At 41.2% G+C, this 144179-nt stretch overlaps 2 protein-coding genes and 1 long non-coding RNA gene across 9 annotated transcripts; 1 reads left to right on the top strand and 2 right to left on the bottom strand.

The window, feature by feature from the left end:
* Positions 1–47874: 47874 nt before the first annotated feature.
* On the bottom strand, positions 47875–94445 carry Mbtps2 (membrane bound transcription factor peptidase, site 2). Of its 2 annotated transcripts, XM_052729726.1 has the most exons (11): positions 94333–94440; positions 89996–90144; positions 87908–88124; positions 76738–76841; positions 73026–73153; positions 60925–61043; positions 58913–59093; positions 55812–55906; positions 55259–55454; positions 53229–53304; positions 47875–51262 (listed from the first exon to the last, which is right to left on the bottom strand). In XM_052729726.1, the coding sequence occupies exons 1-11, from the start codon at positions 94405–94407 to the stop codon at positions 51040–51042; spliced, it is 1563 nt and encodes a 520-aa protein (XP_052585686.1). In that variant the 5' UTR covers positions 94408–94440; the 3' UTR covers positions 47875–51039. The 2 variants fall into 2 exon arrangements, with proteins under 2 accessions (XP_052585686.1, XP_052585752.1); XM_052729792.1 differs by lacking the exon at positions 89996–90144 and having other exon boundaries at positions 94333–94445.
* On the bottom strand, positions 60931–73140 carry Yy2 (YY2 transcription factor). Its single transcript, XM_052729833.1, has 3 exons — positions 73026–73140; positions 66560–68476; positions 60931–61043 (listed from the first exon to the last, which is right to left on the bottom strand). Exon 2 carries the CDS (start codon positions 68426–68428, stop codon positions 67307–67309), a length of 1122 nt encoding a protein of 373 aa, XP_052585793.1. The 5' UTR covers positions 68429–68476; positions 73026–73140; the 3' UTR covers positions 60931–61043; positions 66560–67306.
* Positions 94446–94450: 5 nt separating the features above from the next.
* On the top strand, positions 94451–141813 carry LOC128105003 (uncharacterized). Of its 6 annotated transcripts, none has more exons than XR_008216179.1 (6): positions 94451–94562; positions 98262–98406; positions 100764–100891; positions 103006–103039; positions 135948–136071; positions 140878–141813. It is a non-coding gene; the product is annotated as an uncharacterized LOC128105003 (long non-coding RNA). The 6 variants fall into 6 exon arrangements; XR_008216272.1 differs by having other exon boundaries at positions 140834–141813; XR_008216267.1 differs by having other exon boundaries at positions 135948–136115.
* The last annotated feature ends 2366 nt before the right edge of the window (positions 141814–144179 follow it).

Below are 144179 nucleotides of genomic sequence, written 5' to 3'. Positions count from 1 at the left end.
CCCCAAAGGTGGAAATAACTCAAATGTCCATCCATAGATGGATAACATGTGATATATTCACACAATGAGACATTTGCTATTTGGTTGTAAAGTGGTGTGTGTGGGAGGGGTGTCCTGATATGAACAAAAAGCCACAGATAAAGATCCCTTATTTATGTGAAAGGCCCACAATAGGTAAGACCAGAGAGGCAAAAGGGGGTCAAGTGGGAAAGTCTTTACTGTGTTATCGGCACAGATTACATTTTGGGGTGATGTCTTGAAACTAAATAGGGCCAGCAAAACAGCTCATTAAGGAAAGGGTAAGGGTGCCTGCCACCATGCCTGACAACCCAGGACCCAGATGGTAGAAGGAGAAAATTGACTCTCGTAAGTTGTTCCCTGACTCCCACACCCATGCAGTGGCATAAGTACAGGTTCTTTGAACACACCATACATACACACACAATAAAAATAAATACACCCATATACACACACCATACACACACATAATACAAATAATAAATAATAATAAACAAATTTAAAACCTTAAAAGAGCTGGGCATAATGGTGCAAGCCTTTTTTAAAATTGAAATAGATTTTTTTCATACGATATATTCTGATTATTGTTTCCCTTCCCCCAACTCCTCCCAGAGCCTCATCCTCCCCACCTCCCCACCCACCCAAATCCACATCCTTTCTTGCTCTCTCATTAGAAAATGAACAGCAGGGGCAGAGGTAGCACACGCCTTTAATCCCAGCACTCAGGAGGCAGAGCCAGGAGTTTTTCTGTGAGTGAGATCCAGGGCACTCACCAAAACTACACAGAGAAACCCTGTCTCGAAAAACAAAAAAAGGCCGGGTGGTGGTGGTGCACGCCTTTAATCCCAGCACTCAGGAGGCAGAGCCAGGCGGATCTCTGTGAGTTCGAGGCCAGCCTGGGCTACAGATTGAGTTCCAGGAAAGGCGCAAAACTACACAGAGAAACCCTGTCTTGAAAAACCAAAAAAAAAAAAAAAAAAAAAAAAAAGAAGAAGATAAAGAACAACAGGCATCTAAAATAATAATAATAAATTAAGATAAAATAAAAACAAACCTGAATAAGACAAAATGAACAAATGAGCAGGAAAAAAAGTCAAAAAAAAAAGCACAAAGACTCAGACACACAAAAGCCCTCAAAAATGCCATTGAGTTCATTTTATGTTGATCATCTACTCCTGGGTGTGGGGCTTGCCTTTAAGAGTGGTTTGTAGACCCAGTGAGACTCCGTTGGAGAAAACTGTTTTCCTTTGCAAGTAGTTATCAATTGGAGACAGCCTCTAGGTTAGGGATGGAGGCTTGTGTCCATTTCCCCTCTCAGTGCTGGAACCTGTATAAACCCTGTGCACAAACCTTTAATCTCAGCACTCAGGAGGTATAAACAGCCAGACTTCTTTGAGTTCAAGGCCAACCTGGTCTTCTTAGCAAGTTCCAAGCTAGACAGGGCTACATAATCAGATCTTGTCTTAAAATATTTTTTTGTTGTTGTTGTTTACAAAGCCTAAATAGAGCTGGGCATGGTGGCACACGCCTTTAATCCCAGCACTCAGGAGGAAGAGACAGGTGGATCTCGGAGTTTGAGGCCAGCCTGGGCTACAGAGTGAGTTCCAGAGCAGCCAGGGCTATGCAGAGAAACCCTGTCTCAAAAAAACAAACAAATAACCCCAAACCTAAATAGATGTGACAGTTATACAACATTGTAAGGCACATTAGTCCATCAGGAGATCAAGCTCCCATAGGCTAATTTTCCTTTCAAGGGCCCTGATGACTCAACACTGTTACATAATGGGCCGAGACAAAAAAAAAAAAACATTCAAACCTCAGCATCACTCCACCATGTAGAAACTTTTAATAAGTGAACTTTACCACCTGAAGCAGATTTTAAGAAGAGCAAAGGACTAAGGGGACAGAGCTCAAGTGAGAGGCTGACCAACAACAGCACGAGGACCTTAGGGTAGTCTCTCTAACACTTTTATGTAACACGAGTTGAAATGCTAAATTACAGAGGCTGAGTATTTAAAAGCTCAGTGGTAAAGCACAAATTCTGCATGCATGGAGTCCCTGGGTTTAATTCCTAGCACCAAGAAAAGAGAAGTTCAATTACTTAATCTTCTTATTATCCTCATTTTGCAAGTGGGTTAAGAGGGGGCACAGATAGGTCATATACCTGTAAAGTGGTAAGAGCCAGGACACAAAGCTAGGCAGCAGGCTGCAGGAGAGGGGTGTGTACCTCCTTACTGTTCTACTTCTGATTGTTTGGCCTCAGTTGTTCTAAACAGCCTCCCTTTTTTATTCCTCAACCCCCCTCCCCCCTACTCCCTCCCCTGTGTATGAAAGTCTCCCTCCCTGGCACCAGTGGGCACCTGCTCCCTATCAGGGTGTGTAGGTTTGGAAGAATGTCCCATCTAGCTCTTCTCTGGGGCTCAGGCCCATGTCTAGGGTGAAATTCCAACCTTAGTAGTTGAGTAACAGGGAGAGGTCCATCAGTTAACAATAGTAGTTTGTTAGAAGTCATAAGGTTGATATAAGAATTAAATTATGGCCGGGCAGTGGTGGCCCACGCCTTTAATCCCAGCACTCGGGAGGTAGAGGCAGGTGGTTCTCTGTGAGTTCGAGGCCAGCCTGGACTACCAAGTGAGTTCCAGGACAAGCTCCAAAGCTACACAGAGAAATCTTGTCTCGAAAAACAAAAACAAAAAAAATTAAATTAAATTATGGGCTGGAGAGATAGCTCAGTGGTTAAGAACACTGGCTACTTTTCCAGAGGCCCCAGGTTCAAGTCCCAGCACCCACATGGCAGCTCACAACTGTCTGTTACTTCAGTTCCAGGAGATCTGACACCTTCACACCAATACACATAAAATAAAATTATAAAAAAAAAGAATTAAATTATGCCAGGCGGTGGTGGCCCACGCCTTTAATCTTGACACTCAGGAGGCAGAGGCAGGCAGATCTCTGTGAGTTCAAGGCCAGCCTGGTTTACAGAGTGAGTTCCAGGACAGCAAGAGCTACACAGAGAAATCCTGTCTCAAAAAACAAAAAAAAAAAAAAAAAAAAAAAAAGGAAAAGAAAAAAGAAAAAGAATTAAATTATGCACACTCAGGAGGCAGAGACCGGAGAATCTCTGAACTCAAGGCCACCCTGGCCTACAGAGTGAGTTCCAAGACAGCCAGGGCTACACGGAGAAACCCTGTCTTGAAAAAGACATTTAAAAAAATTAATTAATTTAATAAATATACAGCAGGCACTGAGGGCAATATCTGATACATGGCACATATTTGATAAATGGTAGGTATGTTGAAGAGGACATCAGTGTTACTAAGGTGACATACTCCTTCAGGACTCTGTACACGTCACCCTGTGTTCAGAGCGTTATGCCCAGATCACAGCCCCAAAAGAGATCACCGAAGACCGTGGATTTCCAGAATGCAACAGCAAGGTTTATTCTATAGATAGAAGTCTAGACAGGTAGCTCATTCCTACACCCAATACAGTGAGGCAGGGAGGAGTTGCTCTTTCTTTGTGAGGCTAGCTTTTTAAAGGCAAAAACCACAAGCCCTTCAGGTTGGGGGGGGGGGTTTGGCACGGGTGCAACTCGGTATGGTTTATTTTTATCTCTGTTCTCTTTTAATTGGGTGAGGGTATGTAACCTTTGAATTTACTGGTTGGGGTTTACTATCACCGTTTTGGGGGCAGTCCAGCACAAGTCCCAGGCTTTGTCCTTGAGCTGCCATGGGGGCTGGCTTGCCTAGCATGTACTGACTGTGGGGGCTGGCTCAGTGGTCCAGGCTCTGCCCTTGAGCTGCCATGGAGGCTGGCTGGCCTCATATGTTCACATTGACCCATGCACGTAGCTCTAAGTTGGTGAGGGGTCCCAGACAGTAAACAACTGGCTGAACCTTGAGCAGTCAGAGTACGTGCAGAAAGGGAGCTACTGCAAGGACTATGTCTTTTTTTCACAGCCCTCCCAGAGACTGCTTGCTCAAGTTTCAGGAAACTGAAATTGAGGCCTGATCTCTGAGAGAAGACTGAGCAGCCTGTTGCCTGTTAAGGCGTCTGCTTGGTCCTTTCACAGAGGACTTGGCCTGGTACATGGAGGGGCCTCAATATCTGTGACTCTTTTTTTTTTTGGTTTTTCGAGACAGGGTTTCTCTGTGTAGCTTTGTGCCTTTCCTGGAACTCCCTCTGTAGTCCAGGCTGACCTTGAATTCACAGAGATCCACCTGCCTCTGCCTCCCCGAGTGCCAGGCAGTGGTGGCGCACGCCTTTAATCCCAGCACTCGGAAGGCAGAGGCAGGTGGATCTCTGTGAGTTTGAGGCCAGCCTGGTCTACAAAGTGAGATCCAGGACAGGCTCCAAAACTACACAGAGAAACCCTGTCTCAAAAAAAAAAAAAAATACTTGCCACAAAAGGGCAAGTAGTCAGTACATGCTATCATGCTATTAACCTGTAACCACTGCCAGCCCTGTGGACTCACATTTCCTAAAATATGTCTATTTGCCCCAGAAGGTTTTTACAGCATGAGAAAGCCTGGATAGCTGTGATACATACCTCTCAGCTCTGAGGTAGAGGGCCAAGTCAGAGAAAAAGTAAAGCAACCTTTCTGAAGAGAATCTTTACTTGTGACTCTACTGAGCACATCTTTCTCCACAGGAAATGACCTCCAAGTCACTTGGCTTCCAGCTTTCTTCTTACTTGAAGCAAAGAATGGCACACAGAGGGCAGAGGTTTGCTTGTTGGGCTACATTACTATCATGACATTCATGTGAAATGTTTCTCCACAAGTTCCTGTGTTTGAACACTTGGTTTCCAGCTGTTTGGGGAGGTTGTGGAACCTTAAGGAGGTAGTGTCTAGCTGGAGGAAGTGGGTTGCTGGCAGGGTGTGCCTTATAGGTTATAGCCCTACAGGGTGTTGTCAGTTCCGGTTGGAACAATCTCTGCTTCCTGATCTTGTGAGATGCAAGCAATGGAGCAGCAAACTGCCCCACCCCCAGCCCCAGCAGCCATGCCTTACCAGCCGTGGAGGCCTGTATCCCCTGAGCAATATGCCAAAATATGCCAAAATAAATAAACAGCAATGAGAAAACTAAATTACCTAAACACATATGCCTAAGTAATGATGCAATAAAAATGTAATCAAAGCAAATAAGTAGAGTGTGGTGGTCTAAAACAGAGCTTGCCGGCTCTTCATCTGAGTACAGCATTTGATTCAGTTTTGCTTAAAGATGAAACTAAACACTTAGTCTCTAGAAAAAGAAACACGACATTGTGGTTAGGATCAACACCTTTTATTGGCCATCTGGGGTCCAACATCTTGCTTCTTTCCCTGATTTTGGCAAGTGACCTCATCTTTCTAAGCCTAGGTCTCTCCATCTGGAAAGAAAAGATGATAGTACTTCTTCAGCTGGCTGTTTCTAGGACTAAGTAAGTAAATGGATAGAGAGCTCTCAGAACAGTGCACAGAACATAGAAATCATAGAAAGATTAGCTGATATTATTATTAAGCAGAGACTGATGTTAGACTGCTGGTTTCCTTTGCTGTGGTCCAAATGGTGAATTCCTGGAGGCTTATAAAGTAACTCCCATTTCAGTTATCTTTTCCCTATAGCAGAGCTAAGGAATTTTCTAAAGCCCCTGGAGGTTCTGCTTATCTTAACATGCCTTTCTACAATTCAGTGGGCAAGCACAGTCTCAGGAGTTGACTGCTATGTGATTGGCTGGGAGGCACCATTTTGCAGGATGGCAGCACCCTGCCTTTTCACCTGGTGTAGTCTCTCATATCCAGTGGTAAAACTCCATATGCAAACCTTCAAGGCACAACTCTAGTGCTATCCCCAACATAGATAAAGCTGAGTGTTCACCCCCTCAGTCACCTCTAGGGTTCAGCATGCCAATGAAGAACATTCATCATGTATTGAATGCTAGTTCCCCAAGAAATTGAGCTCTTTCTTGCCAACACTCTTTTATAGTGGGACTACAGACCTAAAAGTGTGAGCTTTTTAGTTAAGTAAAGATCAAGAACTAAACCCTAGCAATCTAAGTTCCCAGCCCAGGGTTCCTTTCATTAAACTAAACTTTTTTTTTTTTTTTTCGAGACAGGGTTTCTTTCTGTAGCCTCCTCTGTCCTGGAACTCACTCTGTAGACCAGGCTGGCCTTGAATTCAAAGAGATCTGCCTGCCTCTGCCTCCTGAGTGCTGGGATTAAAGGCCTGCCCCACCACCATCCAGCTTAAACTAAACTTTTATCACATTGCCTTTTATGCCTTAACTTCCATCACTGAATGAGAATGAGCCACAGAATTTGTACAGTACTATTTATCTCTTCTGTGTATTACTTTGGTTCATCCCAACCTGGCAAGGTGTATTCCATTCGTAGATATGGAGCTGAGTATTATAGCTCAGTGGTACAGTATTGGCCTAGTACGTGCAATATCCTGGATTCAGTCATCATCCTGAATGCATAAACGAATGAATGAATGAATGAATGAATGAAAGAATGAGTAAATAAACAAACAAACAAATTAATATATGCCGCTGGGCGGTGTGGCGCACACCTGTAATCCCAGCACTTGGGAGGCAGAGGCAGGTGGATCTCTGTGAGTTCGAGGCCAGCCTGGTCTACAGAGCTAGTCCAGGACAGGCTCCAAAGCTACAGAGAAACCCTGTCTCAAAAAACCAAAATAAATAAATAAATAAATATATGCCACTGAGACTGAGTTCAGTGCCACATAGTATTCTACAGCAGAGCTATGTGGGGCACACAGAGCATGTGGGTCGGTGCTGACTCACTCAGTAGCATTTATAGTCTGCCCTGTGGCTGCTCAGACCTAGAAATGAAGTCAGGGGGAAGAAAGCACTGAATGCTTCATTTAATATTACAATAAAGATTCTTCTTCCTGTTCTCAGATCCGATTGCAGCTCCTTCAAAGCAAGGGAATTTATGCATGTTGACACAAACCTCGTTTTAAAATCTTCTTTGGCTCCATTTTCAATTTCTTCCTTTTGGCACAATCAGTTGCATGACTCCCCTCTGTCCGTCATTGGGGGTCTGTCTAAAATCCTGATACAGCCATTGCTGCTAGGATTCACTCCACAAACGGCAATTCACTCTCTTCTGAGCCCCAAGTCTCTTCTGACTATATGGTGTGTTGCCTGAGATGTTATCATGTTAATCATACAAGTGCTGTGCTTTAAGGATATGTTAACATTAATATTTTAAAATGTATTCATCATATCTAGCGCTTAGTCCTTTAAAAACTAAAAATCTCATTTTTCAAACTTTTAAACAAATATATACTTTTCTCACTTTTGTCTGAAAATAGAGTTTATTTCAAAGAATAACTTGATATTAGCACTCTACAAGTAAAAAAAACATGGTATTATTTTATTTTATTTTTTATTTATTTTATAAAAGTTTTATTTATTATGTATACAGTGTTCTGCCTGCATGTCTGCCTGCAGGCCAGAAGAGGGCACCAAATCTCATTACAGATGGTTGTGAGCCACCATATGGTTGCTGGGAATTGAACTCAGAACCACTGGAAGACCAGCCAGTGCTCTTAAACACTGAGCCACCTTTCCAGCCTCATGGTATTATTTTAAACTTGCTTCTTAGCTAGATGTGGTGGTACACACCTTTAACCACAGTATGTGGGAGGCTGAGGCAGGAGGATCTCTGTGAGTTCCAGGCCAGTCAGAGATACAGAGATCTTGTTTCTAATTAATTAATTAACTAATTAATTAATTAAACTTGCTTCCTTAAAAATGTAGGTGGGGCTGGAGAAATGGCTCAGTGGTTTGGACCAGTTGCTGCTCTTGCAGAGAACGTGGGTTCCGTTCCCAACACCCAGATGACAGCTCAAAATAACATGTAATTCCAGTTTTAGGGGACCCAATACTCTCTTCTGTCCTTTTTGAGCAGCAGACACACAAATGGTATACATACATACATGCAGGCACTCACACATATAACATAAAAATAAAAATGTTTTTAAAATACAGATTGATGCATATTAGTTACTCATAACAAATTTAAATTAATATCAATGTGATGGCACATGCCTTCAGTACCAACTACTTGGGAGGCCAAGGCAGTTAAATTCCCTGAGCCTGGGATTGAGGCCAACCTGGGCAGCACAAGGAGATCCAGTCTCAAAAAAATAACTTTAATAATTATAATAATAATTTAGAATCTTCGGGTTGTCATGGTTATACTAAAATAAATGTTGCTGCAATGCAAAATACCTGCTGAATGGGAAAAAAAGACATCCAAAAAACTCTGCTATAATAAAGAACCAATCTGACCAAACAGACATTGTGCACTCTGCTGTGATGGATTAAGAAGGACCCAGCTCCTTTTCTGTACTCTTCTTGTCAAAAATACACAACCTGGCTATGGAGATGGGCCAGCAGAAAAAACTTCATACTGCCAACTTGAGTTTGATTCCCAGGCCCCACAAGGTGAAAGGAGAGATCTGACTGCAAGTTGTGCTCTAGTCTCCACACAGACTCACACACAATAAGTAAATGTAAAATAGTTTTTTTAATATACAACTTGATTCTAGGCATGATGTAACATCAGAAAAATGCAGATAAGCTATGGTCCATAAAATGAATGGCCTATACTCTTACAACATATGTCAAGGTCAAGAAACTCAAAGAAAGGCTAAGGAACAATTTCCAGATGAAGAGATTAAAGAGAGATTGCAGCTGAATTGCAGCATGTGATTCAGAATGACATCTTAGATCTGGAAAGCAAAAGAGCCATAAAAGTTATTATCAGGACATCTGAGCAGAGAGAGGCAAGGAATGTGGACTAGACAACAGCTTGTGTCTCTATCCATTCCCAAGCTTTGATTGCTATACTCTGATTAGAGAAGAAAATACCCTTGTTTAGAAATTACACACTGAACCATTTTGGTAAAGGGACATAATGTCACTAATTCACTCTCACACAGTATGAAAACAATATGAATGTGTAGCCCCCCCCCAAAAAAAAGCTAAATCAGTGGTACTCAACCTGTGGGTTGTGACCCCTTTGGGAGGCAAATGACCTTTGGACAGGGTTCGACTAAGGCCATGGGAAAACACAGATATTCACTTCATGATTCAGAACAGCAGCAAAATGACAGTTTGGAAGTAGTAACAAAAATAATGTTATGGCTGGAGGTCACCACAACATGAGGAACTGTATTAAAGGGTCACAGCATTAGGAAGGTTGAGAACCACTGATTTAGAGAAATAAGGTGAATAAAGCAAACTGTGCATACTTGTTGAATCTAGGTAAAGGGTATATCAGATTTTAGCATCTCTTTTGTGAATGTATTTAGAACTATGTGGATGAAAATCAAAAGTTCTGTAGTCAAGTGTGGTAGCACACATCTGTAATCCCAGCACTTGGGAAGTGGAGACAGCATCAGGAGTTCAAGGCCAATTTTGGCTACATGTTGAGTTCCAGGCCAGCCAAAACTGCATGAGAGTGTCTCAAAAAAAAAGATGAGGGTGGGGTAGACATATGGCTTAGTGTTTGAGAGCGCAGGCTGTTCTTTTGGAGCAGCAGATTTCAGTTTCCAGCACCTACTTGGTGGTTCATAACCTCAGTCCAGGGGATCCAACGCTTTGTGCCCTCCATGGGTACCCATACCCATGTGGCACACACACTGAGGCAGACAGAGACACCTGAATAAAAAATAAAACAAAAAAAGAGGTATTACAGCTAGGCATGGTGGTATATGCCTTTAATCCCAGCACTCAGGAGGCAGAGGTAGGCAGATCTCTGTGAGTTCAAGGCCAGCCTGGACTATGTTACGAGTTCTAGGACAGTGAAACCTACACAGTGAGACCTTGTCTTAAAAAAAAAAGACTCTCATAAAAAAGCAATGCTCCTAAAGTGTATGTAACAAAGCAGTTCCTAAGACATGAAGACATGCTGAAATCTCGAAACACAAGCAAACCACACTTAGGGAGAGCACTCCCTTCCTTCCTTTCTTTCTTTCTTTTTTTTTTCTTGTCTTAGTCACTGCTTTATTGCTCTGAAGAGACACCATGACCTGGGCAACTCTTAGGATAGAAAGCATTTAACTGGAGGCTTGCTTACAATTTCAGAGGTAAGCACTTTCCTTCCTAGAGATCAACCCTGGGGCGGCGGGGAGAAGAACAGGAAACAGGATACTACCAGTGCATTGTTCATTGATTTCGTCCAAGAACTCAACACCTCCTTCCCCAGGCAGTTCGCTTCAGCTTACTTACTTCACTTAAATGACCACTGTGACACAACCATGGCCTCGATACTCGCCTCCATTCTAGAATCTGGGCATCTCTGAGAATCATGCAGGCTAGCCCAACTCTGTTCCCTAGTCTTCTCGGCTCCAGTCATTTGTGATACATTGGTGGAGTAGGAGAAGGCAGCTCAGAAAGGACCCCCTCAGAATATGAGGGCCATGACACTTATTGGTCCTTCAGTCCCCTATGTGCGTGTGCATGTGCGTGTGCGTGTGCGTGTGCGTGTGCGTGTGCGTGTGCGTGTGCGTGTGTGTGTGTGTGTGTGTTGCTGTGGGCTTTCACACACTAGGCAAGGGCTCTACAACTGAGCTACAAGTCCAGCTCCAGTCAGCTCAAAGTTGAAACATTACCATGTTTGTAAATAGTGAATGAAAACGGAGTTTGCCCCACTGCCCATGTTGCTAACCACAATCAGACACTTTGGACTCTTCTTTGGCTCTTTCTTTTCACTTCCCACATTCTAACAGTCATTAAATCTTCCTTTAAAACCTATTTTATAGCCCCTGCCCTTTCTTTTCACTTATCTAAATCTAGGCCTTTCTTTTTGATTTCTATCCTGTACAATAACAATTGCCTCCCTGTAATTGAAGGCCCACCTACCTGTTTCAATAGTTCCAGAATACAAATCTAATGATGCAACAACTCCCTTGCTAAAACCCAAAGGCTGCCAGCTGCCTTCAGAACAAAGACAAAATCCTATATATGGCTTAATGACTTTTTGTGGTCTGCCTTTAGGCTGCCTTTCCTCACTCAATTAAGATTATTCCTCTAAAGACATGAGGTGCTAAACCTGCTTAGTTACTACAAGTCTCAGACTCAGTGTGGTCTTTTATGAGCTAATAATGTAAAGAAAACCCACCACCCAACATTTAGAAATAAGATTGCTTAATAAGTGGTCAAAAACATGATTCCATGTTCTCTCCATGTTTCATTGGATTGTTATATAAGTACAACTGCATTGTCTGAGGCAGAGCAGTGTGGCCCAGTCGAGCCATACATGCAATTTAAATTTTCCTAGTGGACACATTAAAAAATAAGTAAAGGGGCTGGAGAGATGACTCAGCAGTTAGGAGCACTTGTCCCCCTTGCAGAAGACCAGGGTTTGATTCCCAACACTCACATGGTGGCTCACAGCCATCTGTAACTCCAGTTCCAGGGTATGTTGACTAGTTTTGTGTCAATTTGACATATGCTAGAGTCATCTGAGAGGAGGGAATCTACTGAGAAAATGTCTCCATATGACTGGGCTATAGGCAAGTCTGTAGATCATTTTTTTTGGTTTATTTTTTGAGACAGGGTTTTTGTGTGAAAGTCTTGGCTGTCCTGGAACTCACTCTGTAGACCAGGCTGGCTTCGAACTCACAGAGATCCGCCTGGCTCTGCCTCCTGAATGCTGGGATTAAAGGCGTATGCCACCACTGCCCAGCTTGGGCATTTTCTAAACTAATGATTGGTGTGGGAGGACTCAGTCCATTGTGAATGATGCCATCCTTGACTGGCAGTCCTGGGTTTTATAAGTAAGTAGGCTAAGCAAGCCATGAGGAGCAAGCCAGTAAGCAGCATTCCTCCATGGCCTCTGCATCAGTTCCTGTGTCCAAGTTCCTGATTTGCTTCAGTTCCTGTCCTGACTGCCTTTGATGATGAACTGTGATTCAGAAGTTTAAATAAAATAAACCCATTTCTCTCCAAGCTGCTTTTGGTCATGGTGTTTCTTCAGAGCAATAGAAACTCAACTAAGTCAAAGGGTATCTGATGCCCTCTTCTGATCTCTGCAGGCACTGCACACACATGTTGCCAATGCATACATGCAGACAAAACACATAATATTTAAAAAAAAATTGGCTATCCAGGCTGTGTCAGGTGTGAACCTCAAGTTGGACCTGTCATTGCTTGGCCACTTCCACAAGTTCTGCACCACCTTTACCTCAGCACATATTTCAGGCAGGAAAAATTGTAGGACAAAGGTCTTGTGGCTAGGTTGGTGTCCCAGTCCCACTCCTAGAAGCCTTGCCTGGCTACAGAAAATGGCTGGTTCGGGCTCTGTATTGCCATTACTAGGAGTCTTCACTAGGGTCACTCTTGTAGATTCCAGGGAGTTTCCATTGTACTAGGTTTCCATATCACCAGAGTCCCACAAGAACATCAAGTTACATAACCATAACATATATACAGAAGACCTAGGTCAGACCCACACAGGGTCCATGATTGTCACTTCACTCTATATGAGCCCCTATGAGCCCTGCTTAGCTGATTCTGTGGGCTGTGTTCTGGTGGTATCCTCAACCCCTCTGGCTCCTACAACAGTCCCTCCCCTTTTCTGTGAGGCTCCTCTGACTAATGTTTGGCTGTGGGCCTCTGCATCTGCTTCCATCAGTTGTCAGAGTAAGCCTCTTTGATGAAGGTTGAGCTAGGCACCAATCTATGAGTATAACAAAATATCATTAGGGAATCACTTCATTGACTTTTTTTTCTGCCAGTCCTATTTGATTCTATCCTGGGTCTCTGGGCTGCCCAGCCTCTGGTTCCAGCCTGCTCTTTTCTTGAAGAGAAATGGAGAAGAAATTGATCTGGGGGAGAGGGGATGTGTAGCACGGGGACTGGGAGGAGTGGAGGGAGAGGAAACTTAGGTAGGGATGTAATGTATGAGAGAAGAATACAAAACAAATCTTAAAAAGAAACAAAATTGCTTCTTAGTCTCTTGACTAAGATCAAGAGTTAAAAACAAGTGAAAAGAAACCGAGAGGCCCAGTAGACGGTTCAGTGGTTAAAAGCCAGATGCTGTGGCTTATGGCTTACATCTGTAATCCCAGCACTCCTACACGAGATGGCAGGCTGAGATGGGAGAGTTGGCCAGAAACTCATAGGCCAGTTAGCCTGAAACACACACACACACACACACACACACACACACACACACACACACACACACACACACACACAAATAGAAACTAGAGAAGCTAATGTTAATATCTATCATTTTACCTAACCTATTCAATATGTTAGCTTTTTAATATGCACAAAAAGTATTGATCTTTTAGATTTTTCTTTTCACCCTAAGCCTCTGAAATTACATGTGTGTGCACCTCTAGCACATCTTTGGATGCTACATCTTCACGGGAAGTATTTCTTCTGTAGTTATTCTTCATTCAGTTTCCATTGGGGAAGAAAAATGCAGATTCACATGCTCAAGTTGATTTAATATACCTACAATTTTTCTGGAAACTGAATTGAGTAGCCAAAATAATTTTCTTTTAGCATTTGTATTCTATGTGACAAAACTAGATGTTTTTCAAAGAATTGACTGGACTTTGAAGCAAATATGTCCACCTTTTGTAGGGCAGCAAGAGGTGAATCCTTGCTGTCTGTTTTTCTGTCCATTATAAAGGCTCATAGTCACAGCTCTTGTAACAAAAGGCAGGTTAACAAGAAAAATGTAGTAAATTCATTGGCTCATAGATGACCTTGAAGACCCAAAGGACAAGCTTGAATTGTCTGATTTATTTGTTTATTTTCAAAAAGGGTCTCATGTATAACCCAGGCTGACTTCAAACTTGCTGTATAGCCAAGGATGACCTTGAATTTTTGCTCATCCTGCCTCTGCCTCCAAATTGCTGGGATTACATGTGTGCATCCATAAACCTGGTTTTATGCAGTACTGGGGATCATGTGTGCTGGGTGAGTACCACCCATGTTCTATCCCTTCCTTGAATTATTATTATTATTATTATTATTATTACTATTATTATTTGGTTTTTCGAGACAGGGTTTCTCTGCGTAGTTTTGGTGCCTATCCTGGATCTCGCTCTGTAGACCAGGCTAGCCGGGTGGTGGTGGCGGCGGTGGCGGCGGCGGCGGCGGCGGCGGCGGCGGCGGCGGCGGCGGCGGCGCACGCCTTTAATCCCAGCACTTGAATTATTTTTATGGATAGCAGAAATGTGTTTTGACAAAAAGGGTATAAGTAAGTGAAAATAGACTGAGGCAGAACCCCACCAAGGCTTGTTTCTTCAGATGCTCTCTGGTCTATTAATTAAAGCATTTTTTTTTTTTTTTAGATATGAGGCAGGGCCCATTTTAGAATTAGGTATCATGACTGACTATCATACAAATAAGTCAGAAAATTTCTTTATGACCAGCTCTTCAAAAGAAAGATATGGCTCCAAAGTGATTTCCAGGAAAGGCGCAAAGCTACACAGAGAAACCCTGTCTCGAAAAACCAAAAAAAAAAAAAAAAAAAAAAAAGGTATGGGAAGTTAAAGAAAAAATGTAAGTTTCATGACTGGCTTTGAGAAAAAGACATTCTAGCTGTGACCTGTCTTGGGCAAAAGGAAATATAGTTTCTATGGCTTGCTCCAGGGAAAAAGAAAGGCTATGATCGGCAGGTGGGAAGAGGTCAGAAAGAGAACTTATCTGTGAGACTAGTTCTGAGGTTTCACTGTGGGATGTGGCTTCTGAGTATGAACATGTCCACAGCCACATCTGTTCAAATTCAACAACTCACTAATCTGTGTTAGCTCATAATTATTCATTTTGTATTCAAAGGAATATTTCATGATTGGAGAGCAATTCCAAATTTATCAACTTCCTCTTCCTAGTTCTGGCAGACAATTTGATAACGGTGGTTATTAATTAACACTTTCAGAATATTTTATTCTCGCTAGAAAAATGTACAAAACTATTAATATTCATTTGTAGTGTCAAAAATGTTGAAATTCACATAAATCCTTAGATCTGTCTAGTTAAGTTAGGAATAAACTTTTTGTTTTGTTGGAGCTTCAAAGTATCTTGCTCATAAATCCTGTTGCTGTATTTGCTTTGATTATTGGATATTTATTTTGTGTACATTCTTTTTGTTTCAAGAAAATCTTGAATTGGAGTTAATAGCCCAGTAAAACCTTGTAAAACTCTTTGTGGCTCAACAAACAAGCATTGGCAATGAACACAGGACTAAATTCAATGTCTGTTTCTTTCAACAGTTCCATAAACTAGTGATGATTCACATCATTTGCACGTATGCTGAACAGTTTTAACAATGATGTCCATGATGCTTTTTATAGTCTACTGCAGGGAACTGAAGCCAACTATTTCAGTATGTATTACGCAGTGATATGAAGTCACCAGAAAAATACCACCCGCAATAAAAGTAGAATTGTCAATTTAATCTGGAACACCACCCATTTTCCATTATATCTAATGGAAGGTCTTCTTTGGCAGATGTAAAAGACTTTAAAATATCTGTGCTATAGGATTTTAAGGCTATGAGTTACCATTTCTTTGTGAATAGGGAAGTTCTTTGGAGTCAAAACATACCCAGATTATTAACTAAACAATCTCATATATCACATGAACATTTAAAATTAAATAAATAAAATAAAAATTAGAATTTTAAAAATTCATTCATTTATTATTTTATGTGTATGATTGTTTTATCTGTGCGCGCACATGTGTGCATGCGTGTGTGTGTGTGTGTGTGTGTGTGTGTGTGTGTGTGTGTGTGTGTATACCGTGTACATGCAGTGCCCTCAGATGCCAGAAGATGGCATCAGATCCCCTGAGATGAGTTACAGACAGTTATAAGCCATCTTATGGGTGCTAGGAATTGAACCCCAGTCCTCTGAAAGAGCAGCCAATGCTCTTAACCACTGAGCCATCTATCCTGCCCCAGTATTGGAAATTTTTTAAATGTTGAGTATATTCATCTTAGACACTAGTTACACATTCTGTAGGAAATTAATTTGAGGTTTCAATAAAGATCTTTTGTTTTTGTAAAATTTTATGCTGTAGAATGTTTAACCTGATGAGGGAAGAATTACATTACTACTAAAACTAGAATCAATGTTCTTATCAAACAGATGTTCTCAGAACTCATCATTCTAGCCCTGCATGAAAAACTGAAAGTGAAGACTGTGCTCTTTCTTAAAGATGTATTTATTTATTATGTATACAGTGTTCTTTCTGCATGAATGCCTGCCCACTAGAAGAAGGCACCAGATCTCATTATAGATGGTTGTGAGCCACCATATGGTTGGCTGGGAATTGAACTCAGGACCTCTGGAAGAGCAGCCAGTGCTCTTAACCACCTAGCCATCTCTCCAGCCCCAAGACTGCACTCTTCTTTCTTTCTCCAAATCTTGCAATTTGAGATCAGAATTTCAAGTTAACAAACCTGTATACAATTTGTTTCATTCTATTTTAAGCCTAGACTCCACTGGAACTACAAATAGAGTCAAGTATTTTTTTTTATTATTAATTAAATTTATTCATTTATTTTAAATCCCTCCTCTTCTTCCATTCCCCCCCAATCTCCCCTCTTACCCCCCCCAACACCACCCCTCCTCTGATTCTGTTCAGAAGGGGGCAGGCCTCCCACGGGTGTCAGCAAGAATCCAAGTATTTTTTTTTCCTCACAGTTGGATTTCCACCTTCTCTGCTAGCTGTGAAGTCCATTCACTGAACGATCAGTAAATAGATACTTTTCTTTGTGTTCCTATTAAAACCAGTAGGCACTTCCACAGAGAAGACATAAATTTGAAGTAGAGCTCCTCAGCTGTGATGGTTGTGATTGTCTTGCACTGTGACAGAAAGAAAGAATAAAAATAAATAGGGGGTGAGAGAGATGGTTCAGAGGTTAAGGGTACTTGCTGTTCTTGCAGAGGACCTGGGTTTGATTTCCAGCATCACAAGGTGACTCACAGTAACTCTAGTTCCAGGAGATCTGATGCCCTCTTCTGGCCTCCAGGGTCACTGGGTATGTAAGTGGCACACAGACATTAATGCAGGCAAAGCATATGCACATAAAATGAAAATAAGTACATAAATCTAAAAATAACCAAATGAGTTAGGTACTATGACATTTACCTGTAAGTTCCAGCTACTCAGATGCCTGAGGCAGGAGAATCACTTGAGCTAAGAAATTTCAGACAAGCCTGTGTAATATAGTGAGACTGTGTGTCAAAAAACTCAAAACAGCAAAATAAGATGGGACATTACACATATTTCTTATGAATTTTAATGGAGATATCTGGTAGGGAAGACCTGATATGAGTGGTGTAATATCCATAACTGACCTCATATGCTTCTCTGTGTGATTAAATGGCATCTAAGTTGTCCATTACTATATGTGACACCAATTACTACCTTAAAATAGCAATTGGTGAAACGTTAAAACTGATCACAAAAAGATGCAAGTGAGCTGAAGCATTTTCCAAACAAATATTCTAATTACATTGGAGAGTTGACATCCAAGATTTTGGACACCACTCTCTTGATCCAAGGAGAAAAGAACACTAATTATTTATCTCCAGTTGGAAAAACTATTTTTTTGTTTTTAATTTTTGAAAGGCAATTTAAAATTTATAAAACTACTTTAATGCACTCCAGGTTTTAAGTAAATAAATATATTGTGGATCAGGGACTCCAAGTTTAGAGAAAACAGTTAAAATTATGATCAGGGGAATCAAGATAGCTGGGATATTGTATTCTCTCTTTTTGTAGCTTCTCTCTAAGTCTGGAGCTGTGTCAATGAATTGTTTTGAGTTATTGTGTCTTGTTGCTCTGTGGGTTGACTGGGATCAACTGAATACTCTTGCTTTAGGGTTTCTCATGTGCCATAATGATGGTGTCTTGGACTGGAGAAACTCAACTGGATTGCATATCTAAGATGGCACAGTACTTCTTATGGCAGTACTTCACATGATATTTCTTCCTTGGGTGCTGTTGACCTTGGGTTTGTTTGCTTGTTTGTTTTTGTTGTTGTTCTTGTTGTTTTCAGACAGGATCTCTCACTGGGACCTGGGAGTCACTGATTAGGCTAGACTTCCTAGTTAGTAAGTCCCTAGGATCCTTCTGTCTCTACCTCCCTGCACTGGGATTATGAGTGTGCACCACCAAGTCTGGTTAGTTTTATAGCCTGCTGGGATTAAATTTAGGTCCTCATGCTGACAAAGCTACCTCCCCACATAGGTGGAAGTTTCTCTCCCGCCTGCTTGTTTCCAAATACCCAGCAGTCACTTCCCAAATAATTGACTTGGAGGCTTAATATTACTTATAAATGCCAGGCTGGTAGCTCAGGTTTATTACTAACTAGTTCTTACACTTAAATGATCCCATAATTCTTATCTATGTTTATCCATGTGGCTTGGTACCTTTTCTCAGTTCTGCCTTGTCATCTTGCTTCCTCTGTGTCTGGCTGGTGATGCCTTAAACTACCAAAAGCTTTTCATTTGAGAAGATATAACTTGCCAAAAGGGAAACTCCTCAAAATAGGGTTGGGGGAGGGTTTTGTTTTTGTCTTTCCAGGAAAATAAAAACAACCATCTTGAGGAATTTAAAGACATTTGGACAAATAAGCATCCAAAGAAGAAGGGAGAATACCCAGAAAAAAATTACCAAGAAAAGGAATAATCTGACCAAATGCGATTTCTGAAGTCTCCAAAAAAGATTATGGGGCCCCACAATGACTGTTCCACCTCTACTATAATACCACTAAGCTAACAAACACCACCTAAAGATCGGCTTTGGATTACAAACTGCTCAGGACAATTTCCAGGTGGCTAGCTGAGATGATGCAGCCTCACAGACTATTCCAGCCAGGACTTGAGACAAACCCTGAAGAGACTAGACAACAAATGATACAGCTACCTCTCCTAGGACTTGACAATTAACCCAAATTTTTCTTTCCAGGATTCCCTAGAGATGCCACTACCCCCAGACAGCAGGAAGTAAACTTAAGAATATGACACCCACATTTCCAAGAGGTGGGGTGGGTGGTTTTTGGTCTTTCAATGGGTTATGGATATTTGTCATCATTTAGGGTGGTTGGTTACAAGTTGCTATTGGCAATGGTTAAAGAAAAAGGGGGGAAAGCTGAACAAAGGAAATTAGATTCAGTGTTCTTGTTTTGAAACAAAGAAAGAAAGGAAAAAGGAGGATATAGAAATGATAGGATAAAAGGGTAGATTATTGAATCTACTCTGAAAAGAAAAATGGGGGAAATGGATATAATAGGATAAAAGGGTAGATTATTGAATCTACTTAAAAAAACAACTACTAGCTTTAAATATTTTACATTGATATGGATTATTGCATATTGATACAAAGTTGAAATTATTTTTGTTAGAACATACTGTACATACATTTCTACTCTTGTTCAAGGTATTGTGCCTATACCTTTTTTAACAATGTAATGCAAATTTCTAGTCCTTGAAAGTTATTATTACCAGCTATTCAGGATAGTAAGGAAATGCAGGTTAGCTTGCCCTGTTTCTCTGATCTTTCAGCATTCACCCTGGCTGAATATCTGTCTCTGGGTTTTTTAATTAATAAGACAGTTTAGCAATTCATCTTACACTTCAGAGATCTATAAAATATGGCATTTAAGATGTTTTAATAACATAGGTTCTTTTTTTATGACAATGAGACATGTCTGCTCCTGGCAGCACCAGTCTACTTTGAAGAAGATGATGGGCATTGATGAAACTCAATATGGAGTTTACTTTCTTTGTGGCAAAAGTTAGCCACTGGGCAAGAACGTGCCCTTGCCTCAACTGCTGACAGTATGCTGTCCAAATGGGACAAGCAGGACACAAAAGAAAGGACTGCCAAACTTTACCAAGATAAAGTAGGACAGTCCTTCAGAAAATTCTGCTTCACAGATAAGTCTGTCAGATATTCTAGTCCTGAAGGCCGAAGATAGATGTTCCTATGTTACAGAGGAAACTTGGGTGACTGTTCAGGCAGCCAGCTGTTTCTGTCATTTCTCACAGTTTTTGGAACATGCTTGCTTGCACTTCCTGCTTACTCAGGTAATATTTCCTTCTCGGCTTCTCTGAAGGAGTTGAAGACTTTATAGTTATAGTTTTACTTGTTACCAGATTCAGAAAAGAAATTTGGGGCTGGAGAGATGGCTCAGGGGTTAAGAGCACCGACTGCTCTTCCAGAGGTCCCGAGTTCAATTCCCAGCAACCACATGGTGGCCCACAACCATCTTGTAATGACATCTGGTGCCCTCATCTGGCCTGCAGGGATACATGCAGGCAGACACTGTATATGTAATAAATAAATCTTAAAAAAAAAAGAAATTCACTAAAGAGGTGTAAAGTGTATAAGGTTGAGAGACATTAAAAGATAGTTTTGGTTGTGCAAGTTAAGAAAGAAATTTAATTAGGTACAACATTTTGGACTTACCAAGATAGCATAGATACGGAGCATTTTCTGTGAATTTGTCAATTGTTAATGGACTAGATATTATTGATGTATTTATTGACTATATATTGTATATAGTTATTGTACTTACTGTATATAGTTTCTCTTATATTAGTTATAACCTTTTTTATTTTAGACAAAAAAGAGGAAATGTGGTGATATTTTGTTTGTGCTCTCAAAAATAAATCTTGCCTGAAGATCAGAGTGTGTAGCTAGCAACTAGAAGCCAGGCAGGTGGTGGTACACACCTTTAATCCCAGCACTTGGGAGGAGGAAGCAGGAAATGATATGGCTGGATGGAGAGAGGAAGTGATAAGGTGGAGTGGAGACAGGAGCTTGGCCCTTTTAGGCCAAGGATTTGGTAGAGGTTAAGAGGTCTCTCTAGTGGCTGGCTCCTTTACTGATCTTTCAGCATTTACCCCAATGTCTGGCTCTGGGTTTTTATTACTAAGACCACTTAGGATTCATGCTACATCCTTATCCTGCACTCTTCTTTTTCCTGAGACAGTATCTCATGTAGTTCAGGCAGGCTTCTGACTTGCTGTGTAGATGAGAATGGCCTTGAACTCCTGATATTCCTGCCTCTAGTTCCTGAGTGTTGAGATTATAGATATGTACCACCCTGCCTAGTTTAGATAGTGTTATGGATTGAAATCAGAGCAAATGAATAAAAAATAAATCTGTTGTATGTACTAGAGAGTTGGCTCAGTGGTTTAGAGTGCATGTGTTTTTTGGGATTACTATTGTTGTGAAGAGACATCGTGACCACAGCAACTCTTATAAAGGAAACCATTTAATTGAGGTGGTGGCTTATAGTTTCAGAGGTTTAGTCCATTATCATCATGGTGGGGAGCATGGCAGTGTGCAGATAGACATGGTGCTGGCACCTGGAAGTGGACTGAGACTGAGCATATGATACCTCAAGGCCTGCCTCCACAGTGACACACTTCCTCCAAAAAGACCACACCTACTTTAACAAGGCCACACCTCCTAATAGTGTCACTCCCTTTGTGAGGCATTTTCTTTCAAACCACTACAGTGTAGTGCTTCCAGAAGACTCTCATTCCCTTACCCACACAGGTTAGTTCACAACTGCTTGTAACTGCAGCTCCAGGAGATCCAATGTCCCGTTCTGGTCACCATGGGCACCTTGATACACACAGAGACACAGACACAAACACAGACACAGACAGACAGACAGACACACACACACACACACACACACACACACACACACACACACAATAATCTTTAAAAAACCTGTGGTGTGGCCACATGCATGCCCTAAACCTCAACACTATGGGGGATTAGGAGTTTTCCCTGCTGGTTTTCAGTCTTGCTTTGGTCCAGTATTTCCTCTTTTGGAGTGGTAATGTATACTCTATATCACTGCTATTGGAATTATGTAATTTGCTTTTGCTTTTTTTTATTTAGAATTTTTTTCATTCATTTTATACACCAATCAAAGATCTCCCTCTTCCCCCCTCCCGCCCCCACAGCCTCCCTCTCCCAACCCACCCCCACTCCCACCCACAAGAAGGCAAGGCCTCCCATGGGGAGGCACATTCAGTAGAGGCAAGTCTAAGCCCTTCCCCCTGCCTCAAGGTTGCACGAGGTGTCCTCTCATAGGTAGTGGGTTCCACAAAGCCCACGTATGCACCCGAGATGGATTCTGATCCTACTGCCAGGGGGCCTCCCAAGTAGATCAAGCTACACAACTGTCTCACCATACAAAGGGCCTAGTCCAGTCCCATGTAGGCTCCACAGCCATTGATCCAACTTTCATAAGTTCCATCTAGTTTGGTTTGGTCATCTCTGCATGTTCCCCCATCATGATCCTGATGCACTGGCTCATAGAATCCCTCTTTTCTCTCTTTGACAGTGCTTTTTTCTTTTGATGTCACATGGAATTAGAGTTAACAGATTACCTTGAGTCTCAAAGGAGACTTTGGACTTTGGACATTTAAATAATCTTGAGACTATGAAAGACTATGAAGACTTTTGAAGTTGTATTAAATGCATTTTGCATTATGATATAGCTATAAGCCTATGAGTGCTAGGGAGTGGAATGTGGTGTTTTTAATGAGAATGTTCCTCATAGGCTCATGTTTGAATGCTTGGTTCCAAGTTGGTAGAACCGTTTTAGGAAGGATTAAGAGGTGTGTATTTATCAGAGGAGATGTGTCACTGGGGCAGGGCTTTGAGGTTTCAAAAACCCATGACAGGCCCAGTCTCACCCCCTGGCTTTGTGGATCAAATGTAAGTTCTGAGCTACTACCATGATGACCATGAACTAACCCTCTGAAACTGTAAGCAAGACCTCAATTAAATGTTTTCTTTTATAAGTTGCTTTGGTCATGTGTCTCTTCAAAGCAATAGAAAAATAACTAAGACATAAACACAAAGTAAAACAATTAAAAATGTAATCATGAGTTGATCTAAATGTGTAACAACTGGGGCTGTCAAGTCTGACCCTATATCATTGTGATAAGAGTGTGGGTTTCCCCCCCAAGGGTGAAGACACAAGTCTTAAGCAAAATGTAACCTGCAGTTTAAAAATAAATAAAATAATGAAAGAAAAAGAAAAAAGTAAGCCTGATTTCTATGGAACATGCAGCATGGATTTCTCATGTCATAGTGCTACATTTTTAAAAAATTAAATATTTTAGGGGCTGGGGAGATGGCTCAGCAGTTAAGAGTGCATACTGCTCTTACTAGTAACTGGAAGTCAGTTTTGAGCACTCAAGAGGGTTTCTCCCAAATACATGTAACTCTAGCTCCAGAGGATCTCTCACTGTCTTCTGGCCTCCCAAGGCACTGCACACAGATGCACAAACCCACACACAGACATGCATAATTAAAAGTAAAAAATAAAATTTAACAAATTAAATCACTTACACTCCCAATTGGGGGAAGACTTGCCATTGAGGTGTGTTTAGATTGGAGTCTAGTTGATTTTCTCCAAACTATACTGAACTTATTTTTGTAATAGAAAAATGCTTTAAGTTTTATACTTTGGATAAATCCTGATTCTGCCACATGTTTTTGTTTGTTTGTTTGTCTGTTTGTTTTTGAGACGGGGTTTCTCTGTGTAGCTTTGGAGTCTGTCCTGGAACTCGCTCTGTAGTCCAGGCTGGCCTCAAACTCACAGAGATCTGCCTGCCTCTGCCTCCCAAGTGCTGGGATTAAAGGCGTGCACCACCACCTGGCTTCTACCACATGTAAGTAATCCTCTATTTGATAATACAAACATCAGGGGATTTATTCATATTGTCACTAGAACAAAATAATCATGTTATTCACACTACTATTATCTGTTATTAATTTTCTAAACTAGTTAGTGTAGATTTTCATTGTGTTGGTCTCATAATTAGGTTGAGGTTTTTTCTCAAGGAGGGAAAATACTAAGTTCTCTCTTTTTCTTGTGTATTTCCAGGTAAGCTTGCATAGGGGAGGAATATGGTCCCATTTTATGTGGTCTCTGCCAATTAAGATGGTGTCAGGTTAAGTTATATCTGGTTACTTGCTGTGCTGGGAAAATCCCTTTACAATGAAGGCCTCATAGATGGTTCTTAAATGTATCCTACTGAAATGTTTAAGATATGTGTAGTGACTAAATTTACAAATAAAGTTGTTTATTCAACAAAAATATTCTCATATCATATGATAATTGTTACAAATGTGTTGAAATAGTATTTATGTTTACTGCCACTTTAAAATTAGACTCCTACTAGATATTTTTGTAGTGCTGGGTATCAAACCCCCAGGCTTCCTGTATGATGGGCAGGTGCTTTCACAATGAGCAATGCCACAAGACCTCCTCAAGATCATGTTAGTTAACAGGTTAAATAAAGGAGCATATATAGTACTGTCATACATTAATGATTTTTTAGTATTTTTTAAATTGTGTGTATGTGTGTGTAAATTTCTGCACATAAATGCAATGATCTTGGAGGCCAAGGGGGTACTATATCCCTAGATCTGGAGTTATAGGCAGTTGACAGGCAGTTGTGAGCCATGTGAATGGGTGTTTGGAGAAGAATGCTGGTCCTCTGCAAGAGCAGCAAGAGCTCTTAACTGCTGACTGATCGATCCATCTCTCCAACCCCTAGGATTATTTTTATTTGTTTCTTTTTGATGTTTGTTTAGACAAGGTCTCCCTCTGTCACCTTGGCTGGACTCAAACTCAGAGATCTACTGCTTCTGCCTTTCAAGTATTGGAATTAAAGGTATGCATCACCATGCCCAACCTATGAATGACTTAGAGTTTTCTATGTCCATATGGACGTACTCTACTACTACCATCCCCAGACCTCATACACACAATTTCAATTAGCCTTTCTAGAGAATGACTCAGAACCTAGATAACCATCAGCGACAAGGTCACACTGACATTTTAATCATTTCATATCTCATTTGAAGTACAACCTTATTGGCAAGCTGAAACATCTACATCTTCAACTTTCCAAATAAATTATTTTTAAAGGGATTTATTTTGTTTTATAATTATCACTATTTTTACTTGACTTATTTATGTGTGTACTTGGGCCCTACATATACCAGGTGAAGAGGAAGCTGGTCTTGTTCATCTCTTCAATGGGGCACAGTCAGTACAATTTAGTTTACTCAGCTGTGCATGGAATGGAACACAGACTCATCCACTTTCTAGTCAAGCATGGCCTTGGTGATAATGGCCTCCTCCTCCTCCTCCTCCTCCTCCTCCTCCTCCTCCTCCTCCTCCTCCTCCTCCTCCTCCTCCTCCTCCAGGTTCTTTCCAAGCATCTGCAAGGTCCTGTGGTCCTTCTTGGCCTGGAAGAGTGGCATGAGGCCATGCAGGCCTCCATGTTCTTGATCTACAGGCTTCTGCAATCAAGATTCCCTCTAATCATGTCCTAATACTGGAAAATCAATGTCTGGAAGCCAATGGCAAACATGCCCAACAGTCCTTGGCATGGCATGCCTACTTATAGTGGATCGGGCTGTCACTATCCGGCAGGAACATGTCCTGAATCACTTTCGAAGCTACCACCAGGCTTGAGGGAGCCCTTATTTTGTTTCTGATTATGTGTATGTGTCTGTCTATTATATGCACACGTGTGTGCAGTTGCCTTCAGAGGCAAGAAGGGGGTTAAAAATCCCCTAGAGCTGGGGCTCTTACTGTTGTAATGGAGTTCTAGAATTCAGTTCCCAGCATTCACATCAGGTGGCTCACAACTGTACAACCCTAGTCCAGGTGATGTGATTCCCACTTCTGGCCTCTGAGGGCAACTGCACACACATGCACTTACCTCCATGCAGACCTATACCCATACACATAATTTTTTAATCTTAAAAATTATTCTCTAATGGACTTACAGAAAAATGTAAGATAGGTAGCACCAGAAATCCCATATCTTACATGTCTGCTATTTGATACTGAGGTAGTCATTTAGTGTGTCTGATCCCCATCTGTACCAGGCTTTTTCTTTTGGGCCACCAACCAGTTCCCAAATCATGACATGGAAAGTTCTTTTTATTCGAGACAGGGTTTCTCTGTGTAGCTTTGCTCCTTTCCTGGAACTCGCTCTGTAGACAAGGCTGGCCTCGAACTCACAGAGACCCGCCTGCCTCTGCCTCCCGAGTGCTGGGATTAAAGGCATGCACCACCACTGTCCGGCTGAGAGTTCTTATTAGTTATGAGTGCTCGGCCCCAGCTTAGCCTCATTTCTGGCTAGCTCTTTTAACTTAAATTGACCTGTTTCTCTTTACCTTTTGCCTCAGTGCTTTTTACATTTTTTTAAAACTTTCTTCCTTCTATATATCTTACTTTTACTTTCACTGCTTCTCATGTCTACTGCCTGGTGGCTGCCTGGTTTCTTGCCCTGTGGGCCCCCCTTTTTTCTTCCTTGTTCTCTCCTCCTTCTCTCTCTTCTCACATTCTTTTTGAGCCTAGCTTTCTCCTCCTATTTATTCTCTCTCCCTGCCAGCCCCACCTATCCTTTTCCTGCCTAGGTATTGACTGTTCAGCCTTTTATTAGACCAATCAGGTGCCTTAGGCAGGCAAGGTGAAACAAATGCAACATATCTTTACATAATTAAACACACATCATTACACTGTTAAACAAATGCGGCATAAACAAAAGTAACACACCTTTACACAGTTAAAGTAATATTCTGCAGCATAAACAAATATAACACATCTTTGCCCAGTTAAAATTATCCACAATACCCATCCATAAGCACATTTAGTTCCCTTTCCAATTGTAAAATTCCACACTTCTAAAATTTCCTGTCTTTCTTCTGGATATGTTCTTTGGAATTCTGTCCTTAGCATTATATCGGTCAGTAATTGGCTTTTATTTATTAAATACTGAGGTGAGAATGAATGTGGGCAAATAAGGAAGGGGATTGTGGGAAGCTACTTGACTGAGCTGTACTTAATGTGAGCTTTGAAAGTTGAGTAGGAGCTGGTTAAATGAGGAGAGGAGAAGGGTGTTCCAAGTGAGAAGACGTAGCCTGTAAGACCCAGTGTGCTTAGGGAGCAACAGTGCACAGAGGGACTTGATAGACGTATAAAAGATAGTAGCATTGTCCAGAGTCTGGGCTTCTTAGTATAAAAGAAATCACAGAGTGACATGGTCATGCGTGTGCTTTGTAAAAAGAGCACTAGGAGCAGTAGCAGGTATAAGGGAGATGTTTAGCAACACAGCTCCTATCTTCAGCCAAAATCTAATTCTATTGCCATCACCCCCCTCAGGAGCAATGCATTAAATATATTTTAAGTGCTTATCTACTACCAAAACCAAAACATCCATGACAGAATCAGAAGTATAAAAACAATTAGCTTTATATCCTCTTTCATAACTTGTGCTGATTACTTGCAGTCAATCTGAGTGCAATAAAATATATTCAGTACTAAAAGTCTAAAATTTAACATGAAGCTCCACAGCTTCCATTCTAAATACCTATTCTAACTATATAGAAATTCAATGAGTTGTATAGACTTTTGGGTCTAATTAATTTTGTTGTGTGATGTTTTTATTTGTTTGAAAGGGCTTTTTTAAAAAAGAATAAAATTTATAAAAAAATTTAAAGGAGCAATATATACATTGTTTTATTTTTTCTTGAAAAGTTTAAAAATGTTATGTCTTTTAAAGACATTTTCCTCCACCCATATAATGTACTTTGATCATGCTCACCCCCATACCGTCTAGTCCCCATTCTCCTTACCCTGATCTCCTCTCTCTTCCCACCCTTCTACTTTTATGGATTTATTTATTTATCTTTTTTAATGATCTGGCGAGTTTAATTAGGGTTGCTTATATGAGCACGGGTGAGAGGTGATGTACTGAAGCACAGGCAATTTGCCAGTGGCTACATCACAATGTATATTTGAGAAGCCAATGGCAGGCACTTTCAATAGACTTCAATGAAAAGTTTAAGAAAGAAGGTACCACCAGGCGAGGTACCTTCTTTCTTAAACTTAATCTCAGAACTCAGGAGGCAGATCTCTGTGAGTTTGAGGTCAGTCTGTTCTACAGAGCTAGTTCCAGGACAGCCAGGACTGTTACACAGAGAAACCCTGTCAAAAAAAAAAAAAAAAAAAGAAAGGAAGAAAGGCAGGAAGAAAGAAGGTACCTTGTGTGTCCCGCCCAGTCCTGAAGCCACTCCGTCCCAAGTAAACATACAGAGGCTTATATTAATTACAAACTGTATGACCTATGGGTCAGGCTTCTTGCTAGATAGCTCTTATAACTTAACTCAACCCATTCCTATTAATCTATGTTTTGCCACGTGGCTTTGTGGCACTACCTGTTCTCTTACATCTTGCTTCTCCTGGTGGTGGCTTGAAGCTTTCTGCCCTGACTTCGCCTTTCTTCTTGGATTTCCCACTTGGCTCCATTCTGCCCTGCCACAGGCCAAGGCAGCTTATTAGCCAATGAGAGCAACATATATTCACACCATACAGAAAGACATCCCACAGCAGTACCTAAGTTACCTTGATGCCCACATCCTCCATAAATTCAATTTGGAACTAGCACCCCCCACCCCCCAAAAAAATGATTCTAGTAGGCCAGCTATCTTTTGTAAAAATAGAATCTGTGAAACCATATCTTATGGCAACAATAAATGATGTTTCCCCCAATATTATTATTTATCAAAATAAGTTGTTAATAACATGCTTGCCTTGAAAAATATTTTGAAGTTTTGCATGCTGAAGAAATCTGCAGCTCTCAGAATCACTGACTTGCGATTCCTCAAGTTACCTCAGATCCCAAGATTTCAGAGAGCTTTTGGACTGCCTGCTAAAGTCTCTCCAAAGAGCAGGTCAATGTGCATTTCACACTGTCAGAAGCATGATTAATTATCTATTTGGGTTAACCAGCAGAATGTGGGTTCTTGTGTTTCTGTGACACAGGTACTTGCTTTTGTGAGCTTTGCTCATACTTCTTGAGTTGTTATGCTTCCCCAAATGTTTGTCTGTGCCTTTGAGTAGGAAAGAAAGAGAGACAGAGATAGATAGATAGATAGATAGATAGATAGAGAAAATGTTTTCTCATGTCTGCACCATCACACAGTATTTTAGATTTCCCCCCAACTTTTAAAAAGGGATAGCTTTTAAAGACCTTTGCATGTGCTCATGTTTCCTTAGCTGAATGACCTTGATATGGAAGTGTGCTCGAGTTACACACTATGGTCTTTGGCACAAAGTTTCAGAGAAATTGAGCTTTTTAATCAGATGATCCTGCTTTCTCCTCAGAAAATGAAATTCCATGGGCACCTCACTTCAGAGCAGGCTTTGTTCTGTTATGACACTTGTTTGCTTTTATTTCTTTCTACCCAAGTGGAGACTTGGGAAAAAAATCTGAATACAGAGGATGGACTTACAAATGAGCTGTTAAGAGATTTAAAAAGAATCACATCTATTTTGAAAACCACTGTTGGGAGCTGAGCCAACTGAATACATGCTGTCAGTACAGTTATGTCTACCATTTCAGTAATCTAATAGGCTGGCATTCATTTCACGGGCTATGGTAACCTATAGCACAATTAAAAAACAACAACCACATGCTCTGTGGCTTCATTTAACTGGATGAACCCTCTTTGGTAATGCAATTGTTAGCCCAAGTTGGTTTATTTAATAATTCTAAAGAAAAGATACCATAAATATCCTTAACATCTACAAGTTCAGAGCAAAGTCACGATTTTAGGTTTTTACAGATAGCCACTCACTTGTGTTTCTAAGGCAGAATTCTGGTATTTACTTATTTATTTATTTACAGTGCTGTGACTTGAACCCAGGGTCTCCCACATGCTAGGCAAACACTCTACAATACCTTGAACTCTGAAGTGGCTTTGGGGCTCCTTATTCCAATAGTGCTTACCCGACTGGATTTGTATATCTGAAAATGGGGAAGATATATACAATGCTTAACTATGTTAAGAGAAATTACTTGACACTTGGAAACAAGGAAAAAAGATGACTTCCTGTCCTTTTAAAAATCCTGACAGAAGCTTCATTAATGGCCTTTATCTCCAGATCCCATGCAGGAATTATTCAGGTCTCTGCAGAAATGAGCTGGTGCTGGATTAACGCCCAGTCACATTAACTTGGAGGAGTTGGCCCAGAAGATAGGGGAATGATATCTGTGCAGGAGAAGTGATAGCCCCAAAGGGAACGACTTAATTTTACAATTTTTGCCTTTCACTTAGCAAACTTATTTCAGCATTCTGTTTCTTTGGAATCTCTTTTGAACTAGCTCTACTCTACTGCTGTCTCTCTCATGAATGCAGAATGCCTATAACACGTAGTAATTCTATATAAAGAGTCACATATCTACAGACATAGCTGTAGATGTAGGTTGGTTGTTTTTTGAGACAGGATCTCATTTAGCGAAGGCTGGATTTGAACTTGTTGTGTAGTCAAGGATGGCTTTGAGCTCCTGACCGTTCTGCTTCCATTTCCCAAGTGCTGGAATCACAACCATGCAGGTTTGGAATCATATTTTTAAAAATTATATTCTCTTCATGAAGGAAATTGGTTTCACAAGATCTCCTAAATGATTTAAGTCCATCCAATCTTACTTTTCTAGGGAACTCATTTGTAAGAATGTAACCAACGTTAGCTGAAGCAGTTAAGAGCTGCTCGCCCAGAGGACCCAAGTTTGATCCCCAGCACCTCCGTGGCAGCTCACAACCAACTATAACTCCAGTTCCAAGGGATCCAATGCCTCTTTTGGTTTCCATGGACACCAGGCATACATATGGTACACAGACATATAAGGAGGAAAAAGTCTTTTAAGTCATACATAAAAAAATAAAAATAATTTAAAAAAATAATTTGACCGTTGCATGAGATGATATCTCCCACCTATGAGTCCTATTTCTAGAAGCATTCTGATAGCTTCATCAAGCTCATTGTTACAGGAAATAGAGAACAGATAGGTGCTGCCTAGAACACAGAGTTCATTCACTGGTTTTGAAATTCAAAGCTGATTTTCTTGATGTCTTTTCAGCATAACACTGTACATAAAACCCAGCCTTATATTTTTGGTTGTGAGCCTAGCCTTTAATGGCTGAGCCATCTCTCCAGCCCAGGAAAGAGACACCATGATAAATGAAGACCCTATGGGAATAGGAAGAAGCAGAGTGCTAGAGAGGTCCCCAGAAATCCACAAAGATACCTCCACTATAGACTACTGGTAATGGTCAAGAGAGGGCCTGAGCTGACCTACTCTGGTGATCGGATGGCCGAACACCCTAACTGTCATGATAGAACTCTCATCCAGTGACTGGTGGAAGCAGATGCAGAGATCCACGACCAAACCCCAGGTGGAGCTCCAGAAGTCCAACCAGCGAGAGAGAGGAGGGATTATATGAGCAAGAGATATCTGAGTGGACTGGGTGTGGGGGGAGGCAGAGGGTGAGGAGTGGGGGATGAGAACATAGGGAAATGGGAGGGTCAAGCTGGAACAGGGACAGAGTGGGAGGGCAGGGAGGAAGATACCATGATAGATGAGGACATCATGAGAATAGGAAGAGGTAGGCTGCTAGGGAGGCTCTCAGGAATCCACAAGGATGACCCCGCCTTGGTCTGCTGGCAGTGGTCCAGAGGGTGCCTGGACTAGTCTACTCTAGTGACCAGCCTAGCAAATAACGTAGCTGTCATCATAGAGCCTTTGTCCAGTGACAGATGGAGGCAGATACAGAGATCCACGGCCAGGCACCAGGCTGAGCTCCGGGAATCCAATCGATGAGAGAGAGGAGGGATTCTGCAGGCGAGGGACGTTGAGATCAGGATGGGAGGACGTGCAGAGATGACCGACCACACTAGTGGAAGCCCATGAACTGTGGTCTGGTGGCTGTGGAGCCCCCATGGGACTGGACTAGGCCCTCTGGATATGGAAGATGGTTGTTTGGCTCGAACTGTTTGGGGGGCACCCAGGCAGGGGGATCAGGATCTGTCCCTGGTCTATGGGCAGGCTTCTGGAACCTGGTGCCTGTGGTGTGACACCTTGCACAGCCTTAGTGCAGTGGGAAGGGGCTTGGACCTGCCTAGGCTCAGTGTGTTGGGCTCTGCTGAATCCCCATGGGAGACCTCGATTTGGGGGATGTGGGGATGCAGGTGGCTTGGGAAAGAGGGCTGGGGGTGGGAGGAGGGAGGGGGGGGTAATCTGTGGAAAATTTCTTAATAAAGAAAAATGAAAGAAAAAAAGTAAAGAGAGAGAGAGAGAGAGAGAGAGAGAGAGAGAGAGAGAGAGAGAGAGAGAGAGAGAGAGAGAGCATGATTGGAAAAAGCACAGGGACAAATAGCCAAACTAGTGGAAACACATGAACTGTGAACCAATAGCTGAGGAGCCCCCATGGAACTGGATCAGGCCCTCTGGATAAGTGAGACAGCTGATGAGCTTGAACTGTTTAGGGGGCCCCCAGGCAGTGGAACCGGGACCTCTCCTTGGTGCATCAGCTGGCATTTTGGAACCTGGGGCCTATGCTGAGACACTGCTCAGCCTTGAGGCAGGTAGGAGGTGACAGGAATTGCCTCAGCTGAATCTACCAGGCCTAACTGAATCCCCAGGGAAGTCCTTGCCTTGGAGGAGGTGGGAATGGGGGTGGATTAGAGAGGAAGGCTGGGGGATGGGAGGAGGGAGGACAGGGGAATCAGTGGCTGACATGTAAAATTAAATTAATTATAAAATAAAAATATTTATTAAAAAAGAGATAGCTAAAATAAATAAATAAAACCCAGCCTTTCTCAATTAAGGCATTTCTAGATTACAAAATTTTCTTTGCAATATACATGTCATGTGGGTAGGCTAGAAAGGAGGTACCTTGTTTACAACCCTTGTTTTAAAAAGGAAAGAATAGACACTCCTCACCCACTTCTAGACTCAGTTGTAGGGACAGAGAGCACAGTCTGGGAGACAGGTCTCAATTTCCAACTGTCCCAATTTCCCTGATCCAGGTTGAAATCCCAGAGCAAAATGTATGATAGCTGCATTGCTGCGAAAGCGCAGGACTGGAGGAGGGGAGGTCTGGATCCTTCTCTTTTGGGGTAAGGCGGGAGATTAACATCTGCAGTTTTCTACCAGGTTGTAGAAGCCAACCCCTTCATGACATACCTGATGCCATCTTGGACAGGTGCAGAGGGAGGAATGGAACTCTTCCTGAGTTGAGCACTTAACTAAGCCATCCAATTAGACTGTTCGCCTACAGACATTTTAAATCATGGATCCAATTGAGGTTAATAAATTGGACTCCATTTTATCTACTTCATCCCTCCTTCTACACAGAGGGCAGAAGCATGTAAGGACACTAGAGAAAAAAGAAAGGAGAAAACAAGCTGTATTTTCTTCAGACAGCTGAGAGTGCACCCTAAGGAAATTGAAAATGCTGTCCACTGTGTGCGATATATGTTCCTCCATCCTCTTTCTGACTCAGCAAAGGCATTGCTAGCTTCTGATTTCACAAAAATCCAAGTCCTAGTGTGTTTGTGACTTCTGGTCTCCATTGGATACATCTGTGTGCTTCCTACAATCCTTGCTCATCTACCCAGTTAAAACTGGCCACAGACTAGAACAGCAAGTGCCACTGTCATTATAGAGTGGGTACTATCTCCTTATAGTTCTTTGAATATTTATTTACTGTATTCTGAATGTCATTTATTGTTATTCAACAGATACAAGCTGTTCTGTTCACTTTGTGGCTCCCTTCTGTTGGTGCAGTAACTAATTGTGGCCATTATATCTATCTTAAGTATAAATTTTAGGTGGAAGCATCTAATTGATGCTATCACCTTTCCTGAGTTCATTTTCCTTCTAGTGCAGCTGCTGGCAAAGTCTGACATAGTGGTTGAGCTACAGACTCAGTTTCTGGAGCACTATGGTGGGCAGGACTTCCAGATAAACTCTGTAACAGACATGGTAAGAATGGGAAATCAATCTTTATTGTTTAGGCTTGTTTGTTATGGCAGCACAACTTGGTCTATCTTATCTAGGACAGGTGTTTTAAAGGAGTAAAGTGACTGACCCGAGAAGACTCCTCCCACCTCTATCTATCTATCTCTCAAAACTGGGTCTTACTATGTAACCTCGGCTGGCCTGAAACTTATTATAAAGACTAGGCTGTCCTGAAACTATCAGAGCTCAGCCTGGCCTGCCTGTTTCTCCAGTACTGGGATTAAAGGCATGTGCCACCACACCCAGCTGGATGGTGCTTACTCTTAATACAATGGTTCTCAACCTGTGGGTCTTGACCCCTTGTGTGTGTGTGTGTGTGTGTGTGTGTGTGAAACAACCTTTTTACGGGAGTTGCATATCAGATATACTGTACATCAGATATTTACATTATGATTCATAACAGTAGCAATATTAGAATTATGAAGTAGCAATGAAAATAATTTTATGATTGGGGATTACCACAATATGAGGAACTGTATTGAAGGGTTGCAGCATTAGGAAGGTTGAGAACCATTGTCTTACTGCTCATTCTCTTTTTAAGGAAAAGAAGTAACTAAAACTAGGAACATGAAAGAAGCAAAATGTAAGAAAATTACATCAGCCGGGCAGTGGTGGTGCATGCTTTTAATCCCAGCACTTGGAAGGCAGAGCCAGGCGGATCTCTGTGAGTTCGAGGCCAGCCTGGTCTACAGAGTGAGATCCAGGACAGGCACTGAAGCTACACAGAGAAACCCTGTCTCAAAAAAAAAACAAAAACAAAAACAAAAACAAACAAACAAAAAAAGAAAAGAAAATTAGGTCCATGGGTGGCATTGTAAACATTTTCAAATATTTTCTGTTTTAAGTAAAAAGCACCTCATCTTTCTTGAAGAAATATTTAAAAATATAAATAAGCAAAATCAAAATTAATTTAGAATCTTCCTATTATTCCACTATTCAAAGATAGCCACTTTGGAGGAGAAAATCCTTTCAAACTTATATTTACATTTATATTAATTACTTTTCTGTTGCTGTGATAAAAACACCATAACCAAATGCAATTTAAGGAAGAAAGTTTATTTCAGCTTACGGTTCCAATGGGATAAAAATCCATCACAGCAGGAAAACATGGCAGCAAGTGGCAGGCATGGTGACAGGAACAGGAAACTGAGAGGTCATATCTTCAGCCACAAGAAAGCAGAGAGAGTGAACTGGAAATGGCGTCAGGATAGGAATTCTTTCTATTCTATTCTAATAGAGCCTTTCTCTGTCCCACCAGCTAGCTTCCAAATAATGACACAGAGACTTCTTATTAATTATGAAAGCTTGGCCTATAGCTTAGGCTCCTAACTAGCTGTTATAACTTAAATTAACCTATTTCTATCAATCTACGTGCTGCCATATGGCTTGTGGCTTTTACCTCTCCTCCTGCATGCTCTGCTTCCTCTGTGTGTGGCTGGTGACTCTGCCTTCTTCCCAGAGCTCTCTCTGCCCTGAACTCCTGTCTATACCTCTTGCCTAGCTATTGACCATTCAGATTTTTATTACACCAATCATAGCAATACATTTTCACACAGTGTACAAATATTCCACAACACCCATCCTCAGCGATGCACTTCCTCCATAAAGGCTGTACCTTCCTGTAACCTCCCCCAAACACCAACAACAGCTTGTGACAAAATCTTGAAATACCTGAGCCTATGGGACACATTTTCATTCAAACTCTCACATTCTACTCTCTGGCCTCCACAGGCTTATAACCATATCATAATGCAAGTTGCATTTAATCCAACTTTAAAAATCCCTATAGTCCTTTACAGTCTCAATATTGTCCAAATTCAAAGTTTCTTCTGGGACTTAGGATAATCTTTTAAATGTAACCTCCTGTAAAATAATAAAAAAATGAATTGCATACTTCCAATATACTATGACACAAAATATACATTAACATTTCAAAGGGGATGAATGGAAGCATAATGAGGAAATACTGAATCAAAGCAAGACTAAAACACAGCAGTGCAAACACCAAGTCCTATAACTTCATGTCTGCTGTCTGGGACTAGTTTTAAAATATTTAGATGGCTCTGCCCTTATAGCTTCTAACAAATAATTTTCTCATGAACTGCTTGAACTCCCTAAATGCAACTTTCTTTGGCTAATGCTTCCCAGCTCTGCCATCTCCAACATCTTGGTGTCTCCACTGCAACCCAGGCTTCACTTTCACAGCTTCATACACTGGCCTCTCACAGCCTCCTGCCCTCTCAGGGCCTTCATGCAGGGCTTCCCATGCCACCTGCTGCCTGGTCTCAGTGGGTCTCTGCAAGCACAAAGGAAGAATCCATGATCCCTTTACACATGCATCATTCCTGTCTCCAAAGGGAGCACGATGTGTCTGCACCCTTACCTTTGTTCCACTGCAGGAGGCCTCTCCTTACCTGTGTTAATCTTCTTAACAGTTACAGCCTCTTTTCCAGCACTTGCTTTTGGTAAAACATTAAGCTTCCTACTGTTCTTTTTTTTCCTCCAAATTGTATATTTTGTATTTTTTTCTGTCCCACTTGCTACTTTTCATGGTAGACTTGCATGTGTGTTATTACTAATAACCACACCACAGATTCAAACCACCAATGTGTAGACAATCTTTTTTTTTTCTTTTCTTTTTTTTTTTTTTTTGGTTTTTAAGTCATTTTGAAAAAATTATTATCCTTCCAAACCATTAGGTCTGTTTCTTTTATTATTAAACTTACTTTTTATTTATTCTTTGTGTCTTTCATATCATGTAATTGGATCCTATTCATTTCCTGTCCCTTCATATTCGCACTCTGCCCTTGCAACCCCCCCCCCCCAAATAAAATAAAATGAAATTTGAGAAAAAACATTAAAAAAAGGAAAAATCTCATCATGGAATCTGCAGTGTGACACAATGAGTCATGTTGTAAACCCCTTTGTCCATACATCTTTACTCACAAGTGTTCATTGTAAAGTCATCGGTCTGGTTCAAGGACTCTGGCTTCTGCTACACTATGAATGCTGGGCCCTCACTGGGACTCCTCCCGGTTTTCCTGTTGTTGCCCTGTATCACGGAAATCCTGCAGCTTTGGGTCTGCAGGACCGGCCCCTTCACATGCTCCAACAGATCACAGATGGGGTGGATGTTGGGGTGGACCAACTCATCACCCTGGTTCTGGGCCTGAGTTGTTGCAGGGTTGGTCAGTCCGAAAGCTCTTCCCTGTCTTCACCACCAGGGTGAGCTCTCCAGCATAGTCCTTGAGGGTTTACCCCTTATAGCTTCGAGCAAGGGGCGGGGCCAGTGCTCCTGCTTTCACATCCTCATGGTCAGTTCTCCCACATCTACACCTTCAGGGCTGGCTCTACTGTGTTGCCCAGGCAAAGTGTAGGGCCCACTTTCCCGTGCTGCAGCTGGTGAGGGGCAGGGGACAGCTCTCCCCATCTTATGACCTCAGGACCAGCTCTCCCACCTGCTACAGGCGGCGAGGGTGGGGGTGGGGGAGGGCATCTCTTACCCTCCACACCACTATATGGCAGATGAGGGGCAAGGCCAGATCCCCCATGCTTACATTCTCGAGGCGGTTCACCTGCACCCCTGTCAATAGGGACAACTCTACTGTGCTGCCCAGGTGAGGTGCAGCTGGTAAGGGGGAGGGTCAGTTCCCTTGCCCACCACAGTTAGCAGGGGCAAGGTGGAAGCACATCTTTCCCTTGTTCTCACCACCACATGGCTGACGAGGAGTATGTGACCAGCTCTCCCACTCTCCCACTCTCAGGGCTATCTCACTCATGCCTCTGCCAACAGGGTCAGCTCTACTGTGCTGCCTAGGCAAGGAGCAGGGCCCACTTTCCTGAGTGTTGCAGCTGGTAAGAGCGAGGGTCTGCCCCATCGTCTGTCACAGGTGGTGAGGGGCAAGGTGGGCGGATCTCTCCCTCGCCCATACTACTGCATGACAGATTAGTGGGGATAGCTTCCCCATGCTTACAACTTCAGAGCTGGCTCACTCACACCTCCGCCAACAGGGTTGGCTCTATTGTGCTGCCCAGATGAGGTATAGGACCCTCTCTCCTGAGTGCTTCAGCCAGTGAGGGGCAGGGCCAACTCTGCACAGCCCTATCCTTTCAGTCTTTGGTGGTATCAGTAGCCATGAACATCAATAGAGACCATGGCTGCATCAGGGCCATCAACTCAGACATGGGTCCCAGCAGCAGCCCAGGCCCAGACATCACCATGGCCCTGGGCAGCAATGAAGCCACCCACCTCAGCCCGCTCCTCATCTCTTTTACCTCTTCAGATATGCCTCTGTCCATACACCTGGACAAGGAGGCAGAATTATTAAAGGTGTGCTCCTCCACCGCCCGGCGGTATTTTCACTTTTTTTTTTGTTTGTTTTTGTTTTTCAAGACAGTGTTTCTCCGTGTAGCTTTGAGCCTTTCCTGGAACTCGCTTTGGAGACCAGGCTGGCCTTGAACTCACAGAGATCCGCCTGCCTCTGCCTCCCAAGTGCTGGGATCAAAGGCGTGCGCCACCACCGCCCGGTTATTTTCACCTTTTAAAAGATTTATTTCTGCATACGAATGTTTTGCTTACATGTATGTATGTTTACCATGTGTATGCCTGGTGCCCATGGAGGTCAGAAGAAGGTGTCAGATCCCCTGGAACTGGTGTTATCGATGGCTGTGAGAGTCCATACAGGTGATGGGAACTGGACCTGGGTCCTCTGCAAGTTTACCAAGTGCTGAGCCATCTGAAGCATCTGAACCACTGAACCATCGCTGAAGGCCCTTTATTTTCACTCTTGCTCCATGTCTTTCCTCCTCCCACGATAAAAATTCTTTAAATCTGCCACACCTAAGACTTGAAGGGAAACCCTCAGGGAGGAGTCGAACCTGGTACACTCCGTTCACTACAGGATTTTCTTATACTTAGGTTTAAAAATACACTCTACCGCCAGGCGGTGGTGGCGCACGCCTTTAATCCCAGCACTCGGGAGGCAGAGCCAGGCGGATCTCTGTGAGTTCGAGGCCAGCCTGGGCTACCAAGTGAGTTCCAGGAAAGGCGCAAAGCTACACAGAGAAACCCTGTCTCGAAAAACCAAAAAAAAAAAAAAAAAAAAATACACTCTACCAATATATGAGGTAAGTATATGAGTAGTAAGAACTTGGTGTGAAATCTTTTCCTCCTTTATTCTCATTGTTCAACTAGGATGCTTTCACCTGTGAAATAGCGATATCCAACCAATAAGGACACATTCAACAAGTTCAGTTGTCCGACCTAAAAACAGTAGAAGTCCATAGTCTAGGGTAAACATTGTCATCAGCCACCCAGGCTCTTTGTATCCCTACATGTAGCCATCTTAAATAATTGTTTTTTCTATTGCCTGATGGAAGTAATATTCCTCCTGTAGTTCAGTTATAGGAAATGCCTATGAAAAGACAAGGAGGAGGTGCAGTTGAGACAGTGCTTGCTTTGCACAATTCCTGAACATGCCTCTGTCCCTCCCTCCCTCCCTCCCTCTCTCCCATTCTTCCACCTCCCGTGTGTGTGTGTGTGTGTGTGTGTGTGTGTGTGTGTGTGTGTGTGTGTATGTGTGTGTGTGTGTGTGCATTCATGTATGTGAATACAGGCACACATGTGGTATAGTATAGGTATAAAGGTCAGAGGACAATACTACATGACAGTTCTTACCTTCTACCTTATTACAGACAGTTGTTAGCTACTACATATACCAGGCTATCTGGTCAAGGAGTTCAGGGATTTGTCTGTCTCTTCTTCCTGTCTGGTTGTAAGAGCACTGGGGTGGATTACTGGTAAAGTGTACTGCATGCACCCAACTTTACATGTCTACTAGGGATTCAAACTCAGGGTCTTGTGTCCGCACTGCAAGCACTTTACCTGCTGAGTCCTCCCCTAGCCCTGCCCCGAATAGGTCCTGTTTTTATCAAGACAGAAAACCCTTTTTGAAGCCTCTGGGAAGAATGCTGCCAAAAAGCTCACTTGGCAAGATGGGCTACATGACGAGTTCTACCTGCAGGGTCCCTGATAGAGTAGATGGTATTTGAAATTTCTGTCACAAGTAGTACATACTGTACAAGAGAAAAGACAGAAGACTGATTTTCCTGTGTGCTGATCCATATTGTGACAGACTTTTACAGTTTTAAAAAAATAACTGAAAAAAAAAACAACTGTAAATTAGATTGGTTGCACATACCTGTAATTCCAGCAGCTGAGAGGTTGAGGCAGAAGGACTACCTTAAGTCTAGCCAAGCTGGGCTACATAGGAGATAGTCTCCAAACAAAATAGAACCAAACCATACCAAAAATATAACCAAACAAAAACTACAGTATAATATTATAATAGTGCTGTAAGTTCAATGCAGCTACCTCATCTGTATATTTTTCTGTTTTGAGAAACACAGTCTGGGGCTAGGGCTGTAGAATAGGGGTAGAGTACTTGCTTAGTGTCCATGAGACTCCAAATCCCATCTGCAGTATCTCTCTCTCTCTCTCTCTCTCTCTCTCTCTCTCTCTCTCTCTCTCTCTCTCTCTCTCTCACACACACACACACACACACACACACACTCTCTATTAAGCATGTTATCTATGGTTCCCCGAGTGTTCTGCTACTGGTTTCTGTGAGATGATCTTTGCCAGGCCATATTCCTCGAGCCAGATTTGCCTGTGAACATCTGCTGTTTCCTAAAGGTGGAGGTGTGGCTGCACTAGTGAGGAGGAACCAAAAAGTCTTTAATTTTTGAATGTCATCAGTGGGTGACGGAGCTAAAATCTGGACTCAAATATGCCATTTTACTTTCTTTTTTTAAGACTTTAATATTTAGAAGAATTATATACCATTCCAAATTGAAAATTGTATGCCAATCCAATAGGAACCACAAACAAATTCAATTGTAATTATGTACTGGTCCAAAAGCACTTGCTTACAAGCATGAAAACCCAGGTTAAAACCCTACGAACCCATAAAAAGTCAGGTGCTGCATGGCTTGTAACCCCAGTGCTGACTGGGGTACAGCTGAGGATTGCTGGGGCTTCCTGGCCTCCAACCTAGCTCCAGATTCAGTGAAAGATCCCTTTTAAGGCAATAATGAAGAAAATGATCAAGCAGAAAAGTCAATATCCTCCTCTGGACCCTGCATATGCATGGGCATGCGCATTCAAACACGTGTGCATATATAACACACACATAGAACACATGTACACAGAAAAAAAACGTTGACACTGGAAACAAATCAGAAGTAAAAAAAAAAGCAGTGATAATCCCTAATGTAATTTTTTCAGAAGCTGTTTTGTAACAGTAAATTAATTAATTTACTGTTTTGAAACAGGGTCTCACCAGGTGGTGGTGGTGCACACCTTTAATCCCAGCACTTGGAGGCAGAGGCAGGTGGATCTCTGTGAGTTTGAGGCCAGCCTGGGCTACAGAGTGAGTTCCAGGACAGTCAGAGGTACATAGAGAAACCCTGTCTTAAAAACAAAACAAAACAAAAAAGAAAAAAGAAAAAAAGAAAGAAAGAAATGGGGTCTCACACTGTAACCCAGGCTGGCTTTGAATTTTAGATGATTCTCCTGCTTCAGCTTCTCACATGGTAAGATTACAGATGGGAGCTACTGTGCACATCAAAGCTGGTTCTTTGTCAAAAACAATTTTGTACAAAAATATATTTTTTTTAAATTTCAGGACAAATACCAAGCTATCCCTTACAAATCTTCAATTGAAGTTCAAACTTCAATGTTTTGTTGGAATGACTTTTATTATCTTTGCCTGGAAATCATTTGAGAATAAGTTTCAAACATGCCAGTTTACTGGGAGAAAAAACTACTTTTTCTGAAGGCCTATAAACTAAGCTGATAAAATATTGGTAAATTAGGGCTGTCAAGACAGCTCAGTGTGCAAGAGTGCTCAGTTACTTTTATTTTCTTTCTTTCTTTCTTTTTTTTTTTTTTTTGCTTTTTGTCTTTTTTTTTTCCAGAGCTGAGGACCGAACCCAGGGCCTTGTGCTTGCTAGGCAAGTGCTCTACCACTGAGCTAAATCCCCAGCCCCTCATTTTTATTTTTTGAGACAGTTTTACTACATAGCCTTGGCTGTCCTAGAACTCCCTATGTAGACCAGCCTGGCCTCAATCTCAGAGATCCCCTGCCTCTGCCTCCTGAGTGCTGGAATTAAAGGCATGCGACACTACACCCAGCTTTATTTTCATCTTTTTTTTTTTTTTTGGTTTCTTGAGACAGGGTTTCTCTGTGTAGTTTTGGTTCCTGTCCTGGATCTCGCTCTGTAGACCAGGCTGGCCTCGAACTCACAGAGATCCGCCTGCCTCTGCCTCCCGAGTGCTGGGATTAAAGGCGTACACCACTGCCGCCTAGATATTTTCATCATTTAAATGATGAGAAAACTAATGCATGTATTTGAACAAGTTTCATATTTAATCATTATTTAAAACTAATGATGACAAAAATACTTTAAAAATCAAGATATCTTTTCTAAAGATTTTTAAGGTTCATTTTTAAGTGTGTGTGTGTGTGTGTGTGTGTGTGTGTGTGTGTGTGTGTGTGTGTGTGTACGTACATGTGTATGTACATGTATATGTGCCCATAGATGCCAGAGGAGAGTGTTGGACCCCTCTGGAGTGGGAGTTACAGGTGGTTGTGAGTCATCTAACATAGATGCTTGGAATGAAACTCAGGTCTGCAAGAGTATCATTGGCTCTTAACTACTGAGCCATCTAGACCCCTAAAAAGGAATTCCTTTTCTTTTAAAATTTGACACAGGTCTCACTGTGTAGACCAAGTAGCTTTGAACTGAAGTGATCTGCCTGTCTTGATCTCTGCCACCTGAAAGCTAGGGTTAAAGGCATTCACCACCACACCCAGCTAAAAATGAATTATCAACCTTTAAAGACTATTACTAAATAATTCACAAATAGAGGTATTAAAGGTTTAAGACCCAAGAAACAAAAAAACAAACAAACAAAAACATTTCTAGCAAGAAGCTGAAGGAAGCAATACCTTTCAATCATGACATATGATAAGAATCTCATAACTGTTAAACTATATTGTTTAAGAAACACTATTCTTATAAAAAACAAAACATTTAAAGATAAAAATAATCTATTCTGTCAAAACATATATGATATATAATCATTTTATTGTATTATTGATTCAAAAAAGAAAATAGTTGCTACTTATGCAAATAATTATGTTCTTCAAACAAGAGATAAGTAATTACTACTTATATTTATTTTCTCCACAAAAATAACTATGTATTTTTATGGATGATACACTTTCTTCACAATTATTAGTTCTTTGGATATTTCATATATCTTGATCATATTTACCCCCTCCCATACTCCTCTCTAATCCACTCCTTCTTTCTACCCACCCAATTTTGTGTCCTCTCTCTAAAATATATAGAGTACAATTTGTGCAGTCCATATACATTGTGTACCAGCTCGATTTCTCATGTTCCATGATTCAAGTATTTGGAATCTTCAGTAATAGAGTGTGGCCTTCCATCGACGTGTGGATGACCTATACCAGGGGCCATATCCTTGAAGAAAACTGACTCTCTTCTTCTAGCAGATATCAACTGCCAATAGCTCCTTAGCTGGGGGTGGGACTTTGTGCTCACCTCCCCTGTCCATGCTGGGATTTTGCCTGGCTTGAGCCTGTGTGGGTCATCTGCATGTTATCACAAGTGCACTCATATGAGCAACCAACTTCCTGTGTCTGGAAAACCTTTTCCTTGTGAACAGGGTCCACAGCTGCGTAAGATTTCCTTTGGTAGCATGTATAGTACCTCATGAAATCTAGTCAGTTGGGATGAAACTTCCAGGTGCATACCAGCTTGATTTCTCATGTTCCATGATTCAAGTATTCAGTATCTTCAGTAATAGGGTCTTCTTTTCAAGTTCTGGAGTGTAATCAAAAATGTTGGCAATAGCCTGTAATTTGGGGTCAGGTATCTATGGGACCTCACTGTGCAACAACTCCAAAAGAGGTAACCCATTTCTAGCATTGGACTTTTTATTTGTTAGTCAGTGGTGTCTAGTAGGGGCACTGCTGCCCCATTATAGGGTGACTCCATTTCAACTGTTTCTATTATGTGTATGCATATATTTTAGGAAGCTTCTACATTAGATTTCCACATGACTCCTTCAAAATACCTTTGTATTTGTTATCTCTCCCATATTCCCTCTTCTACTTTGCCCTCTCAGCCACCATCCCTTTTAACCATTCCCGTTTCAATATTTCACTTCAACCTTTTATACCACTCTGTTCTTACACCCTTTCCTTGAAATCAGATACACTGATTAATGAAATAGAATTGAGGATCGACATAGAAGCCCACACTATAATAGGCACCTAATTTTTGCAAAAAAAAAAAAAATAGCCAAAAGTATATATCGGAGAAAAGACAGCATCTTCAACAAATGGTGCTGGTCAAACTGGATCACTCACTACATGTAGAAGAGCGAAATTTGATCTTTATCTCTTACCCTACCCAAAACTCAACTCCATGTAGTTGGAAGTTTTCCTGTGTCCCTCTTGGCCTGTGCTTGGGACAAATCTCTCCCACTAGTGTCCCCCAAGTAAACATACAGAGGCTTATATTAATTTTATAACTCCTCAGTCATTAGCTCAGGCTTATTACTGACTAGGTCTTACACTTAAATTAACCCATAATTCTTATCTATGTTTAGCCATGTGGCTTGGTACCTTTTCTCAGTTCTGCCTTGACATCTTGCTTCCTCTGTGTCTGGCTGGAGACTCCTGACTCAGCCTTCCTCTTCCCAGAATTCTCCTCATCTGCTTGTTCCACCTATACTTCATGTCTGGCTACTGGCCAATCAGCGTTTTATTTGTCAACCAATCAGAGCAACACACATTCACAGCATACAGAACGACATTCCACAGCAACTCCAAATGGATCAAGGATCTCAACCTAAGACCTGATACCATGAGTCTGATAAAGGCACAAGAAAGGGCTTTCTGAAGAGATCCCTAATAGCATCAATAGTAAAATATATTACATGTCGGTAAGAGTCAGATGTTTGAAAAAAATCATGAAATTATTAAAATAAAATGTATTAGTAAAAGCTTAGACTGGGGAAGACTTTCAAAACATATCACCAAAGCAGAAAGTGACAGACAGTAAAATAAAAAACGTAAAGCTAAGCACTATACTTAAATGAAATGGAGGAAAAGCAGTAAGATAAATAGGGAAGGGGCCTGGCGAGACTGCTCAGTGCCTAAAGCACTTATTAGACAAGCATGAGGCATATGGATGGAGTTATGATCCCCACTGGGTGGGCCTGGCACCAGCTCTTGCAAGGTGGAGACAGGGGATCCTCTTAGAAGCTGGCTAGCTATTGGTAAGCTCTGAGTTCAACTGATAGACCTTGCCTCAGTAAGGTGGAGGGAAATCAAGGTTGACTTCTGACATCAGTCCCAGATCATTACACACGAGCACACATGTGCATATACACTTGAACACATGAGCCCCAAAATACTTAATTGAATGAATGTGTATACACTGCACACATACACTTAAAAAATGAAAATGAGAAAAGGATATGGTTAAACAAAATACACTGACAGATAAGCAAATTTTAAAATGTTGATTTTTTTTCTAATCAAAACTGCAAATTGACGGAAGATGTTATTTTGTATATCTGTCTAACAGAAAAATTCAACAAAACAATGTGTATACATAAAACTCTACTCAGATTTCAAGACATCCAATGTTTCATCTAGAATTTTCCTAAGTTTCTAAATTTTATAGTCATTTATATAAACAACTATTTCAAATATATTCCTAGTGCCTTTACGTATTGTGCTGGCTAACTTTATGTCAACTTGACAAAGGGTAGGTTCATCTGAGAAGATGGAACCTCATTTAAGCAAAAGCCTCCATAAGATAGGGCTGTAGGCAAACCTGTAAGGCAGTTTCTTAATTAATGACAGATGGGGGAGGGCCCAACCCATTATGGGAGGTGCCATCCCTGGAATGGTGGTCCTGGGTTATATAAAAAAGCAGGCTGAGCAAACCATGAAGAGCAAGCCAGTAAGTAGCAACCCTCCATGGCCTCTGCATCAGTTCCTGCCTCCAGGTTCCTGCCCTGCTTGAGTTCCTGTCCTGTCTTCCTTCAATGATGAACAGTGATATTTAAGTGTAAGCCAAATAAACCCTTTCCAGCCCAACTTGCTTTTTGGTCATGGTGTTTCATCACAGCAATAATAACCCAAACTAAGATACTTATATAAGTACAAAATTATAAATAAGTATTGTTTATGTCATATTTAATACTGCACTATTATATAACCATCAAAATAACATTAGAATATTCAGAACATGGGAAAATACTTGTTAATACACTGTCAACTTGAAAGTATAGCTTACTAGTTTGTATATCATTTTTCAATAAATCACTACTTCATTAACCTGCTTTCTATAATGAACCTGTATTTCTCTTTTCAATATGAAAATATTCTCCCAATTACAAAAACAATTTGTCCTCCAAATTGCATTATTCTATTTTCTTCCAATTCTACAGTTTCCAGACAAACTCCTGATTACTAACCTTTTTGCTAGGTATTTCCATAACGGAAAAGAGGTGACCTGTACTGGAGAAGTGCACATTCTGTAAATTGCATGGTGCTACCTGTGCAATGTATCTGGTGATACATGAAACCTAAAAAGAAATATTAAAATCCATTAAATTTATTAAACAAAGTGGTTGAAAGGTAAGAAAGGAATGCTATGAATAAGGTCTGAAAGTTAGGGACCTAGAAAAGATAATAGACTTGCTGGACATGCTGCTACACATCTTTAATCCCAGCACATAGTAGGCTGAAGCAGGCAGATAGATCTCTGTGAGTTCCAGGCCAAGCTGTAAGCCCTTTGTAAAAAATGTGAGTCTATGTGGGTGAGGACTGGAGCTTAAATATGCCCAATGGCCTTGGGTTGGATCCCCAGGCCCTCTATCCCCACAAATAAAATGAATCCAGAATGATGAAAAACAGTAAGCTACTACTACATACTTTAGTTGAAATGTTTTTCTTTCTTTCTTTGCTTTCTTCTCCATCCTTCTTTTTTCAGATGGGTTCTCAGGTGGCTCAAACTAATTCCTGATTCTGTCTCCACTTTCCAAGTCCTGAGATTGCAGGTGGATGTCACCATTAGCAAAGCACCAAATGCTTTCTTTCAAGATTTCCTAAAAGCACATAGAAACTTGGAGAATTCTGCCAAACACTAACAATGGGTAGGAGAGATAGCTCTGTAGGTTAGAGGGCTTTCTCTGCAAGCTTAAGGATCTGTCTGACTTCAGACCCTGGCTCCCATGCTAAAAGTTGGGTGTGTCCATGCACAGCTGTAACTCAAATGCTGTTGGGGGTGCAGACAGGAGGATCTCTGGGGCTTGCTGGCTGCAAGCCTAACTTCATATTTAGTGAGAGACTTTGTCTCCAGGGAATAAGGTGAAGAGTCATAGAAAAGAACATCCAATATCCTCCTCTGGTCTCTACATGGACATGCGGCCTCCCTCCACATGCATACTTTTATAATAATATAATAATATCAATATAATAATATTAACACATATCAGACAGACAGACAGACAGACAGACACACACACACCACTAATGAAATGTGGCTGTCCTCCTTAAAGCAAACATTTCCAAAATGATAAACATGGGTACCTTACCTAAAAGATTTCTTTCTGAGGCCTGTAGTAACTGTCATATACAAATTATATAAATGGAAATGGAAGGCCACTTTTCGAATTAAGAATTTAAGAACAACTAAGATCTTACTTTATGTAAAGGGGACATTTCTATAGAAAAAAATGTACACTAAAAAAGTCAATTGCTTCTTGGCCTTTTTGGCTAAGATCAAGTATAAAAATATAACAAGACACAGATGATAAACATAAAATGCTGGTTTACATGTGTTCTTTTATTGCTAAACATCAAATTCTGACAATTATTATACCATCAAGTTAAGGCCTAAAAATTAATTACAGCTCACTCAAAAGAGTTACTGAAAAAATATCTGTGTGCCACTAGTATGTGGATGCTCAATAAATACCAAGGACACAAAGATGACAGAGAGTCACATCACTATGAAGCATATGTTTACAATTGGCTGTTAGCACAATGACCTAGAAGTGATTATCAAAAAGTCAAGTTTAACTGTATGTTTCTTCAAACTGAGATGCTGAAAATAATATATACATTCTTTACAATTACAGATGACTAAAATAAAACCCTTAAAATGTAAACAATGCAGAATAGGAACACTGAGAATAAAGTCTTACTGTTGAACAAAGTGACAACACAAAGATACTTCTTCAAATCACCAAAATAAATCATTTTTCCAATATAATTAATTTTTCTAATTGCTCTACAGAAACCAAAATGGATTTTTCCATAAAGATCATAATACACCAGTGACATAAAGATCTTCCAAGTATTTTTTATGTTAACATATATATTTATATATATATATATACAGTAAATATTCAACAATCCTTTTTACAGCTTAAATAGAAGCATGCTTTTTATCCATAAATAAACACTAATCATCGTCCATTCAAGCACATTAAGCACTTCTGAGATCTCATGCACTGTGCAGGGAGACAAAGCTGAGTATGAATGACACAGTCCTCACAGTAGACGAGCCCACAGTGAAGCTGAAGAGACAATATGTAACATCTCCTTTCTTAATCAATGAAGCCATTTGTATACAAATCTGCTGGACTTCCAGGAGGACAGAAGGTCCCACACCCTAACCCTACAGATTAGCTGATAGAGGTGTTCAGCAGCTAATATGAAATGAGGTTTTCTTTTGTTGTTGCTGTTGCTTTCCGCTCAGAAAATGAAGTTAGTGGATAGAATTTCCTCTTATTAAAGTATTTTCAAGGCCTATGGGGTAGTTCAGTGGTAGAGTGCTTCCTAGCATGTGAGGCTATGCTGGGTTCAAAAGTACCACACGAAACAATAATTGTTTTCCTCAGTATTGAAAAAAATGATTTACACACATACATTTTCATTAGCAAACTGCTTAATGCATGCGATCAAGTTAATTATGTGAGTATTCACGGCATTCTCTAAGCTTTACCTAAAAAGGTCTGTGCATTTTTTGTATGCAAATACATTTTGGTCCTGAGTGACCACAGAAGACAGCAAATGCCATATTTTCTGGGATAAGTAAAAATTACTAAATTTGTATGCTTTTAGTACTGTTAGCAACTAATGGCCCATCATTCATAAAATCTCAAAATGATATTTAGTGGATGATTCCTATTAAAGAATGAAGGCAAATTTGTAATAAAGTCTAAAAATTTCTAAAAATTGATTTAGAAGTTTTAGGCGCTTAAGATGACTAATGTTCTGAAAAAGGTAACCTCATGAAGTACCTTACTTTAGGAAGGAGGTATATAGCTGGTTAATAATGAATGAATCATTGTCTTTTGTTACTTCTAATGTGTGTGTTTCATCAAATGTATATTTTTCATGAAAGAAACAGTATGTGCATATATCCCTAAGACTAACAGCTTCACTGACCAGCTAATTTTCTGAATTTCCCAGGGTTCCACGGTTGCCCACAAGACCACCTGCGGTTCTTTAGGGCTCAAGAGTCTGTTCCTAGACTGGGAAATCCACATTTCTCACTATCTTACCAAGTCTTTGTGTACTCACAGAGGTAGCTTAGGGGGAGACAGAAAACAAAGAGTAGGTGTTTAATCCCCCAACAGAGAAAAACATACTAGATGCTGGTGAGGACAGAGTATGGCTCAGGGTTGAATGCTGTTGCAGCATAAAGGAAAAGATCTACCCTGGAAGAGTTCCAAGCTGCAAAACTCTAGAAAGTGGTGACTAGATTTGCTGCAGTGTCTGCTCTGTTGTGATCTGTTAGAGGACTCAGCTTAGATCTCAAATTCACCTCTAACTGCCTGAGCTCACATGCTGCTGTGGGAGATCCTTCCCGCAGCATACTCTATAGAACAAGGCTAGTGTGTTGTGAGGGTGTGAAGATACACTGTGAAAAAGACGATACTTGTGCAACGAAACTGTCTCATCACATCACAGGCCTTATCTACTTTCATCTTTACCCATTTACTTGGTATCACTTGCACAGAGTTTTTGCTTTTATGTTAGCAGATACTTTCATAGAATTTCACTGGTTTAATTGTAATTCAGACCTCAGTATTCAGAGTATACAATAATACACCATTAAACTTTAAAATACTTTTCAAACAAGGTAAAGACAAGCATTATAAAACCAAGAACACTTGCTTAATCTTCCATTTAACCAAAATCAAGTCTCCCTAAATTTTTAATGATGAGTGTGTGTATGTGTCTGGTTTTTTTTTGTGTTTTGTTTTGTTTTGTTTTGTGTGTGTGTGTGTGTGTGTGTGTGTGTGTGTGTGTGTGTGTGTGTGTGTTTTGAGACAGGGTCTTGCTATATAGCCAGTGCTGTCCTGGAACCCACTATGTAGCTAAAGATGGAAGACCTTGAATTTATGATCCTTTTGTGTAGCCTCCCAAACACACACAGGCAAGTGTTGGGATTATAGGTGTGCACCACCACATCACCTTAATGGCACTTTTCAATAAATTTTTTCCTGGGGCGGGGGATATAGCTTAATGGGAGAAAACTTGCTTAGCATTATGTAGAATAAGTGAGGCCCTGGCTTCAAACTCTAGTAAAACACACACACACACACACACACACACACACACACACAATTTTACCACCAGATTCTGCTTTCCCTTTTACTATTCCAAAATGCTATATAGTCACACAAAATGTTATTACAAGAATGAATTTTCACATGTTTACAAATTGTTCCACAAACATTCCAAGTTTGCACATTCAATCTTTAAACCTAGAACGTAGTTAGGACTTATGTTTTTCAATTCTTCCACTCCTTTTCTACTACAGAGTTTGGATTCTCTAGATATAGGAGGAGTTCAAAGATGTTGGCCAAGATGTTTTAAGGAAACACTTTACACTTCATACCTAGTAAGAATTTCAATGGCAACAGATATTGCCATGTAGCTGTACTTCATACATTCTGTTGGATGAGAGCAAATATTACCGTGCTGTAACCATCCAGAGTCCCAGTGTCACATTGGCAGCCAAAAGTACACTGCCACCAAGCAAGATGAAAAATCCTATCAGATCTTTGACGTCGTTGTCTCCAATCACTGAGGTAAGGGTAGCATCCAGGAAAGAGTTTAAAATCCATTGACCATCCAAGGCAAAGCAGGGCACTGCATTAACAATAGCTAGAGCTCCAGAAAGAGAAATCAGATACCTGGGTAAAGATTAGTTAAAGAGCTAGCTTTGAAGTGCAAGTGGAAATCATCTTTTGAGAAGTCAGAAAACACTGGACTAGGAGGTGAGATTACAGTAGGCTTCTCTATTTTAAGTCTCAAACATTCTTTTTTATAGCTCTATTCTTTGAAACAAATAAGTTAATATTACTTGGAAGTTCAAAAACTTTGAATAGAAAAATAAAGGCAAACTAACAAATCTACAATGGATTTAATGATAAAACAAACAGAAAGAAATGCAGGCCTAAGAAATAAAGGAAAAAGCTGCCAGCAATCTTAGGATCTTGTGCACACTAGGCAATGCTCTACTACTGAACTATGATGCCAGACCCCACATTGTTATTTTGTTAAATCTTGAAACTGGGTCTTGCTGTACGGGCTGGTGATATTCTTGTCTCAGCCTCCTAAGTGTTAGGATTACAAGCACGTACCAACACACCAGTCCCCAGATTACTTCAATTTTTTTTTTATATTATGTGTATATATGTGTGCCTGTGTAAATGTATGTGTACCACATGCATACAGGCCATGGAGGTCAGAATAGGTGTTTGGATCCCCTGGAATTGGAGTTATAGATGGTTGTGGGCCACTATGTGGGTGCTGGGAATGGAACCTGGGTCCTCCGGGATAGCAGTCAGTGCTCTTAACCGCTGAGCTGCCTCTCCAGCCCAAAATTACTTTTTGTTCTTGTTGTGTTGAGACAGGCTTTCTCTATGTAGCCCTGGCTGTCTTGGATCTTACTCTGTGGACCAGGCTGGCCTCAAACTCACAGAGATCTGCCTGCCTCTGCCTCTCAAGTGCTAGGATTAAAGGCGTACGCCACCACTGTCTGATTATTAATAAGCTCAAGTAGGGCGGGGCAGTGGTGCTATATGCCTTTAACCCTAGCACTCGGGAGGCAGAGGCAGGTGGATCTCTGTGAGTTTGAGGCCAGCCTGGTCTACAGAGCAAGTTCTAGGACAGCCAGGGATACACTGCAGGGCCCTGTCTCAAAAAAAAAAAAAAAAAACAAAAAAAACCCAAAAGGCTGGGCAGTGGTGGCGCACGCCTTTAATCCCAGCACTTGGGAGGCAGAGGCAGGCGGATCTCTGTGAGTTCGAGGCCAGGCTGGTCTCCAAAGCGAGTTCCAGGAAAGGTGCAAAGCTACGCAGAGAAACCCTGTCTCGAAAAAACAAAAAACAAAAAACAAAAAACAAAAAAAAAAAAAAGCAAAAAGCTCAAGTCGGGGAGAATTCATCATTTCACGAGTAATTGAAGCATCATCCTCTATAAACTTCTTGTAAATTAATTCTTGTAAATTAAGCTCTCAAGTTGTATTATGGGTTCCTTCCTTTCTGCACCTTTTTTATAGGTGTATTTATATATCTCTATTATATTTCCTGTATAACTATATGCTTTTGTGGGGCTAGAGACATGGCTCAGCAGAGCAGTGGTTGCTCTTGCAGAGGACCTGCGTTCAATTCCCAGTACCCACAAGGCAGTTCAGCATATTCAACTCATTTCTGTCGCCCCCTTCTGGCCTCTGTGGGCATTGCATGCACATAGTACACAGACATACTGAGGTGTCGTGGTGGAAGTGTGCTCCTTGGAACTCTGAGGAAAACTGAAGCTGGCAAGCAGTGGAGACATGAAGCTCCTGTAAGGAGAGTCCACCCTCTCTGCGTGTTTCAGGCACTTCCTTCCTGGGAGCTAAGTTGTTGTAATGCCTGCCCACTGCTCTTCCCACAGTCCTCCTTTCTGTATCTTAACCTTTCTCCATACCCAATCGAGTTTTCTTCACTGACTTTTCCCTCATATGTAAAACCTAATCTCTTTCATCTTTAGTCTCATTTTCAGTTGTAAGCAATTAAATGATAAGGCCTCTATTTGTAATGCTCTGCTCAAGGTAAAAATGATGAAGCCTCAAATAACGCACTTTTAAAGTATTTTTCAAACCAGAAAGGATACTTGACAAATGTCTCCACAATCACTGGCAGATCTATGCTTAGAAAGTTGAAACGTGGGATAAAACTCGTGATGCTCACTAAAAATGAAAAACAAGGAGTAATAAATGTTATCCATATCAGATAAGCAATAACACTATAGATTTACCATATGGTCAAAAATTGCACTACTCTATTAAAATGGGTGAGCAAACCTTCCTTACACATGTATAAGCAAGCTATATACCTTATATATAAGGAATCAGGGCCAGACCTTTAATTCCATTACTTGGGAAGCAGAGGCAGGAGGATCTTTGTGAGTCTAGCCTGGTCTATAAAGCAAGTTCCAGGTCAGTCATGGCTATACAGTAAGACCTTGTCTCAAAACAAAAAAAAAAAAAAAGGAAAAAAAGAGGGATAGAAGGAGGAAGAGAAAGCAGTTAATAAGCATCTACTAAGTATAATGGATTGAAAAAACTCATGTCCCAATGTATACTTACGTTTTGAGGTTACAGTTAGATAAAACAGACTATAGACCAATTATGACTACCAAATATAGTGTGACTTGAAAATATAAGTTATATCAAAAGCATTTTCATCTTTTCAAAGAGGTGTATTCTAAAAATTGCACTTGTTCCAACTATTATGCTATTTAAAATGATTGCTTCTTTATTGCTAAGATAAAGATTAACATGAGGGAATCTTTAAAGTCCCCGTACTCTGTGGATTCCATTACCCTGTTTTGGTCTAAAATGTATCCAGTCATTAGGCAAAACTCACAATCCATATTTCTAAATTAACCCCAACTAGAACCATTTCTTCATTTATTGAGAATATACTCAATAGCTGCCTGGAGTCACTTAACATCAAACCAATAAACAAGGAAAATGATGCAGGCTGTCTCTCAATATATAACTATAAGACAGGTCACATGGGGTGGAGCTCGCCTTTAGTCCCAGCACTCGGGAGGCAGAGGCAAGCAGATCTCTGAGTTTGAGGCCAGCCTGGTCTACAAAGTGAGTTCCAGAATAGCTAGGGTGACAGAGAGAAAAACAAAAAAGAACAAAAACTATGAATCAGTTTTGTGTGTGGTGCTGCGTGCCTTTAGTCCCAGCATTCAGGAGGCATCGGCAGGCAAATCTCTATGAGTTTTAAGGTGTGCCTGGTATATGTAGCAAGTTCTAGGCCAGCCAGGGCTACATAGTAAGTCTCTGACTAAAAACAAAAACGTAATAAACAAGAAGAAAAGCCTTTTAAAGAATAGCATAAAATGCAAATATTCATCTACTGATAAATGGATAAAGGAAATACGGTCAGTCAAGGATGAACCTTGAAAACATTATGCTACATGAAATAAGCCAGTTGTAAAATATTCATTTTATATGAAACTTATAGAACAGACACATTTATAGAAACAGAAAGTATATTAGTGGTTGACAAAGGCAAGGGATGTTCATGTTGGGCTGGGGATAAACCTCAGATGGTAGAATGCTTGCCTAGCATGTATGAAGTCCTGGGTTTTATCCCCAGAGCCATATGAAACAGGGTGTGGTGATGTACCCCCTATAACCCCAGCACTCAGGAAGTGATAACAGGAAGATCAGGAGGTCAACATTGTCCTCAGTTATATAGGGAGTTTGAGGCCAGTCTTGTCTACATGAGACCTTGTCTCAAGAGACCTTGTCACATTCATGAGACCTTGTCACATTCATGTGCCATGCACTTTTATGTATTCTGGTAATCTCAAGAGCTTGCAGCTCTTGCCACTATTTTGGAGAGGTTGGAAACATTTTATGACCTTGTGGAAAACATCAGAGATTATCTGACTTGGGCAAAAATTATAGGGAAGAAAAAAGAAATGCCATTCTCCATAGGCTAATTATTTTTCTTCTACTTTAACTCCACTTAATGCATAAGAACAAGTTAAAACTTTGATTGATAAGTGATCAAATTTATAATAAATGGAATCAACACAAGGATTTATATTGAGTTCTTGCAATTGAGAATATATATGAACTTCATGATTTTTAAAGAGTCTATTCCCATAATACCTACCTGTGTAGTGAAGATGCAGTGGATGCCCTACATACAGCATATCAATTTGAGGTGGATGTTTCACTTTTATTAACCGAGTGTGAGTCTCCAACGATGGTACTATACAGAAACTGGGACTTGAGCTGGTTTTGCAATCTTTGTTGGTTCTACAAACTTGAGTAGCTTCAACTGCTTTCCGGGCAGGTAGACATGTATGCTAAAAATATGATATTAGTCAATATTAAAAAATTATTTATTAACATGAAAAATCTAGGTTGCATTCCTTCATGTTTTTCTCATCATCCAGCAGATTAGGAATGACCTTCATATAAAAGGAATGCTATTGATGTGCACCTACTATAAATCAAATATCAATATTCCATGTTTGCTCTGTGGATATCATACCACTATAATTTAGATTCTCAGATAAAATGTGATATCTGAAACATGAAGGTCTTAATTAAATGACACAAAGTAAATAGAACAAAGAAAGTTTTATAGCTTTTGTTTTGGCTTTATCTATTTATTATAGTAACTATGTCAGACAAGCAAGATTGCCTTGGGGGCAACTTACCAAACGCTTATTAAAATTATTTCTGTAGGAAAAACACACATCTGTGAGGCTGTGATTGTTACAGCATTCAGTAGACCCATCTAGTCGTTTGTATGCTAAAAAGAAACACAGTACTCATTAGAATCGATTTACATAGAAGTAAATTTGTTAAAAATTCTGCTTTTTAAAGACAAAAACAGTAAGTAGAGTGGTATATAAATCTGGAAGCAACTGATAATGCAGTATCTAGCTTGACAGCTACTGGCTATAATTTAATTTTATAATATTAAAAAGACCCAATTTGAAATGAAAAGCTACAATCAGGTGTTGGCATTAGTATAGCTCAGTTGGTTCAGTGTTTGTCTAGCACACATGGAAGACTGGGTTTGATCCCTGGCATCCTATAAACCAGGCAAGGTGGCACACACATATAATTCCAACACATAGAAGGTGAAGGCAGACCAGAAGTTCAAGCTCATCTTCAACTAAGTACTGAGTTAAAGACCAACTTGGGTTACATGAGACCTTGTCCAAAACATAAACGAAAAGCAGACAAAGCAGCTGCACTTACCCCAGGTTAGGTGTCCCTATAAACTGATCCACCCATAAAGCTAAAGCTAGAGTGAGATTTAAGTTCTGTGATAGTAACTCCAGGCTCTTTCTGAAGTATATAGTGAAGAAGGGCCTGTCTACCAACTTCTAAAAAGGGCCATTTGGGAGTAAGGGACTCTGACAAATGTTTCAACCTTAAAGAATCAGATTGGTCACTAAAAAAAAAAAAAAAAAAAAATCTTAGTATTAGTGAACAAGAGAATACCAGACATCTGGACTTCTCCCAATACCATACAAAACAAAGCACTGAGCATTACCTATGAAATACTTTAAAGGGAGGGAGGGAAGGAGAGCGAGAGACAGAGACAGAGATAGACAAGAAGGGAAGAGAGGGAAAGAATCCTGAATCAAATCAAGCCTCTAAATTTGAAAAAGACTACGTAAAGTTTGAGAAAACAAGTGACTCAGTTTCAATAAACATGACATTTCCAAAACAAGGGGTACTGAGATAAACTGAAGAGATTTAGAAGGCATAGTAACACCCTAACATTAAAACAATAGCTCAGTGAGTAAAAGCGCTTGTCACCCAACTACGCAAGACTGATGGCCTGAGTTTCATCCCTAGATCCCACAGAAAGGCGGAAGGAGAGAAACAACTTCACAAAGTTGTCCTCTGACTTCCATACATTAGCAGTATCCCCCCCACACATATATGCACACAGTAAATAAATGTAGAAATAAAGAAAATGTTTTATAATAAAAGGCTCATGGATATATGGGAGATTAAATCTGAAAAGAATCTGGGAGGTGACCTTTTCAGAGGTAAATAAGTTTAGCCTTCTCACCTGCTGCACAGGCCAACAAATGTACTTCCCAGGTCTTTTTGGAAGTTGAGACAACTTTCCCTACATTTCTGCTAAACAAAACACACTAAAGAACACTACCCCAGATAGGTCTGGACATGTTAGCATCCATACATGGCTACTAGAACTGCTTCTGTTTAGGTATATTTTAGTGAGAAAAAGGAAGGAATTCTTTTTTTTTTTTTAAGAGATCTACCTGCCTCTGCTTCCCAAGTGTACCACCACCTTGGAAGGGACTCTTTTAAATGTACAGAGGGCTTTGCCTTTGCCAATTTCTTTGGATTTGTTTTCATTTTTCCTTATTGCATGTCTGTGTATTATTACAGAATTACTATTATGCAGCCAGGCGGTGGTGGTGCACTCCTTTAATCCCAGCACTCAGGACACAGAAGCAGGTGGATCTCTGTGATTTCAAGGCCAGCCTGGTCTACCTAGTGAGTTCTAAGACAGCTAGGGCTGTTACACAGAGAAACCCTGTCTCAAAAAACAAACAAACAAAAAAAGAATGCTTATGCGTTGATCTTATTTCCTTGGTTGTTAGCTATTAGTTCTTTATCTGATCATACAACAGCATATACAGGTTTAACTCAGTGTTTATCTAGCACCAAAGGAAAAAACAATGCTTCTGGCAAGAATTGTTTCTTATTATGTTTAAAATATTAGACATAGCTGGGAGCAGAAGAGATGATCTCCCCAGGAAGAGCTCATCAATAGGTTGTCCAGTGCTGAAGGATCAGCACTAAAACCATGCATGTAACATTATACGGACCAAACAGGTTATATTTAAGAATATATATTATATACGTATACATCTATTCATGCAATAACAGTGAAAAAAGAGGCCATGAATTTGAAGGAGAGTGGGAAGGGGTATATGGGATGGTTTTGAGAGAAGAAAAGGGAAGGGAGAAATGTAAGTATATTATAATCTCAAAAATGTTTTAAATGCTTAAAATTTAGACTTAAATTTAGGTACAATTATGTGTCTACACATGTGAAAATATACTACACTGGTGTATTTACTAAAATGTGGTTAATTAATTATAGTTGATGGTTGTTTTGATTTTTGGTTTTGGTTTTGGTTGTAGTGGGGATTGAACCTTGGGCCTCATGCAAGGGCAGGCAAACACTCTACTACTGAGCTACACACTCAGAGTCCATACTGTTGAGCATGGATGTTGATTTGACACATTTTTGTTTGTTTGTTTTTATTGCGAGACAGGGTTTCTCTCTGTGTACCCTAGCTGTCCTGGAACTCACTCTCTGTAGACCAGGCTGGCTTTGAACTCAGAGATCCTCCTGCCTCTGCCTCCCAAGTGCTGGGATTAAAGGCGTTCACCACCACATCCAGTTGATTTTACACATTTTTAAAATTATTATTTTTCTGTGGTACTAGAGATGGAACTCGGGTCCTTGCACAGGTTATACAAATCTTCTATCACTTGAGTTACATACTCAGCCCAAACAAAAGTGTTCTGAGTTCTAAAAGTCAAATATAATATTATAAAAGAAATTAGAAGTTCAACAATATATAATACAGGAAACAAATACCCAACATACCAAGAAGAATATCTATTAGTTTGAGCCTGTTTATTTTAATAGCTTGCTTTAAAACAATTGGAACAAAATAAATCAATAGGTCTTAGGGTTAGTAATGGAAGGGACTGGTACTTGAAGCATTATGTTATATTGAGAAAATGCACACACCTCTAACTGGGAAGCTTAATTGTTGTAACGTTGATGCACTTATACAGTAACCAATTTGGGGCTCATATGCAATGGTATCTAAACATTCATTCCAATCTTGCACGTTAGTAACAGGGCAATCCTGAAGATGAGTGACAAGGTCTCCCACAAAAAGGCCTCGGGGTCCAATGGCAGGTGAATCCTTGGGAAGAAGGAAAATCAAATCAAGCAATGTATAATAGCAAGCTATAATCAATCTAAACTAACCATAATAATAGACACTGCACTAATTAAAAGTAGAATACTTTTTAACATTTTTATTAGTTCTTTGAGAATTTCACACAACGTATTTTGAACTTATTCACCCCTCCCTCAACTCCCTCGAACAACCCTCTCCACTCTCCCATTCCTTTCCATTCAGCTTAGAGTTTTCTTCAAAGTAGTATATTTTGAATAATGCATAAAATAATCCATCTCTAAATCCAAAATTTATAGTCAAACAATTTTAATTGCATTCCTCTGTTCACCAAGACTATGAAGTGTGTGTGGGGGGGAGAAGACATGAAGTTTGGGGGGTGTGACAGGGAGGTGGGGGTAGATCTGGGAAGAGTTAAGGGGAAGAGTGAATATAACCAAATACATTATATGAACTTGTCAAAGAATAGTATTTTTTAAATTAAAAAGAACCAAAACCGAATAAATGTGTACCTAATAAATATAAACAAATTCTGTCATTCTAAAAATAAATAAATAAGCTGGGTGTGGTGGCATACACCTGGAATCTCAGCACTGGGAAAACGGAGGGCTCCACAGTCAGACCCTGTCTCAAAATGAATACATTTTAAAAAAGAAAAGAAAGATCTGTGCAAGCCTTCAGGGGAACAACACAATAAAAGAAAAGAAAAGAAAAGAAAAGAAAAGAAAAAGAAAACCAGAATGAACAGAAACAGGAGCTGAGGAGGCAGCTGTTGGTAAGTGCTTGCTGTGCAAGCAAGAGGACCTGAGTTGGGATGCCCATAACTCACCCGCACACAAAAACATAGAGTGGTTTCTACCTGCGGAAGCAGACAGTAAGATCCCTGCGGCTTGCTGGCCAGCCAGCATAGTCAAATGGGTGAGCTCCAGGCTCAGTGAGAGACCCTGTCTCAAACATTAAGGAGGAGACCTTGAGAGATGGCTTAGTGGTTATAGAGCACTGGTTTTTCTTCCAGGAAACCCAGGGTTTGATTCCCAGCACCCACATGGTGGCTCACAACTGTTTGTAACTCCAGTTCCAGGGGATCCAAAACCCTTTTCTGGCTTCCACGGGACCTAGGCAGGCACCTGAGAGGTATGTGTCTGTGTGTGTGTGTGTGTGTGTGTGTGTGTGTGTGTGTGTGTGTGTACACATATTCACATTCATATGTGTGTATGTGTGTAGGCAAAACTCCCATACACATAAAATGATACAATTTAAAAAAATAAGTGTTCAAAGCTAGCCTACTCTACATTGTGAGTTTTAGGACATCTAGGGCTACATAGTGAGACTCTGTCTCAATAAATAAATGAATATTAGGAGAGAGCATTAAGGAAAACACCTGATATCGATCTCTGGCCTCCATACGCATCAACACACACACATGCACACACCCACTTGAATACCGATTATAAACACATAGAAAATACCTGCTAATTAAAATTCAAGAGAGATGGCTCAGCAGTTAAGCTGTTCTTCCAAAGGACCTGAGTTCGGTTCCCAGTACCCATGGAAGGTGGCTCTCAAGAAGCTCTAATTCCAGCTCCTGGGTATCCCAGACACTCTTCTAGACTTTGTGGGCACTGTTACTCTTTCAGAGGACCTGAGTTCAGTCCCCAGCATCCATGTCAGGCAGCTTACAACCACCTCCAACTCCAGCTTCAGGGGATCAAACAATTTTCATGACATTAGAAAAAAATCCAACATATTTCCCCACACTGTGTTTGCATCTGGAGGGATTTTGAAAATTACAAGCGAGCATCTGGTGAGAGCACACCCTAGGTGACCCATTACTAACCTCTGCGACTTCAGTGATAAGTACCCCAACTCCAGTATAGTAAAATGGCAAGAGGATTATCGGGAGGAGAACAAGAGCTAAAATCCCAAGGAGAGCAAGGACAAAATTATGCCATATACCTGCAAAGAGAGAGGATCAAAGTAGTAAGTTCAACAGTAGCAAGAACGATATAGTTTGCTTGACTTCATAACACACGGCATTCCAATAAGATTATAAATAGAACGGGAGTTGTGAGGCAGAAGGATCTACTTCCTGTTGCAGCAGACATATGCTCACTAAGTCTGCCTTCATTTCAGATACTAAAATCGGAAATTTACATAATACTATAATTATGAAGACATTACGAGATTAGGATTTAATATAAGTAGAACCAACACCTTCTAACTATGCATTCTTTATAGAATATACATATACATTCTTAATTTAAACATGCTCATGTTCTTTGATACAAAGCTCAAGTATATACAAACCAAAGTCAAGGTGATATTAAAAAGCAAAATTCTTAGGGCTGGGGAAATGGTTCAGTAGGTAAAACACTTGCTGTGCAAGCATAAGAATCCAAACTGAAGCAGGGCAGCGGTGGTGCACGCCTTTAATCCCAGCACTCGGGAGGCAGAGCCAGGAGGATTTCTGTGAGTTCGAGGCCAGCCTGGTCTACAGAGGGAGATCCAGAACAGGCACCAAAACTACACAGAGAACCCCCGCCCCCCCAAAGAATCCGAACTGAGATCCCTAGAATCTGCATGACAGCTGAGCACAGAGGAACCTATCTGTAATTTCAGCACTGGGGGTGAAGACAGGCAGACCCTGGGGGCTCACTGGCTAGCCAGTCTAAAACCATGAGCTCTAGGTTCAATGAGAGACACTGTCTCACCAAACCTGGTGGGGAGGAGGGAGAAAGGTGTGGACATCAGTCTCTGACCTCCTCAAGTGCATGCTTGGGTGACTGCACCTGTGCATACATTGCATACCCCCCCCACAATAATAAAAATTTTTTTAAAGATTTTTTTTTTAATTCAGAGCTGAGGACCGAACCCAGGGCCTTGTGCTTGCTAGGCAAGCACTCTACCACTGAGCTAAATCCCCAACCCCTAAAGATTTTGAAAATGTATTTAAAAAATTTTAAATTATATTATTTTAGTGTGTGCACGCTCATGTGTGCTACAGTATACATACACATGGGAATCAAAGTACAACTTGTCAGAGGTTTTTGTCTTCTCCCATGTGAGGCCTGGTGACTGAACTCAGGTCATGAGACTTGGCAGCAAATGCCTTTATCCACTGAGTTGGCTCAATGCCTCAGTATAAAATTATTTATCAAATATAGTTAGCAAATATGGAAAAACTATCAAAATTATAGCAATCTCATCAATCCCATGTCTTAGATCTAGTACAAATGCAATTATTATAAACTCATTATTAAAAATCTTTTCATTAGTTGGGCAGTGGTGGCACATGCCTTTAATCCCAGTACTCAGGAGGCAGAGGCAGGTGGATCTTTATGAGTTTGAGGCCAGCCTGGTCTACAGAGCTAGTTCCAGGACAGTCAGGACTGTTACACAGATAAACCCTGTCTCAACCTCCCTCCCCTAATCTTTTAATTATTATGTGTGTGTGAACTTGTGGAAGCCAGATATATGGGATCCCCTGAAGCTAGAACCACAGGCGGTTGCAAGCTGCACTATGTGGGTGCTGGGAACTGAACTCAGGTTATCTAGAAGAGAATATGCTTTTAAGGGCTCAGCCATTTCTCCAGTCCATAAACCTACCTATTTACTTATCAAGCTCCTTATTAACAATCACTTTACCAGCGTTGTGATAAACAGCCTGCTTTAACTGTTTATGTACCTAAGTATGTATGTGCAAGAGCAGAGCGAACACTAGAAAGGCGGGGCCCTAGAAAGGCGGGCTCTAGGAGGAAGGCGGGGCCGTGGGAAGGCGGGGCCCTAGAAAGGCGGGCTCTAGGAAGGCGGGCCCTCGGAGGAAGGCAGGGCCCTAGAAAGGCGGGCTCTAGGAAGGCGGGCCCTCGGAGGAAGGCGGGGCCCTAGAAAGGCGGGCTCTAGGAAGGCGGGCCCTCAGAGGAAGGCGGGGCCCTAGGAAGGCGGGCTCTAGTAGGAAGGCAGGGCCCTAGGAAGGCGGGGCCTTAGAAAGGCGGGCTCTAGGAAGGCGGGGCCCTAGAAAGCCCTAGAAAGGCGGGCTCTAGGAAGGCGAGCCCTATGAAGGCGGGGCCTTAGAAGGCAGGGCCCTAGGAAGGCAGGGCCTTAGAAAGGCGGGGCCCTAGGAAGGCGGGGCCCTAGAAAGCCCTAGAAAGGCGGGCTCTAGGAAGGCGGGGCCCTAAAAAGGCGGGCTTTAGGAAGGCGGGGTCCTAGAAAGGCGGGTTCTAGGTAGGCGGGGCCCTAAAAAGGCAGGCTTTAGGAAGGCAGGGCCATAGAAAGGCGGGGCCCCAAAAAGGCGGGCTTTAGGAAGGCGGGGCTCTAGAAAGGCGGGCCCTGGGAAGGCGGCCTCTGGGAAGGCGGGCTCTGGGAAGGCGGGCTCTGGGAAGGCGCGCCTGCAGCTGTGGTAAAGAACCCAAGCGTTGCTCCACTAGGTGGCAGGCAATTACTCTGCCAAGGCCTGCCCCAAGCCTCAAAGGATGAGTGTGGGAGAGGGGAGGTTATGGTTCATTAGACAAAAAAGTACAAACAAAAGGGAAGAGGGGAGCAAAGGACAAACAGGCTGAAGGGGTTGACCAAGAAACTAAAGATCTACCTGCACAAAAACAACCAAGAAACCGAAACAGGAGTCCAGCCTCTGAAGTACAAAAGTCTGACGAACCATGCATCATGTCTGTCTCCCTCCTTGTATAATATAGGGGATTATTATTTTTTTTGAGACAGGGTTTCTCTGTGTAACAGCCCTGGCTGTCCTGGAACTCACTCTGTAGACCAGGCTAGACTCGAACTCAGAGATTCACCTGCCTCTGCCTACCAAGTGCTGGTATTAAAGGTGCCTGCCACCACCATCTGGCTTTCCAGAGGAATATTTTTATCAACTACTTTGTAAATGCAGTTTTTTAGCTCTAGATATATATATATATATATATGGGGGAATTCTACCTCATCCTATTTTAAGTGTAAATTATTTTTTAATATGATCAATTCACTTTTTGGTACAAACAGAATAATAGTGGAATACTGAACCAGGGAAGGCTATGGATGTCTTGGAGTCAACATAACAGTCCACAGAGCAGGGAGGATCATGAGTGAGACCAACCTGGGCTACATAGGGAAACAAACCCTGGTCCAATAAACAGCAGCAACAAGTAAACCCCAAACAAACAAAAAACCCAATATGGTCCATTGGCTCTGCTGCAATAAATCTTTCCCACTTTATAATAATATACTCACACTTTCTTATAGTACTTTCAAAGCTTCATTAAAAAAATAAAATAAGCCGGGCGGTGGTGGCACACGCCTTTAATCCCAGCACTCGGGAGGCAGAGCCAGGCGGATCTCTGTGAGTTCGAGGCCAGCCTGGTCTCCAAAGCGAGTTCCAGGAAAGGCGCAAAGCTACACAGAGAAACCCTGTCTCGAAAAACCAAAAAAAAATAAAAAAATAAAATAAAATAAAAAGGGACCAATTCTATCACTAGATTGGTAAAGGTTCTTGCTGCCAAGCCTGATGACCTCAGTTCCATTCCCAAGACCCACATGGCAGAAGACAACAGATTTCCTTTAAGTTGTCTTCTGATCTTCGAATGCATGCCATACCATGCACATGGCCACACCCACCTCTCTCCTAACTTCACTAAACAGACAGAATATTAAAAAATAAAGATAAGTCAATCTAAACATGGTGTGTCATGCCTATAATCTCAGCACTTGGGAAGCTAAGGAAGAATTGCTGCAAGTTACAGGCCAGCATGGACCACATTGTGAATTTCAAGGCAGCCTGGGCTATGACAAACAGAACAATCAAAACCAAGGAAACCCCCTCCTTATTTCATGCACTAGAATTTCTTCCAAACAAACTAATTCATAATACTGTATGAATTAGTTGCTAGTAACAGAAACAGGCATGGGCGAGTGAACAAATGTGGGGTCACACAATAGCACTAGTTTCTTGACCCTATGGATACTTTCCAACTGTCTTCCAGGCTTGCAGCTGGTACTGTTAACCCTCTAAATTCTGAATTTGCCAATGATAGCAAGGTGAGAATGGATGTGTGTGAAGCAGACATGTTTCATTCATCTAAACAACTCCTTGTCCATTAATGCTTTGTTTATAAGTATACTTCTGAAATACTTCATACAACTTTTGCTTTCTCCAGAGCACGGTTTCTTAATAGTGACACAAAAGACAGTTTGGCTAGATAATTCTTTGTCACCGGTGACTGTCCTGTGCACTATCAGATGTTTTGTTAGAATTACCATTACTGATTGTTACTGACCTGATGGCAGCAACTTTCCTCTTTCCTTATTTTCTAGCTAACGCATTCACACAAGCAAGCAGTTTTTAATTCTCCAAACAGTTACTTTATTTTTGCTTTTTTCTACCACACAAAAGTACACACCAAACATGCAATCAATTTGAAGACAAAATATTATAAAATCAAACACTACTCTTAATTGATCAAAGAAATAACACTCAACAACAGCACCTTAGGTACTATGAGGGGAGGGGATGAAGTGACTAAAAGATGCTTAAATTGGCTAATATGACTAAATCATCTAATATTCTATACTGTACAATACGGCTAAGAGAAACTTACACAAAATGTCTTGACATCAAGGAATAGTGCCAAAATTAAGACAGTAAACAAACCTATAACATTTCTTTAGCAGGATAATATGTATGTATAAAACTGCCCATGTGCCGGGCGGTGGTGGTGCACGCCTGTAATCCCAGCACTCAGGAGGTAGAGGCAGGTGGATCTCTGTGAGTTCGAGACCAGCCTGGTCTACAGAGCTAGTCCAGGACAGGCTCCAAAGCTACAGAGAAACCCTGTCTCGAAAAAACAAAAAACAAAACAAAACAAAACAAAAAAACAACCAAAAAAAACCTGCCCATGTTTTAAAGAATACCTCTTATAAACATCAACTCCACAGAAACCATATATACAATTACTAAAAGTATAAACATGAGTACTTGGAATACACAATTAAAAAAACGTAAGTAGTAAGTAAACTTCTTATTCATGAGAATGCAAAAGTGCCATTTCTAACACAGTTGTATAAAGAAATGTAATTTGACATGAATTTTATGAGTAATTCTCCTGCCAAAACCAAACTTCACAAAAGCACCATTGCAAAATAAGACAGAGCATCTTATCGAGAATACGGGGCTCATGAATTAGTCTCCTGTTGAAACAAAACCACAAAAACACCACTGCAGAACAAAACAGGGCATATTGACAACATTATGCTGTAAGGTGCATGAATTCTTCTCCTGTCAAAACCAACTTACAATAACACCACTGTAGAATAATACAGGGCATCTTAGTAATATGAGGTTCATGAATTAGTCTCCTGTTGAAAGCAAGTTTCATAAAAACACCACTGCAGAATAAAGCAGTCATTTTAGCATATAAAGGTCATGAAATCGTCTCTTGTTAAAACCAAACTTCAAAAAAATACTTCAGAAGAAGATAGGATACCTTAGCAATATGAGGTTTATGATGTAGTCTCCTGTTGAACCAAACCACAAAAAAAAATCACCCGGCAGAAAACACAGAGCATCTTAGCAACAAAGAGGCTTGTGATTTAGTCTCCTGCTGAATTCGAGCTTCTCAAAACACTTCAGAGCAAAATAACACAGGCCATCTTTAGAAACAATGTGGTTTATGAGTTAGCCTCCTGTTGAAAGCAAGTTTCATAAAAATACCACTGGAGAATAAAACAGGTCATTTTAGCATATCTAGTTTGTGAAACAGTCTCTTGTTCAAACTACATTCATGAAAATACCACTGCAGAAGATAGGATATTTTAGCAATATGAGTTTCATGATTTAGTCTCCTGTTGAAACCAAACTTCTCAAAAAGTCCGGTGCAAAATAACAAAGGCCATCTTTAGTAACAATATGAGCTTTGTGAATTAGTCTCTTGTTGAAACCAAGCTTCAAAAAATATCAGTACAAAACACATGGCATCTCAGCAACTATGTGAGGTTAGTGAATTAGTCTATCTTGTTGAAACCAAACTTCACAAAAACCCCACTGCAGCACAAAATAGGGCATCTTACCAACATAAAACTTTTAACTTTTACTCTATCAAAAGATAAACCTCAGATATGTAGAATTCATCTGCACTAACTTTTCTAGAACTATTCAAACAAGAGGCATATTTATTCCCAGGCACATTAGTGTAAAATACTTCCCAGGCTTCAGAAGGATCTTCTCACTTTTTTTAATGGTCATTCTTGCTCTTAACATGTGTTAAAATATGTGATTTCAAGTTGGTCGACTGAGCGAACTTCTTGTTGCAGGCATCAAATGGGCACACGAAGGGCTTGTCTCCAGTATGAATTCGGACATGAGTGCGCAGATTGAAATCCAGGGAAAAGCGTCTCCCACAGCCTTCAAAGGTACACTGGTAGGGCTTCTCTCCAGTGTGAACCAGCTGATGACGTTTCAGCTTCGAACTCTCAACAAAGGCTTTGCCACATTCTGCACAGATGTGCCCTTTAGGCCCATGGATGTGCAAATGCTTTTTCATGGCGGCGTTATCCCTGAACATCTTCTCGCAGCCTTTATGAGAGCAAGCAATAGGTCTTGGGAAGTCTCCTTTGGGTTTTTTCGGTTTCATGCTTGTAAATTCTGCCAGCTGTTTGGGATCAGACAGGTCAATGCCAGGTATTCCTTCAGGAGGAAATTTCTTTCCCGTCATGTATTCGGAATAATCAGGAGGTGAGTCGCCAGCCTGCCCTTCGGCCATGGGATCTTCTTGTTCAGTAGCCTCCCACATGGCAAAGGGTAATTCTCCTGCAAGAGCTTCGATTTCTATCGGCTTCTGCTCCCACTGTTTGTCGCCCATGTCAGGGTTCATGCCTTCTTCTGCGCTGGCCTCGATAATGGTCGCCAAACTACAGAGATTCCCTTCATAGGGGCTGAGCTCATCTTGACCATGCTCTGCCTCCAAGAAGCCTGACAAAGAGGCAGTGGTCGGCTGGAGATAGTCGTCTTGATCAGTAACCGGAACAACCATCTGGCTTTCAAATTCAGCACTGATTAGCAGGTTGTCTGAGTCCTGGTATCCCACCACCTCCTCTCGTGTCTGCACGATGACCATTTCCTGATCATGGTCCCCATTACTCAGGGTACTGCCCGCAAGTGGCTGCAGAGCAATAAGAGGAGAGTGGTAGTGGCCACCATGTGCCCAATCGACATCTACGTCTTCGTACAATTCGATGGTTTGAATTGCACTGGTTTCCACAGAAACCGTTTCTACATTGAGTGGCTGAAGCTCCACAAAATCATCGGGAATTTCTGCGTTTTCTGAGGTGAGACAGATAAGTTTCTCTGAGGCCATGGCTGAGACCCACGTAGCAGTACTGGGTAGCAAGCAGGTGGGAGATTGCTGTGGAGTAGAAAAAAAATCAGGAAAGAAAAGCACGCGCTAGCGTGCTTAGAAACTACAACGACAAAACGACAAAAAACAAAAACAACAACAAAAAAAAACCCAAGAGCTTGACAACGACAAAACAACAGGAAAAAACGAACCCAAGAGCTCGACAACAACAAAACAACAAGAAAAAAACGAAAAAAAACGAACCCAAGAGCTCGACGACAACACAAGAAAAAACGAACCCAAGAGCTCGACAACGACAAAACAAGAAAAAACGAACCCAAGACCTCAACAACGACAAAACAAGAAAAAAACGAACCCAAAAGCTCAACAACGACAAAACAACAAGAAAAAAACGAACCCAAAAGCTCAACAACGACAAAACAAGAGAAAACGAACCCAAGAGCTCGACGAAAAGCGTGCGCTTCGGAGAAAAGCTGGCCGTCGTCTGAGGCGTTAAGTGCTGTTTCCGGCAGGATATGCGCATGCGTTGGACACGCCACTGCATGCGTCACTGGACGTGCCACTGAATACGTCACTGCACTGCGACAGACCATCCAGGAAGCATATCCTGCGCATGCCTAAATGATCTGCCTAAATGATAGTGCACCTCTGAAGGGCTTGTGGAGCCTGCATTGGCTTTCCTGCTGTCCTAATTAATTACTAAATGAATATAAATTTCCCTTCTAGGAGGTTCTTTTCTGAAGTTTCCTTATTTTATTTCAGTTGATTTTCTTAACTCCCTTCAGACAGGCTTATATCAGATCTGGAGAAAAGAAAAGTCTCTTTCTTTCTTTCTTTTCTTTTCTTGGTTTTTCTTTTTTTTTTTTTTTTTTTGAGACAGGGTTTCTCTGTGTAGCTTTGGTGCCTGTCCTGGATCTTGCTCTGTAGACCAGGCTGGCCTTGAACTCACAGAGATACGACTGCCTCTGCCTCCTGAGTGCTGGGGTTAAAGACGTGTGCCACCACCATCCGTCAAGTCTATTCCTTTTTAATTTTACACTTTGTGTCTGCATATTATACAAGCACCCTACCACTGAGCTATATAACCTCAGCCCCTTTATAATTCTTTATTATACCTTATTTAACCACAAGACTTACTAATATACGTGCTATAAGTAATACTTGATTGTCTTGTCTATATATATGTGTGTGTGTATATATATATATATATAAATATATAAAATATATATATAAAATTTATTTATTTGGTTTTTCGAGACAAGGTTTCTCTTTGTAGCCCCGGCTTCCTGGAACTCACTCTGTAGACCAGGTTGGCCTCAAATTCACAGAGATCTGCCTGTCTCTGTCTCCCAAGTGCTGGGATTAAAGTCATGCATGCCCACCACCACCCGGCTTTGTACATACATGAAATATCCAACTACTCCTTTTACTATGATTTAAAAAATATTAATATATGTTAATTTTGTTTTAGTCTTAACATCTTAGATGAGGAAAATTTTCCCTGATAGTAAATTTTCATTTTCAAAATGTACTGTTAAAGTATCCTTGCCTTCTTGAAATATACCACATTTTGTGCTTTACCACAAAAAATATCTGTCAGTGCTGTATTTTCTTAACAAAACAAAACTTCATTTCTGCTAGGTATTAGAGGGCATATGTCTACACTCTCAAGTCTCTGAAGGTGGAGGCAGGAAGAACTGGCATTCAAGACCAGCTTGGACTACATAATGAGACCATGTCTCAAAGAACAAAACAAAAAACCCCAAACCCTCCACAAAAATCCAACTACAACAATCAAAACAATAGAAAGCTTAGCTGCCTTCTGTATATGATTTGAAAAAGTTTATGCTAAATTTTCTTTTCTTTTTTTAACTCTACTTCTGATAAAATACATATATATGGAATGAAAACTGAAGAAAACTACAAAATATGCTTGAACTCTTTTGAAAATATTTGCTGAGTGCTATGCATGTCACTTAAACTTCTGAATTATGATAGTACTTTGTAATGTTAACTTTATACAATACATCCTAACTGCTGTGTGTATCTAAATATTTGCCTCAATATAAACATTATCAGTGAACTAATATTTACTGTATAAATGAACATTGTTTACTAGGTATTAGAACTGCATTGTACTATAATATCAAAGGAAAAGGACTACCATGATGACATTTGGCAATTATTTAATGTTTAAAATGACACATTTTTTGACTACCAAGGCATACATACACTTTATAATCTTTTTTAAGAAAAAAATTTATTAAGGATTTTTTTGTTTGTTTGTTTTTGTTTTTTTTTCGAGACAGGGTTTCTCTTTGTAGTTTTGGTGCCTGTCCTGAATCTTGCTTTATAGACCAGGCTGGCCTCGAACTCACAGAGATCCGCCTGGTTCTGCCTCCTGAGTGCTGGGATTAAAGGCATGCGCCACCGCCACCAGGCCTTTGTTCAGCATTTTATTATTCTACCTATAAAACTTTTAGGGAAATTCTTTATCAACTTTTGTAATTTCTTCTCTTGTAACTAGCCTATTTAGTTAATTTCAGCTATCTTCACATTCTTATATTTCTTCATTTTCTGAAAACTTCTTTTAGATATGAACAAAAACACTAAAATCATATAATTTTCTGTATATCAGATATTATTCACCAATCTGAATATAAATTCTGTCGATAGCTGTTTCTCCCTGTTGTTTAATGTTTTATTTATTTTTTCCAAATAACTCTTGGGTTTAACACTCTGGCTCTTCTGTAACTTCTTATTTTTTGATTGTATCATTATTAATTACCCCATTATTTCTTTATATGTGATAATTTTCCCTGTATATGTATACTTCTTTATATTATGTGTGATAATTTTCATTGTATGTATGTACATGCACCACATGCAAATCAGGTGTCTGTGGAAGTCTAAAGATTCATCAGATTCCCTGGCCCTGGAGTTAAGGATGGCTGTAAACCACCATGTGGGTGCTGGGAACTAAGGTCCTAAGCTAGCTAGGTCCTCTGCAAGAGCAGCTAGTTCTCTTAACCTCTGAGCCATCTGTCTAGCTCGTATCCCATTATTTCTTAACTATTTTATACTTGTCTTCATATGTCTTAAGTTGATTGCCTGACTGACTTATTTTCATTTCTAATTTTATAATAACTGTGTATGGCATTGAATTTTTCTTTTAGTAAAGCTTTATACTGTGTATCTAGTAAAATTATCTCATTATTATCTATAAATAATTAATCATAATTATCATATCATTAAGCTATTATGTTTTTTAATAAAATGGACCCAATGTGTGATTAAGACAAATTTCTAAATTCTCCTATTATTCTTTAGATTTGAGATTTGTGAATATATGGATTTATTTTTGGTTTGTCAACTTCATGGGCATTTAAAAAGAAATTGACTCCTGTGTTTATAACATACAATCGAACTTACCTATTTTTATATAACTAATTATGAGATTCCATGGTTTTACTTTATAATTATCTTCCATGTTATGAGATGATTATATTATATTTATATTTGTCCTTCTACTTTACCCATTTTGCTTGGTGTTCTGATTTGGTATTTCATAGAATAAAAATCACAATTATTAGTTCTCATGGTAGATTGTATTTCTTATTGACTTTCTATTATTTGCATAGAATATTTTGATATTCCAATATTTGATTAATTTTTGGATAGATTTTTCTAAACACCACAAACTTGGAATACTTTTTAAATTTAAACTAAGGGCTTTTTTGTACTGCTGGAGATCAAACCAAGGGCCTCATAGATGCTAGGCAAGCACCCTACCAGTGAAATATATATATATTATGATCCCTTAATTAATAGTAGTAAGTTTTTAAATCAGATAGTGACATGCTTTTGTAGAGAAATAAATTACCCTTGGAAGGGTCTGTTTAACAAAGCTTCCCTATGGCACTGAAAGTATATATATATATATATATGTGTTCTATACCTCCAGGTGAGTCTTTCTGTCTGGTTGAACTCCAACAGTACCAGAGTTCAGCATCAATCCTTGCATACCATCTTTTCTTCATTCTTGAACTAGGATTTATCATGTGACTGACTTTTCATGTTCTCTCTTGACTTTTGCACATTTCTTTGTATATTTCAGCTAAGTTGACATTCTTCATGTTGTGGTTTCAGGTTTTGACCATTCCTTTGCTTTAGTAAATATAAAGTTTTTTCCTCTGCTTTTAATTTAAATTTTTAATAATTTATGTTGGTTTAAAAAAATTGCTTTTGGCCAGGTGGTGGTGGCGCACACCTTTAATTCCAGCACTCAGGATAGAGAAGCAGGTGGATCTCTGTGAGTTCAAGGCCAGCCTGGTCCACAGAATGAGTTCCAGGACAGCCAAGGCTGTTCAACACAGTGAAACCCTGTCTCAAAAAACAAGCAAAAACAAAACAAAACAAAACAAATTTGATTTTGAGGTAGTATAACAAATTTGTTTTTGAGGTAGTATAAGAAGCTAAATTTATTAACCAAATGTTATTTTTCATAAGAGTACTTTCAATAAAATCACTAAGCACAGAAAATCCAAACCCAAACAACACAGAAACATTTTAAAAAACAATGAAGTCTATTTGTTACCTGCACAGAATATCCTCAGCTGCTGGACTGGTGATATAAGTTGTAAATGGGCAGTGAACAGATCAACAAATGCTCCAGGATAAATAATGAAGAGAAAAATTCCAAAGCCATTAAATCGAACTTGTTCCCTAAGAAAACATGGAAGAAATCATGTAAGAAAAACAAATTTACTGATATTATAGTATTTGTTAAGTTAATAATGATGTAATCTTTTTTTTGGTTTTTCAAGACAGGGTTTCTCTGTATAGTTTTGCGCCTTTCCTGGAACTCACTCTGTAGACCATGCTGGCCTTGAACTCACAGAGATCCGCCTGGCTCTGCCTCCTGAGTGCTAGGATTAAAGGCGTGCGCCACCACCAAATGGCATAATGATGTAATCTTAAAATTCATTGTAATTCAAATTTTAAAAAAATAATCTCCCTGGATAAGTAAAACATATAAAATAAAAAGTAATAATCATAACTTTAAAATAGTGTAATAAATAATAAAGTTTTGGCCTAGACTCTAGAGAACACTGAAATATACTTAAAATGCCAAATTTTTAGGCTTTTGCTATTGTTGATTATATAATTGAAACTTGATGTATATAAAGATATAGCTAATAATTTTATGAGAAATCAATGATAGAAATTTATACAAAGTACTAGAAACTATTTTCAGAGAAGGACAAGGGGGAATAAATAACTCAAATATATGATTCAAACACATTTGTCTTAGTTATTATAAATAATCCTCAAGATTTATGTAGGTATATTTCTGTTGAACTAATGTTGACTGCATTTAAAAATAGTTAATGGTGCCAGGCAGTGGTGGCGCATGCCTTTAATCCCAGCACTCAGGTAAGATAGTCCTTAAAAGGAGTAGTTTTCCCACCATTTCATTTCTAAAAAACATATATTTAATAGTCTCACAGGACCAAACAAGTACTATGAGGAAAGTACGACCTTAACAGTAAATGCACAAGACAACCATGTGATTCACTCTTTGTTGGTAATGAGATTTATAAATAATTCATAGTTCATAGTGGCAGACCGTCTGTGCAGTCTGCTAGGACTGTAAACCTTGTGAGCTATAACAACAAACCAACCTGCCAAGATTGTTCTGTGGATAACCAACCACTTTTCTGACTGGATTTAGGCCTGTTCCACAGGAGGGAACTCATGCTTACTACTACTAAACCTGGCTAAAACACTACATGTGGGGAGGTGTGGTGGTTTAATGAGGATGGCACCCATAAGCTCATATATTTGAATGCTTAGTCACCAGGGAGTTGAAGTTTGAAACGATTAGAAGGGATAGAGGTGTGACCTTGTTGGAGTAGGTATGGCCTTGCTGGAGGAAGTATGTTACTGGGGGTGGGCTTTGAGGTTTCAAAAGTCCATGTCAGGCCCAGTCTCTTTCTCTCTGCCTGCAGATCAGAAAGCAGAGCTCTCAGCTACTGCTCCAGTGCCATGTGTGCCTTCCTGCTTCCTGCCATTAAGGATCATGGACTAAACCTCGAAACTGTAAGCAAGCCCCCAGCTAAATGCTTTCTTTTATAAAAGTTGCATTGGTCATGGTCTCTTCACAGTAATAGAATAGTGACTATGACAGGAAGTCACAGACCCTAAGGAAGAATCTACTATTATTGTTTTGCTAAATAGATATAGTATTAAACTGCCTTCTAAAGCATTGATTATCTTTATATCCATAGATTAGTGCTGTTCTCAACCATTATCAGAGACACTCGTGCTATTTAATTTTTGCAATGGATGGCAGTTAAACAGACTCACAACTGGTCAAAGTGCAGCAAATAAGTGACTATGAGTGCTCAGCTGTAAATGGGACATTGATATGTACACCCTTTCCCTCAAGGCTTAGGCAGACACTGGAGAAGAGGAGGCAGAAAGACTGTAAGACCAGAGTTTGGGAAGGACTGCCGCCAAACTATCTTCCTGATGTAACTTGGCCAGTACACTCATGAACTCACAACAGCTATGGTTGCCTGCATAAGACCACAAGATCAAACCAGTCGACAGCATAGCATGACTGGGGGAGGAGTTCATGAGGCACTTTCCCCAGCCGAGGAGTGATTGGCAGTTGATGGTTTCTGGGAGATTGCCAATGCTCCAGTGGATGGCACTACAACCATGCGTGTAACAGGTAGCACTAACTGAACTTAGTGGGTTACTTACTAAGTGGTGCGGGGAGAACTTGGGAAGGAGATGTGGGGGTCTGAGAGGAGTTGGAGGCAAGGACTAAGGGATGGATATGATCAAAATGTATCATACACATATGTGAAATTCTCAAAGAATAAATAAAAGTATATTTTAAAAGTTTTCCAATATGTTTCACAAACATACTGTAAATTATGAAACTATTAATAATAATGTAAAACCCTAAAGTTTACAGGGCTAAACATATGGAAGGAAAAATGAAATTTATAAGAGGTAACCGGGGCTGGTGAGATTGCTCAGTAATAAAGTTGCTTGCTACCAAACCTGATAACCTGAGTTCAAGTCTAGGAACCCACCTGTAGGAAGAGAAATAATTCCTGAAAAATGTTCTCTACCTCCACACATGACACATGTATACACCCATCCCTACACTCACATACACTGCCTCTTTAAACCAGTAGTGTGCACATATGTTCAAACATGCTGTGTTAAGATGAATGTCTATTATCAGAAGCTAGATCTGTTCATAAGCAACTGGAAAATAATGATTAATCTTCTCCTCTAGAATAGTGATTTGCCTTTTCCCTGGTCCACACATACAAAAGAGAAAACATACCTGTCAGCATGCTTCTGATTATGGCAGGAATTGCCATGGAGTATCAGGGAAGTAGTGACTACCCTTGCCTTCTTCCCATCTTAATTAGTTAGGTGTAAATAGAAAGATACATTTGGGTAGTCAAAACCACCAACACAGCATGACTCCCAAAGTCAGTCCTAGGTCTCATCCTCTATCTTCCACCTGGGTTGCTAGGTAGGCTTAGATATCATTGAACCCAGCACTTCTAGCCAACTTTTTATTCTAGCCGACATGAGACAGGGACAGAAACAGGAAACTGTTTCAGTTGATAAGGTAGAAACAGGTACAGTGGCACACACTTATTTTCCTAATACTTCAGAGACTGAGGCAGGAAGACCCTGAGTTTGAGGCTATCCTGGGCGAAAGAGACCTTTCCTTCTGACTACATTCTGAGCAGTGGCAGAGACCAGAGTTCAGTGACTACTAGAGGACCAGTTAGCAAGGTGGTTCTGTGGATAAGGGAGCTTTCTGCCAATCCTGTGACCTGTTGGAATTCTGGGATCCACATGGCAGAAGAAACACAGCAACTTTCACAGGTTGTTCTGTGACTTCCACAAGCATGCCACAGCATGTGCATGTGTGTGCACACATATACGATAAATAAGTATAATTTTAAAATAAAAAAGACTAGATAAAAACCCTGAAGCACTGAGATTATAATCATGCTGGCATAAAGCAAAGGACAGAAAGAGTTAGAATACAGATGATCACATGATTAAAAGGACACATCAGCAATATATTAATTTTTTTTCTATAAAAGAGACACTGCCCCAAAATAATAAATGGAGGGCATACATTGAGTAATATCTACCGAAAGGGGAAAAAAAACCCTCAAATATACCAGATTTGAGGAATGAATCTTCTTAAATGAAAAGCTTCTTTGCATGTAGTAGGAAAAGAGAAAGTTAAATCTTATTACCTAATAGCTGCTATACCGTGTCCAATTTCATGTACAACACCACTAATGAGGACTGCAGCGAAGAAGTAAGTCAGCTGATTGACAGGTAAATTTATACCGGGAACCTGTTTACAGACACAACACAGCAATGATTATCAGTGTGAGTACAGCAGAGTCCTATTTAAAAACCAAGAGGTATGACCTTCACTCTGTCTTACAGCTGAAACCTCCAAACTTAGTATTCCATGATCTAAAAGCATTATGACCATTAATGATCAATTTTTATTTCTAGCATAACTAAGGAAAAGAAGCGATGTTTTGTTTTATTTTAATCTAGGCAATTTCTATAAATCTGGTTTACTATCAATTTAAATGGGATTTAAATTTTAATTTTATTAAATAAAATGGGAAGGACTGCATTAAAAAGTTACATATCTAGATTCCCAAGAACTTCACCATGGGACAGAATGAGGGTACCCTGAGTGCTAGGGAAAGCAGGGAGACAATGAAGCTGGCAGTGGTTGAGCCATCCTTAACTTAAGGGTTGGATGCTCAATTTGGGAACTCTTCTTAAAATTCTTCGTCCTAGCCAGAGATAGCGGTACACGCCTTTAATGCCAGCACCCAGGAGGCAGAGGCAGGTGGATCTCCGAATTCTCAGTCAGCCTGGTCTACAGAGCGAGTTCTAGAATAGCCAGGGCTACCACAGAGAGACCCTGTCTCAAAAAAAAATAGTCAAAAATCCTGTTTTTGAACTGTTAAGAGATATCAAGAGTTTGTGCTAAGTCAGACAGGACATTCTCCCAGGGTCTTTTTTTTTTTGTTTTGTTTTGTTTTTTGTTTTTTTTTTTTTTGTTTTTCGAGACAGGGTTTCTCTGTGTAGCTTTGCGCCTTTCCTGGAACTCGTTTTGGAGACCAGGCTGGCCTCGAACTCACAGAGATCCGCCTGGCTCTGCCTCCCGAGTGCTGGGATTAAAGGCGTGCGCCACCACCGCCCGGCTAAAAAAATAAACGTGTGGATTTTTTTCTTCTTTTTTTTTTTTTTGGTTTTTCCAGACAGGGTTTCTCTGTGTAGCTTTGCGCCTTTCCTGCAACTCGCTCTATATACCAGGCCGGCCTCGAACTCACAGAAATCCGCCTGCCTCTGCCTCCCGAGTGCTGGGATTAAGGCGAGTGCCACCACCGCCCCCCAGGGTCTTTTTAATACTCACAAGTTATAAGAGGTAATAAAAGGTAATAGAAGCTATTATAACAAAGTGCCTGGTCAGTGTTGGTGCACCATGCCCTTCATTCCTCTTACCCTTATCAATTTACCTATCAGAAAAATAGAAGCAAAGATACACGACTTAATACAATATAGACTCATGGCCAGATGAAGAAGCAGGAGTTGTTTTACAATCATGTACTCTAAAAATGCTGTGCGTTATGAGTATCAGTGCATACCTAAGGAAAGCTTTCTATAGCCAGGCTGAACAGTAAAATTGTCTTAGAGCCAAGAGGTCCAGTAACAAGGTGGTATCTGTTAAGGAGAGAGCTTGAACATATGGACCACACATTTCTCACAGTACAAGACTTAGAACCCAAAAGAAATCTCTCTGGAGAAAATCCCTTCATTTATGAATTATCATTTGAATACTAACTAAAAGTGCTTAATACAGGCAAATTGGGGTCTAGAGAGATGGATCAGTAGTTAAGAGCAGTATCCTGCTCTTGCAGGGGAGATGGGTTAAACTCCCAGCACCCACATAGTGGCTCACAAAACTGTAACTACAGGTCCAGGGGATCTGACACACTGTTCTGGCCTCCACGAACCAAGTCCACACATGTACATACATGCAGACAAAAACAATCTTACACATACAATACACATAAACAAATCCTTAAAAAACTAAACAGGAAAACTTAAGTAGAAGCCTATAATCCTGCAAACAGAAAACAGAAGCATTCTCAATGCTTTGCCGTATCTTTCTAGTCTTTCCCCTTTATACCTACTTTCAAAACTTATACTGTAATTATAAACATGATTTTGAAACTTGTGTTTTCATCTAATATTTCTTCATGAGTATTTTCTAGTTCTATGATTATTTTTTTCTTGTCTTTTTTTTGGGGGGGGGGGAGACAGAGTCTTACATATACAGCTGAGTCTACCTACTACCTCAGTCTCCAGAGGGCTGGGATTACATGTCTGCATTATACCACATCTAGCTTAACATGCTTTTTTTTTTTTAGGGCTGTAGAGATGGCTCAGTAGTTAAGAGTACTTGTTCTTATACAGGATCCAGCACCCACATCTTGGCTCCCAAAAATTCATAATCCCAGCTCCAGGGAATATAACAGGCATGTATGTGGTGTACATACATTCAGGCAAAACATTCATACATATAACATAAATCAAAAAAATAAATGCTTAGATTAATTTTATGTGTATGAGTGTTTTGTTTGCATGTACGTATGTGCACCACATATGTGCCAGGTGCCCATGATGTCAGAAGAGGACATCAGATCCCCTGGAACTGGAGTTATGGATGGTCATGAGCCACCATGTAGGGTCTGGGAATCGAACCTGGTCCTCTTTAGAGCAACAAATACTCTTAATATCTAAGATACCTCTCTAGCCACTACCTTGTTTTTAGAAGATCTCTCTCTCTCTCTTGGGCTGGAGAGATGGCTCAGTGGTTGAGAGCACTGGCTGCTCTTCCAGAGGTCCTGAGTACAATTCCCAGCATCCACATGGTGGCTCACAACCATTCATAACGAGATCTGGTGCCCTCTTCTGGTGTGCAAACATACATGCAGACAGAACACTGTACACATAATAAATGAATCTAAAAAAAAAAAAAAGATCTCTCTCACTTGGAGTTCAATAATTAGGCTAGGCTGCCAGAAAGACCCAAGAATTCTCCTGCCTCTACCTTCTTGCATTAGAGTTGTGAGTATGCACCATCAGGCCCGTTTTTTTTTTTTTTTAAACTAGCATCTCAATATGGTTTTTAATAGCTGCATTATGTTTTTTGGAATGAGTTGTTGGTCATTTAACTATTTTACAAGTTTTTGCTTTTTTATAATTATTTTTGTGACTTAATTCAATTCTCAAGTGTAAACTTTTGTGCATGTGCAGGTACATACATGCCTCTGCACACACATGCAGAAGCCAATGATGGGTGCCTTCCTCTATTGCTCTCTACCTTACCTAGTAAATTAATTGTTGCATGTATGTTTGGGAGTATATACTTGCTACACTGTGCCTGTGGAAGCTAGAGGACAACATAGAGGAGGTGGCTCTCTCCTTCCAACATGTGGATCATTCAGATAGTACAAAGGTTATCAGGCCTAGTGGCTATTATTACCCACTGAGCCATCTTGCTGTTCCCCTCTGTACCCTATGTTTTGAGACAGTGTCTCTCACTGAACCCAAAGCTCCACCATTTCAGCTAGGCTAGATGGCTAGTGAGCTCCAGAGACTGGCCTGTCTTCACCACACGATACTGGGGTTGCAGGCTGCAAAGACACATGGGTGCTGGGAATTTGAACTCAGATCCTCCTGCTTTCACAGCAAGTGCTCTTATATCCACTAAGCCATCTCTTCATCCAGAAAGTGACAAATCTGACTTAGCACAGTGAACATTTCTATCAATTTAACACCATGCTACTTATACTTGTTTACTTATGTATTGGCTGGTTTTGTGTGTCAACTTGACATAAGCACTACCCACAATGGGCTGGGGCCATCCCCATCAATCACTAATTAAGAAAATGCCTTACAGCTGGATCTTATGGAGGTATTTTCTCAACTGAGGTTCCCTCATTATATATAACTCTAGCTTGTGTCAAGTTGACATGACTAGCCAGCACAACTGATCCCTTGTCAACTTGACACAAGCACATCACTAAGAAACCACAATCCTTCCTTTCTTATTTGTCAAGATCTCACAATAAAATCACAAATAACTTTAAAAGTCCCAGTTTTTACAAATTCAAATACATTAAAATCTCTGTCTCTTTTAAAATATTCAATCTCGAAAAACCAAAAAAAAATATTCAATCTCTCTAAAAATTCAAAATCTCTTTTAAAAGTTCAAAGTCTTTCAGCTCTGGTCTCCTGTAAAAATCAAAATTACATTATCTTCATATTTCAAGAGTGAAGAAGCAGGGCACAGTCACAATCAAATCAAATCAAAACCAAACCTTAACCATGTAAACAACACAATGTTCAACGTCTGGGATCCACTCACTATCTTCTGGGCTCCTCCAAGGGCTTGGGGTCACTTCCTATGCTCCGCCCTCTGCCACACAAACAACTTGTCTTCTAGGCTCTGGTTGGCTCCACTCCACTGCTGCTGCTGTCCTTGGTGGCTATCCCATTGTACTGCCATCTCCAAAACTGCTGGGGTCCTCTGCTGCAACTGGGATGCACTTTCAACATCTCTGCAATGACCCCTTCAATCCTCGGCCTTCAACTGCCACTGAGGCTGCACCTTCACCAATGGCCTTTCCTGGCCTCTCACAGTGCCAAGCCTCAGCTGCTCTCCATGACCCCCTCATGCCTTCAAAACCAGTACCACCTGGGTGACTCTTACACTACCAAGTTCGGCTGCCAGCACAAGGTACAACCTAGGATGCCTCTGGAACACAGCTTCTCTGCTCTCAGGAAACACTTCCCAGAAGATGTCACCCTAACAATGCTGGTCTCTTCTTAATCAAGTTCTCAGCTCCCGACGACTAGCATCAAGTATCCAAGCACTGCAAAGGTTTCGCTTTAGTAGTTCTGGTATCTTGTTAATCACAGCTGATTCTTCAGCCCCAGCTAACCACAACGACAGAACTAAAATAGCAAATGGCCCTGATAGTCTTTAATCTTCCCTCTGAAACTTCACAAGCCAGGCCTCCATCTTCTGCACTTCTCTCAAATTCTTATCTTCCAAGCTTCCACAGAACATCCCACTGAGCTCTCAACACTCAGTGGCTTTTCTAGCCCAAAGTTCCAAAGTCCTTCCACAATCCTCCCAAAACATGGTCAGGTCCGTCACAGCAGTACCCTATAATCCTAGCACCTTTGTCTTAGTTAGGTTTCTATTGCTGCAACAAAACACCATGACAAAAAACAAGTTGGGTAGGAAAGGGTTTATTTGGCTTATACTTCTATATTGCTGTTCATCACTGAAGGAAAACAGGACAGGAACTCAAACAAGACAGGAACCTGGAAGCACAGGTGCTACTTATTTTTACTGACTTGCTCCTCATGGCTTGCTCAGCCTGCTTTGTTATAGAACCCAGGGCCACCAGCCCAGGGATGGCACCACCAATAATGGGCTGGGCCCTCCCCCATTGATCACTAATTAAGAAAATGCCCTACAGCTGGATCTTATGGAAGCGTTTTCTAAATTGAGGATTCCCTCCTCTCTGATGACTCTAGCTTGTTGACATAAGACTAGCCACCATAGATATGTATATCTTATCAAGCTGCTCTCTTAAAAACAGACTTAGCTATATCTTTAGGCAAGCTCATTTTATTCAAATCTGCAGTCTCAGTAGTCTATTCATGACCCAACTAGTTTTTTCCTGACGTAATTCATATATTTGTTGTTTTATTTGAAACAGAATGACATATAAATTGGTAGGGAGACTAGCTTGATCTTGAACTTACAGTGACCCTCCTGCCTCTGCCTCCTGAGTATTGGGATTACAGACATGCACTGTCACATTCAGCAGTATTCCTCTCTTACTAGTCTGTTAACTACACTTCAAATACTAGTATTGGTCCTTTGTAATACATGTCAGAAATGTATCCTCCAGTTTATTTGCCATATAATCTTACTTTGCTTTTAGTTTTTGGTATTAAAAAACTTAGGGGTATCAAATCTAACAATATTCAACATTTCCTAAAACATCAAGATTGACTTTAAATGTAAACCATGGACCCTGGGTGATGATGGTCCATTGGTTTAGATTTACCAACAGTAACAAGTGGACCACTCTGGTTGGGGCATCTGTGTTTGTGTGGGAAGTACATGGGAAATCTCTGTATTTCCTCTCAATACTGCTATAAACTTAAACCTGCTCTAAAAATAACATCTTTAAAAATCAAAAATAACTGAGAACAAAGATACACTGTTTACTGTTACATAAAAACATCCCATAGTTCTGATGTTAGTTTTATGTCTTCCTCGTTCCATGTTCACATGAATGAAGAGCCTGATTCTTCCTTTTCCTTCCAGGACTTTTGTGACCCTGAGTTTTACCACTCTCTCAATCAGACTTTGTTTGGGGACTGCCCAGCAAATGTGTTTCACTTTTTAAGCCTTGACTTAAGAGGGGTTTGCAGAGTGTGGTTCAGTCATTTTTGAAAGTCCACTGATTCCAAGTGCCCATGGTCTGATTATGAAACCCATTTTCATAATCAACATTCTTAATGTGTGTGTGTGTGTGTGTGTGTGTGTGTGTGTGTGTGTGTCTGTGTGTGTCTGTGTGTGTGTGCGCGTGCGCTATCTTGTTATGTGGAATTCTCTTTACGCAGACCTCACTGAATGACTTTTTTCTCCCACAAATATCAGTGTCCCTTGTGTTCCACAATTTTTCCATTCCCATGCTGGGTAACTCATCTGCTCGGCTTAGTAGCTTCCCTGTTTCTGAGGCCTCTTTAAATGTTTTCCCTTAAGATTAGCTCTCATACATGCCATCTAGCTCACAAAACAACCCACACCAAAGCACAGCTTGCCTTTATTTCAAATAACTCATTTCATTTTATGCAACCAGCTCTTTATTCCTTCTCTACATTATCTTCTGGATACACTAATAAGTAAGACAAGGTAAGAGGTCTGAGTTTGTGACTGACTACAGCAACAGATGGCAGGTCTTATTGCCTGGCAACAGTACAAGATGACCATCTGTCTCTAATATGATTGCACAGAGTATTAGATGTACCAGAACACTGAATGCAGAACACTCTTTCAACAGCACACAGTGCCAGGGTTGTGGGAATTAATACTGAACAAGGCTGCCGGGAATTAGAGAGGAAGCCAGAAGTATGTTCTTTAAGCTCCAAGGGCTATATCAAAAACAAGAGACAAGGCATTTTTTAAATTATCCACAAATATGCACGGTAGACTATAAGGCTTCTGGTTTTTTAACGGTTCCAAAGTACAGCACACCTGGTATTTTTATGAACACTGAATAAACTGAGAAGCAAAGAGAAGAATAATTTCTTCTCTATATGACAATTGCCATTGGAATTCTAGCAGGCAGGCAGGCTAATGATCAGATTTTCTCTAAACCGAGTTTCCTTCCCTCGTCTTTTTTGAACACTAACTAGTTGTATAGCCAAGGGTCATCCTTAAACTGTCCCTGCACCCTCCAGCTTCACATTAAATTACTCACTGTCTGAGAATTGTAATGAAAAACCATCACCTTTATTCTCATTTTCTCCCCTTTGAAAACTGTTTGAAAATTTCACACATACAGATGACGTGTTTTGATCAAATCCACCCTCCAGTCTCAAGCCTCCAACTCCTTCCTTATCCCATCACCACTTTTCCCTCCCAACTTCATCTGTTCTTTTTTTTAATCCATTGAATCCTTTTATGTGCATGGGTGTAGCACCATCTTCTGCATGGGTAGCCTCTCAGGGGCCTTCATTCTCTTTGCCACAAATTTAGTTTAGATCCTTATTACTTCTAATGTGAATCATTCCATCTGTATCCTTAAATGATCTCCCCATCTTTGATCTAACTTTGGCCCATTTTGCACAGAACACTAATCTATAAGTAAAAGAGAAAATTCCTAGAAAGGTCTTTCACAGTCTGGATACTACCTATATATCCCATCTTATCTCCTACTTTTCATAATGTTCTCTTATAATATGCTTACTTAAACTTTCACCATATTACTCACAGGGGCAGACCAAAATTATATATACTTCTTTGAATGAATGACCCAACCCATCTACTCACCTGTTTCCCCCTCTTACTCCTCAAACTGAACCCAGGGCTTAATGCATGCGAGGCAAGTGATTATGGAGTTATGCCTCCCAACACTTTCTTTTACTTTTTACTTTGGGAGAGGTTCTCACTAAGTGGCCCATGTTGGACTTAAACTTGCTTTATAGCCAAGCAAGCTTGCAATCCTCCTGCCTCAGCCTCCCAAGTAGCTGGAATTATAGGCCTGCATCACTAGGCCTGGTTTTTATTTATCTTTTTAAAAGAGTACAACATAATATGCATAGACTCTTATCATCATGGATGATAGACACACTATTTCCTAACTGTCACCATGGGCAAATGATGTAATGTCTCTGGGCTTTGGTTTTCTCATCTGTAAGTCAGGGAGTACAAAATAAACTTCTTGAGTGTATCCTGCCTATTGTTAGAGTTTTTTTGGTATTGCCTGGCCCACGGTCAGGACAATTTTTCTTACCCGCCAGTCCGGCAGCCGCTCAGACCCAACCAAGTAAATACATAGAGACTTATATTACTTATAAACTGTATGGCCGTGGCAGGCTTTTTGTTAACTGTTTTTATATCTTAAATTAACCCATTTTTATTAATCTATAAGTTGCCATGTGGCTCGTGGCTTACTGGTATCTGAACATCTGTTTCTCATTGTGGCGGCTGGCAGCGTCTCTCTGCCTCAGCCTCCCACTTCCCAGAATTCTCCTCTCTCCTTGTCCCGCCTATACTTTCTGCCTGGCTACTGGCCAATCAGCACTTTATTTTTTTATTTTATTTTATTTTTTTGGTTTTTCGAGACAGGGTTTCTCTGTGTGGCTTTGTGCCTTTCCTGGAACTCGCTTTGGAGACCAGGCTGGCCTCGAACTCACAGAGATCCGCCTGGCTCTGCCTCCCGAGTGCTGGGATTAAAGGTGTGTGCCACCGCCACCGCCACCCGGCCAATCAGCACTTTATTTATCAACCAATCATCTACAACATCTGCTTATTGGCCATGTTCTAAGAGAACAAAATCAAACATATACAGAAATCTCATATGGAAAACATTGCTTATTATCTACTTATTTATGATCACTATGATAATTCTCCCTGTGTTCCATGTTACAGTGATCCTTCTATTCCTGAGTTGCTCAGTTCTTGAGTTCCATCTTCCTTTTCCAGGCTATGTGAACTGTCCTCACACTTCTACTCTCTTCTTTCCTAGTGCCAGATACACCTTACATTCCTTTTGTTGCCATAGCACCTTGTATAATGTCCAATCAAAACTGGGCAGTGCTGGCGCACACCTTTACTCCCACCACTCGGGAGGCAGAGGCAGGTGGATTTCTGTGAGTTTGAGGCCAGCCTGGTCTACAAAGCAAGTTCCATGACAGGCTTCAAAGCTACACAGAGAAACCCAATCTCAAAAAAAAAAAAAAAAAAAAAAAAAGTACAATCAAATGACAATCATAGCATCTCACCTTCTAGAGTAAAAGTTCCATGAGTGTGAGCACTGGGTTTTGTTCCCCAGGGACCTGGGACTCAGTACATAGCCAGTAAGCAGGACACACTCATAAATGTTTAGTGAAGAAATACATCATGTCTTATGCAGCTGACATAATCATCTTAACTTCTAAGAAAGAGTTGTGACCATCCTTTACTGTTACTCTCACTGGTTGATAAATAAAGATGCTTGGCGAAGCAGAATAAGGTTAGGCAGTACATTCAAACGAAGACAGAGATGAAGAAGGGCAGAATCAGGGCAGATGCTGTGAGCTGCCCAAGAAGCAAGATGTGATAGAACCAGTAAGTCACAGGCCATGTAGAGATACATAGATTAATAGAAATGGGTTAATTTAAATGTAGAGCTAGCTAGTAATAAGCCTGGGCTATCAGCCAAGCATTTATAATTAATATAAGCCTCTGAGTGATTATTTGGAAATGGCTATGGGACAAGGTGGGGCAGAGAAAAGCCTCTAGTTACATTTGGCATCCAAAGTGGGGCTTGAACCCATGACCCTGGGATTAAGAGTCTCATGTTCTACTTTCTGAGTACTACTCTCTATAAATCACATGTAAGTTTACCCCCATTGTCCCAGCTTAGGAGAGGTCATTTCTTCTTTTTTTTAAAAAATCTGTTCCTAACCCTTAAATGTCCTATTAACAAGAACATGATTAAATATAACATTTATAACTCATGGAATGGAAACTACAAGTATAAAAATGTGAGTTAGAAATACATAAATAAAAGTTGAAAAATATGAAGCAAAAGTGAGCCAACATTGAGCACTCTTGCAAACTGGAGAAAGCAAAAGGTAAGAGATAAGAGCAGGGACTTCAGCTCAGGAGTAGAGCACTTGGTTTACATGCATGATGCTGTACTTTTAAACCCCAGTATTGCCAAAAGATAAGATATAAGCCTACACCTGTGCTTTAAAATAAGAATTACTATATCTTATAACCAAAGGAATAAAACTTAGCACATTTTTTTTATATTAAGAAATCACAAGGTAGAGACTGGAAAGATGGATCAGCAGTTAAGAGCACTTGCTGCTTTTGAAGAGGACCAAGATTTAGTTCCTAGCATCCACATAGTAGCTCACAATTGTCTGTAACTAGTTCCAGGGAATGAAATGCCACATAAAATAAAATTAAAAATTCTTAAAAAATTCACAACATAGGTGTAGTGACTCATATCTGAAATTTCAACACCTGGAAGGCTGAGGCAGGATGATCGCCATTGAGTTCAAGGGCAGCTTAGGCCATATAGCAAGTTCTAGGCTAGTCCAGTTAACAGAGTGATAGCCAGTTGCAAAGAAATGACAGTGATCATTCAAAAATGTCTTATACCTTTACCCCCAACTTTAGCCTTAAACTTTTATTTTAAAGATTATTGATTAAATTCTGAAAAACCATGAAAAGGACAGGGAACGTTGCACAGCAATAAGATGAAGTTTACTTCCATGTTATAGAGATTTCAATTCAGAATGCCTACTCCTTGCAATCACATCTCAAGAAGACAACCTGAGAGGAACCTGTAATGGCTACCTTGTCTTATTAGTGGTTAATTTATTCTCTGCTATAGGTATTGCCACTACCATCAAATACTGTGACACTTTCTGCTAATCTTGTACTAATGGTTTGTGGTTAAGTGTGTAATTTTAAAAATTACGAGGTATTTTACTTTCATGTTTGTTACACATTGCAGCCATACTAGCCAGAAAATGTTATCTGTGTTTTCAGCAGTTTAAAGCAAAAAAGCGTAAACTTACCACAACTTGCAACACCTGTTCATTGTGAAGAGAGGAGGAAGAGGAAGATGAAGAAGAGGAAGAGGAGGAAGAGGAAGAAGAGGAAGAAGAGGAAGAAGAAGAAGAAGAAGAAGAAGAGTCAGCCATCATCTGTGCCAAAGTCTGCATCAGTGTTTTTCCAAGGAGAAAAAAGGAGCTGAACATGGCAATTACGCCAAACACCATTCCAAAATTGAACCTGGCAACAAGGACAAAAACAAACATGTAAGTGCACAATTCTTCACAATACACACACTAACAAAGTAATTGACTAGCCATGTTTCACAACTTTTAAACAATGAGTAAAAAGATCAATAGCTGGCCTTGTTTTCTCCATCTAAACTAACTGACTCACAGACAGTTCTAACAAACTAAAATACTCTGACACCCAAAAAAGCTGAATATTATTACCAATTTACAAAAGGGGCTTGGGGGGTTTCCTTTCCATTTAATCATTTATATAGCACTGTTTTGATTGTTTTTAATATAGTTAGGAATGTTCTTAACATTGGGGCATACATTCATTTTTCATCCATTCTACTGTTTGCATCTTATTTTAGCTTCACTTTGTGATAAAGTAGTTTAAATATCAATGGAGTCAAATTTAATAGTTTTATTCTGGTATTTTAATCATTAAAATTACTTTTACAGTTGGGGCTGATCTGTTTCTTTTCATAAGTTCTGTTGTGAAATTTAAAGTTGTAGAATTGTAATAGTATTATTTTTGTTTTATTGTTCACAGAATTTGAAGTATTATCTTTTTCAACTATTATTATTATTATTATTATTATTATTATTTTGGTTTTTTAAAACAGGGTTTCTCTGTGTTGTTTTGGTGCCTGTCCTGGATCTCGCTCTGTAGACCAGCCTGGCCTCAAACTCACAGAGATCCGCCTGGCTCTGCCTCCTGAGTGCTGGCTGGGATTAAAGGCATGCGACACCGCCGCCACCCGGCTCAATTATTATTTTTAGTTACTGTTTTTTCTTAATCATTCATGGCCTAGACTTAATCAATTTTATTAGTCTTTCCAGAGAACTGAATTTTAGGTTTGCCTATTTTTATTACTGTATACTTTTTGATTATCTAATTATTTACATTTAGCTTGAACACATTTGGAACTTATATTTGTATATCTGTATTATACACACACACACACACACACACACACATCTATATCTATCTATATATAGAGAGAGGGGCAAGAGAGAGAGAGAGAGAGAGAGAGAGAGAGAGAGAGAGAGAGAGAGAGAGATGTCTCACTACATACCCCAGACTGGCCTGGAATTTGCTATGCTGTTCAGGCTTCCCTCAAATTCTCAATTCTCCTGCCTCAGTATTCTGAGTGCTGGGATTCCTGCTTGGAGCTTTATTTTTAACAAAAAGTAATTTAAAGTACACTATTCACAAACCCAAATTTCTCTTAACTAAGAACCTGTTATGAGGAGCTGGTGATATGGTTTAAGAGGTTTAAGAGCACTGGCTGCTCTTGCAGAACACCCAGGTTCAGTTCCTAGTACCACATGATAGCTCACAACTGTCTGCCACTCCACTTCCAGGGGATCTCATATCCGCCTGGCTCCTGTGAGTCCTGCATGCAGGTGGTACACATTCAGCAAAACAAACATACAAAATAAAAAATAATTATATCTTTAAAAAAAGAAATTGTTAGGATATTAGGTATCCCAAAGACCATGGAAAACACAAAACCATAAATTTCCCTAAGTGTCTTATTTACTTATTTATTTTATTTTATTTTAAATTTATTTGTGTCCTCTGGAAGAACAGCAAATGCTCTTAACTGCTGAACCACCTCTCCAGCCTCCTCTATTTTATTTTTTTTGCTTGTTTGAGACAAGTTTCTCATGCAGCTCAGACTGGCCTCAAACTTGGAATCTAACTTAGGATAGCCTGGAATAAGAGGTATGCACCACTATGGTCTGGTGCCATGATTTTTAATGTATGAAAAAGCACAATGATACAATTGCTTAAATATATATATTTAAGCTATTTCTGATGATGACAATTTAATTAAATTACTAATAACCCCCCAAATTAAAGATGAAAAGTACCATTGGTAAAGCATCCTTGCTTTCCGCCGTCCCCAACTGTAAAAGGCACGATTAAAAACTGAAGTTTGCCATCTTATATGAAAAGGAGAGATGCTCAATCCATTTTTTCCCAGCCAGTCTTCATAAGAATGTTTAAAATACACAGATGACTAAGAGAAAGAAAAGTTCAGCATCACTCAAATTTGAAGGACAGATTTACAACATAAATAAAGGTTAAAAATAAAGAAAATAAGTACTGTATAAGAAATCAAGATGTTAGTGGCTCAACAACAGTGGTTCTCACCCTTCCTAATGCTGTGACCCTTTAGTACAGTTCCTCATGGTATGATCCCAACCATAACATTATTTCATTGCTACTTCCTAACTGTCATTTTGCTACTGTTAGGAATAATAATGTAAATATCTGTGTTTTCTGATGGTCTTAAGTGACCCCTGTGAAAGGGCCATTCGACTCCCCCCCACCAAAGGGGTCTCAACCCATAGGTTGAGAAATCACTGGTTTATAGTATTTTTTGAGATAGTTTCACATAACCCAAGTTGGCCTCTAGTTTCCATGTAGCCAAGGATGACCTTGAATTTCGGATCCTCTTGACTCCCCCTCCCAAGTGCTGAGATTACAGGCATGTGACAAAATGTCTGGTTACATAGTATTGGGAGCAAACCTAGGATTTTGTGCATGCTAGACAAGTGCTCCACAAACAGAGCCACAATCCCCGCCTCAAATATTTATAATCTTAAAGCCTTACATTTATTCTTCAAAGTATTAAAGGTCTTGGGTTAACTGGGTAGCTGGGTTAGGGTCCAGGGAAATATAGTCCAAGAGCAAAATCTGGCTTATAGCCTACAATATAAGAATAGTTTTTAATTTTTTAAGCGATTATTTCTTTTTAAAAACAACTGCTGGGGATGGGGGTTATGTTAGTTACTTGTCTAGATACTGTGACAACAGGGCAGCTTTAGGAAGGCTTTAATTTGGCTCACAGCTCCAGGGTAGAGCCCATCATGGAGCAGAAGCTATGGCAGATAGAGGTTGAGGAGGTTGGTGGTTGAGGCAGCTGGTCATATTACATGCACAGTCGTCGGGGGGGGGGGGGGGGGCAGAGGGAGATGAAAGCTTGTGCTTAGGTGCTTTCTCCTTTTTTGTCCAGTCCAGGACCCCATCCCATGGGAATAGTACTTCTCACATTTGGGGTGGGTTTTTTCCCTCAATTATCCTAATCTAGAAAATCTCTTGCAGCTACACTCAGGGAATTGTTTCCATGGTGATTCTAAATCCCACTAAACCAACAATCAAAAGTAGCCATCACTTCACTGGAGAAGGAAAGGCAGAACTATCTCTGCAAGTTCATAGCCAGCATGGTGGACATCGTGAGTTCCAGGCCAGCCAGACACACATAGAGATATGCTGTCTCAGTCCTGTCTCTTTGAAATAGACAACAAAACCCAAGAATATGTAACAGAGATCCCATGAACCATAAAGCTTAAGATACTTACTATTCCAGCCCTTAAAAATATCCCAACCTTGCCAGGTGGTGGTGGCACACAACTTTGATCCCAGCACTGTGGAGGCAGAGGTAGGGAGATCTCCATGAGTTCAAGGGCAGCCTGGTCTATAGATCGAATTCCAGGAGATCCAGTGCTACACAGAGAAACCTTGTCTCTGGGGAAAAAAAAAATCCTGACCTCTGCTTACAACCATGAAGTCCGTAAGAAATATGTGAGTCAAAAATGCAAGCCACATATAATTTTAAACTGTCTAGTCACCAAATTTTAAAAAGGAGAGATTCGTTTTCATGTATTTGTAATCTGTAATATCCAAGGTATCATTTTAATGTGTAATCAACATAAGAACACTGAGACACTTGTTTCTAGTATTCTTTGAAATGTGGTATCAAAATGATACTCATAGCACATCTCTATTCAGACAAGCTTTTTCAAATGCTAGGTAGCCACATACAGCTAATAACTACCACAGTGGACAGCACAGGTTTATTTTATTGCCACAGGAAGGAAAGAAGTCTTTTGAGATCATTTTTAGACTTCCAGTGGATTCTAAGAAGAGTTAGCTTAGTTTGAATTGGTAGTTTCTATTTTCATCTAAGTAAGCCTCAAGTTAAACCAACTTTGACCAAATGAAAGTACAAAATTTACCCACTTTCCTCTTGGTCTCAGTAGCAGCTCTTAAATTTCCCCAGGGGTTATAGTGATAGCTGCTTATAAACAGTCACAAGGGTCTTATCTTTTAGAAAGGCTGAAGTCCTTGACTAAGGTAGATCTATAAATACCAAGGTAGTTACAGAAAGCACTGGAAGTACTGTCATCTGTATAAAAAATGCATTTGTCCTACAAGGCTATTTCAGCTCTTTTACCATCATAAAGAAATGACCTGAGTCTGAATTCCAGTATCTGTAATTGTCTGCACTGTCTTCTGGTGGCATTTTAAGTTTGCTTGTTTTCCAGGACTTGACAAGGAGATTGGCACACCTGTGTAGCAACCGTCCACTGTGGAAAGCTAGAAAAATCAACAGTAGAACAGCAAACCAAGAGAAGGTGAATGCTCTTAAAGGCAAGGTCTCAGGCGCTGGAAAGACAGCTTAACCCATAAAGCAGCGGCTGCTCTTCCACAAGACCCAGATTCAAATCCCAGCACCCACATGGTGGCTAAGAACCACTTGTAACTCTAGTTCCAGGGAATCTTACAACCTCTTCTGGCCACCAAGGGCACTGAAGGCATGTAGTGTACATACAAACAGACAAAACAGCCATATACACTTTTTTTTAAAAGGCAAGGTCTTAACCCCAGACACTGATCAGTGCCATTGCTCAGGGGTGGACGCTTTCATGTAGAGGATGCCTCAGAAACTAAAGCCACATCCTTATCACTCACTTACTTGACCTGGGACTCACTGTACACGTTTGATGAGTTCTTTTTATTTGGAAAAATTTCCACATATGAAACAAGAAGAAATCACATGGCTTTTTCTTTTGAAACCAATCACCAAATCCCTGTGGCTTGTTTTGTTAAATAAACACTATGCCAAATCCATCAGTGATTTCCAAACAAATGTGCGGAGAAATCAGTGGGGAATCCTATTAGGCTACAGATTCCGATTATACAGGTCTTCGTGGTGAGACCTGAAGTTCTGTCATTCTAACAAGTGCCCAGTACATCCAAGTGTTATCAGTCGTTGAACCTCAGATTTATGTAGTATATCATAGAGACGCATTAATATAATACTCTCCGTAATTTTAGGTGATCCTTCCTATTGTTATCCCTATTTAAAGACAAGAAATGGAGCACAGGTAGTTATTTGCCCAAGGTCACAAAGGTTAGGAATTGGCAGAGCCTAGTTCTCCTAAGGACTACACTTCATAGATCTGGCTTTAAAGTTTAAATATGACAAAGAAGCACAAGGGCCATTTCATTTTATTGTTATCTAAGACACAAGGCCATGAGGCATTTTGTTTAAAAGAACACATGAAGGTTTTAATATTCATGATTTTAATTTTTAAACCCTTAGGAATTTTTATGTTCGTATTCTCCACACCCATTCCATTCTGAAGGTGTCTAAAGCACGTGCTCAGGCAACTGTTGAAATTTCTTCTTACCATTCCAACACCCACAACACTCAAAAACGCACTGTATGCCCAGGGTGTGTGTCGTCACTGTGAAGAAGGGAGTGTAGGGTGTAAATTAGAATTTGAGTAGAAAATGTGGCTATCTAAATTCTTACTACTTAAGCATGCTACTTTAAAGCATGGTCTGTGGGTCAGCACTGTCGGCGGGACAGAGGAACTGGTTGGAAATACAGAATCTTAGCTTTCTTTCCAGATCTGCTGAAGCAGAATCTAAATTTTAACCGGAACCTCGGATACATTTGTGCACTTTCGAGTTTGACAACGGTGATTTAAATCACGATTTGAATTTGATTTATCCCAATACCAGCAGTGTCTCTCCGGTCGTAACCTTAGCACAAAGAAGGAAAACAATGCCTTTTCCTAAGCGGATGTTTTAGTTTCTTTCCTCCTTCGAGCCCTGCCTCCCAAGCCCACACCACAGGCTCCTCCCGGGAAGGAGCCAAAAGCTGCAGGGACCCGGCGCCCGCAATGCGGCAGCGGCGCAGGCCGCCACACCCCTCCCGTAGCCTGCCCGGCTTTATTTACTCCGCCGGACGGATACACCACGCGGAAGGGTGCACGTAGACACCGCGGGCAGAGCGGGTTCCAGCCCCCCGGAGGAAACTTGGCAAGGGAGGAGAAAAGGCCTCGGGCAACACAGGACCACGCGCACCAGCCCTGGACTCTGCCGGCTAAGGCCTTAGGCCCAAGGCCCTCACCTTCAACACCAAATCGGCCAGGTAGACGGCAGTCCAACCACCCACCACCACCACCACCAGCGACACCGGAATCATAGTAGCAGCGGATGGTCGGCGGGCCCCGGCGTCTTCCTTCTTCGATCCACAACCAGCCGACCGCCCGGCGCCTTACAGCCCCAGCACCCGCGCAGGAACCAAGTTGCTACCGGGTTCTTTGCCCGGGTGGCAACGTTTCCTTCCGGACCCTTCCGGTGAGGACACTCAGCCGGTTTTGCGAGTGCCGGAAAAAGCTTGGGTTTTTTTTTTTTTTTTTTTTTTTTTTCTGGGACTCTCCGGCTCGGTAGTTTTAGAAGCACCTTGCTTTCGGTTGCCAGAGTGCCAGTGATTGCTTAGGCTTGCTCCCTGCTGTTTGCTCTCCCTTCTCACTGATTCTTATCTCTGGTTTGTTGTGCTTTTTAACATAGCAGGGGTTTGGAGTTATTAGAAATAATGATACATACCCACATTCAAATTAACCACGTCTCTTTGTAACCGGTTTATTTACGGCGATATGTTTTGATAAGTGTATCTGTCTGTGTACCTTAATCCAAATAAGTAACATGTCTATCCCTGGAATTTCCTCCTAGCTTCCCTTCCTAGTCATTTCTGCCCCGTCCCATTTTTTTTTTAATATTTAATTTTGTGTAAATAGAATCGCACCATTTAAATAGGGATTATTTTGCGCGACATTTTAAAAAGATATGTCCATATCACTGTTTTTGTTTGTTTGCTTGTTTTTGTTTTTAAGACAGGGCCTCACTATGCAGTCCTGGCCTGGCATTCACTGTGTATACCAGGCTGACTTTGAGCTCTCAGAGATCCCCCTGCACCAAAATACCTGGCTGTTCATTAATTTTTAAGAACCTCTCATCAAAAAAACTTGAGTTTGGTGCTACTATTACATATTGGATGGAGCTCTAAGGAAGGCAAAATAGCTCATCAGGTAAAGGCTGCCAAGCCTGACTACCTGAGTTCAATCCCAGGGAATGACTTGATAGGAGGGAACCAGCCCTTGCAGAGTGTCCTTTGAGCTACTCACACATAAAATAGGTAAATAAATAAGTTAGTGAAACTTCTAAAAATGGGAGCATTGAACATCTGCCTTAGGTGAAACTTCTAAAACTTGGAGCATTGAACATCTGCCCAATGACTTAGAGTGTAGTTCTCAGCTTTGGTTGCACATTAGCTTCCCCAGGGGAATTAAAATTCCTGATGCTTATTGTATAGCCTGAACCAATTAAATCAGAGGCTTCGTGAAACAGACCCAAGTCTGTGTTTTTTAAAATCATTCATGGCATGTCACTGTGTAGCCCAAGTATAGATCCACCAAACTAGATAACCTCCTGAGGTAAGGACAGGGCTTTGAGCATGCCAGGGATATACTGTTAACTAACCCTGAGCTACACCTTCTAGTCTCTCTCTCTCTCTCTCTCTCTCTCTCTCTCTCTCTCTCTCTCTCTCTCTCTCTCTCTCTCTCTCTCTCTCTCTCTCGTTTTTCGAGACAGGGTTTCTCTGTGTAGTTTTGGAGCCTGTCCTGGATCTCCCTCTGTAGACCAGGCTGGCCTCGAACTCACAGAGATCCGCCTGACTGCCTCCTGAGTGCTGAGATTAAAGCCGTGAGCCACCACTGCCCGGCTTGCATTCTCTCTTTTTGAAAACAAAGTATCTGTATCCCACACTGACCCGGAATCCCTACACAGCACAAGAAACTTCTGGTCCTCTCATCTCCACTTCCAGCTAGCTACTGCTGGATGCTGGGATCAACAGAAATGAGACTAAGTCACATACGGCGGACAAGACAGGCAAGCTTTATTGGGACTTCAGCTCCAGAGCAGAAGGGAGCTAACACTAGGCAGAGCCTATCAGGCTGCTTTGTTGAGAAAAAGGTGCAGCATGCTTTTACTGATTCTTTTTGGGGAGAGTGGAGTGATTTGGCAATTGCCTCATTAATTGTGAGCATCTTTGCAATAGATGCTCTTTTTCTTTGCAGCAAACATCTTGGTCTTGTGCCGGATGGGCAAACCTGAGGTGATTTATCCAGGGAACAATTGAGTTCATCCTGTTGCTGGCATCACTGCTTTTCTGAGGGTCTTTTAGAGTTTGACTCTGGAGCGGTTGAGTTCCTTTTCTTACTGACATCATATGGCATAAATGCCCTAGCCTCATGGCATGCTTTCCAGTTTCTAGAGCTGAGGGATATTGTACTTGGGCTGCCGCAAAAGTGTAAGGGTTGGGTAGAAAAAAGTGAATGTTCCTCCAACAGGTAATAAGCCACATTAGTCTCCAACTCAAGTCAATATCTCTACATAGAAAACTGACTGAGTAGAGTGAGCTCAAGGGTTAAGAGAGCAAAGCCAGGTGTGGTGGCTCATGTCTATAATCACAGCACATGGGAAGCTGAGGCAGAGGGATCGGCATGTCTAGAAGGCTAACCTGAGCTACAGAGAAACCATGTCTGAAAAGTTATGACAACCAAGGGAATAGATTCAGTATGAGGGCAGATGCCAAGCCATTTTGGTCATGCATTAGATGTCCATAGGCACTGGAAAAACAGTTTTGTTTGTTGTTTGTGAGATGTTTTGTTGTTTTCTTTATTTCTTTTACTTTTCTTTCTTTCTTTCTTTCTTTCTTTCTTTCTTTCTTTCTTTCTTTCTTTCTTTCTTTCTTTCTTTCTTTCTTTCTTTCTTTCTTTTTAAAAGCAAAAGTGGCCTTCAAGTTTCTGTAACGTAGCCTAGACAATTGTTCTAGGATACATACCATAGGTGTTGTCTACAGTGAAGCTAGTTGGAAACGAATCCCTGATTACTCATATGGAACTAGTAATCTAAACATTCTAGCCTTGTGGCAAAGTGTGGTACTGTGTTTTATGTCAAAGCTGTTGAGTGAGCCAGCGAGCACGCTAGCGTTGGAGTCAGAAAGAAAAGGCTCGCTGGGCAACGTCTCTCTGGCTTCAAAACTGGTTTTGTTTTACCTATTTGTTTACATTATTTTTGTGCTTTTAAAAATGGCTTGAATTTTCTTTCAGTGTTATAAATGTTGACATTCAAGCACCCTGTGGATTCATGATTTTCCATATTTCCCTAGTGTTGTATTAACCTTTGAGAATTTCTGAAGTATAAATGATAGCTATCCACTTACAAAAACTATTACTTGAAAGCTTATTTAAATTTATTTTATACTTTAAACTAATTTTTATTTTGTTTTGTTTATTTTTCTTTCTCTCTCTCACTCCCCCCTTCCACCTTTTTTAGTTTTTCAAGACAGGATTTCTCTGTGTAACAGCCCTGGCTGTTCTGGAACTCACTTTGTAGACCAGGTTGGCCTAGAACTCAGAGATCCACCTGCCTCTGCCTCCTGAGTGCTGGGATTAAAGGTGTGCACCGCCACTGCCCAGCTATAATTTAAATTTTTAACTTTAATTTATAATAGTAAATTTTAAGTAGTTTTGGATTTTTAATCGTTTAATCCCTCTAACAAAAAAATGACATTGGCTGAAACAAAAAGTTAAACGATATTTACTGCTTAAAATTTCACAAAACTAAATAAACATGGTTGAACTTTTATTTACATACTATTTTCAAATGTTCTTTTGTATAAATGTGTTAGAATTTGTACTTCTGAATTTCCAAGTCTTTTGGTACACTGTTACATTTGATTTGACCTTTGTTTGCTTTTATATAATGGCTCTGTGGTTTTAACCTTGTTCCTTCCTGGGAGGAGACTATTAATTTAACAGTGGAAATGGCTTCTCTTTTGTTAGCCTGGAGCTTTGTCTGGACCACTTGCTGGGACAAGTACCAGCTACTGTGTGGCTATCTGATAACCCTAGATGTGAAGGAAATGAGTTATTTGTGATTTTCAGTTCCCAGCCTAAAAATGTAGTTATTCATCTGAGTTGATTTTCCTACCAGGAGCCCAGCAGTCAAAACAAAGCACTGAATTGAATCCTGCTGGTTGCTGGAATTTAGCAGTAGTGGAAGCCAGTTGGTGGCAGCAGAAGAGGCCAGATAGGAGACAGAATGGCAAAGAAGAAAGCTGGGATTAAAAAAGATCAAGGTATTTTTCAGTAAAATAAGTTTGTGACTTCATTTGCAAAACATTTTGGATTTCTGTCAAGGAACTGTTTTAAATAAAGGATACATAACTGAGCTTTTATTCATTATTTGTAGAGGAACATCAAATATGTATTTTGGCTGAGTACAAACAGCTGCATGTTAAAAATTGATACTTGGCAGAAACAGAATGTCACTATCTTCTGAGATAAAAAATATACATGAAATGTAAATTTTTTAAATTAAAGCATTGATATACAATTAGTCATTGAATAACGTATTCATATTTTCAAAGCATGCCATATAGTGTGAATATATCATTGTTATTTTTCAATTTAAATATTAGTATTCAAAAATTGAGAGTTTGCTATTACATGCATGAATATTTGTCCTCAATTTAAGCTGATCATTTGCTTCTGGTTTCTGATACTAACATTTTACCAACCAGGATTAATTAGTGTGTACCATTGAAACAAACTCCATTTCAGTTGATTTATTTACTGTTTAAATATTTATTTTTATTATTTTTAATTATGTGTAAGTGTTTGCAGATGCTCTTGGAGGCCAGAGGTATTGTATCCCCTAGAGTTGCAGTTACAGGCTGTGAGCCACCCAACATACGTACGTGCTAAGAATCAAACTCATGTCCTCTAAAGAAGAGTGTGCACCCTTAATCACTGAGCCATCACTCTAGCCCCCTCCCCCCAACTGGGTTTAAACAGCAATATTTCTGGTTTGTTTGCACTACGTATCTTCATGACATGTCTCATATTGTTTATCCCTGTGTATGCCAGACTAGCTAGCCTACAAGCTTCTGGGAATAGGTCGGCCAGCTTTGGAGATTTTCCTGTCTCTACTTCCTACCTTACCACAGAAGCTCTGGGATTACAGACAAGCGCTTTACCCACTGAGCTATCTCTGCACCTTCCATATTTAAAAATTCTTATTTGAAAATATTTCTACATAAAAAGTATATTGTCTCCAGCTATGGAGATGATGGTGTAGTTGGAAAAAGTGCCTGTCATGGAAGCATGAGGGCCTGAGTTTGGATCTCTAGCACCCATGGAAAAACCTGCTTGTCTAAACTCCTGTGTTGGGGGACCACCATGATGAAGGCAACTCTTATAAAAGAAAACATTTGCTGGGCGGTGGTGGTGCACACCTTTAATCCCAGCACTCGGGAGGCAGAGCCAGGCAGATCTCTGTGAGTTGGAGGCCAGCCTGGGCTACACAGCAAGATCCAGGACAGGCACCAAAACTACACAGAGAAATCCCGTCTCAGGGGAAAAAAAAAAAGAAAGAAAGAAAAAAAAAGAAAAAGAAAGAAAGGAAGAAAACATTAAATAGTAAGCCTGCTTAGTTTCAGAGGGTTAATCCACGGTAAGCATGGCAGGGAGTGTGGTGGCTCAAAGCAGATGTGGAGCTGGAGAAGTAGCTGAGAGTTCTATATCCTGATCTGTAGGGGGAGAGAAAGAGAGAGACCTGGTCTGGCATGGGCTTTTAAAACCTCAAAGTCTATCCCTAGTGACACACCTCCAACAAGGTCACATCTCCTAATTACTCTCCAGTGAATAAACATTCAAATATATGAGTCTATGAAGCCATCCTTATTCAAACTACCATAGTAGCCTATATAGGCCTGTGTTAAAGGGAGAAGTTATACTATATATCTTAGAGCATATATCTGGAGAACTCCAGATATTCTTGGGCCCTAAGGTGAGAAAAGATTGTTAAAGACTGTAAGTGTAGCCGTGCAGTGGTGGTGCACACTTTTAATCCCAGCACTTGAGAGGCAGAGGCAGGTGGATTTCTGTGAGTTCAAGGCCAGCCTAGTCTACAGAGTGAGTTCATGACAAGCTCCAAAGCTACACAAAGAAACCCTGTCTTGAAAAAAAAAAAGACTGTAAATGTAATTCTGTGGAATGATACAAGGAAAGTGCTACTGGTTAATGCTGTGCCTTGTGCTCATCACAGTGCTTTAACATTTTTAAAATTACACTTATTTGTATATTTTCTGTGTGCATGTTTGTGGGCATGTGTGTGCCACTGCATGTATGTGGGGGGTCAGAGGACAACTTTGAGGATTAGGCATGACAACCTGAGTTTGATCCCCAGATCCCACAAGGTGGTAGAAGAGAACATCTCCTAAGAGTTGTCCGCTAACCTCCACACATGTGCCATTGCATGCATGTACCTGTATTCAAACACACACACACACACACACACACACACACACACACACACACACACACACACACACACACACACTTATGATACATACCCATACACACAGAGACACACAAAATGAATGAATACGTCTTTAACGTTAATTTTCTGTTTCCTGTTCTGTTTCATTCATAGTGGACTTAGAAAGAGAACCCAGGATGGTGAAATGGCTTTAGTGGTAAAGGATCTTGCTTCCAAGCCCAAGGACCCGAGTTTAAGCCTGAGAACCTATGTGAAGACTGAGTCTCATGACCCACATGGAGGTAGGAGAGAATCAGTTCCCACAAGTTATGGAATTTATTGTTGTGAGGTAATTCCACCAGAGAACACACATGGACACTCTTGAAGCCAAATAGAAGTCTGTATTGTTGGCTGGTGGCTGCACATGGAACTTGCCCAAATCATGCAGCCCTAAGCGTCACCATCCTCTGTCTTTTATATACAAAACCCTCATCCTTGTTGACTCACTTCAGTTAGCAAGAACACTTAGTAAAAATCAAAACTACAGAAGCCAAAAAGCCAAGTTAGTACATTTAGGGACTTGCCTGGATCCTGGAACTACGGACTAGGTCTTTGATGGATTCTGTCTTTGTTTCCATCTTGGCAGGTGTTGGGGCTTGGGTGCTAGGTCAGAATAGTTTGTCCAACGTGGTGTCAGTTGTGCTAAGGTCTGGAGGCCTTTGTATATGCTGCTGTGGCCTATATGTGTTCATCCCTGAAAGAAATAAAATGTAATGAAATTTTTTTAAAGCTTACTCATTAAAATAGAGAAAGGAAGAAACAGAGAAGAGGGAATCTGAGAGTTAGTGGGAAAGAGAAAAGGATTTAGTGAAAAGCTAAAGCAACCCTGGGATTAAGATTGAAAATAGAAGAGATGAAGGGAGGACTCTGTGGTAATTAGAGTGTTTTGAGGTTTGATCATAGGTTACGATGTCCACTATGAGGGATTTAAGTAGGAGAAAAAAACTAACCTTACGATACTTGCTATTTATTGTACTTAAAACATTTGGCCTTTAAATACCTTTGTCAGATTCTATTTTTTCTTTTATTTTGACATATTATTCATGTACAGTCTGGTGTACAACTTTAAAGGTTAATCTCCCTGAATTTTGACATATATTTATAGCTATTTCACCACCATAGAAAACATTCCAGAATCCCACACCCATTCTCAGTCAACAGTTCACATATCCCCAAGGACAAGTATAATTTTATCCTTAGGCACACAGGCTCTAGGGTTAGATGACCTTAGTTTAAATTGCAACTCGATTGTGCAATTTTACAAATTTCAACATTCCTGTAATGGTTAATCTCTGTTGTCAGTGTGACTGAATTCAGACTTATCTAGAAGACACACCTTGAGGTGTGTCTGTGAGGGAGTTTCCAGAGAGGTTTAACTGAGGAAGGAAGATCTACCCTGTATGTGAGCAGCACTGTCCCAAAGGCCAGGCTTCTGTACTGAATGAAAAGGGAACATGGGGTGTGCATGCACATTCACATTCACCTCTTTCTGCAACCGTGTTCTTCCAGATGTGAGTCCCAGTCATACTCTTTTGCTGCCATGAACACTATCATCCCGTCCCTCTCAAACCGTGAGCCCCCACATAAATCCTTCTTCCCTTGTTTCCTGGTTAGTAGTTTTTCACAGTAACAGGAAAAGAAACTAATACATTTTTTTTCATTTGTAAAATGCAGGTAATGTTTAAGTGTTTTGTCTTAGTTAGGGTTTCTATTTCTGGGATAAAAAAACATGACCAAGTTGGGGAAGAAAGGGTTTATTTGGCTTATACTTTCATATCACTGTTCATCACCAAAGGAAGTCAGGACAAGGAACTCAAACAGGGCAGGAACCTGGAGGCAGGAGCTAGTGCAGAGGCCATGGAGGGGTGCTGCTTACTGGCTTGCTCCTCATGGCTTGCTCAACCTGCTTTCTTATAAAACCCAAGACCATCAGCCAGGGATGGCACCACTCACAATGGTTTGGGTCCTCCCCCATCAAGCGCTAATTAAGACAATGTCCTACCAGCTTGCATACAGCCTGATCTTAGAGAGGCATTTTCTCAATTGAGGTTCCTCCTCTCAGACGACTCTGCCTTTGTCACGTTGACTTAACAAGGATTGTCAAAACAAAATAACAGTTTTCTTTCATTTACTTTGTAATATTTTCTAGTGTGACAGTCTAAAGAAACACTAGTTTTGAATTTTTTATTTGTATCATTTTTTCAGGAAGCATAAATTGTTTCCACAAGTATTCCCAATGATAATTTGCATAGTATTGTTTGCACCTTGTCTTAAGCCATTTTGACTTTTCATAACAGGATACAATAGAGTGGGTAATTTATAAAGAACATAACTTTGTTTTCATACTGTTATACAGGCGTGGATCTCCATGATTAAAGTGCTGGCATCTGGTAAGCATTTTCTTTTTGTTTTAAAAATTTATTCATTCTTACTTATGTAATGTATGTATGTATACCACTTGCATACCTGATGCCCACAGAGGCCAGAAGAGAGCATCAGCTCTCCTGAAGCTTGAGTGTCATATATATATATATATATATATATATATATATATATATATATATATATATATATATATATAGTAAGGTACCATGTGGGTGCTGGGAACCTAACTTGGGTCTTCTGCAAGAGCAGCCAGTGCCCCTAGTGAATCATCTCTCCAGTCCCATGGTAAGGGCCTTGCTGCATTCTAACATGGAAGAAATCAGAGCTAGAAAGCAAAAATGGTTGAAATTTCCTTCTTTGAAATGGCAGAGCCCTCATGGCCCAATTACCTCTCTGAATTGCCACAATACCAATAAAATTCTGGGATGAGTTTTGGAGGGGGAAAATTGTTCAAATCATAGCATATTTTCTGTGTAAATATTGTATAATATTCTATGCATATTCACAAAGAACATTTCATTCATTCCATTTTAATGAATTTGAGTAAGAACTGCAAACTGGCAAGCAGCTGCACTTGGCACTTTCAGTTTTTCCATCTACTTATTCAGTTATCTTATCATTCAGACAATTGAAAACTGCTGAATTATTATCCATTCAGCTAAAAACCTGCCAAAGGTCAACTGCAATGATCCTGATTTCAGCAATTCAAATGATGCAAAAAGTTTAAAAATGGTTTTCGAGCTCAGCAAAAATTTGGCCAAAGAAATTTTTCATGCGGGAAACATGATCTAATCATCTATTTTTTTCCTTACCCTTTGAGAAAATGGAATTGTCCAGTATGTAATATTATATAATTCCAACAAAATCTTCTGTATCTAATTAGCTGTAAAAATAACCATCAGACGGCAATCATGTGTAGCAAAAGCCTTTCATCTTTGTAAATTTAAAGAAAAATTTCATTTATTATGTAAACTTAAGCAATATAATCATCCAAGCTTCTTACCTTCTTTTGCAATAATTCTTAAGTGGAAATATATGTTGTGTGACTCCTGCTTTTTATTGATAAGACTAGTTAGATTCATGTTTCAGATATACATTAGAATCTCCTGGATGGGTGTGGATCTTCCAAAACAGCCTGGTTCTGACATAAGACAATATGGGAGGCTGAGACTCTTTGTTAATGTTTACATACTCTCTAGGCTTCTGTAGGATGTCTTTATTTGACCATATATCAGTTTGCATCATATGAAAACTCTCCTACTACAAAACACAAGCACTGGGTAAAATGAGGAAAGCATCCTGTTAAATGCATAGTTACTTGGGAGTGAAGCTCCATGGTAGAATACTTGCTGAGCATGTGCAAGCCCTGGGTATCTCTACCACTAACCCCCCAAACAAACAATTATAGGGAGAATAATAAGGCAGCTGTAGTTATTTATTGCTTATCCATGAATACAAAATCTGGGGGGGGGATACCTGTTAGTGTTTACACTTGATATGTACCCCCAAGCTCATGGTTCCTATTCAAAAGTAAGAGGTGATTGGATCACGTAAGGCTATATCTTCATCAGTTGATTAATCCACTGATGGATTCAAAACTTAGTGGGCTATTGGGAGGTGGTAGACTTGAGGAGGTGGAGCCCATTAGGAAGTAGGTCACAGGAGAAATGTTTTGCTTTTAAAGAATATATTTTGTTCATAGCTCCTTTTTGTCACTACTTCCTGATTTCCACGAGGTGAGCAACTTTGTTCCTCACCATGATGTGTCTCATGGGGGGAGGCAGCAGAAACAATAGAGCCATATATTCATAGACTGAAATCTCTGAAACTAGAGCCAGTATAAACCTTTCGCCTTTTTAAGTTATCTCATGATTTTATCACAGTGATGGAAAGTGGATTAACAGTCTCTTTAAGTGATTTTGTTATTGGGGAACCATCATACAGCATTGTTTATGTACCTAGGCGCTATGATATGGCATAGCCTGTTGCTTCTACAGCTGCGATGAACAAAGCAACACAAGATTAAATCAAACACAAGGCAAAATGATACAGTCAAGAAACCAGATACATGAGATATATGTGACTGTTGGTAGATTGAGCTGCTAGAGCAGTGGTTCTCAACCTGTGCATTGCAGTACCTTTGTGGGGGTTGAATGACCCTTTCACAGGGGTCACATATCCGATATCCTGCATATCAGATATTTATATTATGATTCATAATAGTAGCAAAATTACAGTTATGAAGTAGCAGTGAAATCATTTTATGTTTGGAGTCACCACAACGTGAGGAACTATATTAGAGGCTCACAGCTAGGAAGGTTGAGAATCACTGTGCTAGACTAACATAGCATACTGTTTTGTTTTTTAACATTATTTATTTATGTATATTTGTGTGTGTGTGTGTGTGTGTGTGTGTGTGTGTGTGTGTGTGTATGTGTATCAGTACTGCCATGGTATGCATGTGGAAATAAGAGGATAACTTGTAATTGGTTCTCTCTTTCCACCTTATGAGTTCAGTGACCAAACTGGCAAGTACCTTTACCCACTAAGCCATCTTATAGGCCTGGCATACTATTTTATAGTACAACATGGTGGCACATACCTTTAATCCCAGCACTCGGGAGGCAGAGGCAGGAGGATCTCTGTGAGTTCGAGGCCAGCCTGGTCTACAATTAAGTTCCAGGACAGCCAGGACTCTGTTACACAGAGAAACCCTGTATCATAACCCCCCTCAAAAAAGAGTAGCATAGTAAATAAACTAGTAATATAGTCATTATAATTATCAAATATGTACTATACATAATTGTATGAATTATATTTTTTGAGATAAGATCCCATTATGTAACCCAGGCTGGCTTCAGATTTTCAGTCCTGCCTCAGCCTCATGGGTAGTGTGATTGCAGGTGTGTGGTGTTTTCTTTTTTTTTTTACTCTTTGATCTCTGGGGCCCAGCCACCCATCTCCCAAATAAATACACAGAGACTTATTTCTACTTATGAATGCCTGGCTTTTAGCTTGGCTTGTTTCTAGCCAGCTTTTCTTAACTTATCCTGTCTACCTTTTGCCTCTGGGCTTTTACTTTTGTCTATTCTGTATGTCTTTCTTTACTTCTTACTCTGTTGCTGGCTCAGTGGCTGGGTGGCTGGCCCCTGGCGTCCTCTTCTCCTTCCCCTTTTCTCTCTCCCCCTTTTCACTCTTCTCTCCTCCTATATAGTCTCTCTGCCTGGCAGCCCCACCTATTTCTCTCTCCTGCCTCACTATTGGATGTTTAGCTCTTTATTAGACTATCAGGTGTTTTAGACAAGCACAGTAATACAGCTTCACAGAGTTAAACAAATGCAACATAAAAGAATGCAACATATCTTTGTATAATTAAACAAACATTCCCCAGTTAGGGAACCTGCATGAGACTGATCTAGGCCCTGTGCATGTGTGTGACAGTTGTGTATCTTGGTCTGTTTGTAAAGCTCCTAGCAGAGAGATCAGGACCTGTCCCTGGCGCTTAGCTGGCCTTTGGGAACCTGTTCTCCATTTTCATGCAACACATCTTTAACTAATAATCCACAACAGGTGTGTACACCCTTGCTCAGCATATGCATTACATTTTTAAGTGACTGACAACTCAGTCTCTTTATACAGGCATTAGCACAGAAACATAAAATACACCACACTACTACAGTGGGGCAGCCCCAGCATCACTAGGCTCTAGGTGTTAGGTCTCAAACACAGGACTAACAGTAACTGAAGTGCCTATTTAACATATCAAAATGGGCCTGGCTGCCAGGTTCTCCCAGCATCCCTCAGCCCCTACCTCTTCCAGGGAATGGCTGGCATACTCCAACACCTACCCTGAACTCTCCAGCCCAGAGTCTGGGCTACCCTTTCCCCAGCTGACCTTCACTATATAATCCAGCCATTTTGGTTACCTGGCCCCTTTTGTCTACTCTTTACCCTCCTGGCCTTTTGGTCTCCTGGTGTCCTGACTCACCCCTCTCCACACCCCCTCTCGGCCTGGTTCAGGGTCATATTCACTCTCAACTCTCACAGATGTCTCTGCCTCTAGATATGCTCTCCCTTTAATCTACAATAAACCTCCTCCACCATACTTAGAAACAGTCACGTCCTCCTTTTTATTTCAATTTTTTCGATAGGAAATTTCCAACTGCATTATAATCTTATGGACTCTTTGTTATATATATGGTCCAGTGTTGTTGATGAGAATGTATTCTGCAGCATGAAATGTCATTATACACTATCAGACTGTAGTTTAGGACCAAAATTAGACCTGGGCATACAATTCTGCATGATATACAAGTGTTGACACTTGTATCTGCTGGCAGAGTGTGAGAGTACTCCCCTTGAGTGAAAATATCTTTGTTGACCAGGAGATAAGGCTCTGAGCACAGATTGGATAGGGCATTAGACATAGAGTTTTTTTTATAAATGTGGGACTCTGGAAAGGCTGTATCTGAGTAGAAAGAAAAGCTGTTCATTAGCTGGGGTATAAAATAATCTTTTCCTGCTTTCGTTTGAAATTTGACTGAAAATTAAAAAAAAAACTATACCCATTAGAATTAATATCCTGATTTTTTCAGATATTTTATAGTCTGAATTCATATTACCTGTGTGATCAAGCAGCCCTGAACTGAAAAATTGGTGTGAAATTGGCCCCAGGGTGGAACACTTGGAGGACTTCTGACAAAATCAAATGCAAGACTTCTCTTGAGGGAGACACTAAAGCCAGACTGAAATGGAGCTGGAGAGAGACATGGGTGTGATGTAGTATTAAGCAGAGCCCATGTACTCCTGGTGTGGAGAGCAGACTGTCTGGCCTTTGGGGACAACTTCTCTAAGAATTACTTCTGTCTGTGGTGGTCAAAAGTGTGTCCTTGACCAAGAATTTGCTTGATGGGGTAAAAGCAAACAAAAATGATAACCTCTGACTTTTGAGGTTCCCAGGCATTGAATTTTTGTTTGCTGTGCTCTTTGAACTCTGGAGCCAGCCTAGATTAGGCTGGGCTGACCTTCAGCTATATCTGTACAGCCTGGATTTCTATGCAAATGTGAATTCATAAGCCATGAACCAGGTGTCCTGAAGAGGACACAAAGCTAAAGAAAAAAGAAAAAAAAAGCAAGTGGGAAGCCATGCACTAATTGTGGTAGAAATACTAACAGACAAACCCAGAACATTTAAAAATATTTTATTAGTTGAAGTTAAAATATAATTACATCATTTCCTCCTTTCCTTCCCTCCCTCTATCCCTTCCCATTTATACTCCCCTTGCTTTCTCAAATTCATGGCCCCTTTTTCTTTTCTTTTCTTTTCTTTTCTTTTCTTTTCTTTTCTTTTCTTTTCTTTTCTTTCTTTCCTTCCTTCCTTCCTTTCTTTTTTTTTCAAGACACATTTTCTGTGTAGCCCTGGCTGTCCTGGAACTCATCCTGTAGACCAGGCTGACCTTGAACTCAGAGATTTGCCTGTCTCTGCCTCCTAAGTGCTGGGATTAAAGTCGTATGCCACCATGCCTGGCTGGACCCTTTTTCTTTAATTATTTATTTATATAACATTTAATATTATATAATTATATATACATACACACACACACACACACACACACACACACACACACACATATATATGTTATATATCCCTAAATATATAACTACAACCTGCTCAGTCTGTATGTTATTTGTATGTATATTATTTCAGAGCTGACCACTTTGTATTGGATAACCAATTGGCAGACTCTTCCCTGGGGAAGATGATTTCTCCCAGCCCTGAGAATGTCTTAATGTGCCTGTAGTTCTTTTTAAATAAACAGGAAAGGGCTTCTTTTTAGGATGTAGAAACTTGCAAGGCACTATGATCCTCACTGTACCATGTGATCTGAAGCAACTTTCCCCATCCCAAAATGCTGCTGTGTTCCAGTAACCTATATAGCAATAAATTCATGGGTAAATATTCCTAGGCTAAATTTGACCAAATGGCGATCTGTGGCTGAGGAGAGGGCTCAGTCGGTAAAGCTCTGGCTTTGCTAGCATGAGGACCCAAGTTCAGATGCCCACATATAAAGCCAGGCACAGTGCTTTGTGCCTATAGCCCACCAATGGTGAGGTAGGATGCAGAGACAGAGCCTGTGAGAGCCAAAGTTATGTTTTAAGTTTTAATTACTGTGCCTAAGAGATCCATAAAACAAAAATACCTCTAACCTGTAAGCCCCTTCCCTGAGGATAGATACTCCCTGAGGTGCTGGAGGCTGTTGTTCATATAAGATAAGAAGCCACATGTTTCCACTTCCCTAAACAAGGTTGGTCGACCCAACTGCACTGGATGTGTTGATCACATGCGAGTGGGAGATACATAGGCAGGAAGTATGCCAGGATGTATGTTTGTCCTCCATTGGACAAATGTGGGAAGTATGTAGTCTTGTGGGTTTGCCTTTATAAGCACCTGGCCAATGTAGCTTGTGGCCATTTTCTGGGAACCCCAGTATGTACGTGTCCAGAGTCCATCATCCTGGTCGTTATTTAATTGAAGTTTGCTTCAAATTTGGCTCACAATTGTGGTAGTGGTCTTATTCTCGCCTGCTGGGATTAACAAGCCTTGAAATAAATGTTTAACACCTGAGTAAAACCACCTGAAGTTGTCCTCTCACCCACCCCTCAAACATACATACATTCATGAACACCTCCAAAACACACACACACACACACACACACACACACACACACACACACACACACATACACAAGCACAAATGGAGATCTGTGTTAATATTGTCCCCATTCAGTGCTCTGTAACCTGAGACTGCTTTAGTCAACTAGGGGTTGTAAATGTGAATATTCCATTGACACGATTGATTGTTTTGCTGATCTCCAGAAAACCAAGGACTGTAGCTAGAGTTTTCTTGCCTGGCCCATGGTCAGGACAAATCTCTCTCACCCGCCAGTCCCTCAGCTGCTCAGACCCAACCAAGTAAACACACAGAGACTTATATTACTTATAAACTGTATGGCCGTGGCAGGCTTCTAGCTAGCTGTTCTTATATCTTAAATTAACCCATTTTTATTAATCTATAAGTTGCTACATGGCTCGTGGCTTACCGGTATCTTAACATCTTCTCATGGCGGCGGCTGGCAGCATCTCTCTGCCTCAGCCTTCCACTTCCCAGAATTCTCTTCTCTGCTTGTCCCGCCTATACTTCCTGCCTGGCTACTGGCCAATCAGTGTTTTATTTATTAACCAATCAGAGCAACACATTTGACATACAGAACATCCCACAGCACTTCCCCTTTTCTTTTATTCAAAAAGGAAGGTTCAGGAAAACTCTAGCTTCAAAGGACTATTCCAATATTTGTGAAATTTTCTTTAATCCTTTCTCCTAGAATTACAATCCCACAATAAAGTTATGCTCACAGTGTAATGCTACAACCAGCTGATAGGTTTTCTGTGATGCGATAATAGGTTTCTCTGCTGATGCAGTTTAAACCAGATCAAGCTGAATTAAAAAGTAAAAGACCAGGTATATTTGAGCAAAGCAACTCCCGGGCGAGTCCTCCATCCCCCAGAGATCTTATGTGTGGGGTGGGGTGGGACGGTAAGGGGCAGGAAGGAAATAACATGGCTGATCTATAGGAGGGGTCTTACATACCCTATAGGCATGGGGCGATGATGCATCCTCCACAAGTTGGGTTTGTGCCCATTTATAAAGCTTGGGGTGGGGATTGGGGAGCTGGCAGCTTCAGGGGAGGAACTGGCAGCTTCAGGGGAGGAGCTGCCATCTCTGTTGGTGGTTTTCCTGAGAGGGCGAGTTTGGAGAGAGAGAAGTGGGGCCGAGCTGGAGATATCAGTCGAACACCAGCCACATTGCATTTTAATTTACTTAGTACTGTTTTACTGAGTTTTCACAAATTGCTTTTGTCTGTCAGAGAGTTCCCTATGTAAGGGCCCTGTGGCCTTTATTGCCCACAGAAACTTCATGGAAACCCAAGTATCAGTCACAAACAACCAGTGAAGGAGCTAGTTCAGTGTGTTCCATGCCTTTCTCTGCACTGTCCCGTAGAGAAGGTTTCCTGTGTACCTCCCAAATCCCTGACACTTCATACACTGACATCAGGCTAATAATATCTGAGCCCATTTTAATATTAAAGTCCTCTTTCTTTGCTCTGATTTTATAAACCTTAAGTTACCTTCTGTTAAGTATTGCCTGTGACTTATCTAAAGAAAAAAATGTACTGGTTAGGTAGATATTATTTAAAAGGATGGGGGAAGGCCTTGGCCAGGATGTAAAATAAATAGATGAATAAAAAAAACCCTAAAAGGTATTCATTCTAGTTGTATTTTAGCAAAAATGAATCATGAAACATACTGGCAGTAATCATTTGGTCTCTGGTGGGCCAGTATGAATCAGGATTTCTGCAATGAAGTTAATAGATTTGTAGCAACCAGGAGCTATATTTAGACCAGTGTGACTTCTTCAAGGTCTGAGGGAGTAGCGTCCTGCTAGCTCTTCTGTGTCCCTCCCTTCTCATATCTACAGGACATCTAGAGAAGGGTCTATAGAAGCCTATAGTGTGGAAAAGAGACAGACCTGGAAACAGATAATTGCCAAAATATGCTGTAAGGGCTGTAATACACTGTCATGAAAGAATAGCAAGAGGAATGTAAAGGAGAATATGAGCTGTTAAACCATGCAGGCTCATTCATGGCTTCTGCTTGCTAACATTTCATTGGTCAGAGCATGTCATTGTACTAAACCAAAAGTTGATTCAATTCACCATGAAGCCATGGCAAGGACAGGAAGTGCTATTTCAGTAACCAATGGAAGGAAAACTGGGAGGCATGTAATAGTCCCCCCCTTTGGCCATTGGGGAGATATTCCGAGACTTTCAGAGCATGTCTGAAACTAAATGCTATCATATGTATATATGATAAAGTTTAATTTATAAATTAGGTATCATAAGAGATAACTGTGGTGGATAATTTTCATTATCAACTTGATCAGATCAACGATTGTCTAGTAGGCATAGCTATCCTTCTGCCTTTGGGCTGCATGCACTCCAAGATAGCTGTGAATGTACCCCAAAACAAAACCATAACTTACTTAAAAGAGTATGAGGATTTTTGCCATTGTATTTTAAAGATTTGTTTTTATTTTTAATTATGTGTGTGTAGGGTGCACCTGAGTGTTGGTAACCTCAGATGCCACAAAAGGTGTTGGATCCCCTGAAGCTGGAGTTACAGGCAGTTGTGAGTTGCCTGAGTGGGTCCTGGGAACCAAACTTAGGTCTTCTGCAAGAGTAGGATGTGTTTTTAATCACTGGACTATCTCTCAAGCCCCATCATTTTATTTTGTTACTTGATTGCATACTTGTAGAGTGTGAGCTTTGTAGATAACAATACCTCAGTGTCAAAAGGTTGGACATGCTGACTTTAGGGCATTATTAGATACACCTTTGGGTGTATCTATGAGGGCATTTTCATGGAGGATCAATGGAGGGTAGAAGACCCAGCCTAAATGTGAGGAGTACCATCTCATGGACTGGAGTACTGGACTGAATATGAAGGGAAAAAGCATTTCAACTGAACTCCAGCATTCCTCTTTCTGTGCTTCCTAGTCTCTCCAGATGTGAGTAAACAGCTTCCAGCCCCTGCTGCCAGTCTTGAGTTTCTTCTACTGCCACAATGGACTGAATCCTAAAAATGAGTCAAAATAAGTCTTATCTGAGTTATTTGGTACACTATGAAGAAAAGGAATTAGTGCAGTGATCATAATAAAGTAGATCAAATTCAATATAGTTTAACAAAGTCATATGAGAGACATTATTGGTCTCTCCCAATATTGTACTGTGCTCGCTCTTTTTTATTGACTGTGGGTAATTAAACTCTTAGAAAGCAAAACTAAAAATAAGGGGAAACTACTTTAATCCAATCAACTTTTCTTTTCCTTGATCTTATAGGTGTGCCCCAAACCCCGCACTATCTGTCACTCCACCCTTTTTTGTTTTTATCTCTCTCCTTTTATTTTCTTTTTGAGAGAGTCTTCCTATGCAGTCTAGGCTGGTCTTGAACTCACTATGTAGTCCACTCCTCCTGCCTCAGCCTCACGAGCGCTGGGATTACAGGCATATGCTTCCATGTCCAGCAAATCATTTTTCATCTCATGCAGTGTTTTTCTCTTCATTGCCTTCTCCCTACTCTAGCCTCCTGGTCAGGTGGTCTTGTAGTTCCAGTGGTGGAATGGGGTGCCTTCCTTTTTCAAGCCGTCACATCTGCTGTTTCCTTGTCCTAGCCCTCTCTTCCAACCTCTCTGTTCTGACAGCTGCTCATTACAGAGTCTCCACCCAGCCTGCTCAGCAGTACAGATGTGAGCTGTGCATTGTAGCTCCGTCTCTGCTCTGCCAAAGCTGCAGCCCTTGATTTCATCAGAGCCTCCGTTACAAAGGTTCTGTTACAAAGCTTTTCTTATTTAATTGACTATCTCTCCCTGGACTGATCTTCCTGAGGTTGGGAATACCATGCTATTTCACTATTGTGTCTCCAGTACCTAATATGCCTCGCATATAGGAGTACTCATTTTGTTTTTATTTAATGAACATGTATACAGGTAGGATACAGTTTGATTTTATAATCTGTTCAAAGAAATTTATTTTGAGAAGTCTACTGTATAGAAATGTCTTCAAGTCTTATGAAAATGTAATCTATGCACACCCCATGCATGTTTCAAAGGCTGCTCTGCTTTCTGCTGTTTATTTTCTTTTTCTTTTTTTTTTTTGCTGTTTATTTTCATTACACAAATCTTTCTTTTGTTAGGCTTTTGTGGTCCACAAACTACATTTCAAGACAGCCTGCAGGTTACCCATGTAGTCTGAAGAGAGACTTTTTCCTCTGGCTATAATAAGACAGAACCTGATTGCTAATGTGTGCAGCAATTCAAAGGATACATCATGAATAATGATCAGCTCTTGTGGCTGACTGGATGCCAAGGGACAGACAACAGCATGTCCCCCAAGAGAGAGTGGCAGGTTCTGTCTTTGTAGGCTACAGTGCTCCAAGTTATTTGTTTATGGCGAGAAGACTAATTGTTAATCAATGTGTTTCTGAGTGAAAAAGAGGCCCAGATGCTACATGCTAATTTTCTTTTTGAGAGTGTCAATTTATGCAGTTCTAGCTTGAAGGCTGGAAGAGTCAATCAGTCACACCTGACTAGTTGCTCTGCATGAAAATATGAACAATAATGTTTTCTCCCTGGAATTTGAGGAAGAAAATCTCATTAGAACAGAAGCCATTCTTAGTTCCCAGTAAAGGGCAGAAAAGAAGGCCAATTGATTAAGGGTTAGAAAGTGATTGGTTGGGTGGTGTGAAGTAGGGTGAGTTGTTGGAGGAGGAGAAGTAATGGAAGAGACCCTGATCTTCCAGGGTCCCAGCATATGGATTTGTTTACTTCAGGAGGTAATTGCCAGCTGAGGCTCGCATTCTTGCATCTCATTTCAGGTTTTGATGATGGAGAAATTAGTCTTTTTTTTCTGATGAGAAATTAGATTCAAGTTGCATAGGCTTAAAATGTTGATGCTAGTAATTGGCTAGATTTAAGGATACAGGATTTCACAATTAGATTCTCATTTAAGAAAAAGAACCTTGCTTTATTTAGAAAATTAGTTGTTTATTAGTCAAAGTGGATTTGCTTATGAGGCCTAAACTATTTGGATTCATTTCACGTAAATGTTTTCTAGGTGCTAGGTTCTTAAATTGAAAGAGAAACATAAGCCAACATAATAACATACTTAATGAACTGCATGAACATCCTGGCCAAATCTTAAGAGAGAAACCACTACTGAAGGAGCAAAATGGTTTCCAAAGTCCCAATCATTGTAGGTTATCATATATAGAGTAGGGCATTTACTTATTTTTTATTTTCTGAATTTCTTCTTGTATAATGTCAGATTCCTTAAAAATTTGCCCTGACTTTTCTGGCTAACTTAAAGCTATGGTTGGCAACATGGAATCAGTTGTTTCTCACATGAGGTCAGCAATCCTTTTGAGTAGATTATGTGTGTTCATATATGTATTGGACTGCTAAAACAGCTGTGAAGAGAGTTTGGAAATTCCACTTTAAAGGACTGAGCAGGGATATGGAGAACGCTTTAGATTTATGATTAGTCTCTTCCAAATTGTATATACCTCATTCTTTGTTGTTGTGGCCCTTCATTTCTCAATGATTTCAAAAGTTGCCATGAAATTCTCAACGTAAGTGTTTGAATATGATAAGGGCCTTGGAGTCTTCTCCTTTGTACATTTTGTAACCTACTTGGAGAGTGAACTTCTCAAAGGTGGGACTTGTTCAATAGCCAGATAGAGGAGACTAAACAGGGCAGAGTCTGGGTAAGGAGGCAGGGTGTTTCAGAAGACAGAATCTATAGGATATGTAGATATTAAACGGAGTTTATTAGGGTTAGTAATTCTTGTGGTTATAGAGGCTAAGGAGTCCCACAGCAGGCCTCCTGCAAGCTGGAGATGTGAGGGTATCTGAAAGCCTCCGAAACTTATGGTGAAACTATGAGTTTGAGGCCAAAGTCACTAGAAATTGATGGTGAGGGGTGCATAGCAAGCAACTGGTATATATTCTTGTATGTAAAGGCCAGAGAACATGGAGCCCTAGTTTCCAAAGGAAGGAAAACAGAGTATATCCCAGGTTTAGGAGACAGAGGTAACATTTCCTCTTTCTGTTTTTGTCTAGGTGCTTAGCTTTTTGTACATTATCTACTTATATTGAGGACGTATCTCTACTTCATCCATTCAAAAATCTTTGGAAGCAACCTTACATATTCACCCATAAACAGTGCTTCACCAGTTCTCTTGGTATTTTTAATCCCATTGACACTTAAAATTAATACCACACAAGAAAGGGATGAAAGTAGATGTCACAGTCTCTATATAGTAGGATGGAAAAAAATAGAAGATAATGAACTGGAAGATGAGAAGTGGCTTCTCTATACAACGTTTCCAAAATCTCAGGGGGAAGTTCTGGGAAGGAATTTTCGTGGATAGATGATCCACTGACCATGCTTTCACACGCCCCCAGTGTCTTTTTTTCCAGGATTTTCTCTTACTAGTGATGTCACCACCCTTACCTTAGAGCTCTTGTAAATGAATGTAAGCCCAGATCGCTCCCCAGAATTTCAGGTACTTTTGGCTAATAGAGAGAAATGCATATGGTCAGCAATAGTTGGGAAAGTTCAGTATGTCCTCCTCCACAACCAGGTTGGAACATAACTCTAAAAATAGAACTCAAACCTACATTCTGTCAAGCATCAAGAACTTGGAGCAGCCAGTCCTGAAATAGGGAACCTGTTTCTTTAAGCGCAGTGACTCACTTCTTAGGCTTTCCAGTATTCTCCAAGAGTTCAAAATAGACTTAACAATATTCTGAATATGATATGGTTTGTGTATGAAGTATCTCTCCAAAAGGTTCATGTGTTGAAGGCTTAGTTCACAGCTAGTGTTTCCAGAGAGGTGATTGGATCATAAGGGCTCTGACCTACTGAATGGATCAGTCCATTTTTGAGGTCATAGTTAAATGGGATTTTAGGGGGTGGGTATATGACAGGAGAAAGTATGTGACTCAAGGGGCTCTGGGTCATGATGCTCTGCCTTTCCTGTGCCTTGAGATGAGCCACTTTAATCCACCCCATGGTCCTTATCACCATGGCATTCTGCCTCACGGCACACCGGTTGAGAAGCTACAGAGCCAGGTAACTATGAACTCAAACTGTGAGCCAAAATAAAACCTTCTGAGTTTGAAATAATTTTCCTCAGGCATTTGTCAGATCAATGAAAAGATTAACAAATACAAGGAAGAAATATTTCAGACATAGGCCTCATTGTCTTTTGTAAAGGGAGTAGGGCACATTCAAATAGACTTCTGTGTCTAGATTCTGGGTATGCTAGATTCTTCTTTCTCATCTATACCTCAGATTCTACCAGCAAGAAATTATTTCTTTTTATATTAAAAAAAACATTTGTGTGCATACATGCCTGCCTGCCTGCCTGTGTGCATGTGTGTGCTAATGGCATGTGTATGGAGGTCAGAGGACAACTTACAGAAATTGGTTCTCTCTTTCCACCCAGTGGGTTCTAGGAATAGAAATCTCTGATCCTGAGGCTTGGTTGCCTGCTCCTTTGCCTGCTGAGCTATCTCACTGGCCTGAGAAATTATTTCACCCATCTAAGTACTAACCAGGTCCAGCCCTGCTTAGCTTCCAAGATCAAATTAGATCTGGCAAGTTCAAGGTAGTATGGCATAGACAAGAAATTATTTCTAATACCCCTTCAGTGAATATAAAAGCCCTAGGGCTTTGACTTTGTCAGCAGCAGTTGGTTCCACCAATAATTGGTTCCAATTTTCCAGGAGGTATTTATTTTTATTAATATATATTAAATGTACAGGGGGCTTCATTATGGCATTTACATACGTGCTTATGATATACTTTGATGTACTCCTTTAGTTTCATATCTTTTCCCCCTACCTTCCACATATGGGAGAAAACATATATTTGTTTTTGTAGGACTGACTTATTTCACTTAACACAATGTTATTCAGTTGCATCTGTTTTTCAAAATTAAAAATAGTACTTACTTTTTTCACAATTTAAAGGTGTTTCTATTCTTTTTGTTATTCATTTTACATACCAACTACATAGATCTCCCTCTCATCCCTCCTCCGGCTTCCCCCACCCCTTGCCTAACCCCTCCACCCACCCCTCATACCTTCCTCTAACAGGGTAAGTTCTCCCATGGGGTGACAGCTAAGCCTGGTACATTCAGTTGAGGCAGGACCAAGCTCCCCCCACCTCACCCCCCTGCATCAAGGCAGAGCAAGACATCCCACTGTAGGGAATGGGCTCCAGAAAGCCAGCTCATGCACCAGGGATAGATCCTGGTTGCACTGTCAGGGACCCCACAAACAGACCCAGCAAATAGCACTTCTAAGTGTTTTTTTTTTTTGTTTTTTGTTTTTTGTTTTTTGTTTTTGTTTTTTTTTTTTTTTTAGTTTCTCTAGAGTCAGCCTTTCAAGGGTTTTTCAGAGGCACAGTTCTCTGTACTACAAAGTCTTCTACATACCTTCTGAGGTACCAAGTATCAGTCCAACAGGTCCCTTCTGGAGGTCTGCCAACCCTGCCCTTGATCTTCTAAGTGTAGTCTCATTTCTTCCCTTTGTTTCACAGCCCCTGGGTTAGCACCTGCCTCCTACAGTTCAATAGAGTTGGCTATCTCAGTGTTTTCTTTTTGCTTTCTTGCCAACTCACTATATTCAGTTTCGTCTGTTAAAACAATTGGCATGTCTTCTGTATTATGATGGGATCTTGAACCATGCAGTCAGTGTTTAAAATTAAGAACAGAAGCAGGAAAAAACTCTAGGAGTTTTACAAAGAGATCTTCAACCCAAAAGGTTGGTTGCGAAGGTAACTGCTACTAGACTATGACTGTTGTGAATAGCCCGAGATCTAAAATGACAAGCCCATTTCAAGTAATTAGGAGATTTCCCTCCAAGTCTAATTGTCCTAATGACTCGACGGCAGGCATTGGAGAAGCAGTCACTAAGTATTTGGGAGTGACAGACAGTGGGTTAACTGGTCTCCACAGATGGCTCCAACAGTCCCTTTCCCTTCTGCCACATACATAGCACTGTATCAGGGTAGGACTTGTTTTTTCCTCCTTGTCTAATCTGCTTTCTATCTGGCTTTATGTTGACAGCCTTGGATTCTTTTTGTTTAGTCATTGCTTTAGTTTTATTTCTGGGTATGATGACAAACTCCCCTGGCAAAGCTACTCGAAGAAAGAGAGTGAATGCATGAATGCATTCACGCTTGCTGGTGCTTATCTGCTTCTTGCCTTAATGCAGTCCAGGGTGCAGTTCCTGAAATGGTGTTGCCCACGTTCAGGATGGGGCCTTCCCACCTCTACCTTGCTTACACCTATTAAGAAAATCCCTCAGAGGCATGCTAACAGACCAACACAAGCCAGACAAGTCCTTACTGAGACTCTTTGCCAAGTGATTATCGATTGTTTCAAGTTAACAATTAAAACTACCCATCACAAATAGCTCTGTGCCATGCCATGCCTCTGGTGGGGCAGGACTCAACCAGGACCTGCTTGGGGTCTCTAGTCCAGGGCTGCAACATAACAAAAGCAACAGTTCTGTGGCATGCTATGCAGCTGGGGGGAGGGAGCAGGACTCTCAACCAGGAGCCACGACAGTTGGGGGATGGGGGTGGGAGTGGCCAACATTATAGTGGGTGAGTCAGGAGCAGAAGAGAGAGAGGCAGAGCTGGAGCTGTTCATGGGCTGAGGAGAAAGACAGATCTGAAGAGGTGAGGGTGGTGAGGAACAGGCTAATGTGAATGGCCTGCTTGCCACCCGAGTCCGAGGTGATGTCCAGGCCTGGCTGAGGAGGCTGAGGTGCTGTGTGTATGACAGAGGCCTGTAGTCTGGGCAGCCACCTAGGACCATGTCGGTGTCTGAGGGCTGTGCTGTGGTGGGGGCCATGCTGATCTGAGTGGCCTGTACTGCCATCTGGGGACATGGTGTCATCTGGGCCAAGGCTGCTGCTAAGTGCTATGTCTGGGTCCATGGTCCTACCAAAGCCAGGGTCTATGTTGATGTCCATAGATCCTGGTAACATCAAGCACATGCCAATGCCAGGGGTCTGGGCTGCCCCCTGGAGCCATGCTGGTGTCTGAGGGCCATGCTGCTGTGGAGGCCATGCCAAGCTAGGTGGCTTGTGCTGCCACCTGGGGCCATGGTGACATCTGAGCTTGGGCTGCAGCCTAGGACCACATCTGGGTCCATGGTTCGACTACAGCCAGGGTCTGTATTGATGTCCATGGCCCATGTCACTACCAAAAGCCACACAGATGCCTGGGGTCTTGGCTGCAACCTGTGGCCATGAGGATGTCCAAGGCCGGGCTGCCACCAGGGACAGCCTTGGTGTCATCTGGTCCAGGGCTTCTGCAGAGGGTCATGTCTGGGTCTGTGGTCTTACTGTAGCCAGGATCTGGGGTGGTATCCACGGCTCCAGTTGCAACAGAGGACTTTGCAGATTCTTGGGATCTGGTCAATCCCCTGGGACCATGTTGGTGCCTGAGGGCCATGCTGCTGCAGGGAAAGTGCTAATCTAGGTGGCCTGCTATGACACTGGGACTGTGGTTTCATCTGGGCTGGAGCTATGAACTGCTGGAGCATGTAAAGGGGATGAACCTACAGATCCAAAGCAGCAGGATCTATCTCCACAGCAACAGGAGATCCAAGAGGAGCCCCAGTGAGAGACCATTATCAGTGGTGTAGCAGAAACCAGAGGCCTCAAGCGAGACCAATGACTTGTGGCAGTGAACACTTGCAAGAAAAGATGAATGGACTAAAGGGTAAATAGTGTGACTCAATGGGCCACCTACAGCTTCCACAAGATTCTCCTTTTTTGTGTGTTTTTTTTCCTTTTTGTTTTTGTTCTTGTCTCTGTTTTGTTTGGATTTTGGTTTTTCTTTCAAAATCTAGTTTTGATTTGGGTGGGAGGTTTCAAGGGCAGAGGGCAGATTTGAGGAGACAGGGAGATAAGACAGGGATTGGAATGCATGATGTGAAATCCACAAAGAATCAATAAAAGTTATAATAAAAAATTACCTATGTGTAGATTTTTAACTATCAACCTGCTGTTATGAGGTTTAAATTAATTCTTTTGTTACAGATTTTACAGAGTTTTCATCATACCCAGTATGCTTACAAATCTTGAAGTATGGAAAGTTTACGTAATAGTCTTACAAATCTTGAGATAAGATTTAGACTTTAGCAAAAGTTTTAGAGAGTTAAACCCAACCAGAGTATGAGACGAGCAGCAATCATCCCCACTGGGAATAGTCTGTCCCTTCTTGATTTTGTTTTGCACTTTTTTCTTTGTCACATAGTCAGGTGGCTCACCTAATATGAGATTTCCGAAGAAACCTTTAAACAATCATGCTTGGGTCTAGAGGAGGGGGAGCCATAACCCAACTCCAGAGCTAGCTTTTGATTGGAGTGGGGACAGTATAAAACAACATAATGCCATTCATACCTTAAAGACACCTGAATCCCTGTAAAACTGAATCTAGTAAGCTGATAACAAAGAAGGCTTAGAAAGAGGAAATTTTTGAGTCCTGGTTGTAGATGAGGATGCTGCAGGAGGGAGCTGAAGGGTGCACCAGCCCGTGAAGTGTGTGCTGGGTGTGTGTTGCAGCTGGCCTACTCCTTTGCTTTCTCCCCCTTCTGCTTTGTCTGGCTCCCAGTTCCCACTTTGTTAACAAACTTACAGATCCACCTATGGTAACTGAAAAGACAGGATATTTACACAGTGAGGGGTGGAGGAGACCAGACAAAATAAACAGGGCTTGGAGCAAAGAAAAGAGAAATAGGGAATGGGAAATCTCTTTCCATTTTCCCACTCACTCACAGTATTTGTGAAGGTTCCAAATAATATTAGGGTCTAGGGTGCCCTTAGGTGGCCCTTTGGATTGATTATCTAAGGGGTATTGAGGCCAACTTGGATTGCAAAATCGAATAAGTTTAGTGCCCTTCAGGTCGGGTGTCAGGTGGAGAGGCTGGGGTTTTCTAAGGGGCATCCCAAGGGGGAATGAGAGGATATGGAAGACATGTCCCCATAGATGAGAGAGGAAAAGGAAAATGTCACTGAAGCCTGTAGTTGTGGGTCTCTCCAGGACTCAAGGAGGACCCAGCAAGGACCACACCATTCCAGTGGGTCATCATCACTCTCAAGGGGGTTCAGGGGCTTAGCCTGGCTAAGCCAGAGGAGAGACTCAGTGCCTGGTAACAGGACTTTAGTGGATGCCAGAAGGCGAGGATGAAGACCAAGCTGTAGGAGGAGGGAGTCTCAACAGGAAAGGGCTAGAGAATAGAGTAGGTGGGAGAAGAGGGCAGGAAGGGGCAATAGCCTGATTGGGCCTAAGGAAACTTCAGGATTCCAGCTCCAAGGGTGGGGGGATGGCGTCAGGTGAAACCAGTCAGTTGTAGCCTTAAAGACCATGGTTAGGGGTACTTCTGGCTCCAAGAGTAATGGAGGGGTGCCAGATACTCAAAGGTCACTTTCTCATACTTAGGAAAACATTTATACCTACCAAAGAGGAAACTTACCTAATTGCTACTGGTGGATGGGTGCCAATTGATCAGTGAGCTGGGAAGTGAGTCTGTTATGGGTAGACTGGAGATGAGGGATAGGGTCTCAGTGAAGCTATGGCTCCCAAGGGGAAATGCAGGCATCAGGAGAGCCTATCTGAGTCATGGCATCAAATGTTAAGTGTTATAGCTCAGATGGAAGGTATCCTGGCAGCCGGGAGCCAAGGAATATCATAAAGCCACACACACACAATAAACCCCACACAAGAGATTTATTGGGAGGGGAAAACCCCCAGGAGGATGGCTGCCTCTGCTCAGGTGAGAAACAGCAGAGAACTGAGCATAAGACAGGGTTTATATAGCTTTTCTTGGGAGTGGAGTGGGGCAGAGCTTTCCAGGGTGGGGACTGGTGGGATTTCAAGTCCAGAGCTTGGGCTTTTTAACTCTGTAGGTTGGGGCCAGGATCCAGCCATTAGGGCAGTTAGAGTGTTCTATAGGTGGAACCTGGCAGTTGGAGGTCCTCAGAGGGAGGGCCTGAACACAGGTCTTGAGGGGCTTACAACCCAGGTCAGAGGCACAGAAAATATTTTCAACAAAATCAAAGAAGAAAATTTCCCAAACCTAAATGAGGTGCTTATCAAGGTACAAGAAGCATACAGAACACCAAGTAGACAGGACCAGAAAAGGAATTTCCGATAATACGTAATAATAATAATCAAAACACTAAATATACACAACAAAGAAAGAATATTAAAAGCTATAAATGAAAAAGATCAAGTAACATTTGAAGAAAGATCCATTAGAACAACATCTGACTTCTCAATGGAGACACTAAAAGCCAGAAGGGCCAGGACAGATGTTCTACAAACTCTGAGAGACCAAATAGGCCAGCCCAAACTAGTATATGTTAGCAAAACATTAATCACAATAGACAGAAAGAAAAACATTCCACAATAAAAAGAAATGTAGGGGGCTGTAGAGATGGCTCAGTGGTTAAGAGCACTGGCTGCTCTTCCATAGGTCCTGAGTTCAATTCCCAGCAACGACATGGTGGTTCACAACCATCTATAGGGAATCTGATGCCCTCTTCTGGCAAAACGTTGTACATGCAGACAGAGCGCTCATACATAAAATAAATCTTAAAAAAAGAAATGTAAACACTATCTACAAATTCATATCTATAGAAGGTGCTAGAAGGAAAAACTTCAATTGGAGGAGGTCAACCATATCCAAGAAAACACGAGAAACAAATAATCCCAGACCAGTACATCAAAACCGGAGAGGGGGGAGGGGGATCTGTACAATAACAACAACATGTATTAGCCTGCTCTTGGACTGGCCATTATTGAAGGGGGTGGGGGGGAGGGATCCATACTATAACAACAACATGTATTAGCCTGCTCTTGGACTGGCCATTATTGAAGGGGGTGGGGGGGAGGGATCCATACTATAACAACAACATGTATTAGCCTGCTCTTGGACTGGTCATTATTGATGGGCTCTTATACTCTTACTTGGCTTAATTAGCATGGCTGTCGCTAACTATCTTGAGTAGATCATTTCATTTGGAGGGCCTCAGCAAGATTCCCCCATGCCTCTTCATGTGACTTAGTCTTTTTCTGGGGCTTTCCTGGCCAGGGAGAAATTTCAGCGGAGGTACACCCTGACAAATTGTCTGGGGCCTCAGTCCTCTCACTGGGTCCAGAAAGGTCCAAATGACTGCCAGAGTTCCTGGGCACCAAAACAGATAGAGTCCTTCTGACACTCCTAAGGGACGTCTGTATAGTCAATTCAGTTCTGGTTCTGGTTGAGGACAACAAGCCCCATGAGGAGCCTTCTAACTAAGAAGGATAGACCCTTTCTGGAGAGCCTGCTTCTGGATAAGAGGGGTAAAACTTTTGGGGGGAGCCCTCTTCTGAATGGAGGATTTTCCTGTTGAGGAGCTTTCCCCAATCTTCCCACACTAAGTTGGAACTCCAATAGCAGAGGATCCAGTTTTCTGGTTCTGCCTCCCATGAGAGATTTTGTTTCTGTTGTGTTTGAAAGAATGGCCAGCCCACTGTGTGAGTGACTGAATGCATACCAGGCAAGTTGGGCCCAGGGGTTTATGTAATCGATTTCCTTGATTTCGATGTTGGTGTTTGTGTTTGTTTGAATGTAATTGGCCCCCATAATCTCACAGGGAGTGGCACTGTTAGGAAGTGTGGCATTGTTGGATGAAGTGTGTCTCAGTTCACTTCTTGCTGCCTGAGATTCAAGATGTAGGACTCTCAGCCCCCTGTCCAGCACCATGTATTCCTGCATGCCACCATGTTCCACCATGATGTTAATAGATTAAACCTCTGAAACTGCCTGAGATTCAAGATGTAGGACTCTCAGCTCCCTGTCCAGCACCATGTATTCCTGCATGCCACCATGTTCCACCATGATGTTAATAGACCTCTGAAACTGCAAGCCCACGAGGAAGATGAGACTTCTTCACATATACCAAAGGACATCAGGCCTTCCACACCTGGAAAGGACTCTGTTACCTCATAGCTCCTCTCTGCCAGGGGCCCTCAGAAGGGCCATGGCTCCATATGGACCTTAAGATCCTTCCCCTCTAGCTGGCCCTGGGCTAGAAATCCCAGGCAGCACTTGGTTGAGTCCTGTGTCCTTCAGCTCTCCCAACTCCCCTCCCTGCCACTCCCTCCCCTGGCAGCCCCATGGCATGGCCCAAAACTATTGCTGTTATCTTCTTGCTGCCCCAGGGCTAGAAACCCTGGGCAATGCAAGAGAGGCCAAGGGTCTAGGCAGTAACCTATGGCCATGTGGGAGTCCAAGGGCCATGTCACTGCCAGACCATGCTAATCTGAGGGGCCTGCACTGTTACCCAGGGTCGTGGTGTCCCCTGAACCAGGGATGCTGCTGAGGGCCATGTCTGGGTCCATAGCCCTACAGCAGGCAAGGTCTGGGTTGATGTCTGTGGATCTTGTTATCACCGAGGGCTGAGTAGATGCCCAGGGTCTGGTCAGCCACCTGAGACCATGTTGGTTCTGAAGGCTGTGCCACTACAAGGGCCATACTGATCTGGGGGAGCTGTGCTGCAGGGGCCAGTGTCTGGGGTGATGTCTGTGGTTCCTGTTACCATTGAGGGCTCTGCAGATGCTCGGGGTCTGGTCAGCCACCTGGGACCATGTTTGTGTCTAAGGGCCATGCTGCTGCCAGGGCCTTACTGATCTGGATGGCCTGTGCTGTCACCAGGGCCATGGTGATGTCTGGCCTGAGCTGCTACAGAAGGCCATGTCTGGGTCTTTGGTCCTGTTGCAGCTGGGGTCTGTGTTGATGTCCATGGCCCTTGTTTCCATGGGGGTCATGGGAACCATGCATGTTGAAATCGAAGCACCATACTGAGCTGCCCACGCCCCTCACTGGCCCTGGGATAGCTGGCCCTGCCCCCCCTGCCCTGCTGGACACTGCAGGAGGAGAGCTGGCCATTGCACTCTGGAAAGATGGACCCAGTCCTCACCATGGGGTGAGCACCTCACCATGGGGTGAGCACCTCACCTGGGCAGCACACTAGAGCTGACCTGCTGTTGGAACGCAGGGGAACCGACCCTGAGGTCCTGAGAGCAGCAGAGATGACCCTGCCCCCTCCTGTCTGCCATGTAGTGGCATGGGTGAGAAAGATGCCTCCCCTCTGCCCCTTGCTTCCTGTGGTGGGTGAGAGAGCTGGCCCCAGGGGTCAGCTGGGAGAACTAGCCCTGTCCCTCACTGGAGCACATAGGAGAGGTGGCCCTGCACCCCACTTGGGCAGCACACTAGAGCTGACCCTGTTGGTGGTGGCACAGGTGAGCCAGCCTTGAACAAATGAGAGTGGACACAGTCCCCTACATGCAGTGGAGACAGGGAGTCCTGTACTTTGCCTGGGCAAGACAGTAGAGCTGGTCCTTGTGGTGTGAGTGAGGCAGACCTGGGGCCTGAGAACAGAACTGGTCCTGCTCCTTGCTGCAGGCTGCATTGGCGGGCTGGCTGAGGCAGTGCTGGAGAACTCGCCCAGGTAGTGAAGATGAGGGAGAGCTGGCAGGCTGACCAACCCAGCTACCCACCCAGGCCCAAAACCAGGGCTATGAGTTGGCCCACCCCAACATCCACCCCATCTGTGAACTGTCGAGCATGTGAAGGAGACAAACCTACAGATCCAAAACAGCAGGATCCCTAGGACACAGGACAGCAACAGGATATCCCAGAAGAGCCCCGGTGAGAGCCCCTCAAATCAACGGTGTAGCAGAGGGGAGCCTCGAACCAGACCAGTGACTCATGGCAGTGAACACTTGTGAGGGAAGCTGGAAGGACTAAGGTGAACTGTGTGACTCACCGGGCCACACCACAGCTTCCACGACGAGATTCTTCTCCTTTTGTGTTTGTTCTTTTGCTTTGTTTGTTAGTTTTCTTTGGTTTTTGGTTTTTCTTTTGAATTTTGTTTTGGTTATGGGGTGTTGCAAAGGCAGAGTGCGGATTGGGGGGGGGCAAGGAGATGGGTGGGATCAGGAAGCATAATGTGAAATCCACAAAAAAAGTCAATAAAAGTTTGGAAACAAAAACCAAACCCAAACCCACCCATCACTGTCGTCAGGAATACTGAAAGTTAAGGCATCCTTCTCTTAGTATATGTTCTTCTCATAGACAGTCACTGTGCTGTGAGACACCACATCGAGAAGCCATATGAAGGAGAACTGAGGTATATGGGCCAGTGATGCTTGCTGAGAAGGCACTAGACAGCCAGAATTTACCAAAGAAGTCAGATAACTGCAACTCCAGATGACATAAGGGACAGAAGAACCACTCACTAAAGGTACTAGTGAAAGAAAACGGCATTGCCATTGCGTTAAGCTACCGTGTTTTGGAGTTGTTGAAAAAGATTATTAACACTTTAGCCGGGCGGTGGTGGCACATGCCTTTAATCCCAGCACTCGGGAGGCAGAGCCAGGCGGATTTCTGTGAGTTCGAGGCCAGCCTGGGCTACCAAGTGAGTCCCAGGAAAGGCGCAAAGCTACACAGAGAAACCCTGTCTCGAAAAACAAAAAACAAAACAAAACAAACAAACAAACAAACAAAAGATTATTAACACTGGTATCAAATGGTTTCTTTCAGGCTATCACAACAAGGCAAAAATGTAATTATACCATCACAGTTTAAGAAGGCTCTAAAGTCTTTCACTAGGCTCCCTTGGAGATGGAAGATGAAGCCTTTAGACACTGAACGGAGGGAGACAACAAAGACATAGGAAGAATTGCCTATACAGAAATTGATAGGAATTCCTGGAGTGAATGAAGATAGAGAACATAGAGGGTGGAGCAGAGAGGGAGAAAGCAAATGAGGACTAGTGTAAAAGTGAGGCCAGAATGAAAGCCAGAAAGAGTAGACGGGCAACATGGCCAGGGACTGGCTTTTCTGAGGAAAGAAGAGCCATGAGCAATCCTGGTAGCAGGAGGGTCAAGACTTTTAACATAGATTGCTAGCGTCTAGTATTTATTATAAACTTCATGGCTTTTTAGAGTGTGTTCTACAGAAATCACTATAAAATGGAAAGAGAAATGAAACATTCACTAAAATTATTTATATGGATAGAAAGGAAGGCAGCTGTGAGCCAGGGCCAAATGTTAATTTGCCTCACTTCTTTTTTTTTTTTAAACTTTTTATTGATTCTTTGTTGATTCCACAGCATGCATTCTGATCCCATTCATCTCCCCATCCCTTTGTATCCACCCTCTGCCCTTGCACCCTTCCCTGCAAAATAAGATAAAATTTAAAAGAAAAACAACAAACAACAAAAACAAACAAAACAAAAACAGAACAAACAAAATCTTGACATGGACGTGGTAGTGTGGCCCAGTGAGTCACACAGTTTACCCTTCAGTCCATACATCTTTACTTGTAACTGTTCATTGCCGTGAGTCATTGGTCTGGTTCGAGGCCTCTGGTTTCTGCTACACCATCGATGCTGGACTCTCACTGGGACTCCTCTTGGATGGCCTGTTGTTGCCTCACGTGATGAAGGTCCTGCAGCTTTGGGTCTGCAGTTCTGGCCCCTTCACATGTTCCAGCAGTCCATAGATGAGGTGAGTTTTGGGGTGGGCTAACTCAAGGCTGGTTCTGGGCTTGGGTGGTAGGTGGGTTGGTCAGCATGCCAGCTTTCCCTCATCATCATCACCTGGGCAAGCTCTCCAGCACTGCCCTGGCTAGCTTACTCAATGAAGCAGACAGCAAGGACCGAAGGTTCAGTTCTCCAGCTCTCAGGCCCTCAGGTCTGGCTCACCCGCAGTCACAACTCTAGGGTCAGATCTATTGTTTTGCCCAAGTGAGGTTCAGGGCCCACTCTTTTGAGTGCTGCAGTTGGTGAGGGACAGGTTCAGCTCTTCCACTCTCATGCCCCCAAGGCCAGCTCTCCTGCCTGCTGCAGGTGGCAAGGGGTGAGCGAGGGCATCTTTCCCTCACCCATGCTACCACATGGCATATGGGATGGCCAGGCCAGCTCTCCTGCTCTCACACCCTCAGGGCCGGCTCACCTATGTCCCCACCAACAGGTTCAGCTCTACTGTACTGCCCAGGCAAAGTACAGGACCCGGTCTCCCCAGTGATGCAATCAGTGAGGGGCAGGAGCAGCTCTCCCACCCACCACAGGGAGTAAAGGGTGGGGCCGGGGGAGGGCATCTCCACTCACCCACTCCACTCACCCACTCCACCGGCATAAGAGATGAGGGGTGGGGCCAGATCTCCCATGCACATTCTCAGGGCCAAATCACCTGTGCCCCTGCCAACAGAGTCAACTCTACTGTGCTGTGGTATAATCCTTCTGTACATTGTGAAAATGTGTTGCTCTCATTGTTACTAAAAAGCTGATTGACCAATAGCTAGGCAGGATTTTCAGGGCAGAGAGAATGCTGGGAAGATGGGCGGAATCTGAGGAGTCACCAAGAGACTCAGAGGGAGCAAGGCATTGCCACAAGCCACGTGGCAATACATAAACTAATAGAATAAATGGGTTAATTTAAGTTGTAAGAGCTAGTTAGTAATAAGCCTGAGGTATTGACCAAGCATTTATAATTAAGTCTTCATGTCAGTTATTTGGGAACTGGTGGGCAGGAAAGAAAAGTGTCTACACTAATGTGCTGCCAGAGTGAGGTTCAGGGCATGCTCTCCTGAGTGCTGCAGCTGGTGAGGGGCAGGGTTAGCTCTCCTACTCTCCTGACCCCAGGACCAGATTTCTCATCTGTAGTGGGTGGTGAAGGACAAGGGGTGGGGTGGGGCATCTCTCCCTCACCCATGCCACCTCGAGACAGACAGATAGTGGTTGCCTCAGTTCTTAACATATCAGTTTTTTGGTTCTTTTATTCATTAGTACAGTATGAGATGTTCCATTCTACCCTTTTCTGGGAATTGTGTTGGCATCCACAAGGAACAGAGGCACTTGTATTCATAAGCAAATTGGTACAGTATTAAAAGCAGCTCAGTAGTTTGGGCATGTAGATCCATGGTAGAGTGTTTGCTTGGCACACATGGGTTTGACCCCCAGAATAGAAAATAAAGGAGAAAAAGAAAACACAGAGATCAAGGTGTTCATTAGGGAAAGATTTAAGTTACTATGTAAAAAGAATTATAGTATCACTAGCAAGAATGTTGGGATTAAACATCTAAGGAATAAAGGCTTAAGGATCTATTTTGTTAGCTCTGTTTTAGCTTTTGTAATACATAGTCTAGAGTTTCTTTGCTTTGGAGATTGCTGTTTTCCCTCAGTTAGATGGAGGAGGCAGGGCTGTGTTTCCCACCTGGACAGAGAAAAGGTGAACAATAGTAAGAAGCATGTTTGTGGTACTCACCAAGAGCCAGAAATCTTAACAAAAATTAGGCAGGAATCAGGGGCTCCTAGGACTCTGGAGACATCTGGACAAGGCATGGACTTCCTCACAAGGTTTGGGAAGGACTGAGCCAAGCTCTTCCAAATCCAAATCAGAGAAACAAAGGACAGTTGCGTTTTTTCCCAAATGGACTCCAAGAGAGAATTAGACCACAGTGGGCTATGGGCATGAATTGTATGCAACAAATTCTTCCCTTTAGTTTCTATTCCAGAAGTATGTTCTAGCATGAAATTTGCTATCAACTCTCTGTGGAAGAATTGAGACCAACATGACAAAAATCATCTTCTGTGCTCTAGAGTTCAAATGTAGAAAGCCAATTGAAATATCAGGTTTTTAAATATATTATCTCAAATAAGGTACTTTCTGAAAGTCAGACAAAATTTTAGAATAAACTTTGGTAGTATGGTATAGGCCCTAGCTAGTGGAAGGTTCCTCTCACTTTCCAAGTTTGAAGGCATTTTCAGAGTAATAGAATCTAGTCCCTTTATTTTATTGTTTTTGAAAATAAGCTCCAGGAATTGAGATAAAAAATCCACAATTAAGAGTTTGTTAAGATGGGAATGGAGAAATGGCTCAGTAATTAAAAGCTCTAGTTAAAAGCTCTGGGTGCTCTTCCAGAGGACCAGTTAGCAATGTTGGGCAGCTCATAACTACCTGGAACTCCAGGGTATCTGGCACCCTCTTCTGGCCTCTATGGGCACTTGCATGCATGTGCACTTAAATCTCCCTCCCCCATAAACACACAATTAGAAACAAAATAGATATTTTTGTAAAAGTTTGTTGGTGGCTGGGGGAAAGACTCTGTAAAGTGCCTGCCAAACAAGCAGGAGGACTTGAGTTCAGGTTCCCAGAAGCCACATAAAAAGCTAGAGGTGGCAGCATGCTCCTGTAACCTCAGCCTTGGGGTAGGGAGTAGAGATAGTTGATTGCTGAAGCATTGGTCAGCCAGGCTAACTGAATTGATGAGCTTCGTGTTCAGTGAGAAACTTTGTCTCAAAAAATAAGGGTGGAGAGTGATTGAGGAAAGACACTCAATATTGACCCTAGGCCTCCACATGCACAAACAACATATATGGAACACATACATAACACACACACACACACACACACACACACACACACACACACACACACACACACACACTTCCTTAGGTAATAGAGTTGTAAGGGGGCAGTTTTGAAAAAATCTTGAAGCCCTTCTGACAGAGAATTCCATGACTTGTGGCAAGTTACATTTCTGATCTCCTAAACGGTCTCCCTCTCCTCCTTCTAGCACCCCTGCTTTGGTTCATGAGGTTTCGTTTCCTTTTGCCTCTGTGGCCTGAAGTAACAGAAGAGCACAGAGCTGTGAAAGACACAAATAAGAAATACTCTTTTCTGGTTGTAAGTTTTGAAGTTGTTGCCACAGGCTACCCTCATCTAGTCAGATGATTACTGGTTTTCTCTACCTTGCAGACAGGTTGTCTTGAAAGGAAGGGAGCATGTTATCCATTGCTCTATCCAGAAACTACATTTTAGTTTTGAGCTGCTAATTTGTAATGTCACCGCCAATATTCATTTTCTATGAGTCTGGGTGGCACACCTAAATGGATCTAAACAGTCTGGATAATTGGAACATCAGAGCCAGGGGGTTGCTACTTTTTGTGGTTCATCCTCTTACCCAAGGCCAGTCCTTATCCTTAATCAGTGCAACAAGAACGTCTAAGTTAGTGGTTTTTGGACTGTATCCCAAAACTTAAGTTTCTAGTTCAGCAGTGCAGAATAAAGTCTTCATTCTGTATTGCTCATCTTTTACAGTAAGTGTTAAGTAGTCAAAGAGGTTGGATGAAGTACTTGTTGGTGATTATGTCATTAGTGTCACCCATTGTATGCCATTTGAGATGAGGTAATGGCAGCCTCAGAATTGGATTTTATAATTAGAGAGTCATCATTTGGCTGGATATATTATGTATGTGCCCTGTGACTCATACACCATCCCAAAGCAAATCCTAAATGCCAGACTTAGGTTATTATTTATGGTGCTGGGAATCAACCCTAGGTAGGGCCTTTTGCATGCTAAGCGTGTGTTCTAACACTGATTCTACTTCCAGCCTCTGGATTGAATATAATTTTTGAACTTTGAGAATTTTTGTATTTGCCTAGACAAGAATCAGTGTTACCTAAGTGTTTTGTCCAAAATCAGAGGGAGATTCACTTTAATCATTATAACCTCAAAATATTATTGTTCATAAACAGTCCTCGTATCGTAGCTCAGATTTGGTTTATTTTATAGAGTAGTAAACAAGTTTTGATAAGAACCCTGAGTGAATTCTATCTGTATAAAAGGCCTTCTTAAAGTGAATTTTATATTTGGCACTTCACAAGTAAACAAACAAAAAACACCTGTCGACAGTAATTAAAACTGATTGGAGAAAGCTCTGTGTTTGAGGTATTGGTGTGGGATAACTCCAAGAGTTAAGACCAGAGTTATTTCATGTCTTAAGCAGGCAGCCTTAAAAACTCTCTGAAGTAACTTCAGCAGAAGTAAGATGTTTTGTTTATATATCTTAAAAAGTTCACAAAGACTCCATTACGTGGAAATGGTGAGTGTAACCTGAGTGACAACCCTATTCTAACAAGAGCCGTGGCTGATCTTGCCTGGCCAAGGGCATCCCAAGTACAGAGACCACTTTTCCCGCAGATGTTTAGAGTAGACACTCTTCGTTTAGGCTTTTGTTAACACAGTATGCGTCTGTTCAGATAAAGTAGTCCTTACAGCTTAACTGATGCCACCATGAGCTGTTGCCACAGAGCTGGGTAAAGGCTCAGACCAGGGACGGGGGGATCACAGAAAAAACAAAGGACAGTGCCTGTCATTCCTCCCTACTTCATCTGTACATTTCCTATTGCCTCTATGAGCTGACAACTATTTTTGGCTATGTGCTATGACCTGCAAAGCTTGGGTCTGGAACCCTGACTAGGGGTGGCGAGTTGATGAAGAAATGATAGACATATGTACCAAAAAATCTGGAGTCAGGTGCACTATGCATGCTGTGATAGAGGTGCACCTACTTCCTCTGCATCCTGTGACCTCAGCAGTGTTTATTATATACGGCAGAGGAGGTGTGGGGAGGCAGTGGGGAGGGAGTATTGTTAGCTAGGCTCAGTAGGAAGTCTCTGTAGATAAGCAGTCTCAAGTCCTAAACATCCACGAGGAGGAAGCTGTGGTTGCTAGTTTTTACACACATGAATCAATCATTTGTAAGTACTCATATTTGGACTAGGGGAAGGAGATTTTATCACTCCTAAGCTGGACCCATATGGGGATAGGTTTGGCCAGTTTCCCGTGGGCCTGAGGCCTTGGTTTTTGTCATGGTTGTGCCTATGTCAACAATACACATTCTCTTGGGACATCATTCATTTTGGGTGTCTTTCTCTCCTTACAGCTATTTTGCAAAATTTCCTTGGATAAGAGACAGTAAAGTGATGAAGAGAATAGATTCCAGAGCAAGCTGCCTAGCTTCAAATTCTGGCATTGCTGATTAATTAGTTGCGTTACCTTGAACAAATTTCTTAATTTCTCTATGTCTCATTTAGTAAACAAAAGGGCATAACATTTATTTCTAGCTCATAGTGAATGCCACTTAGACATTAACTGCAACTGTGATTTGGAATTCTGCCTGTGAGGATAGGCCTCATCTAGTTTTATCAGGACACTCAGTTGTCAGGATATCTCAAAAGCCCACTACAGAACCTACTATGTGACCTTGGTCTCTTATACAACTCTGAGGGTGGAAGGGGCATAGGTAAGCCCTGGGATGGTAATGCCACCCCTCACCTGAGTAGGGCCAGGGCAAGTCTGGAAGTTCGTAACATGGATTCAGGGTTGAAGCCCTAACTGGTGGCTGCAGCGAGGCTTCCAGAAGAGCATAATATGGACTTTCATAATACTTCTTGCATGATGACAGTGCTTTGAGCCTGCAGTATTCAGTTACAGGGGATTTTCTATAAACATTTGTCATGGTAAAGACCTCTTCAACCACTTAGTCCAATACAAGACTGAGGCATCCAAACAAAGGTATTAGGATCCCCATTCCCACAGGGAAATGGGGTTCAATTGGTCTGGCTGTCATGTCTGGGATAGTTGATGGGGAATCCCTCTGCCTCAGCATTTCCTTTCAAGATACAGCCTCTCTGCCATACTGTGGCAGATGCTGTCACCTCACCTCATTATCCACTAATCATTCCTCTTTTCCATTGTCTCCCTCACACTAGGAAAATAATAAAAAAAATCCTACTTGATCTTGATCTTGTAGGCAGTTATATGGCACAGTTGTTGTCAAGGGAATATCAGGGGAATTTCTCTGAGAAGTACTTCTCTCTTTGTATTAGTTAATTTTCTAATTACAACATACTTGACAGAAATGACTTAGGGGAGGAAATGTTTAACTTGGTTCACAGTTTCAGAGTGATTTCAGTTTGTCATGGAGCAGAAGGTATGATGATGAGAGTGTGGGGGGGGCATAGTCTTTTTACATGGCACAAAGGGGGAATAGCACAAGATTCCTGGGATACTATATCCATAAAGACTGGTCCCCAGTGGCCTACTTTTTCCAGATAGGTACTATCTATTAAAGGTTCTGCTATCCCCTAAATAGAATCATAGAATCACCATATATATATATATATATATATATATATATATATATATATATATATATATATATATATATATATATATATATGTGTGTGTGTGTGTGTGTGTGTGTGTGTGTGTATACACCATGAGCCTGTGGGAGACACTTCATATTCAAACTGTAATACCGTGTTTTCTGCACTTGGGGACACTAGCATGAGGAAATGGTTCAGCTATTTGTTATTAAGCAACATACCCAAGAACATAGTCCAAGAATGGAGTTGTGGGAGAATTCTGAGTGCTTGTGAGAAAACTCCAAGAAAATAAGACAAGAGTCTTGTGACCTCAGTTTCTTCAGAACACGGAACAGTTCTTGGAATGTGTTTGCGTGCCTTTCCCAGGTGTAGCGGATTGGAGCGAGTTTTCTTCAGCTGTAGTTATTCATGTGCCTCTGTGGAGAAACATGTTTTTGCCACGTGCGGCTCATTGTTGTGATTGCGTACTCCACTCATGTGATTCTTCTTAACCCCCACAGTAGAAATTGCCTGATGCTCTGAATAAAGTTAACTATTGCATGAGACTTTAGTCCACCTCATTTTTAGACCCTGCTCTCCCAGGTTCACACTGCCAACGAGAGCGGCAAACAAGTGGCACCACGAATCAGGGACCTGAAGTCCGCTATAAGAGAGTGAGGGCCCTCACAGAAAGGCGAGTGAGCATGATGGGGTAGAAACCAGGGAGGGTTTTGCCTTTTGGCAAGCTTGTGTATCTTTTTTTTTTTTTTAAAGAAAGGAGGAACACAAGTATAATCACTGGTTTCTAAAATTTATTATTTTTCTTTTTTGAACATGGGTGTTTTGCCTGCATGTATGTCTATATGAGGTGTCAGGGTCCCCTGGAACTGGAGTTACAGACAGTTGTGAGCTGCCATGTTGGTGCTAGGAATTAAACCCGGGTCCTCTGGAAGAGCAGTCACTGCTCTTAACCATGGAGCCATCTCTCCAGCCCCATAATTGCTGGTTTCTAGAAGGAACTTCAGATGAAGAAATATGGACAGGGCGAAAGAACCCTGTTCAATTCTGGGTCACCTGGGCGTTAATTCAGACTTATTAAAATGCTTAAGGAAGATAAGGAGGATATTAATCATGAGGAAGAGATGGCTAACTCATTGAGTGAATATAAACTGGATGATCAAACCTTACAATTGGTAGAAGAGGCAAAATGAGATTTCTTTTCCCATTCAGGAAAAATCAAAAGTCGAAACAGCACCACTGACAACTGTGACAGTGACACTTTCCTGAGCTCCCTTCCTGGGTCCTCCTTTAGATATGGATCCTTCATTGACTGCAAGTGACCCTGAAGCATGCGGTGAGGAATTTGATAATCTAATCTTCAATCCTCTCCACTTCCTGGTGAGGATTTAGGAGAGCCTATAGAAATGCTAAGTTTAAAAAAAATAAAAAATAAAAAAAATGCTAAGTTTACAACCTAGGCAAGCTAGGGCAGGCCAGAGAAATGGAATTCAGTTCCCAATTCTTCCACAGCCTCATGAACTGCTCTTGGTACTTCCAGGGCAATTTCAGCAAAATCAAAATGTTTACCTAATCAGGCACTACCCAACCTATTTAAAACTCAAGAAGGAGGGGCTGCACTGGACAGTCCTTGAATGTTATTTTGAGAGGCAAGAAAAGAACCACAGCTATTTGAATGCAGACTAAAAGGCATTTGTGTACAGTATGCTCCTTCACTGCCTTTAAACTTACATATTTTCCCCTTTACATTGTCTGCCATTGATATTACAGCACAAGAGGAGAAACTTTGGACTGGATCTATTTACCCTGCAAGGGCCATAAAATACTAAGTGCTTATCTTACTCTTCTTGTTCAATTAGTAAATCAGGGAGGAACTGATGTCCACAATTATATGGACTTGATTGTAGCAGGTGTTTTCCTGGTCCTGCCTAGCCTATGGTCAGGACAAATCTCTCTCACCCGCCAGTCCCACAGCCGCTTAGACCCAACCAAGTAAACACACATAAACTTATATTGCTTATAAACTGTATGGCTGCAGCAGGCTTCTTGTTATCTAGTTCTTATATCTTAAATTAACCCATATCTATTAGTCTATAAGCTGCCAAATGGCTCGTGGCTTATCGGTACCTTACATCTCACTTTTGTCTCTCTGCCTCAGCCTTCCTGTCCCCAGAATTCTCTTCTCTGCTTGTCCCGCCTATACTTCCTGCCTGGCTACTGGCCAATCAGTGTTTTATTTATTAACCAATCAGAGCAACACATTTAACATACAGAACATCCCACAGCACTTCCCCTTTTCTTTTTTTAAAAGGAAGGTTTTAGCTTTCACATAGTAAAATTACAGATAACACAAGAATTATCAAGCAAGAATTACAGTTATAATATCTAGTCTATTTATAATAACTAGTATTTGGCAAAATTAAAGAAGATATCCTATCTATCTTATATTTGTGAGTGTAAGGTTTCATATCTAACATCTTTTATCATAACTAAGGAAAATTATAACTATCTAGTCTTCAACTACATCAAAGACCTCAGAAGGATATAATATTACCTGAGAAACGGTAGAAGGATGCAAGCAACTTTTGGGAGTCTTGCAAGCGTAGACAGAGACAGCTGGCAGCCTGGACAGTCATCCAAAGTTTCTCTATAAAGTTGGGGCATCTGTCTTCAGCCCACGGGCCTAGAGTCTCTCAGTCACTTTTCTCTGTGTCCTGTAGAATGTCTGGCAGTTTCTTCTGCGAAGCAGGAACCTGAAGGACCGTTTTGCCAAGCAAAGTTCAGTGGTCACCTTCCTATGGGTCCTGCATGTCCAGTTGATACATTCTTTTCAAGCAGTCCAGGCAAGAACAGTTTCTTGCCCAAATGGCTATTTTTCCAAGGTGAAGATAAACTCCATATGGAGTGTCTTCAATGCCCATCCTTCTCTCTGAAGTAAATCAGTGCTGCCAGGAGCAGACATGTCTCACTGTCCAGAAAGTCTAAATTTTTAAAACATTTTAAATGCCATATTCTATAGGTCTTTGAAGTGTTTAAAGATTACATATCTATCTGAAATATGTCTACGTATACCTAGAAAACTTAACTAACATGCTACAAGTTTGACTATCATAGAAGACTAATTATTAATCTGTATTTCTTAATTATCCATTACAATCTAAATGAGTTACATAAACATAAAACCTCAAATAAGAGCAGAAATATATATACAATATAACAAAATTAAGTTTAAACTTGTATCAATAAACTAAAATCCATAGCAATGTAAAACATTTTAAACAAGTTGCTCTTTAAAAGTAGATTCAAGCCGGGCGGTGGTGGCGCACGCCTTTAATCCCAGCACTCGGGAGGCAGAGGCAGGCGGATCTCTGTGAGTTCGAGGCCAGCCTGGTCTACAGCGCGAGATCCAGGAAAGGCGCAAAGCTACACAAAGAAACCCTGTCTCGAAAAACCAAAAAAAAAAAAAAAAAAAAAGTAGATTCAATAATCTACCCTTTCATCCTATCATATCTATATCATATCCCCTTTTCTTCTTTAGAAAGAGATCACATTTATTTATTTTTTTTATAAATTTATTTAATTTTATTTTATGTGCCTTGGTGTAAGAGTGTTGGACCCCTGGAACTGGAATTACAGACAGCTGTGAGCTGCCATGTGGGTGCTGGGAATTGAACCTGGGTCCTCTGGAAGAGCAGCCAGTGCTCTTAACCACTGAGCCATCTCTCCAGCCCTGAGATCGCATTTATAATCAACCCAATTTAAATAAAATATTTGTTTTTCTCTGTCCCATACCAGATGACTCTTCTCATATGGGGCAAAATAATCTCTCTACCTTTTTTTTTTTGGGGGGGGGGCAATATGTTTGGGTTTAGAGAAGGAATGAGCTGATTCCATCTCCAAAGCCAGCTTGGTATATTTGGGATTTGGGGCATAGCTTCTCATACTACTTCCTGGTGGAGGGGGGCGCTGTATCTTATGGGGACACAAAGAAAATTTTAGGATTATGGAGTAGTCTGTGAGGGTATATCATCTGAGCCAGTTGCCTTGAAACTATTCTGGATGTTGGATCATCTGGGCCATGGTGTCACTGGAGACCTTTCAGGGGGTCTTGGCTGGTCAAACCTGATGGATCTTAATCTAGAACAAATCCACAGCCTCTGGCTTTCTGTGGAAACAAAAGCAGAGCCTCCTTTCCAAAGCGACATCTCCTTACATCCAAATTTTGAAGTCAAGGTACCTTTAAAATATACATATTGGCTTAACTCAACAGCTTTTATGATCAAATGTTTTTCTGCAGTTAAAAATCCCCAAGACAACACAATCCAAACTCTCTGTGTAATATCCATCTTTATGTGGCTTATTTTTTATATTGATTTTACTGTCTCTTTAAAGGCTTTATTTTTTAAAACTATGTATTTGTTTATATAACTGTATATATCACTTTTTTTGTCTCTTTCAAGCCTACATATATTTTACACACATCATAGACTATTGTATCTGAATCTGTCTTATTGTGAACCTATTGCTTTAAACTGCAGCATTCTAAGACTGAAACAGTGCTGTGGCTGCTGGCTCTGCCCACCTCAGCTTCCCAACATGGCGGTAGTACATTTACCGCTGGCTCTGGGAGCCATCAACTCTTAGAAACAGTGGGTCTATGCTTTTATCAAAGCAGCATGTAGCCCAGAAACCTCTTTTTTTAAAAAAAAAAAAAACTAGCAAAAACTATATCCAACACACAGCACAGTGCGCAGCTTGGAGACACCTCTGTATAACATAGCATAGGTCAAGCCCACACGCATGCCAGGAACCCACCATAGAGTAGCTCAAACCCGCAGGCTGCTGCTAACTTGAGAGAGACAACTAGGAAGCTGTTTTTAGCTCCGTTTTAGAATCTTTTTTTCTCAGGTTTTAGGTGGAAACTCTTGCCAACCTATTGGGTGCCATTTGTAGCTGGCGTTTTCCTGGTCCTGCCTGGCCCATGGTCAGGACAAATCTCTCTCACCCGCCAGTCCCGCAGCCACTTAGACCCAACCAAGTAAACACACAGAGACTTATATTGCTTATAAACTGTATGGCCGCAGCTTGCTTATAAACTGTATGGCCTCAGCAGGCTTCTTGTTATCTAGTTCTTATATCTTAAATTAACCCATATCTATTAGTCTATAAGTTGCCATGTGGCTTGTGGCTTACCAGTACCTTACATCTTGCTTTTCATGGCAGCGGCTGGCAGCGTCTCTCTGCCTCCGCCTTCCACCTTCCAGCATTCTCCTCTCTGCTTTTTCTGCCTATACTTCCTGCCTGGCTACTGGCCAATCAGTGTTTTATTTATTAACCAAACAGAGCAACACATTTAACATACAGAACATTCCACAGCACTTGATCCTTGCTGTATTATATTACCCTTAACTAACAATCAGTTTTTATTTATTTTATTATTTTTTAAATTTATTTATTTATTTTATGTGCACTGGTGTTTGCCTTCATGTATGTCTGGGGTTCCCTGGAATTGGAGTTGCAAACAGTTGTGAGCTGTCATGTGTGTGCTGGGAATTGAACCTGGAAGAGCAGTCAGTGCTCTTAACTGCTGAGCCATCTCTCCAGCCCTAACAATCAGTTTTTAAAAGCATTACAGAACACTATGGATTTTCAAATTTCATTTTCAGATTATTATGGAAGGATAGGAAATAATTTTCCAGCTGGCAAACTATGGGATTTTCTCATACAAACTGCATTTTTGATTACAAAAATGGTCCAATCTTCTCCCATTCCACAGGTAGATATTTATTTTATCCGTGGTCATCTAATGGTATAGAGTAGTTCATGGCCCAAATATTATCAGTCTATTAATGGTTCTTTTTTTCTTAGCCAAACAGATGGGACTGGCTGTTTTGATTCATCTATTATGGTTAATTCATACCCCCCTAAATATTGTTTCAGATTGTGCTTAGTACTTCTAGCAACTGACTTATACTCCATGTACACTCTAGCTTCCCTGGTTTTATTGTAGAAGGAAATAAGCAAGCTGATGCATTAAACTGCTCTATTTTTACTTCTCCAGAAGAAAATTTGGAAGGGGTATGTGTCTGTCATTGCAGATGGATTCACTGAAACATCATGGATTCCTCTTTGTCTCCTCCAGCCCCGGGCCATCAAGGACACTGTGGAAGTCACCAGAAAGATAGCAAACCTCCCTCCAGCTAAACGGCAAAAGGAGATATCAATCATATCACCAGAAGTCAAGTCTGCCCACCTGGGGCCAAGTTACAGCTCTATGCACCAAGGGAGAAGTTATTTTACTAATGACTCTGTGTTTCTGACTGGACCTTGAGACCATAAAAGATTCATTCATCCATCTGAAGAAGGGACTGCATTTAATTTTTCCTTGGTATTTGAATCACTTCCCATTTGCATAGGCCATCATAACACTTGTATTCCTATTAAAGACAAATATGGGCTTATGTTCTTTCTACAAGATACTAGAACTACTAATCATTTGGGTCTCTTTTCAAGCTAGTCTCTAGATTTTTCTGATTAATATAATGTAACTAATAGTACAGGACATAGTTTGTATCTCTATGCTTGGTGCTTCTTGGTGGCAGAGTATTACACACAATGCTTTCACTGTTCTAATATAATTTGCTTGCTTATAGGATACTCATCAAATGACAACTAGATTTATCTATAACATCTCAAATCAAAACCACTTTGCATATCCTGCAATCAAAAACTAAAAAGGGGTGAGATAGATGTCGCAACATGATCCAAGAATGGAGTCATGTGAGGGGAATTCCGAGTGCTTGTGAGAAAACTCCAAGAAAACAAGAGTCTGTGACTCTAGTGCCTTCAAAAAACAGAATTGTTCTTGGAATGTGTTTTTGTGTTCCTCCCATGTGTAGCTGATAGGAGTGAGTTTACTTCAGGTGTTGTTATTCATATGCCTCTATGAGAAAATATGTTGTTTTTTTTGCCATGTGTGGCTTGTCCTTGTGGTTGTATACTTTACTCGGGTGATTCTTCCTAACTCTCAGAGTATAAATTATCTGATGTGCTGAATAAAGTTGACTATTGCATGCGACTTTAGTCTGCCTCATTTTTATGCTCCATTCTCTCGGGTTCACGCCATCAACTAGACAATATATTGAAGAATAGTAGAAGGTAATGATGGAAAAAAAAACCCTGAAATATTTCAATGACATTGCTGAGCTGCTCAAAGAAATGTAGGATTGGGGCTTGGGAGATGGCTCACTTGGTAAAATGCTTGCTACACAACCATTAGGACTGGACATTGATTCCCAGGATCTATACAAAAATCAAGACATGATGGTGTGTGCTTGTAACATCTCTGGAGCTTGCTGACCACCCAGCTTAGCTTAGTCAGTGAGCCCCAGTGACAGTCTACAATGTGTAAGACAAAGAATGACACCCAAGGTTGATATCTGGTCTCCACATGCATACACATGAACATACACACAGAGGAAGAGACAGAGAAGCAGAGAGACATAATCCTAAGATTGAAGCCAGTCATGTTGGCTCATGCCCATGATCCTAGAGTTTAGGAGGGTGAGGAAAGAAAAATTGTAACAAGTATGAGGGCAGCTTTAGCCACAGTACCAGTTCCAGTTGAATAAAGGCTACATAGACAAACACTGAAAACTAAAATCCTAGGTCTATTGTAGAATATTATTTTAAGATGTGTTACATTTATTTATGCTGTGGAACATTTGTTTAATGATGCAAAGATGTGTTGCATTCTTTTATGTTGCATTTGTTTAACTCTGTGAAGCTGTGTTGCTGTGCCTGTCTAAAACACCTGATGGTCTAATAAAGAGATGAATGACCAAAAGCAAGGCAGAAGAAAGGATAGGCAGGGCTGGCAGGCAGAGAGAATATATAGAGAAATCTGGGGGGGGGGAGTAGAAAGAGCAAGAGAACAAGGAGAGAAGGATGCTAGGGGCCAGCCACACAACCACACAGCCACCCAGCCACCCAGCCAGCCATGGAGTAAGAATGAAAGTAAGATATACAGTAGTAAGGAAAGGAAAAAGCCCAGAGGCAAAAGGTAGGTGGGATGATTTAAAGTTAAGAAAAGCTGCCAAGAAACAAGCCAAGCTAAGGCTGGGCATTTATAAGTAATAATAAGCCTCCATGTATTTATTTGGGAGCTAGGTGGTGGGCCCCCAAAAGAGCAAAGAGCAAAACCAAATAACAACATAGGTCTGCTTATCTCTGGAGTTTAACCATTGTTAGTTGTTTCTCTGCTATAGCAAGAAGCATTCCCAAAAGACACCCAAAGTCTTGACCTTGTGGCTAGTTCCTATACTGAAATTGTCATTGTGTCTCCCAAACCAGACCCTTATTTTTGTAGCCTTCCCAGATCTTGCATTTCTCTCTCCACAGTGCTGGAGGTAACTGTTCTGAGCCAGTAATTGAGTCTTACTATATACCTTACCCACTATGATTCAGAATCTTGCCAGCACTTGGCACTGGGTTCTAATCACATACTTGTACCCCATTCCATGTGGATGTCTTTCCAGATCCAAGGTATTCATATTATTTTGGACATTTTGGTTATTTTGGTTTCAACAACTGGCCACTGATGGCAAAGACACCTCCTTTGGTCCTAGGCCCACCTGTTTTGTCTAATTTGTACCTCCACAATAAACCTTCAGCTAAGGTGACATCCCAGCAGAGCTTGTAGCTGTGCCCATGCTGGTGGGAAGGCATACAGCCTATAAAAAGACTCTGGTTGTTTGAATGGGAATGGCTCTCATAGGCGCATATATTTGAGTAATGGGTCCCTAGTTGGAACTGTTTTGGGGAGGATTATGAGGTCTGGCCTCATTAGAGGAAGTATATCACTGGGAGTGTGGTTTGAGGTTTCAAAAGTCCATACCAAGTCCAGTGTCTCTGCCTCTAAGTTTCAGATAAAAGGTAAGCTCTTAGCTACTGCTCCAGCACCATGCCTGCCTGTCTGCTGCCATGCTTCCTGCCATGATCATAATGGATTCACCCTCTGAAACTGTAAGCAAGCCTCCAATTAAATGCTTTCTTTTATAAGTTACCTTGGTCATGGTGCCTCTTCACAGCAATTGAACAGTAACTAAAACAGGTCTCAAATGAACTCTTAGTTCTGAACATCTTGTTCTGAGCACTTTATCTCTCACTTGTCAGATGTTCTCAGACAGCTGAGTTGTCACTTTGAGCCTGGCCAAGAAATCTGATCTTTATCCCCACATGGATTCTGTTCACAAAATTGTCTGGGAAAGGAGTTCTGGATTATAAGAGTCAGAAGATTTTGGTACTAGCTCCACATCACACACAAGCAAGCCAAAGTAGGCTGCTACTGTTATTTATGTACTTTTATTATCTATGTTCAGGATGGAGTATTGACCACTGCCTGGCACTATTATTTATTTCAGTGGGAAGTGATTTTAAGGTCAC

Source organism: Peromyscus californicus, unplaced genomic scaffold (assembly GCF_007827085.1).
Source record: "Peromyscus californicus insignis strain IS unplaced genomic scaffold, ASM782708v3 Scaffold_10__1_contigs__length_136768540, whole genome shotgun sequence".
In the NCBI taxonomy this organism is placed as follows: domain Eukaryota; kingdom Metazoa; phylum Chordata; class Mammalia; order Rodentia; family Cricetidae; genus Peromyscus; species Peromyscus californicus.
Note: the sequence above shows the minus strand (reverse complement) of the source record. Positions and strands in the feature narration are given on the sequence as shown.

Excerpts from the sequence above, each read along its gene's own strand:
- Yy2 (XM_052729833.1), bottom strand. The coding sequence starts at position 68,428 with ATGGCCTCAGAGAAACTTATCTGTCTCACCTCAGAAAACGCAGAAATT.
- Mbtps2 (XM_052729726.1), bottom strand. The coding sequence starts at position 94,407 with ATGATTCCGGTGTCGCTGGTGGTGGTGGTGGTGGGTGGTTGGACTGCC. Across the intron at positions 59,094-60,924 it reads TTATCACTGAAGTCGCAGAG|GATTCACCTGCCATTGGACC; the intron begins GTTAGTAATGGG and ends CTTCTTCCCAAG. Across the intron at positions 55,455-55,811 it reads ATAATTTTAATAAGCGTTTG|CATACATGTCTACCTGCCCG; the intron begins GTAAGTTGCCCC and ends TCATATTTTTAG.